Below are 144,179 nucleotides of genomic sequence, written 5' to 3' on the forward strand. Positions count from 1 at the left end.
ATCTTATGCATCTTATGTATGCATAAGATCCATGAGATTAAAAAATCGGGTCCATCGCGTTGATTGTATGCCTTAAGTACCTTAAACTTAAGGCATACAATCAATGAGACGGGCGCCGTGCTAGGAAAGCAGTACCATTATTATTATTATTGTTACATCTGCCCCACCTGCAGTGCACATGGTTTTGTCCATCAAAGAAAGAGTTTGCTTTTGAATCACCCCCCTTGTGTGTTGAGGGTGCTGATTTCAAAGACTGTGGAAGCTCCTTAGTTCTCTGTTAGTTGGAGAAGGAGGATTTACCTTAGGTGGACCTCTCTATACAAGTATTAATAAAGATCTCTTAGAATATAAATCCAAAATCTATTTTCCCAATTACACCACTACTAAAATGTGTATTTTATTTATAACTTCCTCCCATGTCCGTCTTTATCTCCTGTAGCGCTTTCATACAGGTCCCACCCCAATGTTCCAGCACTAATAGAACAGAATGGCTATCAAATTAATAAGAACAAGACAGATACAAATGTAAGAAGACATGCAATGGTCTATCTCTATATATAGCCATCCGCGCCTAAACCTGGCTGCTTTATATGCAAATCTGTAATATTACTGGAGAACTTCATATCTAGTTTCTATAAAAAATGCAGTATAAGTACTCGTTATTATTGAAGTAAATATCTATTATTGACTCTTTCAGGGCTCTCGTCTTGCGTTCTGCCTTTTAAAATGATCATTGATTATGTTTTGTTGCTAATGGTCTTCATAGAACTCTTCCAGGATTCAGAACTGAAAACGTTTCCATAGAAGCTCGTTTCGACTATTTTAACCTATTCTTAGAAGTATTTAATGGTTTGGTGTGGATGGAATATAGCATTGCTAATGAGAAAGGAGTAGAACTATTTTCCTCTGTATAATTGTAATGCAAATGTCCAGAGCTTAGTTCCTTGCATGGACCAATGAGCTCTACTGTATGTCAGACGTTCTATCCTGATCTCACGCACTCAGGGCCACAAGAGGGCAGCATGACGTGAGGTCATCCTCACCAGCACGCCGCCCTGACTGGAACTGGTGCTGGAGCAGAACAGTGCGTGTCCAGGGCCGTTTTGATCGGGATCATTTCAGTCTCCAGCACAGCCGATCTCTGCTGACCTCATCATGACATCATTGGTGTTCATATACAGTATATCAAGAAGTGACAAAAATTGGAGAAGTGAACCAGTGGAGAAGTTGCCTATAGCAACAAATCAGCATCTACCTATCATTTCTCAGAGTGTGCTTGATAAATACTTCCTCAAACCTGATTGGTTGCTATCGGCAAAATCTCCACTAGCCCACTTCACCGCTTTTTTCACCGGTTGACCCCTTTCACACCGCACAAATATCCCGGGTGGACTCCAAGCTTTTGCCCAGTCCACCTGGGTGAGCGTGCCGTGTGAAAGGGCCATTTCAGTACCCCGGGTCCAACAACCCGTCAAACCGACCCGGGGTAAAAGCAGTGTTTTACGCAGGACAGAACCGGTTTGGGCAACTGGGCAGTCTGAATGGGAACCCCGGGTCGAGCAACCCAGTTCACGTTCACTGCTATGGAGGAGGCAGCAGCGTCAGTGCTGCCTCCTCCTCCCCCGCCTGACATGCTGCTGCTCCGCCCCGCCCCTCCCCCGCCTGATGTCAGTGCTCAGCAATATGCCAGGTGCCGACAGGGCATGATATATCACAAATGCCGGGTTGCTCCCGGGCCGGAACCGGGTCCAAATCCCGAGGGTGACCTCCTGGTATTTGCAATGTGAAAACTGTAATATAAGCTCTATACTCTATACCACAGGTTCTCAAGTTCGGTACTCAGGACCCCACACAGTGCATGTTTTGCAGGTCTCCTCCCAGAATCACAAGTGAAATAATTAGCTCCACCTGTGGCTCTTTTAAAATGTATCAGTGAGTAATGAATCACCTACAGGATAACCTGGGAAAACGCGAACTGTGTGGGGTCCTAAGGACTATATGGATAAAAAGATAAATAATTGCTGGTCGCTTGGACTCTCCAGTCCACTGTGAATCTTCCCGGTCTCTGACCTCTGAGTTTATCATCCTGTTTGTTTGAGGTTTCACCACGTTTGTTTGCAGACATTGAAGAGATAACAGGAATTCCCACTGCTTCTATAGATTCCCGGAAACCCAGTGGGATTGGTTAATGTTTTGCGACTGTATGGTGACTGTCTGTAGTTATCTATGATCCATAGGGGATCTTGTTCGCATCCCGATGCTCATATGGCCAGCCGACAGAAGACCTGCACCAGAATCCTAACACCACTCTTAGGGGGTTATTCTAATTCACTCCTTCTGACAAAATCCTTCTTAGATGGACAAAACCATGTGCACTGCAGGTGGGGCAGATGTTACTTGTGCAGAGAGAGTTAGATTTGGCTGGGGTTTTAATTCAAAGTGAGATCTATATTGCAGTGTAAAAATAAAGCAGCCAGTATTTCCTCTGCACAGAAACAAAATAACTCGCCCAAATCTAATTCTCTCTGCACAAGTTACATCTGCCCCCCCCCCCCCTCTGCAGTGCACATGGTTTTGTCCATCTAAGAAGGAATTTGCCAGAGGGAGTGAACCAAAATAACCTCCTGAATCCTGAAGCCGGAATCCCTACAGGCTATTATGCCGAACATAAATATAAGAGACAGGGTAGCTTGCAGGAGGGAGGGTTAGGGCTAGGCTGCAGGGGAAAGGTCAGGGTTATGTTGCATGGACAGAGGATTACTGCAGGGAAGAATAGTTATGGTTAGGGAGAGGATAAGGCTTAAGGCCCCCATACACTAATACCATTTGGTCCAATTGGATAAACCAAACCAAATTGCATGTGTTTGACATCCCATCAGATCCGATGCGCAGCCCCGAGTGCATCGGTTCGAGCCCTAGAGATTGAACCTCCTGCACATAAAGTCTATCAGACCAGAACATCAGTGGCAAATCCCAATGCTTTTTAGCACCCGGGATGTATTGGGTCAGATTCCGTAGGTATGTGCCAGCGGTGAAGCACCACTGGCACACACCTATGTGCAGGGCAGGGCGGACACCAGGTGGCAGCATGGGCGGCTGCAGCACAGTTTAAAAACTCTTTTTTGCAGGGCCGGGCGGGCAGTGGTGAGAAGCTGGTGCCGGGCGTCAGGGTGGGCAGCAGTGAACGGCGGGTGCCAGACAGGCGGGGCGGGCAGTGGTGAGCAGCAGCAGAAAAAAAATCACTATCAACAGACTGGCCAGCCGCTGATTGGCTGAAAGAGTTCTCTCAGCCAATCATTGGCCGCACAGATGGGAGGTCGCTGATTGGCTGAGAGTACTATCTCAGCCACTTTTTGACAGTTTTTTTAATTTATTTTTTTTAATTCTCCTGCACCACTGCTGCAGCTCCCTGGGAGTCTTTACATGTGATAGATTGGCAAAAAAAATGTCACATCAAGTGCCAACTCGTAAGGGAGCCCTCCCATCACACATTCATTCATTGGGTGGAATGTACAAAGCAGTGGCGGTACATCCCGCTGCCCTTCGTCGTGATGCTCATCACATATGTACTAACATATCAGATGAGCAACGCAAAGGACAGCTCTCCCAATAAGAGCTGCCCTTTGTGATCCCCATGGCGGCCTGGACTCCAGGGTCTGTGCATGTACAGAGATGCTGGCGACCACGGGGCATGCTGGGAGGGGTCCGTGATGAATTCCTCTACCAGCCAATTGGCTTTTCTCAACAGCGCTGGTAGAGGAATTCATCACGGACCCCTCCCAGCATGCCCTGCAGACAATGGGATCACTCTGAGCATGCACAGGGGGACTCCAGGGTCACAAACCCAAGCCCAGTGACTGATGAGATCTGATGGGATGTCATACATATGTAATTTGGTTCGATTTATCCAATTGGACCAAATGGTATTAGTGTATGGAGGCCTTAAGCCTTATCCTCTCCCTAACCATAACTATCCTTCCCTGCAGTAATCCTCTGTCCCTGCAACATAACTCTGACCTTTCCCCTGCAGCCTAGCCCTAACCCTCCCTCCTGCAAGCTACCCTGTCCCTTATATTTATGTTCGGCATAATAGCCTGTAGGGATTCCGGCTTCAGGATTCAGGAGGTTATTTTGGTTCACTCCTTCTGACAAATTCCTTCTTAGATGGACAAAACCATGTGCACTGCGGGGGGGGGGGGGATGTAACTTGTGCAGAGAGAATTAGATTTGGGTGAGATATTTTGTTTCTGTGCAGGGTAAATACTGGCTGCTTTATTTTTACATTGCAATATAGATCTCACTTTGAAGTAAAATCCCACCCAAGTCTAATTCTCTCTGCACAAGTAACATCTGCCCCACCTGCAGTGCACATGGTTTTGTCCATCTAAGAAGGATTTTGTCAGAAGGAGTGAATAAGAATAACCCCCTAAGAGTGGTGTTAGGATTCTGGTGCAGGTCTTCTGTTGGCTGGCCACAGGGGCGGAACTACTGGCGGTGCAGACGGTGCAGTGCACCGGGGCCCAAGGAGTTCATGGGGCCCACTGACCGTCTGCACCACATACTGCTGTTTCAGTTTTTTTTTCTTTAAAGTATGGCATGCGTCCGGGGGCCCGCATATGGGGAACTCACTGCAGACTGTGTTACGCGTTGGCAGGTGGGGTGTGACGGATTGGATCTCTGTTGTGGATCCAATCCGCGCCACTGCTCCCTCCTGTGACAGCCGTCACAGCCGCTGCAGATCCAGTGCGGCAATGGCAGCTGAGTCTGAGCACTGTGATAGGGCAGCCTGTGCCGGGAGTGCAGGAAGAAGACCAGCTTGCGCCGGGAGTGCAGGCAGAAGACCAACCTGCACCGGGAGTGCAGACTGATTCAGCCCTGAAACTAACATCATCCTGCCCGCCCGCACAGCTCCCCCGATGTGCTGGTAAATGTGGCTATCAGAAGGGGGACCATATGGCTGCCGTGCGAGCTCCAGAGTAACAAACTTAAAAAAGGTCAGACTCACCACCCTGGTGTGTGATGTGGGGTGGGGGGGGAGAGGAATGTGGTGGTGATGGTTATGGGATGGGTATGTTGGTTACAGTGGAAGAGTAGGTTGTGTAATTGGAGTGGTGCGTGTAGAGGATTATGGAGTGTATGTGGAACAAACGGAGACTAGGGTGTATATGGGAGTAAAGCATTATAGGGGGTCTGTGAGTGGAATAGGGTGTTTGTGGTGGAGATATACTGTAGGGTTATGGGGTGTATGTTTGGGAAAGGGACTTAAGTGTAGGATGTGTTGGGGGTAGCGGTATATGAGTTAGGTTGGGGGTAGAGGGGTATGGGATGCGTGTAAGGAGACACTTTGGATGGACAGGGGGAGAAGGGTGTGTGGGTATAGGGGTATGGAGATAGGTGTTAGGGGTTGTATGTGGGTTGTGCAATGGTGGTGAATAGGGGGGCAGAGAAGTGCAGGGTTAATGGGGGCGCAGAGATGCAGGGGGATGGAGAGGTTCATTGGTGAGAGAGAGGTGATGGGAATGGAGAGGTGAAGGGAGTGAATATGAAGGGGGCCGTGAGGTGGAGGGAGTGAGAGATGCAGGTAAGGAAGGTCTAAATGGATGAACAATACCTTAGGGCCCTCCTGCCTTAACTATCCCATGTCCTTCAGAGCCTTAATCCTGGTTTGCAGAGGAGTCGGGAGCAACATGTCTAACAGCCAAAGGTATAAGTTAATATAAGGGGAGGGGGGTCTGCAGAAATCTTAATTAGAGGACAGGGGGCTGTTAATATTAATAATACAACAGGGAGGGGGCTATTAACACAACTACAGGGAGGGGGCTGTTAATAAAACTACAGGGATAGGGCTGATATACTGTATTATAATTATACTACAGGGATGGGGCTGATATACTGTATAATAATTATACTACAGGGAAGGGGCAATGGCCTGATAAACCAAAAGGCTGATCAGGCTGCAGCCTAGAGCGCTGGGTCCTCTGGGAGGGGCACACATGGCCACTAATCGCCATGGCTCTGTGTGGTGTGCCCTCAGCTCCTTGGCTGCTGAGGAGCTCAAACCAGCGCCGACGGACATTTGATATATGGTTCCTGCCCACCAGCCTATCAGAGCTCACGGACAGGCAGCCACAGTTAGTGATTGGCTGCCGGACCATGAGCTCCAATTGGCTCACTAGCCTGTGCCATAGTTGAAATGTCTGTCGGTGATGGTATGAGCCGCTCAACTGCGTGGGAACTGAGCGCACATCACACAGGGACGTGGGAATGAGTTCTCTCCTCCCCTCTTATATGGAATTAATATGGGAATGATTAAGGGGCACTACGGGGGAAATTATGTGTAAGGGACAATACTGCGGGCGTAATATGTCATGGGCATTATGTGTGTGGCATAATGTGTAATGGGCATTACGGTGTGCACCAATGTATAATGGGCATTCCGGTGTGCGCCAATGTGTAATAGGCATTATTGTGTGCAATAATATGTAATGAGCACTATAGTGTGCAGTGTAATGGGTACTGCAGTTTTTGACAATGTGTTAAGGACATTACGGTATTCAACAATGTCTAATGGGCATTATGGTGTACAATAATGTGTAATGGGCATTATGGTGTGCTGCATAATGTGTAATGGGCATTACGGTGTGTGGCATAATGTGTGATGGGTACAGCAATGTGTGACTGTGTAATTGGCATTACATTGTATGACAATGTGTAATGGGCATTACGGTGTTTGACAATGTGTAATGGACATTACGTTGTGCGGCAATGTGTAATGGGCATTATGGTGTGTGGCATAATATGTAATAGGTAATGCAGTGTGTGAACGTGTAATTGGCATTCCAGTGTATGACAATGTGTAATGGGCATTACAGTGTGCATAATCTTGGCACAGAGTGTCTAAGGGGCTCTTTCAGATCGATATCCCGGGTCGGACTCTTTCACACTAAACCTGTCTCGCCCATTATACACAAGTTGGACCCATTCTTGTAATCCAGGTCGATATGCCAGTTTGGTCGACCCTGATTATTCAGTTTAGTGCTTTCACATCGCTCCTCGACCGGGCAATAACCCGGGTTATAAATGCAACCTGAAAGGCGTATGAGGGGCTCTACCTGGCGCAATGTGTACAAGTGGCACTACTACTGTATGTGGTGTAATGTAAATAAACAGACACTACTGTGACACTATTATTTCTCCACGCCACTTTCCCACAAAGCCTTCGGTGCACATTGTTCCTATTTTGAGTATGAGGGGGCCCGAAGCATATTTTTGCACCTGGGCCCATAACTCGCTAGTTCCACCTCTGGCTGGCCATATGAGTATCGGGATGCTAACAAGATCCCCTATGGATCATAGATAACTACAGACAGTCACCATACAGTGGCAAAACATTAATCAATCCCACTGGGTTTCCGGGAATCTATAGAAGCAGTGGGAATTCCTGTTATCTCTTCAATGTCTGCAAACAAACGTGGCGAAACCTCAAACAAACAGGATGATAAACTCAGAGGTCAGAGACCGGCAAGATTCACAGTGGACTGGAGAGTCCAAGAGACCAGCAATGAGGGCGCTGCTGCTGCTGCAAGCTCTCCTGCTGCTGGGGGTAATCAGTTCTGCCCAAGCTGCTGAAGGTAGGTGAACTATGAGAATCAGAATCAGAGACTAGGTACATTATTATGTTATATATAAGATGCCTTTAACACATGTTAAATACACTTGTCCACATTTACAACAACTATGGATGCTTGAGCTATGAGAATAAAGAATTCATGTACAGAGGATGTTCTATCTTATGGAAGGGGTCATTATGGACTGGATATAATCAGTGCTGCTGCTCTAAATCCGCAGAATGGCTCTTGCTAGCGATATCCTCTGTCGTCCTGCATGTACAGATAACCGGGGATGTCACTGGCGGAGCCCAGAAGCGCCCATCGTCAGAGACATTGTGCATAAACACTGGACAACAATCTGATTTTGTCTTCTGCATGGGGTGGAGGCAAATCCCGATGATGATGATTATGTTTATAATTGCAGCTGCGGACATAAAAACAGTGGGCAGGATAGGCTTCACCATGCACACCACAGATCTGCAAATTGCTCTTATGCAAACATCTTAATTCCTGACAATGAGATGGCTGAAATCATGTGTATCTGAGGCTTCATTCCTTCTGTAATCCAGCTCATCTCCCGACCACTCTACCATATCTCATTGGGGGCGGGATGTATTAATATACATCGCCGCCCCTCGCCGCCCAGCCGCGATGCTACCACATATGTACTAACATATGCGGCTAGCATCGGGGTGCGGTGACGGAGACCCCCGAGATACCTGTAATGTGGTGTGCAGGGGTCTCAGTCACATCCCGGCGGCTGTCAGTGTCCCCGGTGTCTCCTCCTCCCCCTGCAGCCGGATGTCCTCCTGGCTGTGACACCTGCTGGGGGAGGAGGAGATCGATGGAGGATGGGAGGGGGGGTTGCGCAGACGGCGGGAAGCCATAGAAGCCCATAGGCTTCTCTAGGGTATCACCACCCAGAGGTGGCGATACCCTGCCCGGCGGAGACGGGGTGGACGGGTAATAGTACATAGGAAAATGCGGTAAAACCCCTGTTTTACCGCATTTTCCCTTTAGTACATCCCGCCCTAGGAGACCATATACACATACAATGATCCAGGCCTTTCCTTCCCGTGTACTGTTCTAGCTTATTTTCTCATGAAATATAAAGTATTTCTACACATCGTATTAAAAGTATATGTTGAAAATAGATTTGCACAAGGCTCTCTGAACTCTACAGTATTGGCCTTATTCTGAGTTAGGAGCAAATATAAAATGGAACAATTTGCACCTTGACAGACCTGGTTGCACTGCAGATGGGGCAGATGTGCAGAGAGATTTATAGTTGGAAAGGGGTGTGCCATAGCTTAATTCCAACTTTCAGGGTAGAAAGGTATGTGACGCTACCGCATCTTGCCTGCTTCCCAGTGAAATGGGCAGGATCGAGATAAAAGCACTGTGTAAAGGGGTGAAGTTGAAAGGAGCAAATTATGTCGTTTAGCCTCCTGCACACAAAACGGGCTCCTCACGGGCAGGAGATGATACACTGGCTCCGCCCCCCCAAAGTGGCCTGCTGCGTCTGCTCTCTGAGAATCTCCCGGAGAGAAGAAAAAAATAGTAGGCAGTTATGATACAAACGCAGCCGGTATTTACCCTGCATTCAAAAACTATAAATGCATTTGTACCCTTTCCGTAGCAATATGGTTTGTTCTTGGAGCAGTTTGCTCCTGGTTTACTCCTAATTCTGAATCAGACTATGCATATATTGCTGATCTAGTGAATAAACTCATGTGAAGCAAATTTGTAGCAAAGATCATTGTTAAATATTTAACAGCTTTTTAACTTTTCTCAAAAATAGGTTGTGATGTTTGTGTTGAAATGTGATGTTTTTGTTACAGAGTCCTGCGCAGGGCGATGTTTTGATGGGTTCAATGCCAACAGTAAATGTCAGTGTGACACCTTATGTACTTTTTACCAGAGCTGCTGCAGTGACTACAAGTCATTCTGCAAACCTAAAGGTAAGATTACTATACAGACTGTCTCCTGTATACAGTGAATGAATTGCAGTACAGGGTTCCAGGAAATCACTCACCAAATAAACCATCTGCCGGAATAGCCTCTGATATTGTGAATTTGTTGTGATTCTGGCAAATAGATATAGATATATGTAGTCAACATCGTTATCCTAAGCCAAGTGGCCAATCAGGAGCCGCTAGGCCGCAAGGCGGCCAATAGCGGCATTCGGGAGGCGGAGCCGCACGATGTAAACAAACACCGTGCGGCTCACTCTGTCCGGTCTGGTTTCGGGTGTTCGGTTTGTTTTCTTGCCAAGACACTTACCTGGACTACGTTGCCCTGGGACAGGTGAGTATGGTTTCCTTCCACAGCTTCCTCCATGGATTTCGTCGGATCCGGACGGGGACGCCATCGCCGACATGGACAGCGACGTCGACATGGACCAGAAGACGACACAGGAGGACCAGAAGACGACACAGGACCAGGGCTACCTACGGAAAGAAGATAGGTAAGTATTAGTATGTGTGGGCTTTGTATGTATTAAAGTTTTATTTAAAATGTGTGTCAGTGTGTTTTATTGTACTATTTTTTTAACTGTGGAACTACAAGTGCCAGCGGGCCCTTTAATGCCCAGCAGGCTGGGACTTGTGGTTCTCCAAGTCCCAGCTTGCTGGCACTTGTAGTGCCACAGTAAAAAAACAATAGTTTAATCTTTTTTTTTACACTTGAATCAGCCCGATGCCCACCGCCCAGGGGCATCGGGGACAGTACCAGGCTTCAGCCTGGAGGGGGGGACCCCTTCATTGGGGGGGTCCCCACTCCCCCAGGGCCCCTGGCCAGGCTGACTGGTCGGTAGGGTTAATGTTTTGGCCGCGGGACCTTGTATCATAAGTGTCCCCCGGCTGTGACATTACCCTGCTGGCTGGTTTGGCCTGGGGCTGGTTCTTAAAATACGGGGGACCCCTAGTCATTTTGTCCCCCGTATTTTGGGAACCAGCCCCGGACCTGGAGCCTGGGGCTGGTTGTTAAAAATCGGGGAACCCCTATTTGTCGGGTTCCCTGATTTTTAATTACCGGCCCCGGCTCCATCAGCCTGGTGCTGGTTTCGGCTGTGGGGGGGACCCCACGCTGTTTTTTTTATTTATTTAAATTTTCTATTTTTTTTTACACTGAAGCCTGCACGGATCTGACTGATCCGTGCAGGCTTAAAGCAAATACGACAGGAAAATGGTGTTCTATTTTTCTGTCGTATTTGCGTGGGTGTTTCACACCACTAAGCAGCCGTATTATCAGTACGGCTGCTTAGTACATCAGGAACCACCATTCTTTTGAATGGTGATTTCTGTCGTATCCTATCGATGGTGTAGGACATTCGTATTTGTAAATACAAATACGAATGTTCCATCTTTAGGACTACGAATTGTTGTATTTTTGGGATTGTAAATCCCGAAAATACAAATTCGTAAAAAAAAGGTGTATTTCTCCCTACAAATACACCTTTTTTCTACGAATCCATTTTGGTAAATGTCCCCCATTATATCAATAAAACATTTAACATAAAAATAAACAAACAACCAAAATGCAGGTTTATTTCTCGATTTTAAAGATTGGAACATAGGCCCAGAAAAGAAGAGGATTAGTTCAGTAAATAACCATCATATTAGTAATAGCTAAAAAAACAAATCCTCATACTGTACATTGAATAAAAAAAGAGTGAACCATTATTATCTGCAGTTAAAAATATGTTACTTAAGATCATGTATTATGCAAGAAGAGTAACACTTCCTGATGTGGAACAAGGAATACAGAAATTTGTTAAAAAGTGGGAAAAATACATTGATAGTCTAGATCAGGCATGTCCAACCTGCGGCCCTCCAGCTGTTGTGAAACTACACATCCCAAAAGGCCTTGCCACAGTTTTGATATTAGGGCATGCTAAAACTATGGCAAGGCATGCTGGTATGTGTAGTTTCACAACAACTGGAGAGCCACAGGTTGGACATGCCTGATCTAGATGAAGATACACAAAAATCTCTTATATATTTGGCTACATCTGTCACTCAAAGTGTGTCTGACTCTCTAACACTGGGTGGAGCCTCTGACTCACATGACAGAGAACCAGCCCAGTGAGACACCCTCTGCCTCCCCATGTTAACCAGCAAAGACACAGCTACTCACCAGACACACCAGGTGAGCGCCCCCCGCCGCCCCCCCCCCCCTCCGGCGATTCGCGGCAAAACACCCCCACCCCCCCTCCCGCGATTCGCGGCACCCCCCCACGACCCCCCCTCCCGCGATTCGCGTCACCCCCCGCGATTCACAGCACACCCCCCGCAACCCCCCTCCCGCGATTCATGGCACCCCCCTGCGAACCCCCCTCCCGCGATTCGTGGCAAAAACCTCCCCCGCCCCCTCCCACAATTCGAGGCCCCCAGCCCCCCCGCGACCACCCCTCCAGCGATTCGCGCACTCCCCCACCCCCGCGAACCCCCCCTACCGCAATTCGCGGCACCCCCCCACACACGATTTGCGGCAACCCCAGCCCCCACGACCCCCCCTCCGGCGATTCGGGGCACCCCACCCCCCCGCAACCCCCCTCCTCCCGCAATTCACGGCACCCCCCCTGACCCCGCGACCCCCCCTCTCGCGATTGGCTGCAACTCCCGCGCCCCCCCTCCCGCAATTCGCAGCACCCACCCCCGCGGCCCCCCCTCCCGCAATTCATGGCACACCCCCCCCGCGACCCCCCCTCCCGCGGACACCCCCTCCACCCACCCCCCCCCAGCCGCCGCGATTCACAGCAACCCCAGGATCAAATGGCACATGCAAAACACTGACACGGCTATGGTCGACGATGAAAAAGGTTGACATGAGTTTTTAAAGATTTCTTTTTCATTTTAAGATTGTTTTCATATTCATTCTCATGTGTCGACATGGTCACCAATGAAGTGCCACACTTATGTCAACATTTAATGTGTTGACCTTTCTGTGTTGATTTTTTCTTGTGGCGATTTGCGGCACCCCAGCGCCCCTCTCCCGCAATTCGCGGGAACCCCCCCGCGCGATTCGCGTCACCCACCCCCCACGACCCCCCCTCCCGCAATTCGCGGCACCCCCGTGACACCCCCCCCCGCGCAATTCGCAGACACCCCCCACCTCCCTCCCCCCCCCATTCGTGGCAATTCCACGATTAAATGGCAAATGCAAAACACTGACATGGCTATGGTCGACAATGAAAAAGGTTGACATGAGTTTTTGAAGATTTATTTTTCACTTTTTGAATGTTTTCATACTCATTCTCATGTGTCGACATGGACACCAATGAAGTGCCACACTTATGTCAACATTTACATGTGTTGACCTTTCTGTGTTGATTTTTTCTTGTGGCGATTCCCGGCACCCCCCCGCGACCCCCCTCCTGCGATTTGCAGCACACCCCCCCGCAATTCGCGGCACACCCCGCAACTCCCGCGATTCGCGGCCCCACCCCGTGACACCCCCCCTCCTGCGATTCGCGGCACCCCACGACCCTCCCTCCACGATTCGCGCCAACCCCCCGGGCCCCCCCTCCGCGGTTCGCGGTACACCCCACCCCTGACCCCCCCTCCTGTCATTGCGGCAACCCCCGCCCCCGCGACCCACCCTCCCATGATTCACTGCAACCCCCCACGCCCCCACGATTCGCGGCACCCACACCCCCCCGCGACCCCCCCTCCCGCAATTCACGGCATCCACCCACGACCCCTCCTCCCGTGATTCACGGACACCCCTCACCTCCTCCCTCCCCCCCACGCGTGATTTACGGCAACCCCAGGATTAAATGGCACATGCAAAACACTGACACGGCTATGGTCGACAATGAAAAAGGTTGACATGAGTTTTTGAAGATTTATTTTTCACTTTTTGAATGTTTTCATATTCATTCTCATGTGTCAACATGGACACCAATGAAGTGCCACACTTATGTCAACACCTTTCTGTGTTGATTTTTTCTTGTGGCAGTTTTTTTCCAGTGACAACTATGTGCACGTCAACCTAGACATCATCAACCAATTTTTTGTATAATATATAACACCTGTTCTGTTTTACTGTAGGTGTTTTAAGTCAGATCTTTTACTGCTACTATTACTGTTTATGTAAATGCATTCTGAATGACAGCAACATCCTACCATCCTTCTACAAGAATATATAACCAACTAGGTGATTCATCGCGCCCCGGGTCCCCCCTCCCGCAATTCGCGGACCCCCCGCACACCCCCCCTCCCGCAATTCGCAACCGCCCTCGCGCGATTCACGCACCCTCCCACGCTTTGCGGACCCCCGCCCTCTCCCGCGATTCGCGGACACCTGCACCCCCTCCCTCCCTTGATTCACGGCACCCCCCGCGCCCCTCCGGCAATTCACGGCACCCCTAAGCCCCTCTTTAGTCCCCCGTAAACTCACACACCCCTATCACTACCCAGCTTCCTGCTCTCCTGAACCGTAACTTCCACCACTGGGGAGTCGCTGACGCTGTTTTGCCCACATGCCCCTATCATGCCTCATAGCCCAGCCTCCTGCTCTCATGCACCCTAACTCCCACCCAGTAGGAGGAGACTCTGACTCAGGGCCACTATCCTGTACTCCTGTACTGCCACGCTGGACCCTCACCCACTGGCAGAAGCTGCACAGTATCTCCCACCCTCCTCTTTAGTCCCCCTTATGCCCACACACCCCTATCACTACCCAGCCTCCTGTTTTCCTGTGTCGTGACCTCCGCCAGTGGGGAGCCGCTGACTCAAAAACACCCTAATATACTATTGCACACACACACCTAAACAACATGCACACACAGCCCCCCCCCCCCACCCACAAATGTCACTGTACCATCCACACTATCAATGTACATCTTACTCTGTAACCGCATTTTAATTAAACAAAACAATACACACCCCCTTCCAAATCATATGCTCTCTATTTAACACATTTCACCTATAACTCAAGTTGCAATACAGGCCATATTTCATACAATTCTAACCATCTTTCTCATATACAAACATTCACAAATTAAGGGGGCGCAGCCCCTTACGCCGGTGTGATGAGCGCCCGTAGGGCGCGATGAATCACCTAGTATATTTATAAACTTTTTGAATCGACCGCATGGTTTTCAATCAGACAATTATCAAGAGCCCCCTAAGAAAATTCCTTTCTTCAGCCTTCATTTTAATTATTTATAAAATAAATAATATATTTAGACCCTACAAATCTTAAAGGTTTTAAAGTCTTTTCTTGCCTTCTCCCCATCCTAATACACCCTTCCCCTTTTATGTTTATAAGCTTATAGGAATAATATTTGGATATTTACTTTAAAGAGATACTTTAAAGTTAAGCAGAAATATAAGTATTGTACGTACTGTAAAAATCTGTATATGTATCTCCAAGAATTTTTTTTATTGTATACTGCAATTGTACTTCTTAATTATACAGTAATAGTACTTCTTATTTGCTTATAGGAATAATATTTAGATATTTACCCCAAAGAGATACTTTAAGTTAAGCATAAATATACGTACTGTACGTACTGTAAAAAAATTGTATATGCATCTCAATGTATTTTTTGTTGTTGTTGTTTGTATACTGCAATTGTACTTCTAAATTTTTGCATAATTTGCGAAAAAATAAAAAATATCTCTTATAAAAAAGAAAAGAAAGCAAACTACAAAATATAACCGGCTTAACCTTCTCCTGTTTCAGAAACACGTGGAGATGTGTTTGACGTTCCTGAAGATGAGTACAACTATGACATATATACACTAGATCCTCAGACTGTAGATGAACTTGTGGAAACCGCGACACCAACTTCATCTTCTGTACTTTCCACGACAATAACTTCATCTTCTTTACTTGCCACGACAACAACTTCATCTTCTGTACTTGCCACGACAACAACTTTACCTTCTGTACTTGCCACGACAACAACTTCATCTTCTGTACTTGCGGCAACAGAGGAACAAAGAGAACCGTCCACGACTGAGCAGCCTTCAACCGAAGACTACACTAAGGAGCTCTGCAGTGGGAAACCCTTTGATGCCTTCACTAACTTAAAAAATGGCTCCATCTATGCCTTCAGAGGTACTGCATCTGAGACACATGAACATAAAAAGCTTTGAAACCAAACTGAATAGAAATTATAAATTGTCTGTTTTCTTTGTCCAATAAGATCATAAGCTTGACTGATATGTATGCCATCTATAAATATAATAACTCCTGCACTGTTTTCTAAAGGTAAATATTTTTATGAGCTTGATGACAAACGTGCGCTGGATGGATACCCAAAGCTCATCAAGGATGTATGGGGTATAGATGGTCCAATAGATGCTGCCTTCACACGTTCGAACTGTCAGGGGAAGACCTATCTTTTTAAGGTAACTATGGTTGTAATAACTATATTTGAATGTCTTGATTTAATCCTCTTTTTAAGACCCGAGAGGGAGGAAATATACCATAACAAGCTTCTGGGATGGGCCTAGAAATGGGTAGTTTGGATAAAGGTAGGACCATCTTATCATATGGACACACTGGGCAGCAGCCCATTTCCCACAATCCTATGAGCCTTTAGAAGCAGGTAGTGAATGCTACCCATCCTGCTCTGATTGTGCATGACAAACAATCAGTTGCTAGGCAGTGTTTTCTACATGCCTGTGAATGGCACTCAGCATGCCAATTGGTGAATGGATGCAGCTTGCCACCAGAGTGCTAACAACCATTCACTGTATGGAAACATGTGGAGAGATGGCGTGGTACAGGCCTCCCATACTGTTAGGATGGTTATGGATAAAGGTAAAGATTTACAAAACAAGGTAAAAGTCTTTATATACACAAGGGGCTGATTTAGTAGGAGACATATCTGCTTCCATATATGCGTCTTTTGCCAGTGTCGTTACAAGGTACATCCTTGAGTACATCTGTGTACGCACCACTTTCACCAACATGTCAGCTTCCTTCCCATAGATGGACCAGCTCTGGGTGTGCGCTAAGCATCCTCGTCCCCGCCCAGAAAGCCCAGTACATATTTATTAATAGAGGGAGCATCACGTGCTATTAAACTTTGACAAGTTAGACACCAGAACACATATTTATGGACTACTTGTCTTTATTAAAGGGGCAGTTAAACTTTAAGCAAAAGAGTTCTATGTTTTGTAAACTTCAAATGTGATTCATACAGGATTCAATTAGGTCCGCCCCAACTCCGGTGCAACCAGGTCTTAGGAGGTGACAGTATCAGCAATTGTCAGAGGACAGGGATCAAAAAGGAGATCTAACTACAGGGCCTTCCTGGGAAAAACAACCTACCTAACGGCACCAGGCCAAGGATGGGGAACGCAACCTTGTTGCAGACCCAACTGACAAAAGAAACGTGGCACCTCCAACAAAACTGATGCTGGAGATACAACTAAATTAAAGTATGCAGGTGTACAAACAAACGGTACCCCTAAATGACTAAAACAATAAGTACCTCACCTGTTCAGGATGAACAGAACAGGGAAAATCCCAAAGAAATGAACAACAAATGGTACTTGTGAGTTATCCGGGCGTCCGATTTTTAAATCGGGTCGGATCGGGACATCGCATCGCATCGCATGCGACCATCGGATGCGATGCGATGCGATGACCCGATTTTTCCATAGGAATCAATGTTAAAATGGACTGAGTCCATTTTAACATGGAATTCAATGGGAAAAAGGGTCCTTTTCATACCCCTACTATCCAAGTGGGCATGGAGTTGGATATAAACCTGTGGCGAGCGTAGCGAGCCACCGAGCCCGAAGCGTGGCGAGCGTAGCGAGCCCCGCGAGGGGACACAGAATACCGTCCCCTCGCGGGGCTCGCTTCGCTCGCCACGCTTCGGGCTCGGTGGCTCGCTACGCTCGCCACAGGTTTATATCCAACTCCATGCCCACTTGGATAGTAGGGGTATGAAAAGGACCCCTTTTTCCATAGGAATCATTTTAACATTGATTCCTATGGAAAAATCGGGTCATCGCATCCGATGGTCGCATGCGATGCGATGCGATGCGATATCGCATCGCATCGCATCTGATTGTATGCCTTAACTTAAGGCATACAATCAAAAAATCGGACGCCCGGATAACTCACAAGTACCCAACAAATATAATAGACAACTCGCCAGATAAAGAGAATAAAGGTAAACCAAACCGGGCTCCAATGGACCTATAACAGGAACAGAAGCGCAGCAGCAGTGGCTGGAAAAAACAAGCTGGGACTGACTGGAACAGGCTGGCAGGACACTGGGACAATGTGCAGAGGGCCAAGCAATAACTTGCACAGGGCAATATTACCGGTGGGGCTGAGCTGGGCTGGATCCCTTAAAAGGGATAGCCTGGCCAATCAGCCACCGCTGTCCGGACCAGCCCCCCCATCTCAGAATGACAGTAGCCCAGAGACCTGATGCGATGCTGCCCGATATTGATACATTGGGTAGCATTTCATCCCCCATAAAAACCCATGGGGTATGTGGCAGGCGGCGGGGCAAGAGGGATCGCAGCAGGGATTGGAGATTCCTGCCACGGTTCCTCCTTGATACATGCTGGGGTACTTAATATTTGCGGCTTACCCCGTAAAACAGGTGTTTTTTGAGGAATTAACCACAAGTAATTAATAGTAAATGGGCCTTTAAGTGTGTATGAGTGTAAATAATATAATGTAATTAAATTTGAAATTTTTACATTCAGCAATTAAAGAATTGGTTCATTAGTATGTAATGGTGCATCTCTGACAGAGAGACTGTTAGAAAGCAGAACAGAGAGTTGCTGATGGGGCTGTCTGTGATTTCCAGTCACACTGAGAAACGCTAATGCATGAGAGAGGCCCCCTGGAGGATGACACCAGCATTTCCCCTTATGCATGAAGTTGACATGATGTGACTCCTGAGGATTGCATTTGGAATGAGATGTGAAATAACAATTTAGTAATCTGAAAAATACACATAGCTATGCTAAAAGCATCTTTGGGGGATCTTGTCTTGTAGCACAGATGTCTACTTTCTCATATACAATTCCCTAAAAAACAAAAACAAAAGAACCATAAAGTATTATCTTTGTAATTCTACCCTGCACAGAAGGGAGGATATTCAGAGGTTATTCGTCTCAGATGCTAATTCGCATCCTTGCGAGTCAACCAGAATGGTGGTACGCCCGCCCACCATTCGCACAGCGAGTATGTTCGCCTGGCATGTGAATGGATGTTTTACATAAACATCCATTTGCAGCCTCCCACAGCCTCACACCCAGTGTTCCCTCTAAGCTGTGCGCGTGTGCGCGCGCACACAACCTGACGAGTGTGCGCACAGACATTACAACAGAGCGCAGAAAGCAGCATTGATCCCCTTTTTGCAGTTAATTGCAATTAATGTGTTTTACCCATTAACTGCATTGTGTATTGTGTTTTGAATGTTTAAATGTTTTGAATGTTTAATATCATTTTATAGTAAAGTTAACACAAATGCTTAACATCGTTTTCCAGTTAAGTGACGCACAAAAATTTAAATTTCCTTCCAAAGTTGCACAGCCAATATCTTTTGTCGCACACAGCTTTCGTAAAATTAGAGGGAACATTGCTCACACCCACATCATTCGATGCCCCCTGCACCCGCGTCATCAATTATCGGCGCCGTGCGCACAAACACGGCCCTGTGAAGAGACCTGAATAAGGTCCAAGATGTGCATAGGTCTCTATTACCAGCAGTAGTGTATACAGTTCAATTTGATGATCTAACAACAGACAGATGTAGTAAGCCTGGTGAAGAAGTAAAGCTCCCAACTGTCCGGCTTTTCGCTGTAACGTTCTGGTTTTTGGGACGTTCCCTCACCCCGCCCGGGGCCGGCTACGTCCCTCGGCACGGGGGGGGGGGGGGGGGGTGCAGTGTGAAGGCATGTGCACAGCACTTTTTCTTCCGTCTGAAGGGCTGGGAACATAGCTGGGGAGAGCCGCTAGCCATGCCCCCACAACTGCGAAAATGGGGCGTGGCCTCGCTGGAATAGGCCATGCTCCCTTGCCGCTAGGTTATGCCCCCAAAATTTCAGGCTTCATGCCTAGCCAATGTTGGGAGGTATGAGTAATGTGGAAATAAAGCAGAAGTAGATAATGCACCAGTCAATTAGCTATGTAGGAGTTGATTGGCTGGTGCGTTATCATCTTCCACTTTATCTCCATTTTACCAGGCTAAGGGGCCCATTTATCATGGATCGTATTTACAATGCGATCTGGGCAGAATATTACCTCCCAGGATCACATTGTAAAATGCGATCCTAATGGCGGGATGTATCATCCCCGCAGGCAGGGACAGGGCTCTGAAAGAAGCCTGTCCCTGCGATGTGCTGATCCAGGCCCTGGGGGTCTGCTCATGCGCGGTTAGCACTGACCCCCTGCCATCCCGGAATGTTTTCTTTCTATAGGAACCCCACATGGATTCTACTGGACAAGGGGGTTATTTTGGTTCACTCTTTCTGACAAATTCCTTCTTAGATGGACAAAACCATGTGCCCTGCAGGTGGGGCAGATGTTACTTGTGCAGAGAGAATTAGATTTGGGTGGGGTTTTACTTCAAAGTAAAATCTATACTGCAGTGTAAAAATAAAGCAGTCAGTATTTACCCGGCACAGAAAAAAATAACTCACCCAAATCTAATTATTTCTGCACATGTTACAGCTGCCCCCCTGCAGTGCACATGGTTTTGTCCATCTAAGAAGGATTTTGTCAGAAAGAGCGAACTAGAATAAGGCCCAAGGTGAGTTAACTACTATTAAGATATGTAAGTTTCTGTATGAATGGGCTCCGTATGTAATAAAGTTTTCTTTTTCTGATGTGTGTATTTAGTTAATTATTTGTATTGCTGTGGGACTACAAGTCCCAGCGGGCCCTTTAATGCCCCGGTTTGAGGTTCTCCAAGTCCCTGCATGCAGTGCAGGCTTGCTGGGACTTGTAGTTCCACAACAATACACAATAGTTTCTTTTACTTTTACACATTTAATCAGCCCGGTGGCCACCGCCCAAGGGCATCGGGGACTGCCCCGGGCTTCTGCTTGGGCCGGGAAATACTGGAGGGGGGGACCCCTTCATTTGGGGGGGGGGGGTCCCACTGCCCATGCTGACCGGTCAGGGGGTGAATGCTTTTGGCCAGGGGGGGACTTGTATAAAAAGTCCCCCCCCCCCCCCCCCCCCCCGGTTGTGGCATTCGCCTGCTGGCTGGTTAGGTCCTGGTGCTGGTTCTTGCCAAGTTTCTGCCTTTCCTTGAGTGGTGGAGATCCGGCCCTGGTAAATAAATTGTATGCCCATTAAACTTTCTTATTGACTTTCCTAGGTCAGGTAATGTAAAATAAACTGTTCTTGATTTGCTCTGACTGTTTTGGAATCTTCATGATGAAGCTCTTTTTTGGAGATGCATTCACTATCTATGGAGCCTCTTACAGACAGCTATATTTGTTTTTAAATTAACGGAAATACTTCATTTGTACACAAGGCAGCTTCGATAATCCAATGTGACATTTGTGAAGTTTTTTGGGGGGAGCTATTTATTCATTATTGGGTATTAGATCTTTTAATTGTACCTTTGGCAATCATTAATTAAGAGGAAAGTCCAGGAACAGAGCATTCTGTCCCTACTGGAGAGGGACACGTTGAGAGGTATGCGTTCATACCCCATGGCATGCCTTAGCCATAGATCCACCTATATTGAACTACATTTGCTGTGAATTTAAGTACATATTATGTACTAGGTGATTCATTGCGCCCTACGGGCGCTCTTCACACCGGCGTAAGGGGCTGTGCCCCCTTAATTTGTGAACGTTTGTATATGAGAAAGATGGTTAGAATTGTATGAAATATGGCCTGTATTGCAACTTGAGTTATAGGTGAAATGTGTTAAATAGAGAGCATATGATGTGGAAGGGGGTGTGTATTGTTTTGTTTAATTAAAAATTGGTTACAGAGTAAGATGTACATTGATAGTGTGGAGGGTACAGTGACATTTGTGGGTGGGGGGGTGGGGCTGTGTGTGCATGTTGTTTAGGTGTGTGTGTGCAATAGTATAGTAGGGTGTTTTTGAGTCAGCGGCTCCCCACTGGCGGAGGTCACGACACAGGAAAACAGGAGGCTGGGTAGTGAGAGGGGTGTGTGGGCATAAGGGGGACTAAAGAGGAGGGTGGGAAATACTGTGCAGCTTCTTCCAGTGGGTGAGGGTCCAGCGTGGCAGTACAGGAGTACAGGATGGTGGCCCTGAGTCAGTGTCTCCTCCTACTGGGTGGGAGTTAGGGTGCATGAGAGCAGGAGGCTGGGCTTTGAGGCATGATAGGGGCATGTGGGCAAAACAGCGTCAGCGACTCCCCAGTGGTGGAAGTTACGGTTCAGTAGAGCAGGAAGCTGGGTAGTGATAGGGGTGTGTGAGTATACGGGGGACTAAAGAGGGGCTTAGGGGTGCAGTGAATTGCGGGAGGGGCGCGGGGGGTGCCGTGAATCAAGGGAGGGAGGGGGCGCAGGTGTCCGCGAATCGCGGGAGAGGGCGGGGGTCCGCAAAGCGTGGGAGGGTGCGTGAATCGCGCGAGGGGGGCTTGCGAATTTGCAGGAGGGGGGGGTGCGCAGGGGGTGACGTGAATCGTGGGAGGGGGCGTGAATCGCGGGAGGGGGGAGTGCGCGGGGGGTACACGAATTGCGGGAGGGGGGGCCCGGGGAGCGATGAATCACCTAGTTGGTTATATATTCTTGTAGAAGGATGGTAGGATGTTGCTGTCATTCAGAATGCATTTACATAAACAGTAATAGTAGCAGTAAAAGATCTGACTTAAAACACCTACAGTAAAACAGAACAGGTGTTATATATTATACAAAGAATTGGTTGATGATGTCTAGGTTGAAGTGCACATAGTTGTCACTGGAAAAAAATTGCCACAAGAAAAAATCAACACAGAAAGGTCAACACATGTAAATGTTGACATAAGTGTGGCACTTCATTGGTGTCCATGTCGACACATGAGAATGAATATGAAAACATTCAAAAAAAGAAAAATAAATCTTCAAAAACTCATGTCGACCATAGCCGTGTCAGTGTTCTGCATGTGCCATTTAATCCTGGGGTTGCCGTAAATCGCGCGCGGGGGGGGAGGAGGTGAGGGGTGTCCGCGAATCACGGGAGGATGGGTCGTGGGTGGATGCCGTGAATTGCGGGAGGGGGGGTCGTGGGGGGGTGTGGGTGCCGCGAATCGTGGGGGGGGGGGGGGGCGCGGGGGTTGCAGTGAATCGTGGGAGGGTGGGTCGCGGGGGCGGGGGGTTGCCGCAATGACAGGAGGGGGGGTCAGGGGGGGAATCGCGGTAGGGGGGGGGTCGCGGGGGTGGAGTGTACCGCGAAACGTGGGAGGGGGGGCCCGGGGGGTTGGTGCGAATCGTGGGAAGGGGGGTCGTGGGGGTGCCGTAAATCGCAGGAGGGGGGTGTCACGGGTGGGGCCACGAATCGAGTTGCGGGGTGTGCCGCGAATTGCGGGGGGTGTGCTGCAAATCGCAGGAGGGGGTTCGCGGGGGAGTGCCGGGAATCACCACAAGAAAAAATCAACACAGAAAGGTCAACTCATGTAAATGTTGACATAAGTGTGGCACTTCATTGGTGTCCATGTCGACACATGAGAATGAATATGAAAACATTCAAAAAGTGAAAAATAAATTTTCAAAAACTCATGTCAACCTTTTTCATTGTCGACCATAGCCATGTCAGTGTTTTGCATGTGCCATTTAATCGTGGGGTTGCCGTGAATGGGGGGGGAGGGAGGTGGGGGTGTCTGCGAATTGCGGGGGGGGGGGGTGTCACGGGGGGTGCCGCGAATTGCGGGAGGGGGGGTCGTGGGGGGTGGGTGACGCGAATCGCGTGGGGGGGGTACCGCGAATTGCAGGAGAGGGGCGCTGGGGTGCCGCAAATCGCCACAAGAAAAAAATCAATACAGAAAGGTCAACACATTAAATGTTGACATAAGTGTGGCACTTCATTGGTGACCATGTCGTCACATGAGAATGAATATGAAAACAATCTTAAAATGAAAAAGAATTCTTCAAAAACTCATGTCAACCTTTTTCATCGTCGACCATAGCCGTGTCAGTGTTTTGCATGTGCCATTTGATCCTGGGGTTGCTGTGAATCGCGGCGGCTGGGGGTGGGGTTGTGTCAGCGGGAGGGGGGTTCGCGGGGGGGTGTGCCATGAATTGCGGGAGGGGGGGTCGCGGGGGTGGGTGCTGCAAATTGCGGGAGGGAGGGCGCGGGGGTTGCAGCGAATCGCAAGAGGGGGGTCGCGGGGCCGGGGGGGTTTGCCGCGAATCACGGGAGGGGGGGTCAGGGGGGTGCCGCGAATTGCGGGAGGAGGGGGGGTGGGGTGCCCCGAATCGCTGGAGGGGGGTCGTTTGGGCTGGGGTTGCCGCAAATCGTGGGGGGGGGGTGTGCCGCGAATTGCGGTAGGGGGGTTCGCGGGGGCGGGGGAGCGTGCGAATCATGGGAGGGCCCCCGCGAATCGCTGGAGGGGTGGTCGCGGGGGGGGCTGGGAGCCGCGAAACGCGGGAGGGGGGGCGGGGGGGTTTTGCCGCGGGAGGGGGGTCGCAGGGGGGGGTGCCACGAATCGCGGGAGGGGGTCCCGGGGGGGGGGTATGCCGTGAATCGCGGGGGATGACGCGAATCGCGGGAGGGGGGTCGCGGGGGGGGGGGGTGCCGCGAATCGCGGGAGGGGGGTGGGGGGGTTTTGCCGCGAATCGCGGGAGGGGGGGCGGCGGGGGGCGCTCACCTGGTGTGTCTGATGAGTAGCTGTGTCTTTGCTGGGTAACATGGGGAGGCAGAGGGTGTCTCACTGGGCTGGTTCTCTGTCATGTGAGTCAGTCATGTGAGTCAGAGGCTCCACCGAGCGTTAGAGAGTCAGACACACTTTGAGTGACAGATGTAGCCAAATATATGAGATTTTAGGTCGTAGTGTTTACCGTACTCACTCATGCTTTTTCTTGTGATTTTGCAGGGTTGTCAGTATTGGAGGTTTTCCGATGGGGTCCTGGATGCCAACTACCCCAGAGATATTGACGATGGTTTTAATAACATCCCAAATAATATTGATGCTGCCTTTGCCCTGCCAGCCAATAATATCCAGGGCACTGAGAGAGCCTTTTTCTTTAAAGGTATTTTTTATATTCAATAAGAGAATGTATTACTAGCTACAGAGAAAGCAGCCATACATGTGTTCTGATCATGCTACAGTAAATCACAGGAAGACATATGATAGTAGATGTGTATATGTTGCACAGATTCCACAGCACTCACAAGTACAAGAATGGAGTCAGTAAACTACCACAGCTAATTTAGTACCAACCTATGCTGTAAATGTGATAGCCTTCCACATACAGGCATCTTAAATTTTCCAATAGGCATGATTCAGGCATGTTCGCTGCTGAGTGAATTTGCGATCCGATAGCCTCTGCCCAGACAGAGTGAAATCTCACCCCTTGCAAGTCTGTGATTGACTTGCAAATGGATCACTGATCTGCAAATCCATTTGGAACGCACTCACCAATGAATGATTTTCCCATTTTGTGTAAGTGTGTGTAACTCTGACCCTTGCACAACTCATTCATTCGGTAATCAATCAGTTTACGAATTTGCACAACAGACAGTGACCATGTCTGAATCACCTCCTCTGTCTGATGTTACATAGGAGCAATCATTATATATTGGCAAGCATTTTATGGATGCCAATCCAATCAGGTTTTGTCAAATGGCACATCACTTTGGTGTACACAGAAATATCACTGTATATGATTACTGTTCTGTTTACCTCGTTTGTCATAGTTTGGTTTGAATAAAATGCCTGCTACACCACCTAGTGGCCATGAGTGGTAAAGCAATATTTTTAACATGATCTTTTGGACGACATGAAACATAGAAACATAGAATTTGACGGCAGATCAAGAACCAGATCAAGAACCACTTGGCCCATCTAGTCTGCCCCTTTTTTAAACATGTTACCTCAAACCATATTTGATCCTTATTTTCACACTTGTGTCCGCACATTTACGGGCAATCCTGTGTCGCAAGCAGCTCGGTCACATATGAACGTGAATCTACAGTATATGATAATGACAGTTACAAGAGACAATAATGACATGACAACAATTACATAAAGATATCTAATATGTAGCTTTTACAATCAGTGCACCCCACCTGGTTTAAATATGTTGTACCTGGATCCCTCTATATACAAGTGTATATGCATTTTTAATGCAATGTTTATTTCTATAGAACACAGGTGCATGTTTTGCAGGTCTCTGCACAGTACCGCAAGTGAAATATTTAGCTCCACCTGTGGATCTTTAAAAATGTGTCAGTCAGTAATGAGGGCACCTGATGAGTGACCTGGAAAATGTGAACTGTGTGGGGTCCTGATGACCGAGTTTGAGAACCACTGCTATAGACAATGTGTTAGTTTTGACTGTGTTAGTTTTGAATAATTTTGGCCCCCTCCTGCCTGAACTTATTTACAAGGGACCCTTCATTCAGCTCAGTGCCCCCTTCCACACGTTAGTGTTCACCCTCCCACCACCTGTGCAGTAAAGGAGTAGTTAGCAGAAGTTACTGCTCCAGGTCCTACATGTTGAGTGGAAGATAGAGCACCCCCTGCCACCCGTGGGACATCAAAGCTGCTGCTGATAGCAGCCCCCCCCCCCCCCCCTCCCCTAGGAGGGGAGAATGGGTAAGGGCACTGATACATACTCTGAAAATCACAGTGCTTCTGGGAGGGGGCGGAGCAAAAATGACAAAAACGGTGTAATTTCTCTGCATTTTAGCCCCGCCCCTCCTCATATATCCACCACAAATTGTGGTATTTGTTTGGAATCGGGGCAGTGCCTGATGACACCCCCCGAGGACTCCTCATAGACTCTATTCCAGGCTTGTCTTGGAGAGGAGAAAGGCCAGGAGGCTGTGGCTAAATCTGGAAGAGCCATGCAGGACTTTTATAAGGTCAGAGGGAGTTTGAAAAAACTCAGGATCCCGAGGTGTGCTCCCTACCACCAGTGCTGTGCCTAAACACGTGCAAAGGGGGCCGTGCGATCGAAGTGGGCCATCTCCCGAAGGAGACGGGCCCCGTTTTTCCCCTAACCCCTCTCAACCATAAGGCCGAAGTGGGGAAAATAGGGAACGGTGGGTCCTCTTCGCCAAAGCTTAGAGAGACCCTCATTCCTCAACCCCCGGAAGGGTTAGGACGGTGGGTCCTCCGCACCCGAAGGTTTGGAGAGGCCCCAAAAGGCGAGAGCTTCGGCACATTGGGGAAATGGAAGGCCCGATAGGGTCGACCACACTACCCAAAAAAACGTGACAAAACTACAAAAAACAAGGAACGTGAAAAGTGACGAACGTGAGAGGGGAAGAGAAATAAATAATAAAGATACCCTAGCCAGAAGGCCAGGGTGGGGGGTGGGAAAAATTGTCCTACCCCATCCAAAAGGACGGGGTAAGGACGTGAAGCGCTACCTGAAGGGAAGTTCGCAGTGCAAGTGCCATACTAGTGCATGGTGATTTTGGGATCACCCGTGCATGTTCGGCACCCCTGAGTTTCCCCGGGGGCACAGTGCAGCTTTGGACTCCAAGCAACCGACCGATCAGTGTCCGACCAAGGTTTCTCTGTTCCCATCGTAGGGCATTTTCCAGCCCCTGGCATGGGAATGGGTACTCCACTGGGCTTTTCGACTGACTCCCTTAGGGGCTGCGACCCCCTCAGAAGAGCAATCTACTCAGTCTAAGTGTTTCTCCGATCCCAAGGTTAAGGTACTAAGCTGGGCCTTTCCCGGTCTCCCCATCAGAGGCTACGAACCTCTGGAACAGGAGCCATCTACTCAGTCCCAGCCTTTCTCCGCTCCTTGGGAATGGATACTAGACTGAGCCTTTCGCTGTCTCATCCTTCGGGGGCTACGAACCCCGTCAAGAGAGTCAAACTACTAGGCCCAGTGTTTCTCCCCCCCTCTTACCAGTGGATTTACGGAAACAACACCTCCTACCAAAGGCAGAGGTGAAGGTACTCAGCCAGACTTTTCACCGCTCCCAGGCAAAAAAGAGGGGTCCCACCCCCTCCTCCCATCAGAGCAGCTACTCAGTCCAGCCTTTCTCTATTCTCTGCCAGAGGCCAGTCCATACCCACTGATAAGAACAGATACTACACTTGATCTTAGCCAAAAGGCCAAGAAGCGATAGGTATAATCAGGGGCGTATCGAGGGCGGTGGATCACAAGCTCCAGGCGCTGGTTGATCAAATGGTGCCGGAGCCGTGCATCGCCAGCTCGCCCGCTCCCCGCCGCTATTTTCTAGCGTTCCCGCTAGCACTATGTTGCTGGCACTGCCCCTTTTAAAATCAATAAAATGCGCCCATGTGCCGCCCGCTCCCACCCGTCGCTGATAGGCTGACAGCTCAGTCCGAAGAGGTCAGGACTGAGCTGCCTGTCAGTGCGGCAGGGAGTGGGATGTAGCTGGAAGAGCTGACATGCTGCTAAACTCAAAGCAGCATGTCAGATCTTCCAGCTACACCCCGCCCCCCGCCTCGCTGACACACCGCGGCGCTCACCTCCTTTGATGAGACTGCTATCCACCAATGTGCCTCCGATAGCTGCGTATTCTTACAGAAGCAGCAGATCTCCGACTGGGCATCTTAACCCTTAATAGAAATCCTGCCGGCTGTGATTTGGAATGGTGAGTGATGCTGCTGTACATGGGTGAATCAGGTTTTTCCCCTCATTCTGGCAGGGGTCTCCCCCTCAACTTACCATTCCTTCACCCTATGAAATCGCCTCATCCTACCATGTGTGCCCACATCACTCCTCTTTGTTGCCCCCAACCCCCCTCCCCCCTTGCCCAGCTCACCCCTCCCTGTGACCACCTTCACCCTATGAGACCTCCTCATCCAACACTGTGCCCACCTCAATCCTCTGTGCCCCCTCACCATACCCTGTGTCCACCTCACTCCTCTTTGTGGCCCCCTAACCACCCCCCATGCCCAACTCACCCCTCCCTGTGACCACCTTCACCCTATGGAACCTCCTCATCCATCCCTCTGCCCACTTCAATCCTCTTTGTGCCCCCTCACCCTACCCTGTGCCCACCTCACTCCTCTGTGCGCCCCTCACCCTACCCTGTGCCCACATCACTCCTCTTTGTGCCCCCCTCACCCTACCCTGTGCTCAGATCACCCCTCCCACAACTCACCCCCCTGTGCCCAGCTCACCCCTCCCTCAACTCACCTTGCCCCGTGCCATGGGAGTCGATAACTCTGTTGGGTCCTGATACAAAAAGGGGTATGACACATGGGGAGGTATGGCCAGACACCCTCTTGGTGTTTTTATTTGGGGGGGGGGGTGGGTGGGTTGGGAGGTGGTGCCATAATGTGGAATAGGCATTACAGTGTGGTATAATGTTAGGCCTTGCCCTCTTTCCGCAGCACAAGAGCCCCGCTTACTACAAATCGGGGGGGGGGGGGGGGGGGGGGGCGCAAAACATGCCCTTGCTCCGGGCACCATGGCACCAAGCTACACCACTGGGTATAATAGGTATAAGGTCAGAGGGAGCATTACCTCACGGCACCAACTCAGTCCTTGCTCAGATGCTATACATGTTTCAGAACATATTTGAACACTAGGTGATTCATCGCGCCCTACGGGCGCTCTTTACACCGGCGTGAGGGGCTGCGCCCCCTTAATTTGTGAACGTTTGTATTGTGAGAAATATGGTTAGAATTGTATGAAAGATGCCCTGTATTGCAACTTGAGTTATAGGTGAAATGTGTTCATACCTCCCAACTTCTGTCCTGATGAAATAGCGAGCGTCCGAAAAGGGGGCGGGCGTATGCAAATGAGGGTGCGGCTTATGCTAATTAGCCGCGGCCTCATTTTCATACAAGAATAGATGCTGTGCGCATGCGCACAGCGTCTATTCTACTAGATTGGGGGGTCTCCCAACTGCCACCCCCAGCAGCGGGACAATGCCTGCCGCGGGTGGGACAGCGGGACAGGACCCGAAAATCGGGACTGTCCCGCTGTAATCGTGACAGTTGGGAGGTATGTGTGTTAAATAGAGAGCATATGATTTGGAAGGGGGTGTGTATTGTTTTGCTTAATTAAAAAGCGGTTACAGAGTAAGATGTACATTGATAGTGTGGAGGGTACAGTGACATTTGGGGGGGGGGGGGCTGTGTGTGCATGTTGTTGAGGTGTGTGTGTGTGCAATAGTATAGTAGGGTGTTTTTGAGTCAGCGGCTCCCCACTGGCGGAGGTCACGACACAGGAAAACAGGAGGCTGGGTAGTGATGGGGTGTGTGGGCATAAGGGGACTAAAGAGGAGGGTGGGGGACACTGTGCAGCTTCTGCCAGTGGGTGAGGGTCCAGTGTGGCAGTACAGGAGTACAGGACGGTGCCCCTGAGTCAGTGTCTCCTCCTACTGGGTGGGAGTTAGGGTGCATGAGAGCAGGAGGCTGGGTGGTAAAGCATGATAGGGGAATGTGGGCAACACAGGGTGAGCGGGTACCCACTGATGGAAGTTACGTGGCAGGAGAACAGGAGGCAGGGCAGTGATAGAGGTGTGTGGGCATGAGGGGTAGTAAAGGTTTTTGGCTCTTGCTGAGTAGGGATAGGGATTGGTGAAGACGCCATCGATGGTTGGCATTGATGGGGATTTTGCACCCTGCCATCGATAGTAGTAACATATTACTTGGCTGTGGATGTCCGTAAATGGTGGGAGGGGCGCAGGGGGTGCCATGAATCAAGGGAGGGGGGGCACAGGGGGGGGGGGGGGGGGGCGCAGGGGGTGCCATGAATCAAGGGGGGGGGGGCACAGGGGGGGGCACAGGGGGGGGCGTGAATCGTGGGAGGCCCCCTCCCGCAATTTGCAGACCCCCTCCTGCGATTCGCGGACCCCTCCCGTGATTCACGCCCCCCTCACACAATTCACGGCACCCCCCCTCCTGCGATTCGCAGCCCCCCACGACCTCCCCTCCCGCGATTCATGCCCCATGAATCGCGGGAGGGGGGGTCGTGGGGGGCTGCGAATCGCAGGAGGGGGGGTGCGGGGGATGCCGTGAATTGTGTGAGGGGGGGGCGTGAATTGTGGGAGGGGTCCGCGAATCGCAGGAGGGGTCTGCAAATTCCGGGAGGGGGCGCGGATGGGGGGTGTGAATGGTGGGGGGGTCTGCGAATCGCGGGAGGGGGCGCGGGAGTTGCCGAGGGGGTCCGCAAATCGCGGGTGGGGGGCGCTACAGGGAGTTCCGTGAATCACGGGAGGGGGCGGGGGTCTGCAAATCTGGGGGGGGTTAGAATCGCGGGAGGGGGACGCGAAGGTACTTGTTTCCTAGAAAGGCCACAATCGTGAGTGATCGTGGCTCTTAATTAAGGGACACGATCCTCACGATGTGGCCGATTTTTTACAATTTTTTCACTTTGAATGACAGAAATCGGGTCAATCGGTCGGTCGCGACCAATTAAAATCGGCCGCGATGCGACCGACCGATTGACCCGATTTTTCCATAGACTTCAATGTTAAAAAATCTTTTAACATTGAAATCGGGAGGATCGCGTCGGTCTTGTGCCATTATAATGGCACAAGATGAGATGGACTTGATTAAGTCCATCTCACATAGGGTAAAATGATAAAAAAGGTGAAATGGCCCAATATGACCCATTTCACATTTTTTATGTGCCCGCCATGACCCCACGATAGACGTCAACCCGAAGCGTGGCGAGCGCAGCGAGCCCGCGAGGGGCGGCGGTGCGCGTCCTCCGACCTTTTCATTCCCCTACTATCCACTAGGGCGTGGAGTGAGAATAGAATAGTGTGGCGAGCGCAGCGAGCCACCGAGCCCGAAGCGTGGCGAGCGCAGCGAGCCCCGCGAGGGGACGCGTATACCTGTGAAGTTAGACGCGTCCCCTCGCGGGGCTCGCTGCGCTCGCCACGCTTCGGGCTCGGTGGCTCGCTGCGCTCGCCACACTATTCTATTCTCACTCCACGCCCTAGTGGATAGTAGGGGAATGAAAAGGTCGGAGGACGCGCACCGCCGCCCCTCGCGGGCTCGCTGCGCTCGCCACGCTTCGGGTTGACGTCTATCGTGGGGTCTAGCCCACTTAGTAACATTTGGGGGGGCAATTGAAACAAATCTGGTGGAAAAAAAAAAAAAATCGGGTGAAAAATCGGTCGGTCGGATCGGTCGCATCGTATGCGACCAAATCGCATGCGATGCGATCGATCCGATTTTTTATCTTACGACCACAACGATCTAAATCGTTGTGGCCGTGCTAGGAAACAAGTACCGACGCGAATTGCGGGAGGGGGGTCACAAATTGCAGGAAGGGGGGTGCTGTGAATCGCGGGAGGGGGCGGTGGTCCGCAAATGGCGGGAGGGGGAGCGTGGGGGTCCCGGGAATAGCGGGAGAGGTCACAGGGGTCCCGCGAATCGCGGGAGGGGGGCACTGCGAATCGCGGGTGGGGGGGCCCCGCGAATCGTGGGAGGGGGTGTCGTGGGGGACTGCGAATCACAGGAGGGGGGGTGCAGTGAATTGCGTGAGGGGGACGTGAATCGCGGGAGGGGTCCGCGAATCGCAGGAGGGGGTCTGCAAATTGCGGGAGGGGGCGCAGGAGGGGGGTGTGAATGGTGGGGGGGGGCCGCGAATCGCGGGAGGGGGGGTGCTACGGGGGATTCCGTGGGCGGGGGTCTGCAAATCTCGGGGGGGTGGGGGGTAGAATCGTGGGAGGGGGCGGTGGTCCGCAAATGGCGGGAGGGGGGGAGTGGGGGTCCCGGGAATAGCGGGAGGGGTCACAGGTATCCCGCGAATCACGGGAGGGGTGGGGCGCGGGGTTCCCGCAAATCACGGGAGGGGGCCCTGCGAATCGCGGGAGGGGGGGGGCTGCGAATCGCAGGAGGGGGGGTGTGGGGGGTGCCGTGAATTGCGTGAGGGGGGGCGTGAATCACGGGAGGGGGGTCCGCAAATCGCAGGAGGCGGTTTGCAAATTGCGGGAGGGGGCGTGGGAGGGGGGCTGTGAATCGCGGGGGGCGCAAATCGCGGGGGGTGCGAATCGCGGGAGCGCGGGTGGTGCCGAGGGGCTCCGCAAATCGCGAGAGGGGGGGCGCTACGGGGGGGTTCCGTGAATCGCGGGATGGGGGCGGGGGTCTGCAAATCATGGGGGGAGGGGTGGTGGTAGAATCGCGGGAGAGGGGCGCGAATTGCGGGGGTGTGGATCATCTAACAGACCACACTTAGGTCAACAGTCATTAGGTCGACAGGGGGGAAGGTCGACAGGGGTAAAGGTCGACATGGGTCAAGGTCGACAGGTGTTTAGGTGACATGGGTTAGGTCGACAGTTCATTAGGTCGACATGGGTTTTTCACTGTTTTTTTACCCGAATGTCGACACAGTCGACATGGACACAGTTGGAGGTGAACCGCACCCCCTCGCTTCACTCGCGATGCTTCAGACACTTTTTTATTTCCCACCACGCCCTAGTGGATGGTAGGGCATGAAATACCGCCTGTTGGCACATGTCGGCTCAAAAAACTGTGAAAAACCCATGTCGACCTAACGATCTGTCGACCTAACCCATGTCGACCTTGCCCCATGTCGACCTAAACACCTGTCGACCTTGACCCCTTGTCGACCTATACCCCTGTTGACCTTCCCCCCTGTCAACCCAACGTGGTCGACCTAATGACTGTTGACCTAAGTGTGTTCTGCGAATCGCGGGAGGGGGGGTCACGGGTGTCCCGCGAATCGCGGGAGGGGTGGTCGCGGGGGTCCCGCGAATCGCGGGAGGGATGGTCGCAGGGTTCCCGCAAATCGCGGGAGGGGGGTCGCGGGGGTCCCGCGAATCGCGGGAGTGGGGGTCGCGGGGGTCCCGTGAATCGGGGGAGGGGGGGTCGCGGGGTCCCGCGAATCGCGGGAGGGGGGTCGCGCGGGGGGGTGATGGCAGAGGGGGGTTGCGGGAGTAATGGTGGATGGTGGCTGTGGAGTAATGGTGGATGGTGGGCGTGTACTGTAGCCCTGGCTGGGCGGGGAGAGGTGATGTCAAGGGGTTGGAACGTTATACACATGAAAATGTTCTACACATAGAACACTGGTCTTTTCCCTAGGGGGGGCGGGCTTTTGTATCCCGCTGGGCGGGAACGTTACCCACACAGGGGATGAGTGACAGATATATAAGAGATTCTGCCTCAGCCAGTCTATAAAGCATAGCTGCCTACCCTCCTGCATTCTGCAGGAGACTCCCTCAAATAGCAGCAATCTCCCTCTCTCCCTCATTAGTCTAGCAATCTCCCTCATTTCACCTATCCCACATTACACTGTTACATTTTTGGTGAAAAAAAGGAATGAGAGACAGATACAGTTACATTGTATCATCAGTAGCATTTCCCAGCACTTTACCAAGTATAGTAGCTCTTACTAACTGCTCAGGGGATCATCTACATTTGGATACAAATCATTTTAAAATATTCCTCTCAGATGTAGCAGTACACACCCACGCTTCTAGGTGCCACATTTACAATCTGTTTTCACAATCTCTCCATATATGGAACTAGACACGCCCTTTAAGTGGAGCATGACACGCCCCCTCAATCGGGCGCTGTGCAAAATTCTACTACCAACTATAATCTCCCTCAAACTGTTTTTCAAAATTAGGCAAGTATGCTATGAAGCAATCTGTGGATACAGTGGCTTCTCAGTGTGTAAGATGAGTGTGTATTTCTCCTTCACAGGTAACAAGTATTGGCAGTATGAATTTGCTAACCAGCCCTCAATGGAAGAGTGCATTGCCTCATCCCCATCAGAGGTATTCACGCAGTATGTGGAGATGCAGGATGACAGCTGGGAATTGTTTAGCTTACTGTTTGGAACATGGTTAATAGGTGAGTCTGTTATGGTATATACACTAACATATGCGATTATTATCGCAAAGGACAGCTCTTGCGCTAAGAGGTGCCCTTTGTGATGCGCCTGGCGATGTGTGAGTGGGTCCCCGGCGGTTCTCCCCCCTCCTCCTGCCCGGCAGCCCCTGCTCAGACAGCTGCAGGGGCTGCTTGGCTCCGCCTCCTCTTCTCACCCGGAAGAGGTGCACAGAGGAGGAGGTCACTGGTCCGAGCAGCACAGCAGGATGCTGCCCAGGCAGAGGTTGGGGGGTGGGCATCGCAGATAGGCGGGGGTCGTGCGGGGTGGTGGTGGATATGAAAGGAAGCCCATCACTCTCCATTTTATCACCTTTTTGATGCTTGATACATCTAGCCCTTATCAGGGCCGCCGACAGGGGGGTGCCAGGGGTACAGCTGTCCTGGGCTCCGGCCTCTGGAGGGGCCCGGGCAGCTGCCCACAGTGGCACGGCACCCCCCCCCCCCGCACCCACACCATGCCACCTGGCGCCGGCTGACAGGCACGCACAATACACAGTGCAGCCTGCAGATTGCCGAGCCTAGGATACAGAGGGGCTCGGCGCTCTGCAGGCTGCACTGTGCAGTGAGTGCTCCGTCTGAGTCCCAACGCCTGGAGGGAGAAGGTGCTGCGATGCTGCGCTGCCGCCGCCACCGCAGGTAAGTAATACTGTAGTTATTGGCTGGGTGCCGGCGTGCGCGAGGGGGGTGCCGCTGGGGGCCCGGACTGAAGGTCAGTCCCGGGCCCCAACATTACTAGCAGCGGCCCTGGCCCTTATTCTAATTTTAGGAATGAGCCAAACTGATTTATAGCCTGTATATAGGCAGTGCTCCCGTCTTTTGTCGTCCTTATGTGACTTTTACCATGCATGTTAACCGTGCATGTATTTTCTGCACATTTTTTATGAACCTATTTCCATAGACACACCGCTAAGAACTGAAGGCCCGAAATACATAAGCAATGATTGGAAAGGGGTGCCAAATGGAGTGGATGCTGTGCTGCCAAGCAGGATCTATATTCCACAAGAGAAAAGTCCTCCCTTACGTCGTAGCAAAAGAAGAAAGTCTAAACGCAGGAAAAGCCGCAAGAGAAGACCCAGCTATAAGATCCTGCTCGATGATTTGCTTGATGATTATGATGATGAAGATGATCTGGACTGGCTTCCTCCACCAAGCCGTGCCAAATGCCAGCCAGTACAGAGTGTATACTTCTTTAAAAATGGTGAGTAATACCCCAAAGCAAGGAGCCTGCTTATTATTACACGGACGTGTTCTGGAGGAAGGGGCAATGAGGGACACTGACATTCCTGTGCTGCCATTCCTCATCCTATGTGTGTTAGACTGACACACATATATATACATATATATAGTTGTTTTTTTTTCACACACCATAGCACTATATGCATTTTGAGCGCATCCTGATGAAAAGGCTCACTGCCTTGAAACGTCGATGATGATGCCCATTTGATGCCACCTGTACCACCTTGATTATTAAAACCTGACCTTTTAAAATCCGTTGAGTGCCGCTCTCTGTTCTATCCTGGACCCTTGGGAGACATTTTAGAACTTTGGACTATATATATATATATATATATATATATATATATATATTATATCTATATGAGAGAGAGAGACTACTGCTCACTTCTATGAAGTAAAGTACCACCATTGACCACTAATGGTCACCGATGGACCAAATGACTCCTTTGTGCGTTAAAAGATGTCACAACAGAAAGTGAAAGCAATTCTTGAAGGGACACTGATCTTTTTTACTTGCTGGGGTACTTGTGTAGTAGCACGGCGCCCACTAAGAAAATAGCTCAGTAGGCTATTCTGCGTAGGAAAATTGCATGTCCATATTAAGTGCACAGGAGTGCTTATACAATGAAATATCGCATAGGATCGCATGGCACCAAATGCGTTGCGATGCGATATTTCATTGTATAAGCACCCATGCCATGAGATGTGATGGCTGCTTACTATGCCATGTGATGCAATGAGATGTGATTTGTGCATAGTATTACATGTGATGGGTGCTTAAAATTGTAAGCAACTCTGGCATTGTTTTGCGTCACCCCCAGTATCCATGCCACCCCGAAGCATGGCGACAGGCGGCGGAACGCATCCTCCGACCTTTTCATACCCCCACTATCCACATCGGCGTGGAGTTGATTTTAACGCAAGAGCTGTCCTTTGCTATAATTATCGCATGTGTTACTGCATATGCGATAATTATGCAGGCGATGGGCGGCGGAGCTGGGGAGCGGATGTTAGAGCATCCCCCCTGATTCCTTCAACATGTGGAAAGATGAGCGACCTGCATGATTTGGCAACATCCTTCCGTATGTAGGCATAATGAACTATGTGGCAACGATGTGTTTATGATTTGCAGTCGTTAAATGACCCATCTAATCCTTTGATCATTTATGCAATCGTTCTGTGTGTCCAAGAGTGTTCTGGATTTTAAGGGAAATTGGGTAAGAGATTAGATTGTTTATAAAATCTAAATGTGTGTGGGCACCTTTACTTGGAAGAATCAAATATTATGCAATCGTCTCTATTTTTTAATCTCATTGTTTTCCTTTGCAGACTTGTTCTAAATCTTCTTTTTTCTTCCTTATTTTTCTTACATGAGTGGCTGCTGGGTGAGATAGCTGGGGAGTGGGGGGAATGCATGAAGAGATACTGCCACCAAGTGGGTGAGCTCGGGTGGGTTACCGTGCAGCAGGGTGGGTGAGCCAACAACTAGTGATGGAGTCCAAGTCCCAAACTCTCCATGATATTATAACATCCACTGCAGTAACATATTGTTTTTTAAGCTCTGTCTATATCCCCAAGTTCTTAAAGTTCAGCCATTTGTAAATATAATCATCTGATCCCCTGGCCTCATGTTTTGTTTCTTCTATCCTACAGACAAATATTACCGCGTGAACCTCCAGACAAAACGTGTGGATTCTGTCTATCCCCGTTACCCACGGCCCATTGCCGAGTACTGGCTGGGATGTGAGAAGTCTCTTAAGCAAAGAAAATCAGCAGGATAAATGTCTTTCCCTATAAACATTTATTCAATAAGATCCTGCTCCTGCTTGTATTTCTGTGCCATAATAAAGAGTGAAATGTATAGAAAACGTCTCTCTCTCTCCGCCCCTTATATCTGGAAATTCCATATCCAAAATATTCTGAAATCAAAATATTTATGAGACAGTTACATCTTTGCTTTTTAATGGTTCATTGTACACATTGGAGGTTATTCTGGTCCACTCAAAAAGCAGAAATAAAGAAATTTGCAGCTTTGCGTGTGGTTTAAACGCTGCCTGCACAAACACCCCTCTTCGCACACTGAGTTTCCATTAACATTTGCAGCTTGAGTGCGTGGAGGAAATCATCCAACGGTCACCGACCGTTGGATGATTTCTGTGCATGCAAATCTAAGACACTCTCTGGTGCCTTAGGTTTGCATGCTCCCAGTACAGGAAGGCTGTAGGCGCCAGGCAGCTGACATCCAGTGAAGTCAGCTGTACGCCTCCAGCACCCGCGTCATTGCCGAATTAACATAGGAACGCCCAGCAGTTTCATGGAACACCCATGAAACACTGGACATTCCCATGGGTGCAGCCCATTGCCCCCCACCAGCACTGCTAGGAGCAAACGGGATGGCGAACAAGCATAAATTCACATGCACAGTCGCTAAACATCTCTCCCCCATGCGAACGTGCAGGGGAGCAAATGGACCTGAATGAGGCCCATTGTTTCATGCAGAAAATTTGTGTTCATTCTAGCACCCGCTATCTTCGAAAATCCATGCAGTTCCTCTTCCCTGCCTGGGGTGTCGCTGTCTGCTGTAGTGCTTCTAGCACAGTGTGGTCTGTATATCAGCACTGATATGCAAACCAGACCTGTGTTAGAAACACTACAGCAGACAGCGACACCCCAGGCAGGGAACAGGAACTGCATGGGTTTTCAAAGCTAGCGGGTGCTAGAATGAACACTAGATAATGAATATATAAAATGACCTTCATGCTATGTGTATAAGGTGTACTGTACAAGAAATATAAATGCATTCCATGTTTAGACTCGGTTCTCATTATGATATGCACATATTCCAAAATACAGAGAATCCCAAATACTCCTGGTCAAAGACAACAGAAATGTGCTCACAAACCCAGGAAAAGACAAAAACATTCAGTCAAATTGTTTCAATCAAACTACAGTACCGTGTCTGAGCAACAGTTTTTGTTTTCGGCCCATCATAGGACAAGGGCGCTCCGCATGGTCAGTCCCTCCCCATGATGTGATTGCTAATATGCGAACTTCTTGCTATACAGCGAAACACTCACATATTGTAAAGCGCAACGGAATCTGCTGCGCTATATAAGAAACGGAAAATAAATAAATAATAAATGAAGGGTATCCTCCTGGCTGCGCATGACGGCGGGCTGCCATGTTTCACATGGCAGTGGATGCATGTGACATCACACCCCACAACGCCACGTTGCTGCCTCTGAACAGCCATATCGATGCCTTCGCCAGCCCTTAGTCTGTGGTCTCATTTTTCTGCGCAGATTACAAAAAATCACTGAATAGCGTATTTGCTCATTTGGACACGAAGCTGAATCAGGCCCCGGGAGTATAATCAGTTGGTCTTTTCCACAGCTACCATCCCTTACCTCACAGTGCTGTATCTTATTCATGACTCACCCAAACACTTTACTCTGACAACCCTGAAAGTAAAAGCTGCAGAACTCATTCTGACAATACAATAAGTGTCAGAGCTGAGGACTGGGAGGAACATGGACTGTTTGTACAAACACTGAGGGAGTAGTGTTCCTCTGTCTGCTCCAAATACACATCCTCTGTGAGCCTCAGGTCACAACAATGTGGAAGTCATACAGTCATTATCCCTGGGGCAAGGCCACGTGCAAACAGCACTTACACTGCAGAACACATCACTCTCCCTTTGGCCCTTATTCTGGTTGGTGCGGCCGGAGCCGCACACGGTGCTCCGGCCGCACAAACCAATCCCCGCCCACGAGACGGATCCGCATAAAAATGGTGGGGCGTACGCCTCCACCATGGTGGGAGCTGCCCCCTGCATTCGATGGTCGTCGACCATCGAAGGCAGGGCCGCACGCCACAGCAGCTCCCGCAAGCTGAGACCACACGGACAATCGTCCGTGTGATAGCTTGTATGGGGGCTGAGAGCTGACATCCGGCGACGTCAGCTTTCCGCCCCCATCAGTGGCGTCATACCCTGATTAGCATGCATACGCCCCGCGTTTGCATGGGAACGCCCATGAAACGCGGGGCGTATACATAGGGAAATGAGGGTATGAAGCCCCTCACGCCCCTATATGCCCCCTTTGCGGCGGACGAAATACGTCTGCGGCGAATGGGGCTGCACATGCGCAGATTGACCTCTGCGCATGTGCAGACTAAAAACATCGGCGGTACGGCCGCACGCGGGCCGTACCGTCCGATTCAGAATAAGGGCCTTTATTAGGGATAGATAGAATAGACAGGTACTTCCCAATTGTCCAAGCAATAACATTTATAATCTATAGGTAAAAAGGAATTTAATACAGGCATATAATATATTGGCCAGATTGCAATGGGAAAAGGGGCCCATTTATTATGGACCACGTATATAATGGGGATGCAGTAAAAATCCCGATGGTCAAAATCCCGACAGGGTCAAAATCCTGAATGGGTCATAATACCGACAAGGACAAAATCCCGAAAAGGTCAAAATCCCGACAAGGACAAAATCCCGACAAGGTCAAAATACCGACATATAGAATGTACAGGTGAAACAGTCAACATGACTTTGTGTCGACAGGTCGACATGGGTTTTTTCACTGTTTTTTGACCCGACATGTGTTGACAGGCGGTATTTTATGCCCTACCATCCACTAGGGCGTGGTGGGAGAATAAAATTGTGTGCCGAGCGCAGCAAGGCACCGTGCCCGAAGCATTGCGAGCGAAGCATTGCGAGTCGACATGGACTTCCAACTGTGTCCATGTCAACTGTGTCGATATTCGGGTAAAAAAAAAACAGTGAAAAAACCCATGTCAACCTCGCGACCTGTCGACTGAAAGTCATGTTGACTTTTTCACCTGTACATTCTATATGTCGGTATTTTGACCCTGTCCGGCTTTTAAATGTTGGGATATTGTCCTTGTCGGGATTTTAAATGTTGGGATTTTGCCCTTGTCGGGATTTTGTCCTTGTCGGTATTATGACTCATTCGGGATTTTGACCCTGTCGGGATTTTGACCGTCTGGATTTCATACCAAATCCATAAAATGCGATCTGGATATTACTGCATAGCTGCCTACCCTCCTTCATTCTGCAGGAGACTCCCTGAAATAGCAGCAATCTCCCCCTCTCCCTCATTAGTCTAGCAATCTCCCTCATTTCACCTAGCCCACATTATGCTGTTATATTTTTGGGGAAAAAAGGAATGAGAGACAGATACATTTACATTGAATCATCTGCACCATTTCCCAGCACTTTACCGAGTATAGTAGTTCTTACTAACTGCTCTGGGGCTCATCTACATTTGGATATAAGTCATTGGAAAAGATTCCTCTCAGATGTAGCAGTACACACCCACGCTTCTAGGTGCCACGTTCACAATCTCTCCATATATGGAATCAGACACGCCCTTTGGGTGGAGCATGACACGCCCCCTCAATAAGGCGCTGTGTGAAATTCTCCTACCAACTATAATCTCCCTGAAACTAGATTTCAAAAGTAGGCAAGTATGGCATAGAGTGGCATCATTTGTTTGGGCCTGGTCCATATACAGGGCTACATATTACCTGGGCTCGGGTCAGAGTTCACCAAAAGCTGCGAGCTGGCGGCGGGGAGGGGTGGGGTGAGGAGACGGAGCGCTACTATGGATGATGTGTGCTGCTGGTCTCCTCCTCTCCCCTCCACTGATTGGCAGCAGCATCGCTAGGTTCCAGCTGGGTCCCCTCCCGGCTCCCGCACTGCCTCTGCCGCTGGATCACCGGCTCCTTGTCTCCCTGCTGCTGCCACCCACCCTCCTCATGGCCTGCTGGCAGTATCCCCAGAGCACAGGGTAAGCAGCAGGCAGGGGGGGGGGGGGGGGGGAGGGGAGAGAGCAGGCATGGGGGGGGGATAACGGGAAAGGAGCAGGCACAGGGTGTAAGGAGCAGGCACACGGGGCACAGGGTAAGGAGCAAGCACATAGCCACATGGGAAGATAAATTATAGCTACAAGCGGTACTTATGTATTATCTGGGCTCCCGATTTTTCCATTGCATGCCACTACTTAATGCAATGCGATTTTTCATTGTAAAGACCTGATTTTTAATTGTATAGTCAACCATGGGTGATTTCATACCCCCACTATCCAACTACACATGGAGTTGATTTTATATAGTGTGGCGAGCGCAGCGAGCCACCGAGCCCGAAGCGTGGCGAGCGCAGCGAGCCCCGCGAGGGGACGTGGATAACTTTACATGTATTCTGCGTCCCCTCGCGGGGCTCGCTGTGCTAGCCACGCTTCAGGCTCGGTGGCTCGCTGCACTCGCCACACTATATAAAATCAACTCCATGCGTAGTTGGATAGTGGGGGTATGAAATCACCCATGGGTGACTATACAATTAAAAATTGGGTCTTTACAATGATAAATCGCATTGCATTGCATTGCATTGTATGCCACTATATTGCATGCGATGCAATGAAAAAATCGGGCGCCCAGATAATACACAAGTACCCTACAAGCTGATTGGCTCCTATGTATTATTTATTAACAGTTTCTTATATAGCGCACACATAGTCCGCAGCGCTTTAAAGAGAATATTTGAACATTCGCATCAGTCCCTGCCCCAGTGGAGCTTACAATCTATATTCCCTACCACATGTACACGCACACACAGACATTCTAGGGTTAATTTTGTTGGGAGCCAATTAGCCTACCAGTATATTTTTGGATTGGAGTACCCCGGGTAAACCCACGCAAGTACGTGGAGAATATACAACCTCCGCACAGTTAGAGCCATGGTGGGAATAGAACCCATGACCTCAGTGCTGTGAGGAAGTATAAACATCCAGACAAAGGGCCCGATTCAGAGCTGATCGCTGGGCTGCTACTTTTAGCATGCGAATAGGGGGAAATCCATTTGTAATGAATCACCATCAATTGGATCCCCCCCCCCCATGTGCCGTGGCGTCGTAAGCCTAGACTTACTCAGCACTGCGATGGCCCTGGGGTTTTCAGGGCAGCTGCTGATGCCTGTGGCCCTCCTCCCCAATGGTCAGGAGTCGCCTGTCTTTTTCCGTGGCACTCCCCAAAAATGGGAGTGCCGCCTGTTGTGAAATCTCGCGCAGGTGTTCTCGCAATAGTAGGCGCATGGCCAGCGAGGGGTATGGATCACAGGATCGACACGCAGTATATTGACGCTGTGTTATGTCGATCTAGTGCTGTGTCGATGTAATGCGTGTCGACCTAGTAGATGTCGATGTAAGTGCTGTCGATCTAATGGCGTGCCGATGTAATACTGTTGTCGATCTTCATGATGCTGACCTTAGGTTCCAGTCGACCTACAGCTTGTCCACCTGAGATGTGTGTCTTTCAAGTGGTGTCAGGCATTGTCCATCTTCCCATTATCGACCCAACGACCGTATCCCAAACTGAGCTTGTTTCAGCTCAAAATCACCCAGTGCTTGGGACTTTAGGGTCACAGACTCCACAGTACCAGTCAATCAGCTCCCAACTGTCATTTTTTAAACCGAGTGTAAAGTGATAGGAGCTGAATGGCTGGTACTTTATCCCTCTCCACTTTATCTCTTTACGGGCATTGATAAATCTCCCTTTCAGCCTGGTTAGATTAAGGGCCTTATTTATTAACCCTTCTCATTGTGATCCCTCTGTAAACTGTAGTGTTTGCATAAGTTCGTTCCAGATGCCCGGAGGCAAGATATATATTGCCCCCCCCCCCCCCCCCCTTCCCCCACCCACCCACACACACACACACACACATATACACAACACAACCCAATAAACCCTTATATAAATATATATATATAGAAATATAGATAGATAACACATATATTTCTCAGAACTCAGCCACAGAAGCAATATTGTTGGCTTTTAAATAACTGATTTATACTTGCATGGGGAGGAGAGGTGCCCCCTTGGGAGCCTGGCGGCAGATGACTCCATTGCCTCCCAGAGTTCTTCCTCTGCTTATTGCACTGCCCTGACAATTCATGTTTTACTGCTCTGATACTGTATGATAGATGATATGAGTGGTAAGAAATCAGACTTATCAGGGGTTTTTTGTAAGTACTATTATATAACTATACAAGAGATCTGATAGATAGATAGATAGATAGATAGATAGATAGATAGATAGATAGATAGATAGAGTACATGTATATAGACACACTCTGCAATAAGCATCTATATACAATGATGGATCATATGAAAGGACAGCTTTCCTATTTCCTTCCTATTCTCTTTGGCTGGTGACCCTGGCCGGGCTGTGTCTGGGAGGCAGCACCTCTTCCTGTGTGAGGAAGTCCACAGCAGTCTGGCATCAGTAGAAAGTGGATTGCAAGTGATGCAGCAGCAGAGAGAGAGCCCAGGTGTCAGACACTCTGCATTGTCAGCCTGCCCGGATCAAAGGGACAGTCAGACCGCCAGCACTTCAAAAGCATTAGGTGAGGTGGAGTCAGGGACCCCCTGGGACTGCGCTCTAGAAGAGGAGGTTTGGCTGCTGAGCTATAAGACACAGAGCTGGGCAGGTACTGGTACAGGACAGTGTGATACCCAGCCAAGTGGCCACACCATGGAGAATATACTGCGATCTGCATTCTTCTCCAGCAGGGACCTGCAAGCAGCGCTCTGCCCCAGCAAGGACAATGTGACAGCCACAGGTAGGTGCATCTATGGGTGTCAGATGTATATGGGCATAGAGGGCACAGCAGGACACACAGAACTTTTCCCCCAAAATAATATATACTGTATTTTCTATAGTAACTCTACTCATTATACATTGCAACAGTCTAGTGTGTCCTATCCAATAAACAGTGGCAGACTTCAATATACCATTGAGCTGCTCTATGGTTTAAGGGCACAGTGCACCTGCAGTGGATCCCTATTCTGTAGCAGTGGATCCCTATTCTGTAGCAGTGGATCCCCATTCTGTAGCAGTGGATCCCCATTGTGTAGATGCCATGTGCACCAGAACTCAAGGATTGGAGAAAGCGCCTGTAGGATAATGAGTGCAGTAGTAGTGATAGAGGAATAGCAATATAAAACGTTTTGCCATTAATGATCGCCGCAGATTAATGTTCCACTAATATTAATCCCTAATATAATACTTTATACAATAGGTATGTATGTAACACAGTAAACGCTACGATTTTGCGGTCAGTGGAAATTATACCTGATAAGTCTATTGCACGTTTGCAGGGTCGGGAGAACAAGGTAAGCCCGATGCAGCAGCCTCCACAGGGACCGGGACCCCCGGCCAGAGGAAGCGCAAGAGGACGCTATACAGCAAGTGGCAGCAGATGGAGCTAGAGAGCGTGTTTGAAGTCATCCCTTACCCAGACATCAGCACCAGGGAGCACCTGGCCAAGATCATCCGGCTGCCCGAGTCCAAGGTCCAGGTATGTGCAGAAGTGAATCAGTGCAATGGATACAGATAAGATGATGTAGATTTCTGTAAGCATTGTATTCATGCAGTGTGCAGGCAGTACCAGGCTAATCATGTCATCTCACTGGTAGATAGCAGCTCCTGCACTTCTTGCTGAGTGCTGTGCATGGAACACAGGGATCTTCATAGATTTTAGTATTTAAAGTAAAGGGTGCAGGTGTCAGCATGTCTTTAAGGACGTTCTAGAAGGGATACGGTCATTAAGTTGACAGTGTCTAGGTCGACAGGGGAAAATGTCGACATTACTTTTTTTTATCATTTAAAAAAAAAAATTACTTGTTCATACTTTACCATCCCGGTGGGCATAGAGGGAGAATATAATAGTGTGCCGAGTACAGCAAGGCACCGTGATACACTAATATGATGTCCTTGTTGACCAATGTCAACATAGACACCAAAACTATATGAAAAACTCATGTCAGACTTTTCCCATGTCAACCTTTCCTACGGTATGTCGATATTTTTTGTTTTGTCGCGCTTTTGACCATGTCGACCTAATGCATGTTGACCTATTTCACATGTCGACCTTCTGCCTGTCAGCCAATAGTGGTGGTCCTATTGACTTTTGAACTAGACACTGTCGGTCTAGTGATCTGCACCCATTCTAGAACTTCTCACGTAGTTTCATTGCTGAAAGATACGGTGGCCTGTGGGTCTTATTCAGAGGTGGGAGGATGATCAAAACAGGAGGAATTTGGGACATGTTATTCAATGATGGACAAGGAGGAGGGGGGAGACATCTATGGGAGATAGGGAGATAACTATTTAATTTATTACCAGTTATTTTTATAGCGCACACATATTCTGCAGCACCCCAGTGGAGCTTACAATCCATATTCCCTAAAGGTGCCCATACACAGTGCAATCATTGCATGCGTTTTGGTCCCAATCACATTGCACACAAATCGCATGCGATTTACATGCGATTTGCATGCAATGCGATCGGGACCTAGTTCAAAAGGTATGTGCAGCACATACCTTTCGATCTGTGCAATGGGATGTACGTGGGAGCGAGCATCACACCGTGTATGGGCACCTTAACATATGTACACACACAGACATTCTAGGGTTAATATTGTGGGAGCTAATTAGCCTACCAATAGATATTTTTAGAATTGTGGGAGGAAACCGAAGTACCCAGAGGAAACCCACGCAAGCACGGGGAAAATATACAAACTCTGCACAGTTAGGGCCATGGTGGGAATCAAACCCATGACCTTAGTGCTGTAAGGCAGTAATGCTAACCATATAATAACATTAAACTATATATAACAACAACATAAGAGGAAGCGCACAAATGAGCAGAATGTATAACAAGTTTACTAAAAAGTGTATAAGCTCACATACATGTTAGTAAGAAACGATCAATTGGGGGATATTCACCGCTCGCACGGCACACAGTACACAGAGACTAGATGCGACTCCAGCAGATGTCCAGATGATAGGATCACACTATGTATAACATACACACATAGCCAGATTAAGGGGGGACGCATGGGATACTGCATCAGGATACCCCCACAGTGTCCAAGCTTGTGGGCTAAGGTGCACAAATATATTTTGGACCCCCCCTCCTCCACCTCAATCCAAATTTACAATATGCAACATGGCCAGTGGGTGACAAGTAGTGGCAGAGGGTAACAGGAAAAAAACAGTGAGTGACAGGGACAGCAGTGGGCCCCTTATTCATCAGGGGCCCTGGTGCATTGCACCTGCAGCGCCAATGGTAATTCCTCCTCTGGCCCCCATACAGAACACTAGCTCTCCTAATTCCTGTCTCAATGGCCCTTATTCTGGTTGGTGCGGTAATATCTGCGTGCGTTCGAGCCGCCGATGTTTTGTGTCTGCGCATGTGCAGAGGCGTCTCTGCGCATGTGCGAGCGGGACGCACGGCCACATTCCGCATGAAATGTGTACACTACGAAGAGGGGGTGGAGAGGGGTGTGAAGGGCTGTTTGGGCTCATTACCATATGTTTACACCCCGCGTTTCATGGGCGTTCCCATGCAAACGCTGGGCGTACATATGGTAATACGGCCGTGACGCACGTGTAGGGGGCGGATATATGACATTGCCGGATGTCAGCTGCCCGCCCAGATCCCTGCTTTTGCACGAAGAACTGCCCGTGTGGTCTGAGGTTGCGGGAGCTGCCTGGCCACTCGGTCCTGCATTCGATGGTCTGCGACCATCGAATGATGGGGGAGGTTCCCTGAGATGGAGGAGGCGTATTCATGAGAAATACACGTGCGGTACGTTCGGACAGCTTCTTACCGCGTACGGACGGAGTTGGCGATCCGTATGGAAGGCGGGGTTTAGGATGCACGGTGCTGGCCGCATATTCGGATCCGGCCGCACCGATCAGAATAAGGGCCAATGTGTAGCACAGAGGCTGCGTTTATTCTTGCAGGTATGTATCTTAATTAGCTGGCGCTATAAACAGTTCCCAGGCATTATTAGACTATTAGTTGAAATCGAATTTATTAGGTTTTAATTTATTAAACACAATCCACATCTCCCAACATGATCCCATTCCAAGAGGTACAAAATGCTCTTTACCTGTAATTCCATCTTAAGCTGGGTACACACTTATAGATATACTAGAAAGCCCGCTCAAAGCAAAAGCTTCAAAAGCTAGTCTGCTACCTTCTGCGTTTGTGCATGTGTGAGAAAGAGATGTAGTTTCACTCTCTGCCAGCAGATGGCAGTGTTTTGGAGACTCACAGGTATATCTATAGACAGATCTGGCAGTGTGTTCTCCATACACATTGCTCGATCTGTCAGAAGTGACATCAAATGTTGGAAGGCGCCTTCCCACTGAGCTGTCAATCACCGGCGGCTCCCGGTGCAGCTGTACGGGCAGTCGGTAGCCCGCCCATACACACAGCAAGATGCGCCGATATGTCAGAAATCAGCTGTGTTACTGTGCCGACGCAATATATCCGTGAGTGATGCCATTCACAGATATATTACTCGTACACACTGGCCGATGGAGCATCGATATATCAGCCAGTGTGTACACACCTTTGATTTATGATTGCAATCACCTGTGTTGAATTTCCTTTATTATAAAGTAAATTGTTTAAAACAGTTATTCCAATCATATATTAAGAGGAAAGGCAAAATATAGAGCATTTTTCTCTTGGAATGGGTCATGTTGGGAGGTAGGCATAATCTAATATACACCCTGTCTTCGATGTTCACGAGAGCACGCATCGCATTGCACAAGGCAATCGCACTGTGTATGGGTATCTTTAGTTTGGTTCTGTAGATCCTTGTGACGTAGATATGATGTTAGCATGATGCTTTACAGTTAATGGTCATACACATGGGGTGATTTCAGTCCCATTTCTAAGCAATCTGACTAGATCGCTTAGAAATGGAACATGGATCGCTCGTTGTGTATGGCCCCCGGTGACGGCGATGTGCAGTCCTGCGCTTCGCTATTGCCTGACTAGATTTTTACTGCATGCAGTGACCGGTCGCTCAGCACAAAGCTCCCATTGCCTAGTTTGGTTTTATTGAATACTCAGAACGTTCCACTAAATCCAAGTTTGGCTCCTTCCTGCTTAACCTTAACATAAAGAAATGGGTTTGTTATCAGCGCACCGAATCGTGTTCGGCTAGCAGCTGCACTTAAGGATGACTAGTCCTTTGATTGTACAGAAATATTTAGGTTTTGTAGTGCTGCGCTCTGCCTAAGTATTAAGGTGTGTGTGATCTGAATAACAGTCTGTTATTGAATTGAAAAAACACACTTTACTGGTAAATCAAGGTGCGAATAACATCATGCAAGATTTAAAAATAAAATAAAATAAAAAGTGAAAGGTAAATAACAAACTTAAGTATAAACATAGACTGCAAACAATGTTGCAGCACAAATGGATATATTGTTTAAATAAGCAACAGTTGCCGATGTGTGCACAAACTCCCAAGAAGTCAGATTGGTGGTCTGTCCTGGTTGGGCAGTGTGTACGCTCTTACTGAGCTGTTGTTTTGAATGGTAAATTTCACGTCAGAGATGAGATATATCCTTATGTTGTGCACACATCGGCAACTGTTGCTTATTTAAACAATATATCCATTTGTGCTGCAACATTGTTTGCAGTCTATGTTTATACTTAAGTTTGTTATTCACCTTTCACTTTTTATTTTATTTTATTTTTAAATCTTGCATGTCTGTTATTCGCACCTTGATTTACCAGTAAAGTGTTTTTTTTTCAATCACACACACCTTAATACTTAGGCAGAGCGCAGCACTACAAAACCTAAATTAACCTTAACATAGAAGTTAGTTTTTAGATTTGCGTCAGTCAAAAAAAAAAAAAATAGAAATTTGGTTTTTACATTCTATTGAAATCCCGCACCTTTCAAAAATGGAGTTTTTACATGGTTTCAAAATATGTTTCTTATAATCCAAATAACAAGATTATCTTTCTACGGACAGGTTTGGTTCCAGAACCGCAGGGCTCGGAAGAACAAGAGTGGCAAGTTGGACAGATCACTGTACAGGAGAGGCTCTTCATGTCGCCCTTCTCATCTCTTTCTGGCGGCTGCTTCCCAATCCCACTGCTACAATCAAAGAGATCGCCTGATTGCCCTTCCTCTACCCACACACCAGCCAATGACCCATGGACACAATGACCAGCAGATAACGACCACGCAGCAAGCCGGGCACCCAACCTCTTATCAGGCATCTCCTTCCATTTCTCAGCATTACGTAGCAGAGGAGACCTATCAGTGTGCCTACTGGCATCAGGATCCACAGTGGCAGAATGGCACATCCAGCACTACCAGTGCTACAAGCCCGGAATATGGCTGTCAGGCGACCTGGTATGACAAACAGCTGAATGATTTGGAGCAATACATTACACCGTCACATGGTCCATATTGGGAATTCTTTCCCCACACTGCGAGTGAGAAAGGATCTCAGACCTCTCTCGGATATATATCTGATGTAATTTATAATGCGGCCATACTTACTAACCTGGGGGATGCCTAGGTCTCCCCCCCAGCATGCAGATAGAGACGCCAGCTCTCTACCCGATTGTGGACATTTGATTTTACCCAACTCTGAAACATGTTTCAGGTCATTGAGATAATGCTGAACTTTAACTGGATGGTGGGTCCCAGAAGATGGATGACACGGTATTGCCTCACATTTGCAGATATCTGCATAAAGTATAAATGGGAATTAACTTTTTTTTTCCATGTGAAGATAACATGGTCTGGCAGTTTCCCCCCCTTTGTTTTAGTATAAAAAATACAAAAAAGGACAAAAGCCATATAAAGCCATATAAAGCAAATAAAAGTACATAAGATAACAAAAATATAAATGCTATTTCTATGCAAGTGGTATTATTTGTTACAGTATTTTGCTAGATGTGTATATATATATATATATATATATATATATATATATATATATATATATATACAGAGCAGAGGCGTAGCTAGGGTGGAGCCGGTGGAGCACAAGCTCCAGGCGCAGAATTATCACCTGGCGCCGGAGTCGTGCACCCTGCCACCGGCTCCCCCGCTCCCTACTGTACCCGGCGCCAGAGTGCATAGTGGCGTCACTAGGAACTCCCCTCTGGCATTTACCGCGGCTGTATGCGGACCCGCTGTCCGTGTCCCAGTAGTTACCTTCACTCGCCCCCCATACACCCCATAGCGTGCAGGACCCGAGGACAATCCCTTGGACGGCTGACAGGCAGGCTTGCTGTGCTGTAAACCGGAAGCTGTTTTCAGCTAGCCGGGAGCAGCACTACAGCAGCCAGCCAGAAAATACTCCCAGGCCAGCGGGTAGTGGTGGCTGAGGGGATGAGCGGATCGGCGCTGCGGCGTCGTGGCTAGGCAAGCAGGGGCTGTGGCTGCTGAGAGGATCGGCGCCGCGGCCAAGCAAGGAGGGGCTGAGAGGAGAGGATCGGCGGCCACAGTAACCTGAGGCGTGAGCAGATCGGCAGCCACAGACTGGCATATTGCGCTTTACGAGGGCAGAATTATAAATGTGTATGTGTGTTTGAGGAATGCATATACAGTATGTATATGTGTAGGGGTGGGTGGGTGCATATACTGTATATGCATTCCTCAAACACACATACACATTTATAATTCTGCCCTCGTAAAGCGCAATATGCCAGTCTGTGGCTGCCGATCTGCTCACGCCTCAGGTTACTGTGGCCGCCGATCCTCTCCTCTGTGTGTGTGGGGGGAGGGTGTGTGGATATATGGTGTGTGTGTGTGTGTGTGTGTAGGGGGGTGCATATACAGTATGTGTGTGTGTGGTGTGTGCATATACAGTATGTATGTGTGTGGTTGGGATGTGTGCATATACAGTGTGTGTGTGTGTGTGGGGGGGGGGTGTGCATATACAGTATGTGTGCGTGGTTATATCAAGGTGTGTGTGTGACGTGTGTGCATATACAGTATGTGTGTGTGGATACATGGTGTGTGTTTGGGGGGTGCATATACAGTATTTGTGGGGGGGGTGTGTGCACATACAGTGTGTGTGTGGGGTGTGTGCATATACAGTATGTGTGGATATATGGTGTGTGTGTGTGTGTTTGGGGGGGGGTGCATATACAGTATCTATAAATTATATATAAATATCTATAAATGAAGGAATATGAAACGGTTACGGTGTGTGGTATAATGTTAGGCCCCGCCCCGTTTCAGTGCGCAAGAGCCCCACCTACTAAAAATCGGGGGGGGGGGGGGGGGGGGGGGGTGCGTAACATTCCCTTGCTCCAGGCACCGTGGCACCTGGCTACACCACTGATACAGAGCCAGATTAAGGTCTAAATGGGCCTGGAGCTGAAAATGATCAAGGGCCTATTATGCGCAATAATAGTGGTTGTGGCCAGCACCTAATAATGTGGGGGGCGTGACCAGTGTTCTGGTTGGGTGGCCTGCTTATGGGTGTGTCTCTATCAGTGGCGTAACGACATTTTGGGCGCCCCCCCCGCCGTTAAAGGGAGGGCGCCCAGCCACTCTCCCGCCGCTCCCCCAGGTAGCCGTCAATGCGGCTGGGGGGACGGACGCTGCGGGGGACACAGAGGCGGCAATTACTTACAGCTGAGCCGGGAGCTCTCACAGTCATTACGGAAGGAAAAAAAAAAAGCCCATACAATGAATGGGCAGCCTGTGATTGGCTGAGCGCTCTCTCAGCCAGTCAGCAATTGGCTGAGAGAGCGCTCAGCAGCCAATCACAGGCTGCCCATTCATTGTATGGGCTTTTTTTTTCTTCTTCAGTACAGACAGCTCCCGGCTCCCCCTGCCCGGCTCAGCTGTAAGTAATTGCCGCAGCTGTGTCCCCCGCAGCGTCCGTCCCCCCAGCCGCCTCGCAGCGTCCCCCCCACCTGTACAGGTAAAGACTGGGGATGGTGCGGCGGGCGGCGGGGTGTAATGTAACTATAGCACTGCAGCCCCCGGCGCCCGCACATGCATAGCGCCCCCCCGCGGTCGCGGGGGCTGCGGTGCTATAGTTACGCCCCTGGTCTCTATTTGTGTAAATACTTTCAACTAATTATATTTGCCTGGAAAAGGCAGGGGGCGGGCATAAGAAAAATGATATATTGGCGGGTGCACTCCAAAGGTGCACCCGCAGGATGCCGATGTCCTAAGATACTTGCGGGATGAGGCGGCACTCCAGTCATAAAAAGAATACTGAAAGCCGAAACTTGGTAGACAACATTTCAGCACCTTTTATGTGGTCACCTAAGTTTACCACTCCATATACCCCTTATACAAATCATGCAACACAGTAGTAACCCCCTTATATTGTACTTGCCTCTTACACATTGTGCCACATGGATTGAGCCAAAATACACTCTATACCAGGTATGTCCAAACAGTGGCGCTCCAGCTGTTGTGAAACTACACGTCCCAGCATGCCTTGACATAGTTTTAGCATTCCCTAATAGCAAAACTGTGGCAATGCATGATGGGACTTATAGTTTCACAACAGCTGGAGGGCCATAGTTTGGACATGCCTGCACTATACCAAACAGATTGAGCAATAATGCACAATATGCTTCATAAACAGGGGCATTGCGTGCCAAAGGCGCACATTAAAAATGTACACCATAATGCCCATTACATGTTAAGCCACACACCATAATTTCCATTAAAATTTATGCTACATAAGTGTTGCTTACCTACATCTTCATTGTCAGGGGTTCCATGCTCATTTCCAGGGGTACCATGCTCGTTGCCATGTGGGATTACATGCTCATTGCCAAGGGGGAATACATGCTCACGGTAACTGGGGGACAGCCGCCGCCAGGCAAAAATTACAGCCGGGTAGAGAGCAGGGGGATGCCCGGCTGTTTTTAGAGCACTGCATGTCCCGGCTATTTGAAATAATACCCCTTTAACGCCAGAAAATGCAGGGACTTACCCAGGAATATGGTCCCATGATCATGCAGGGACATTCCCGGATTGGCCCCTTTTACACCAACCTAGTCCTTGCATTTTCTGGTGTGAATGGGAGAGAAAACCACCCCCGCCTCCCTTTAAACAACCAGCTATATCTTCAGAACCAACTGACCCATTTATATGTAGGCTTCGAATGATTTTGGTCCCGTGAATCTGGGCCGTTTGGTTCCAGAGAAATCTGTCCTCAAACAACATGAACAGCCATAAAATTACATTTCAGAAATGAAAAAAAAAATCTGTTTACCCACAATATCTCTAGAACTTATGAACCCATATGGACCAGGTATCAGATTGAAGGCCCAGCGATTTGGGTTCGACTGAGATTAACCTTGAGCTTCTGTGATGCCGGAGGGGGAACTGGCAGCCGTTGGAACCGGGTGGAGGTCGGAATTAGCGGGTACCATGTTATCTTATGGGGAAAACGTTCCAGGTTTGCCTGGCTGTATCTCTGGTTCCCGGGGGGCTAGCGACGCGGGGCTGGGCTCGTTGGAAAGCCCTGGCCCTCAGCTACAAAATGGGCCTATTTGGAGAGTGGGCCTGGAGCTATAGCTCCATCAGGTCCATTGTTAATCCGGCCCTGTATATATATATATATATATATATATATATATATATATATTAGCTTCGTATTACTGCATTTGGAGGGGAATGGTCACTTTTTCGGCTGGTAGCATTGATCTTCTGTGTACTAAGCTTTGGAGAGAGATAAAGTCGATGGAGATAAAATACCATCCAACCAGTTCCTAACTGTAATTTCCCAAACACAGCTTCCCAGAATGCACTGAAACCTGGACTGTTAGTGTAAGTTGAGGACTGTGGTTCGCAAACACTGGCTTACAGATAATGGGGGGTAGTCTTGTTCATTCGCACGGATGCAAATTCCCATTCTTGCAAGTGACCCAGATCCTGCCTTGTGGTACGCCGGCCCACCATTCGCAAGGCGCGTACATTCGCACTGGTACGTTCTCACTTTACATAAACATCCATTCACATGCCACTGGGACCCTCCCACCTCTTTCGATGGTCAGCAACCATTGAAAGATATGGAAGGAGCACACATATGAAGGTTGCTCTGAGCACACGTGTGTACCCGACTTTCGTCCTCAAAGTGACCTAAAGCTGGGTACACACTTGGTAACAGATCTTTAACAGAGGAGGGCGAGGATTCCCCGAATGGCGAGGTTCGCCGCTAATGCAATGAGCCCGCTATTTTGACGGCTGCACTCGCCATTTCCACCTCACTGGAAATACCTATCAAGGTGGAAACGGCAAGTGCACAGGGTCATTTGAATACTGACCCGCGAGCTGTGACAGCGAGCTATCGGCACTGGTCGCTGTCACAGCTTGCCAGAGGCATTGAACACACCCCATAGAGTGGAAATCGTTCAGTGTGTACCAACTAGGGATGCCAATCCGGGGATCCTGGGATTAGAGCATTTTCATCCGGGGGTCGCCAATCCCGATATTTCGGTATTGAAATGCGCAAGCGCATTTTATCCATTTCACATTGGGCAGCGTTGAGCACAAGCAGTGGACGGCTTAGGATCTGTTCGGCAACAATGTTGTGTGGCTGCGCAGCATGAGGTTAGAGGTCACGCTGCGCATCCATGCATTGGCCTAACCCCGCTGCGTCTCCATGAAGTCACCTGGCCTTCTTCCCCAACCGCCCCGTTTGCCTGGTGTCCACTTTGCGTCCTCCCCTGCATGCTGCTGTGTACAGGTCACCTCATCTTCTCCCCCACCGACGCGTCTGCTTGGAGTCTCTGTGCCTGCTCCCCCGCCTGCTGCTGTGTACAGGGCCTGGCTACCCCCAGTCTTCCTGTTCTTACTCCTCTTCTGTGGCCATGGCAGCGTGGACAGGTAATTAGCTGCTCCAGTGGGCACCCCAGCCCTTCAAACACATTCCCTCACATATCAGGAGGTCAAACAGTGGAAAAACAGAAAACTGCACAGCGCTCGGAGCGGAAAAACCCCTAGCAGCCCTCACTCCTTGGGGGAAGTCTCGGTCCCCCTAGTAATACAATGGAGAGAGTAGGAGAGGGGAGTGATGGCGCTCGGGGGTTAGGTGAGGATAGTTTGATGTAAAGAAAAATGAGAAGCTGGGAGCAATAACTGTAGGCTGGGTGTTGGAATGATGTATAAACAGGGAGCAATAACTGTAGGCAGGATGTTGGAATGATGTATAAACAGGGAGCAATAACTGTAGGCAGGATGTTGATAGTGAAGGTGATGGGAAGGTGATCCCTGACTGAGGTAGATGTTAAAGTAACCTGTCCAGCGGTGAGGCAATGCCTGTTGTCTCACCGAATGGTGGTGGTGTCGAGGTACCCCCAGATCCCTTCACGTCAATCCTGGAGTAGATGATGTACCTCCGAAGATAACGCAAGAGGTTCAGGGTATGCAGGTGGTATGTAGAAAAGGTAGTAGTAGCTTACCGTATGGTTCCGATGTATCAGCCGATGGTGATGATGCGTGACTTCCCCTAGTCTCGATGTGCTGGTACGGTTTCAGAGGCTAATGTTTCCGTGCGGTGGGTGAAAAGGGGGACTTGGGGGTGCCCGTATAACAATAATGAGGAGTGGACTGGTATAATTACACAGATAGCATTTATTGTGACTATTACAGATAGTTGGTAACAATAAAGGTATTACCAGTGAAAGAATATTACCAGTAACAACTGGAACAATGAAAGCAAGGTGGGGTAGCAGATAGTTACCATGAGAGCTGTAGCCTATTCCAGGACCCAGAGATTGACAGTTTTTCAATCCCGAATCCCAGGATTGAAAAAATGGCCAGGATTGGCCTCCCTTGTCAGGGCTGGCGCCACCACTAGGCAGCATTAGGCATTTGCCTAGGGTGCCGGCCACTGGAGGGCGGTACAGTGCAGCAGAAGAAGCAGCAGCGGCAAAGCTCCCTCTGAGGAGAGCAGGAAGAAAGGAGCAGGTGAGTGACCCCCGCCCCCCCGGAGCCGCGTCTCCAACCTCCCTCCCCCCGCCGCATCTCCCGCCAACTCCCCCCCGTGAAGCGCAGCAGCCGGATCACACCTATTGTATAGCAAAAGCTGGCGATTCCCTGCAGAAGCCTATGTGTGAGGGATCCAACCTTCTCAGCATGGGGTCGCGACTCCATGTCGCTGACCATCAGGCTGATGACTTTTCTTATCTCAGTCAGTGATTTAAGGAGTCTGAAATATCTGTTGAATTGTCTGTTACTTTAGACTCCTCCCATCATTTTTGCCTCCACAATGCTGCCATGTACAGTAGGGTGCCGGATGGGGTCCCGACAGGCATTTACCCGACGTCGGGATCCCGACTGTCAAAACACCGACAGCCGTCGGCTATTTTTCCTCGTGGGGGTCCACAACCCCCATAGAGGGAGAATAGAATAGCCCGCAAGGGGCTTTGTTGCGCTCGCCATGCTGTCTGGGTCCGGCTAGTCGGGATCCTGAAGGAGGGTCAGGTAGACAACCCTGGTATATTGAAGATGGAATTTTATCTGACAAGCAATTCAAGGTCAATACAAACATGCGTATTACAGGTCATACTTTCCAGACAGTAAACATCCCTTACTAAAGACCATGGGGGATATTTACTACTGTACTAGGTGATTCATCGCGCCCTACGGGCGCTCTTCACACCGTCGTAAGGGGCTGCGCCCCCTTAATTTGTGAACGTTTGTATATGAGAAATATGGTTAGAATTGTATGAAAGTTGCCCTGTATTGCAGCTTAGGTGTCCGCGAATCGCAGGAGGGGGGGGTCGCGGAGGGTGCCGCGAATTGCAGGAGGGGGGGTCGCGGGGGGTGCCGCGAATTGCAGGAGGGGGGGTTGTGGGGGGGTGGATGCTGCGAATCGCGGGAGGGATTGCAGAGAATCGCGGGAGGGGGGTCGCGGGAGGGGGGTTACGGGGGCGGGGGTTGTGGCGAATCATGGTAGGGGGGGTCGCGGGGGGTGTGCCGTGAATCACGGGAGGGGGGGTCACGGGGTGGGGTGCCGAGAATCGCGGGGGTGTGTGTGTGTGCCGTGAATCGCGGGAGTGTGGGTTCCGGGGGGGTGTGACGCGAATCGCCACAAGAAAAAATCAACACAGAATGGTCAACACATGTAAATGTTGACATAAGTGTGGCACTTCATTGGTGTCCATGTCGACACATGAGAATGAATATGAAAACATTCAAAAAATGAAAAAAAAAACTTCAAAAACTCATGTCAACCTTTTTCATTGTCGACCATAGCCATGTCAGTGTTTTCCATGTGCAATTTAATTCTGGAGCTGCCGCGAATCGCGGGGGGGGGGGGGGTGCCGCGAATTGCGGGAGGGGTGGTTACGGGGCGGGGGTTGAGGCGAATCATGGGAGGGGGGGTCGCGGGGGTGTGCCGTGAATCACGGGAGGGGGGGTCACGGGGTGGGGTGCCGAGAATCGCGGGGGAGGTGTGTGTGTGTGTGTGCCGTGAATCGCGGGAGTGGGGGTTGTGGGGGGGGTATGACGCAAATCGCCACAAGAAAAAATCAACACAGAAAGGTCAACACATGTAAATGTTGACATAAGTGTGGCACTTCATTGGTGTCCATGTCGACACATGAGAATGAATATGAAAACATTCAAAAAATGAAAAAAAAAACTTCAAAAACTCATGTCAACCTTTTTCATTGTCGACCATAGCCATGTCAGTGTTTTCCATGTGCAATTTAATTCTGGAGCTGCCGCGAATCGCGGGGGGGGGTGCCGCGAATTGCGGGAGGGGGGGTCGCGGGGGTGGGTGCCGCGAATCGCGGGAGGGGGGGTTACGGCAAATCATGGGAGGGGGGGTCGCGGGGGTGTGCCGTGAATCACGGGAGGGGGGGTCACGGGGTGGGGTGCCGAGAATCGCGGGGGAGGTATGTGTGTGAGTGTGTGCCGTGAATCGCGGGAGTGGGGGTTGTGGGGGGGGGGGGGGTGACGCAAATCGCCACAAGAAAAAATCAACACAGAAAGGTCAACACATGTAAATGTTGACATAAGTGTGGCACTTCATTGGTGTCCATGTCGACACATGAGAATGAATATGAAAATATTCAAAAAATGAAAAAAAAAAACTTCAAAAACTCATGTCAACCTTTTTCATTGTCGACCATAGCCATGTCAGTGTTTTCCATGTGCAATTTAATTCTGGAGCTGCCGCGAATCACGGGGGGGGGGGTGCCGCGAATTGCGGGAGGGGGGGTCGCGGGGGTGGGTGCCGCGAATCGCGGGAGGGCGGGGTTCACAGGGGTTCCGGTGGGGGGTTGCCGCGAATTGCGGGAGGTGGGGGGTCACGGGGGTGCCGCGAATCGCGGGAGGGGGGGTTGCGGGGGGTGTGACGCGAATCGCCACAAGAAAAAATCAACACAGAAAGGTCAACACATGTAAATGTTGACATAAGTGTGCCACTTCATTGGTGTCCATGTCGACACATGTCAATGAATATGAAAAAAAAAAAAATTAAAAATAAATCTTCAAAAACTCATGTCAACCTTTTTCATTGTCGACCATAGCCATGTCAGTGTTTTGCATGTGCCATTTAATCCTGGGGCTGCTGCGAATTGCGGGGGGGGGGGTGCCGTGAATCGCGGGAGGGGGGTGGCAGGGGGGGTGCCGCCAATCGTGCAAGGGGGGGTCGCGGGGGGGTTCTTTTTGCTGCGAATCGCGGGAGGGAGGTCGCAGGGGGGGTGTTTTTTCCGCAAATCGGGGGGGGGGGGGTGTCACGGGGGAGGGTTTGCCGCGATTCGTGGGAGGGGGGTCGCGGTTATGCCGCGAATTGCGGGAGGGGTCGTGGGGGGGTTCTTTTTGCAGCGAATCGCGGGAGGGGGGGTCGCGGGGGGTGTTTTTGCTGCGAATCGCGGTAGGGGGGGGATCACGGGGGAGCGGGTGTTTTTGCCGCGAATCGCGGGAGGGGGGGGCACGCGCGGGGGGGATGTTTTGCCGCAAATCGCGGGAGGGGGGCGCTCACCTGGTGGCTGTGGAGTAGCAGTGCTGGGCAACATGGAAAGGCAGTGGGTGTCTGGCACTGTCTGTGGGCTCACTGGGCTGGTTCTCTGTCACATACCTCCCAACATGACCCTCTCCAGGAGGGACACAATGCTCTGTTTCTAGACTTCCCCTTAATGTATGATTGCCATCACCTGTTTTAAACAGGTTAATTTCTCAGAGAGGTGTTCAGCACAGATGAAGGCAATCACACATTAAGAGGAAAGTCCAGGAACAGAGCGTTATAGACACAGACACCCACTTTGAGTGACAGATGTAGCCAAATATATAGGAGATAATCGGTGAAAATCTGCTTGCCACTTATCTCACAATAATCACTTGTTACCAGGACTTCTTGCATTAATTTGATTAATGCTAATTGCTACTTTTTTACAACAAGTTGCAGCCAATGGCCTAACTAGACATTTGTGGGTCCCATAGTAAAATGTTCTAAGGGATCACATGTATAGGCTTGCCATAATATCCCTTTAATTTGGGACACTTATGATTTACACAGGTTCTGATTAAAACCAGGTGAAATACAGGCTCCGGTTTAGCCAGCCACAGAACCTATGTAAATCCTGTATAAGGATATTATGACCTACCCATACTCAAGGGGATACGGTCATTAGGTCTACAACTGTACATTTATTGGGTCAACACCATTAGGTGGACATGCAGAAAGGTCGACATGGGCAAGGTTGACAGTCGAAAGGTTGACATGAGTTTTTCACTGTTTTTTGAGCGGTATTCGTGCCCTAACATCCAGTAGGGCGTGGTGGGAGAATAAAATAATGTGGCTAGCGTAGCGAGACACCGTGCCTGAAGCATGGCGAGTGCAGCGAGCCATGTGAGGGGACGCGGCGCTACGTTTCAGTGCCCATGTCGACTGTCGACATTCGGGTAAAAACCTGTTGACCTTGCCCATGTCAACCTAATGCAGGGGTTCCCAAACTTTTTGAGTCACAGAACTCCAAAGCATCAGAAACAGTTTTGCGGCGGCACCCTTAGGCTAAAGTTTTCTCATTGAGAAAGTCAAAAACAAATAGTAAGTTAAATAAATTGTGTTTATATCTCATCCTTAGGATCAGTTATGTAGTAATGGACAGGATTCCCTTCCGTTTGTCCACAATTTGTCTACTATAAAAGACATAAAAAACTTGCATTGGTCCTGGACCACCAACCCAGGGCTCCCCTGCAAGTCCCCCAAGGGACCCCAACGTGCCACGGTCGACCTAACTGGTGGAGACCCAATGATCCATACCCTACTCAAGGGCGGGAAAAAGCATATACATAACAGATTTTGACAGCTATGTGCTCCAGCTACGACCGTTCTAATGCCTTTGGTTACAGCACAATGAAGAGTTCTACCTTTATTAGTGAGTAATCCCCAGTGATTCCCATTGTATGATCTGCTCATTCTGACAACTGTATTATTAATATTGGTCTGCTATAGGACAAATATACAGTAATATGCAGGTCAGACAATCCTCTAATCTGAACATTCCAAATCACTGTTTGCAGCCTTATCTTTTATTCCGATGACTATTTACCAGATATGTTTATTTGTATATTACTTGGGTTATAGACAATCTTCCTTTGTGCCACCAGCTTATCTCTTATTTTAATTTTCCATAGTATTACATTTCAGTTCATTCTTGAAGAACTTTGACATAGACATGTTATGATCTACAATCCTGGAATGTCCGTGAATATCACAATCATCTGTAATGCCACCTAATCTTCCTGAACATTACTGTAATCCGGCCCCTTGTTTCCAGATGATTGTGCGGGAGATGGAGCTGTGGCTTTACTTACATTACCTAATCCCGCCATAACTTTACAGAGCCAGGTTACAGCTGTACATATCACAAATAAAATATTAAGTGTTTTTTTTTTTATTTAGAAGGGGCTTAGCAGATATCAAAACATTAATCGACAATGATAAACTCAGGCAGTCTGTCTCATGTGCGGGGATTCCCAGGCTCAACACAGGGAGAACGCTACCCGTATATCACTGGGAGAGGTAGATCTAAGCAAATTTATAGGAGTCCATTAGCGGACATTGGTTGTGACCATAAATATATACATACTGTACTTGCCTACCTGACCCTCTCCATGCAGGAGAAAATGCTCTGTTTCTGGACTTCCCTGGTAATGTATGATTGCAGGACCTGTGGGGAGCTAGGTAATTGCTAAGAAAGGTGTGTCACCACAGGTGATGGCAATCATACATTACCAGGGAAGTCCAGGAACAGAGCATTTTCTCCTGCATGGAGAGGGTCAGGTAGGCCAGTATGAATATATATTACACACATCTTATAGTGAAATAAATCAGATACAACAAAAGATTTCTCCACATTTTATTTCATACCTCGCAACATGACCCTCTCGAGGAGGGAGACAATGCTCTGTTCCTGGACTTTCCTCTTAATATATGATTGCCATCACCAGGGGCGGGCTGGGCCGGGGGGCAGGGTGCCATGTGCCCCCCGGGCCGCTTACCCAGCCACTTGCTGCGGGCCGCGCACCTCCTCCAGCTGTCCTGCGCTGGCCGCGGCTTCCAGAACACAGCCGCGGCCACAGGAAAATGGCCGCCGGACCCCTGCACTGAGGACATGTCCTCAGTGCAGGAGGCCGGCGGCCATTTTCCTGTAGCCGCGGCCGTGTTCTAGAAGCCACGGCCAGCGCAGGAGAGCTGGAGGAGGTGCGCGGCCTGCACTAGACTGGGGCTGCAGGGTGCACCGGACTGGGGTGTGGGCAGGAGGGGCATGTACTGCGCTCTCCCCCGCCCCCCCCCTCCCCCAGCAGCAGCAGATAGAAATGAGACAGCAACAATGGTGAGTAAGTTGCTGCTGGCAAATTCTGGCACTGGGGCATATGTGTTTCTGGCACTGTGGGGGCATGTGTGTATTTGGCACTGTGGGGGGAATATCTGGCATTGTGGGGGCATATGTGTATCTGGCACTGTGGGGGCATATGTGTCTCTGGCACTGTGGGGGCATGTGTGTATTTGGCACAGTGGGGGAATATCTGGCAATGTGGGGGCATATGTGTATTTGGCACAGTGGGGGAATATCTGGCACTGTGGGGGAATATGTGTCTCTGGCACTGTGGGGGCATATCTGGCACTGTGGGGGCATATGTGTCTCTGGCACTGTGGGGGCATGTGTGTATTTGGCACAGTGGGGGAATATCTGGCACTGTGGGGGCATATGTGTCTCTGGCACTGTGGGGGCATATCTGGCACTGTGGGGGCATGTGTGTATTTGGCACAATGGGGGAATATCTGGCACTGTGGGCGCATATGTGTCTCTGGCACTGTGGGGGCATATCTGGCACTGTGGGGGCATGTGTGTATTTGGCACAGTGGGGGAATATCTGGCACTGTGGGGGCATATCTGTCACTGTGGGGGCATATATGTCTCTGGCACTGTGGGGGCATTTCTGGCACTGTGGGGGCATATGTGTATCTGGCACTGTGGGGGCATATGTGTCTCTGGCACTGTGGGGGAATATCTGGCACTGTGGGGGCATATGTGTCTCTGGCACTGTGGAGGCATATGTGTCTCTGGCACTGTGGGGGCATATGTGTCTCTGGCACTGTGGGGGCATATGTGTATTTGGCACTGTGGCGGAATATCTGGCACTGTGGGGGCAAATCTGGCACTGTGGACATCACATTGTGCGGTGCAATGGGCATCATGGTATGGGTCGTAATGGGCATACACAATACAATCATGGAATAGGCCACGCCCCCTTATGATAGGCCACACGCCTAATTTTTGTGGCCTATCATAAGCGTTTTGTCTTCCAGAAGAGGGGGGGGGGGGGGGTATGGGCCAGTGCTCTGGACTTGCCCCCTAGGCTAAAAGTTGCCAGCCAGCCCCTGGCCATCACCTGTGTTGAACCACCTTTCTTATCAGTATGATATCTTATGAAGGTAATCATACATTAAGAGGAAAGTCCAGGAGCAGAGCATTGTGTCCCTTCTGGAGAGGGTCATGTTGGAAGGTATGTTATTTTATTTTACAATTTAGGGCTGGGGTAGCCAACCCTAGTCCTCGAGAGCTACCAACAGTGCATGTTTTGCAGGTCTCCTCACAGAATCACAAGTGAGCTAAGTAGCTCCATCTGTGTATCTTTTAAAATGTGTCAGTGATTAATGAGTGCAGCTGTGCAGCAGCTAGGTTGTCTGGAAAATGTGCACTGTTGATAGCTCTTGAGGGCTAGGGTTGGCTACCACTGATTTAGGGCATACTTGCCTACCTGACCCTCTCCTTCAGGGAGAAAATGCTCTGTTCCTGGGCTTCCCTGGTAATGTATGATTGCCATCACCTGTGGGGAGCTAGGTAATTGATAAGAAAGGTGTGTCACCACAGGCAATCATACATTACCAGGGAAGGCCAGGAACAGAGCATTTTCTCCCGCATGGAGAGGGCCAGGTAGGCAAGTTTGATTTAGGGTGCATCCGCCCAGTGGTTCCCAAACTGTGTGCCTAGGCACCATGGGGTACCACGGCTTAGTGGTCCAGGACCAAAACAAATCACTTTTGGTCAATGTAATAGGCAAAACCAGTGCCAGTGGCTGCCACTCATAAAATGTGTGGACAATCAGAAGCATAACTCTACACCCCCACATAACTGACCCCAATGATAAGGATATGGGTCATAATGTCGACACTATTAAGGTCAACACTCCATAGGTGGACACCTTCAAAATGTCAACATGGCTTATGTCGACATGGACAAAGGTCGACAAACAATATGTAGAAAAAGGTTGACATGAACAATGTTGACATGAGTTCTTCACATTTTTTGGTATCTATGTTGACCTACATCAAAATGGACACCGTATCAGTGTACTAGAGATGGCCATCGTTGCCTTTGCCATCGATGGTGTAAAACTATGCAATGGATGACCATCGCTAGTTTTACATATCGATGGTCATCCATTACCTTTGACTGATTGGAATGTGGGCCAATCAAAACTCGTGGGTGGGCCTTTGTGGGTGTCAGGGACGGAGCTATGCTCCATGTCCCAGCACTTTGAAAAAAAAACAACAGCAGCAAAACATCGGTTTTGCTGTGCCATCGATGTAGGGAAACCATCTGGTTCTCCCCCATCGATGGCAAACATACTCGTCATCGGCCATAAACCATCGATGATTTTGAATCATCTATGGTCATCCCTAGAGTGTACCGGTTTGCTCGCCATGCTTCTGGCATGGTGTTCGCTACACGATTATATTCTCACTCTTCTCCACGTGGATAGTTAAGTATGAAAAAACACCTGTTCTGGAAAAAAAGGTGAAAAACTAATGTTCCTGTTGACCTAAGCCATGTTGACCTTTATAAGATGTCAACCTATGGCCTGTCGACAGATAGTGGTCGACTTATTGAGTGCCAACCTAATTAGTGTCAGCCCATCAACCGCATACCATGTAGAACAGCTCAACTTAATTTAATATATTTTTCCAAATATATCAAATAACATTTTTGCTCTAGGGGTGCCGTGAAAAGTTTGTGAACCACTGCATCAGCCGAGAAATCAAACATTGGGGTCACAGGGCCAGATGCCCTAAGCTTCAAAAGTGATAAAATGGAGAGTGATAAACAACCAACCAATCAGCTCCTGTCTGACATTTTTCAAACACAGTCTGTGACATGGCAGGTAGGAGCTGATTGGCTGGCTGTTCATCACTCTCCATTTTATCACTTTTGAAGCTTAGTGCATCTGGCCCACACTTACTTACTTTTTTTAGAAGCTTTAGTAAATGTACACCATAAGTCAGTGGCGGACTTTACCTCAGACTGCAGGACTTCAGCCCCACCTCAGTTCAGTGTAATTTTTATTACCATTTAGGGGGATATTCAATGCTGTTATTTTGCCGGAGAAACGGCAAAATAGCGTCAGTTTCTGCAAGCCTAGATGGAATTCACATTCCATCTATTCATTATTTTTCCTTTTTTCCGATTTTCATAATCAATCCAAAAATCTAAAAAGACACAGATCCACGAATCCACATCTTTTTCTGCAGAAACGGCCACTAATCTGAACATTTAGCGTCTCTTTCCACAAATGCAGATTCGGCTCTTCAAAGAGCGGAGTCTGCAGACGCAAATCCCGGACAATTTTGCCAGGGAAATTGATTAAATAGTGGAATCCCCTTATTTCCATAAATCAGAAATAAGGGGAAAGGTTGAATATTCCCCCCTTTCTCGTAATGTTCAAGTCTTATTGCGAATATTATTTGATGCGCTGAGAGATGGAAACTTTTTTTCTATTTCGTGTTTAGAATAACTTCTCCCTTTTATGTAACTGAACATTATAAAATTGATTGAGCAGAAGGCAAAACCAGCCTTAAGGTGCCCATACACGCACCGATTTTGTGTGTTGTGCGTTTCGAACTTCAAGCTGCCATGCGATTTTGGCACTTGAAGTGGATGCGATGCGATGTACTGTACTTTGCGGGTGCGATGCGATTTCAGACTCTTTTATTTTTTTAAAGTTAATAGTTACTAATGAACATCGCATCGCATCACATCGCATGTACTCCAAAACTGATGCGATGCAATGAAGCACAAAAAGTACTGCCTGCAGATACTTTTTGTGCTTTACAATATTGTACCCGCATCACATTGCATCGCATCCCCACAGGTACATGGTGCGATTTAAGCCAATGCGATGCGTTTTGAATTTTAAAAGTTCAAAACGTATGCGATAATCGCAGCGTGTATGGGCACCTTTAATGCAACCTTCAAATTTAGCATCAAACTTGTTGAAATCACACAGGTTTCGCTACATCCAATCAGGTCGGGAACTCCTCTAAAGCTCAGCCCTGATTGGGTGAGAGGAGTCCCAGTGAGTGACATCACTGGTATTCCCTGACTAGCGGGGAGAGGCATCTAAGTATACACACAGGCAGCTTCTCCAGTTTGGTGTTCGGTTTTAGCGTTTTTTTTTTTTTTTTTTTTTAGCCCCCAGCCTTTTTGTAACCAGACCCGGTGCTGGTTTCTTAAATATGGTGTAACCCATTCACTTTTTTCCTCCTGTATTTGGGAAACCAGGACCATCTCAGTGAGCCTGGGGCTGGTTATACTCAGGGTGGGGGTTAGCGTTTTATTTACCATATATACTCAAGTATAAGCCTACTTTTTCAGAACATTTTTTATGCTGAAAAACCCCCCTCGGCTTATACTCGAGTTAGGGTCCCACTTGAGTCAATAAGTTTTCCCAGTTTTTTGTTGTAAAATTAGGTGCCTCGGCTTATATTCGGGTCAACTTATACTCGAGTATATACGGTATTTATTATTTTTTAAATTTACAATAAACCACACACTCCAGTTACTAAAATAATTGCAAATTTCTGTTACTAAAAAATCACCAGAAATCAAGTGATTTCTGATTTTGTCTAAAAATTGAAATTCTATTACATGTGCGATTTTTCGACGTGCAATATGGTGCGATTCTTAAAATAAAAAAATGCATCCTATTACATCTCGCTCAATATGTCAATATTAGCGTAGTTTGTACCCAAAGAAGCTTATTTTTCCATTTTGAGCTCAAAACTGCTAAGTGTGTATGGGCCTTTAGGGTGTGTGGGTGCAAACTATGCTGATATTGACACAATAACAGAGATGTAATCGGTTACGATTTTTTTTGACTGCTTAAATATTTTTTATTTTATTTTTTTAAATGGAACCGTATCGCACATGTGATATTTTTTGTTGAAAATCACCTAGTGTGTATGGGCGTTGATGCTCGCTGCTGCATTGAGCCACCACAGCCAGTCACCAGGTAAATGGTCATGGAAACCACTTTCCATAGTCTCCTACTATTTGAAGTGGTTCACCCCCCTTGAAATTCACCAGGCTGAATAAAAATCACTTAGTGTGCAGGGGCGTCGGACACTAAGCTCGCCCCCCCCCCCCCAAACATGAGAGAGGAGCTCTTTGAGGGAGCGCCCGCTTAATGGCTCCTCTGCAGGGTGCTGCGTTAAGGTGCCCATACACAGTACAATTATTCCCATGCATTTTGAACTAGAATGGACTAGTTCAAAAAGCACGGGTTGCAGAGACTTTGGGGGTTATTTTAGTTCACTCTGACAAAATCCTTCTTAGATGGACAAAACCATGTGCACTGCAGGTGGGGCAGATGTAACTTGTGCAGAGAGAATTAGATTCGGGTGGGGTTTTACATCAAAGTGAGATCTATATTGCAGTGTAGAAATAATTCAGCCAGTATTAGCCCTGCACAGAAACAAAATAACTCACCCAAATCTAACTCTCTCTGCACGTTACATTTGTCCCCCATGCAGTGCACATGGTTTTGTCCATCTAAGAAGGAATTTGCCTCTAAGAGTGAACTAGAATAAGGGCCTTTATGTGCTGTGCAATGGGATGCCCGCAGGAGCGTGCATTGCATCACACAACACCATTGTACCGTGTATGGGCACCTTTAGAGTTGGTGGCAAGACAGTCCCCCCATTTCTCCATCCCTCTGCGGCAGCACTCTTCTAGTGTTTAGCCCCATACACACGGGGGAGATATATTGCTCAGCCATATATTGCTAGCAATATATGGCTGAGCAATATATTGCTCAGTTTCTCCTTTTCATCAGCGACCAGAGATGGTCACTGATGAAAGGGAACCTCTGCCGGCGGTGCCGCAGAGGTAATCAGCTGGTCGCAGGAGCAAGCTCCTGCGACCAGCGATTCGAATGGGGCTGAAAACGGGAGTGCGCACAATCCCATCACTGGCAATATGGTCGCCTGCGACCATATTTCCAGCGATTTCTGCCCCCATCACCCCCGTGTGTACACAGCTCTTGAGCTTCCCACTGTGGAGGATGCAGGCGCACTGTAGTGAGGAAACTGAAAATAAACTACAATTCCCAGCAGTCCTCACTTAATGGAGCTGCAGTTTACTTTCAGTTTCTTTACTACAGCAGAACAAAATGAAGAGGGAGTCGGAGCACAGGGGGAAAATTACTTCAGCTCACCCCCTGCCAGGCTCCAAAATGTTTTATCAGCCCAGCAGTGCAGTCCGAAAAGTGGGCGGAGCTAAACGGCTCTGTACTGTACAGTGTACAGCCAGGAGAGAAGACCTAACCGTGGGGGTTATTCTAGTCCATTCTTTCTGACAAAATCCTTCTTAGATGGACAAAACCATGTGCACTGCGGGTGGGGTAGATGTAACTTGTGCAGAGAGAATTAGATTTGGGTGGGGTTTTTCTTCAAAGTGAGATCTATATTGAAGTGTAAAATCATGCAGTCAGTATTTTCCCTGCACAGAAACAAAATAACTCACCCAAATCTAATTCTCTCTGCACATGTTACATCTGCCCCCCTGCAGTGCACATGGTTTTGTCCATCTAAGAAGGATTTTGTCAGAAAGAATGAACTAGAATAAACCCCCGTATCCTGCATGGGTCACCCAAGATGGTGAGTGAGATTTATGGCAGAGGCATTGTATATTCTATAGATTGTAAGCTTGCGAGCAGGGCCCTCCTACCTCTATGTCTGTTTGTTTCTACCCAGTATGTTTAATCACTGTTTCCAATTGTAAAGTGCAACGGAATATGCTGTGCTATATAAGAAACTGTAAATTAATATTTGTTATATAATCTATCTATCCATCCATCCATCTGTGTGTGTTTAGGGGTGTGACAATGGCCCTTATTCTGGTCCATTTGCAAAGGCAAATTCCTTCTCAAATGGACAAAACCATGTGTACTGCAGGGGGGGGCAGATATAATGGTGTGTACACACGGTCAGATGTGCCTTTAGATACTATCCACGATCCGCTCAGATCTGATCGTGGATAGTATCTGAAGGCACACCCAATTTGCATACAAGTCTGACTATATAGTGCAGATCTACACTATATAGTCAAGACTTTCTGCCTTGCAATACGTGAACGCGCATCAGAATCGGATCAGGATCTGAAGGGTTAAAACCCTTGCGATCTGCATCCGATTCTGACTATATCGTCAACATCGGAAGGCAAAAAGTACCGTGTGTACACACCATTACATGTGTGGAAAGATTTAGATTTGGGGGATTTTTGTGATTTTGTTTCTGTGCAGGGAAAATACTGGCTGCTTTATTTTTACACTGCAATATAGATCTCACTTTGAAGTAAAACCCCACTCAAATCTAATAAGGTAGCCCCTGTTAAAAAATGTGCATCCAGCTCCTGCCAGCACCAAACTGACACTGGCTGCCTGGGCTGAGAGTGGGGTATTGGTGGAGGAGGAGCCTGTGCTGCCCACAGGCAAAAGTTTTAACTGTTTAGTGTCCAGTCCTACATCTAACTTATACCCAGCATCAAGCCCTGTGTTTCCTATGGAGGGAAGAATAAATATTGAAGTATTCAATTCTTTGTAAAGTTAACACTCCTGTACTATATTCATAAGAACTATTGGCTCAAATGAATTGAGATACTGCAAAATGAAGTGTAGTCTGATCACACTCATGGCAAACATTATGACAGTAAGTAATACCATGTGATGCCTTCAGTCATTTAACTCTAAAATAAGGAACATTTTATAAAGCTCATAAGAAAAATAAATCATTAAACAAACACATTTTAAGTAATAAAGTTTTAATTTTGGTCATTTTGTAATTCAAATGAACAGTGCAAGGACGCAACATATACAGTTTCAGAAATACATTTGTAGAAAAACAATCAAATGACGAACAAAAATCTAAATCTAAACAGAGAACACTTAACAGGAAATATACAATATCCCAACTAGATGCACTAACAATCACCTTTTCTTCAACCTCATAATTGGGATGGACAATCTTGGGATCAGGATTTTGGGATGCCGGGCAGTGGTTCAGTAACAGTATGGAACCATAGGCTGTCGAACTTTTTTAGATACATTTTACAAACGCTTCTAAAATATATGTAAATCAGGCCTGACAGGGCCTATAGCTATTGACATTCTCAGACTTCCCCTTTCCCAGAAAAACCTGTACAATAAATTATCTGATCATTTCCAATGAGATTATTATCCAGCATTGCACTTTTTCCAAGGTTCCACATGCTACAATATTTTGCTCAATTGCCTGCAATTACTGTTGATATTGTAGTGGGTGTCCCTGGTTGTACCCTGACTGACAATGCTATGCTCTAAATCAGGGGTCTTCAACCCATGGCCCGCGGGCCACGAGTGGCCCGCGGAGCTGATCTCAGTGGCCCCCTGCCCGCCAGCCCGCCATGCACAGGATTTTTTTTTTAAAGTAAAAGAAAATGCTGCCGAGGGAGGCAGTGTAATGGAGTCCCCTTGGGTGCCGCCTACCCGATTTCCATTGGCTGCAGGCAGGGCAGAGGAGTGGATCCAGCGCGGCTGAGGAAGGAGGAGGCACGTCTGGTCACGAGCTGGGGAGTTGGTACCCGGCGAAGCTGCGGGAGGAGGAGACGCAGTTGGCGGGAGCAGGGGACCCGGCACTGGAACTGCAGGAGGAGGAGGCACAGCTGGCGGAGGGGACCCGGCGAAACTGCAGGAGGAGGCATGGATGGTGGAAGCAGGTGACCCGTCAAAGCTGCAGGATGAGGAGGTACATCTGGCAGGAGCAGGGGACCTGGCAAAGCTGCAGGCATTACTGGGGGCATAGTGTGTGGGGCATTACTGGGGGCACTGTGTGTGGGGGCACTGCTGGGGCATTGTGTGAGGGGCACTGCTGGGGCATTGTGTGAGGTGCACTGCTGGAGCATTGTGTGAGGGGCACTGCTGGGGCATTGTGTGTGAGGGGCACTGCTGGGGAATTGTGTGTGAGGGGCACTGCTGGGGCATTGTGTGTGAGGGGCACTGCTGGGGCATCATATGTATATGCAGGAGTACTGCTGGCATTATGGTCTGTGGCATAATGGGCATCAGTGTGGGGCATAATGTGCAATGGGCATAATTTTGTGTGGATTAATGTGTAATGGGCATCACGGTGCGGCATAATGTGTAATGGGCATTATGGTGTATGATATAATGTACAACAGGTATTACGGTGTGTGGCATAATGTCTAATGGACACTATGGTGTGATGCACAATGTGTAATGAGCATTACGGATAAACAGTGTAACAGTGTATATTGATTTAAGTAGCCTTTCATTGTTTGGGTTTGATCTGTGAGGCATACTATTTCACTGTGTGGGCCTTCATGTTTATATGTCATTGTGCAGCCTTCAGTCAACTTAAGCGTGTGAGGACAACGACCATTCCTGCGGTAACCAATGTCTGGTCATGCAGGTTGCAAAAGAGGTGTCAGGTAATTTTTTTCCTGCTAGTTCGTACTCGTTATAATTAGACCACGCCCCTTATAATTAGGTCACACCCGTTTTTGGGAGCGCGCCTACGGCGAGTGCAATTTATTCAATATCAAATTATATATGGGGGGGGGGGGGGGGGGGGCACATATTTTACTGTTTGCACTGGAACCCAAATTGGCTGCTGATAACTATTAGGGTGTGTGTGTGTGTGTGTGTGTGTGTGTGGGGGGGGGGGTTATGTGCTGAGTATGGGCGGCTGTGCCAACTATCTATGAAGGACTGTGCTGACGTTATAGGGGAGCTGTGATTCTATGGGGCTGTTCAAAATTCCGTAGGCGATTTAAGTGGCCCTCGGGCTTCAATGGATTTTTTTAGGTGGCCCACGCTGTCTTAAAGGTTGAAGACCCCTGCTCTAAATGGTGAGTAAAAAAAAAAAGTGATGAAACAGATGATTTTTACAATATACAATGGAAGTAACTGCAGATCTGTAATACAGGCGTGTGTATGTATGTATGTATTAAAACAGATTTAGAGACAGCATTTTTAGCAAGACAAAATATATGTTTAATATATATATATATATATATATATATATATATATATATATATATATATATATATATATATATATACATACATACCATATATACTCGAGTATAAGCCTACTTTTTCAGAACATTTTTTTATGCTGAAAAAGTCAATAAGTTTTCCCAGTTTTTTGTTGTAAAATTATGTGCCTCGGCTTATAATCGGGTCGACTTATACTCGAGTATATACGGTATATATATATATATAGAGAAGCAAAGAGGACCGCACTCTTACTGTCAGTAAAGTAACTTCCGGGGTGTTCAAAGGGAGTTAACGTGGATCACCACGTGCCCCTAATTTAATCCAGAGGATCCCTCCCTTTTTGGGGGGGAAATTGAACACTCGCCTTGATATAGCGATAGAATAAAGTCACTGGTGTTGGTAAAAATAGCATAACTTGTTTATTCCAGTAAAGACATTTCCATCATTGCCCCGACGTTTCGGTCCACATACGGACCTTCCTCAAGGAGCTTTTGAGATGGATCATCAGCGTATCAAATTAGCCAATACCTCAGCCCTGGAGGATCTACATAGCTATTTCCAGATCCTCCAGGGCTGAGGTATTGGCTAATTTGATACGCTGATGATCCATCTCAAAAGCTCCTTGAGGAAGGTACGTATGTGGACCGAAACGTCGGGGCAATGATGGAAATGTCTTTACTGGAATAAACAAGTTATGCTATTTTTACCAACACCAGTGACTTTACTCGATCGCTATATCTAGGCGAGTGTTCAATTTCCCCCCAAAAAGGGAGGGATCCTCTGGATTATATATATATATTTAAACAAAAGTATATGCTATTTCCATATAATGCCCATTTAAATACTTCTGTCCCTAGCTGATTAGTATATCCAAAATGTTTTAGGTTCCAGTGATGTGGACATTGGCAGTAGTGACAAGGGCGGAGTAGTCAATAAAGGACGCTCCTTTGACCCCACTATGTTCAATTGTAATGGACACGATAAAAAAAAAAAAACAGCATAGAACATTTATTAAATAAAAAAATCAGTGCAAGTGGGTAGGGGGTTATTGGAATTTTCATACCAGCATACATACTTCTACCAGGTGTTGCAAACAACGAAACCTGCAATCATCAGTGTGCACTAAGCAGGAAGCATAAGACATGTAATAGGAGTTATTTCTTCAGGAATTCACAAAATATTTGTTAAAATTCTCCAAGTTGCCCCTCCATGGTCCGGACAAGCACATACAGCTCTGCCAGTCCCACCAATGATGCCACAATGACAGAGGATAGCACCCGCTGGAAGAAAGGGAGACATAGTGTAATAACCATTTTATAAAACAAAAAAATATTTTCTGATTAAAAACTACAATAAAACAGACTATAAAGTGCATTAGAGTTAGCTAGCCATTCCTGGACTATTAGGCCATTAACACATACAGGGGGTGATTCAACTTCATTCGGTCCCCAGCGTATTTGCGCTGGGGACCAATGGTGCAGCTCTGTGCATGGGTGATTATATGAATGTGCAGTGCCGTTGTACGAATACCTTTGGTGATTATGACTGCCGCCGAGGCGTACGTAAGGGTAGGGAAGTGGGGGGGGGGGGGGGGGGGGGGGGGGGGAGGCCAACGGCTGCCAGGAGCAGGCAACGTCACATGATGTGGGCGGCGTTAAGTAGCGCTCCAGATACAGTATGTATGTAAAATGTATGTAAGTTGATAGAGCTGATGGTGGCACTTTTGGGCACAGGGACCTAAGGAGATGACTCACACCTCGGAGAGAAATATAGTACCAACCAACTGTAATATTTCAAACCCAGGTTGTAAAATGTCAGGTATTAGTGGATTGGTGGGAACTTTATCTCTCTCTCTCTCCATGGTTTGATACATCTCCCCACTCAATTGCCTAGTACCAGACATAGTTTAGTTTTGTATGCTTGGCAACTAATATAGGGGCAGATGTATTAAGCCTTAACAAAAGATAAATGCAAGGGTGATAAAGAGATAAACGTCCAGCCAATCACCTGCTAACTGCCATGTTACAGGCTGTGTTTAAAAAAGTCAGTAAGGAGCTGATTGGCTGGGCGTTTATCTCTCTTTATCACCCTTGCATTTATCTGTTGTTAAGGCTTAATTTAAGCAGACACACAAATGAATTTACATATAAATAAAACATACGTTTATATGGAATCCCCATACTCCTTACAAATCCTATACATATATACTGTATACATATTATATACTGTATAGTGCCAGTGAATAAAACACTGTACTTGTAGCCACTGCTGGCTATACTGTGCAGCAGCATATGAGGACTTTGGGGCAGATGTATTAAGCCTTAACAAAAGATAAATGCAAGGGTGATAAGGAGAGATAAACGTCCAGCCAATCAGCTCCTTACTGACTTTTTTCAAACACAGGCTGTAACATGGCAGTTAGCAGGTGATTGGCTGGACATTTATCTCTCCTTATCACCCTTGGATTTATCTCTTGTTAAAGCTTAATACATCTGCCCCTATGTGTAGTGTGCAGAATGGTTGTTGCTTTGGGGTGGGAGAAGGAGAGTGCGAGAAGTGTGAGCAGGCTTACATGCAATACCAACTACTGATGAGGCTTGCATCTAATACCATGACTGACCACACGGCTTTCTGCTGAATGATTGTAAAAATACTAAGTTGCGATAGGAAGCACAATTTAGTTTTAGCAAGGATGCGGTCTATAATAAATAAAATAAAACAATTTGTGAATGAATCAACAGAAACTGTGGAGTAACCCATCTTAGTGACAACATGCTTAAGATGGTTAATTGCAAAACTGGTACTTCTACGATAGTGCTTAGGACCCTATGTGGATAAGATGATTTGGAGAGGTATGCTCCATGCTGGCAATAAGCCCCACTCACCGCAGCTGCCTCTGTGAAGACATACTGGCTTCCAATATAAGTGCAGGCAAATGCAGCTGCCACCGTGACAAAGAAGTTGATGACTGTAATGATGATCGTTTTCAATGGTCTTACTGCAGACACAAGAGGAAGGGAGCAGATATTAAACAATGCATCTCACTACCAGATCCAGGAAATGAGCACAGGGGTGCACCACAACTTTTCATGCTTGCTCCGGTAAGCGCCCCCCTCCCGGCCGAGGCCATCTTCCCAGTGATATTTGGGAAGATGGTACATGTGCACTAAAGAGCAATGACTGACACAGGACCCTTCTGGACCCCTCCTGCAAGCCTGGGCCAAGTATCTGCTGGGACCCATGGGCGTCACTTACCCTACTGACACCTAGTACGGCACTGACTGATATATGCCTATTGCGCATATGTACTAATTGATTGCAATGTAGTGACATCTAAATTAGGCAGTGTATGCAACTAACATAATCCTTGCTTCAAGAATTATAATTATAAATAATTAAGCACTTTATGACTCTGTGTAGAAGTGTTGTTGCATATTGCCTTAAAACTTGTTTAAGAGGGAGTGGAAAGCAATTTCTTTTCAATAATTGTTATTCCTTGTGCTGTAGAAAATTATATATATATATATATATATATATATATATATATATATATATATATATATATATATATATATATATATATATATATATATATATATATATATATATATATATATATATATGTTACAAACCTTTTTGTGCGCAAATTGCATTAAGTACTTGTGTACATAAAGTTTAATATACCGATATATACACTCAACTACAGTACCAGAATACTACATAGAAAAATATAATGTGTTAGAATTCCTTTTGCACTTTTCTTTGAAAAAAGACAATAATTTACCTTCTACAATATTATTCTATGGACTAATGGTACACACAATGAGATTCCCTTGCTATTCGACTAAACTCTGTACTACAATTCATACAATTTGCCCTATATGGTCATTGCTGCCCTGTCTATCTGGGTTTCGATTTGTGCTGCCACGGGAGCGCACATCGGGATTGCAAGGTAAAAAACCTGTGTGATCTGCATACGATTAGATTTTGACTAAATAGTCAAAATCTTATGCTGATTGTACCCGTGTGTACACACCATAACACTTGAGCTTGTTATTATTATTATTAACTTTTCAAATATTTTGCAGATTTGCTTGAAGTGTGAATCGCCTCACTGCCAAATGATATATTTGCTACAATTAAGGGAATTTTCCCGAATGTGATGCATTTTTTCAGTGACAAATTCAGCGACACTGTATAAGTTTTATGTTTATTGATGTGTATGTGTTTTTATGTTAAACCCCTCTTTTTCTTACTTTAACAAAGTTGTGCCCCACAAAAAGAGAGTCGTTTTCTTTTCTTCTCAAATATACATTGTAATTAGATGTTATTTTCAACATTCAAAATGAAGGAAACAGTTTCCCCTACTGGTTTTTACAGTTTATATGTTTTTCACCATTTGTACTTTGTAACTACGAAATAGCTTATACCCCTTTTACACCCGAATCCCGGAACCAACTCGGTATTTGGAACACGGATCCAAGCCAGGTCGGATGCAGGATTTGCACTGCAGTGCCTACCCGTAGGGTAAACGGGGGGCAGCACTTTGAGATGACATCATCTCTAAGTGCCAGGACATCTGATCACCCCGCCGGGACTGGCAGACATTCATTCACCTCCTCCCTGCCTCCGCTGCTGTCTGCAGAGTACAGCAGCGGAGGATGTGTGCGCCCCCCACCTCCATACTGACCGCAGGATGCTGCGGTCCAGAGGTTGGGCTTCCCCCATTGCTGTAAATGGGAGCCAGGTCAGATGACTCCGGGTACCCTTTTACACTGCCCTCTACCCAGGTCCTGCCTGTGTTCTACCCTGGTCAGGACCTGGGTAGAAGTCATGTGTAAAGGGACATTGGTTAACCCCTTTTACACCACCGCTGACCTGGGTCCACGAGGGAAAAACCCAGGTTTTTGCAGCAGTGTAAAAGGGGTATAAGTAAGGCATTCTGTAGGCTATATGAGCTGGACTGTCAGCATTAAATAGCCTTATTGCCTGGAAGAAAACACTGACCGCAGAAATGCCAGTGTAACAGCCTTCAGACACAGAGAGCTGGGCTCTTCATTTTGCTGATGCAATCGCCATACTGGACACCTGCTGAATCATTAACCTTAGCGAAGCATAATAAATTCATATTCTATATCTTTGTTGAAGCACTTTTCTGTGACTCCACCCTTTCTTGAATTTAGCCCACATGATATACTGACAACTGCACTACAAACAAGGGCATAATAAATGTGTGAGAACATGCCTATACATAAAACACAAGGTAGACTTCTCATTTGTTTAGCAAGTTAATAGTGTGACAACTGACCTTGCCTGCCGAGGTCGGCGAGGGTTCCATGCCGACTTGTCTGTAATAAATAAGGAGGTATTACTATATCTTATTGCTAATAGGTTTCCTGTACACAATGCATACCCATGACTATCATACTTCAATTTTATCTGGAGACAAAATGTGAAAATATTTGTATAATGCATTTGAATTTTCCATTCTGACACTCTTTTAAGGTGCCCACACTTGGTATGTTTTGTACTAGATCGTATCTAGTTCAAATCACGTGTGATGCACTACAACAGCATGCAATTTGAACTAAATGCGATCTAGTACAGAAAGTGTTGCATCGCAAGCCAAAATATACACAGTGAGATGTGATCCGTAAGCGATGCGTTTTGAACTAAAAAGTTGAAAACACATCTGACCATAGCACCGTGTGTGGGCACCTTTAATTATCCATCCTTGAATTCAACAATGATTAATACCGTACCTGGCAACTGACGTTCTTGGTGATCCTTTTGTACTCCTCATTTGCCAGCTTCGCTTTAATCTTCTCCAGACGAGCCACTAACTCTGGGTTCTAAACAATTGAGACATTTTACATAAAACTTATTGTTTAAATATTGATTTTAGGGACTCCTAATTTCTTACTGCATGACACCATGTTAGATCCCAGTCATAAACACTCCATTCTAGAAGAAATAGTCGCAATGCATACAGAATACAGGCAAGATGTATATCATTTGAATTAGTAGAAGCTGCATGTGCATCTGATTAGCATAGCAATGTGCAGAAGATGCATTTAACAGAGTAAAATGACATGTACAGTATATGAGATTTTTGACACATCAAAGTACATTATTCATTTGTAAGGTTAGAAATAATTTTGATAGTGTTTTCTACAAACAAACCAGCTCTAGCGGCTCTCATTACATCGGCCTAGTTGTAAGTCTAACATGGCCAATACATCTGGATCCGCTCTTTTACTTGCAGCTCGTATTCGGAGCTGAAAGCTTCCAACTTTTAGTGAACTCGGATGCCATTACATTGCCCGGCTTTGCAAAATGTCAGATATTTGCGGAAATATTTCACAAAATCAGACCAAAACGGTCTTTCATCACATACTGGCAAATGAGTCTGATGTCTTCCATGTGACTAAAGGTGCGTACAAACTGATAGATTTTGGCAACGATTCAATGTCTTTAACAATTTCTTCTGAACGCCTGAACAAACGATTTGGTGTCAAATGATGAACGATTGAGCAAATGATTACACAGGAACGATTGATCTTTAACAATGGTGGAGGGAGAGGGAGCCAGTCAATTAGCCTTACCAAATCGTTCATCGTGCATACACATGAAAGATTGGTACACATCGTTTACGATTGGTCGCTGATCTTTCTGCATGAAGAAAGATCAGCGACCTCTACCAACGACCGGCGGGTACGCACATCGTCCGATATATTGTTCATACACACGGTACGATTTGAGCGATTGGACGTTTCAATCCGTCGGGAACGCCCAGATCTTTTGCCAAATCTTTCCGTGTGTACGCACCATAAGTGCGCCACATCCTACACTAAATATCACAAATCATTTGGTAGCTCCTTATGTTCTGCACTTTCCAGCCAATCAAAATTTACCCGCTCAGGTATCTCCACCACTGGTAAATGGATCTCGCTGCCTTCCAGCAACTCATGCAGGTAGATAGGGGAACCTAAGAATGAGAAAGGATCTGGTTCAAAGTAGCCCGCAAATCAGCTGCAAAACCATTCATTTATATAGAAGTATCCTTCATCACTATCTGTGTGCATTTACATAAATCCCATGGGGCCAGATTTATCAAGCTTCAAAAACTGATAAAACGGACAGTGATAATCAACCAGCCAATCAGCTCCTACCTGTAACATGACAGTTAAGAGCTGATTGGCTGGCGGTATATCAATCTCCATTTTAACACTTTTTGAAGCTCGATACATCTCACCCATGAACTGAGATCAGAGGAATCTGTGTACCCTCAGTTATACACAGCCTATAATTCCTAGTGTTCATTCTAGCACCCGCTATCTTGGAAACCCCATGCAGTTCCTCTTCCCTGCCTGGGGTGTCGCTGTAGTGCTTCTAGCACAGTGTGGTCTGTATATCAGCACTGATATGCAAACCAGACCTGTGCAAGAAACACCACAGCAGACAGCGACACCCCTGGCATGGAGCAGGAACTGCATGGGTTTTCAAAGATAGCGGGTGCTAGAATGAACACAAATTCCACCTACATGGCCACAACGCACCAGCAGAACACTTAGCCTATGCGTGGCTACCCAACTGCAGCAAAATAATACCCATAACGTATACTCTGCTGCATGCACAGCGCGAATAATCACTGTGACCTAAATCAGACCAGTAGTATTTAATACAGAATAAAACTTTAAATAAATGCAAATAGCAAAACTGTAGCAGGGCATGCTGGGATGTGTAGTTCAACAACAGCTGGAGGGCCAAATTCCCCATCCCCACTGTACAGGATAATAGTTCAAATGTGATTGCTTGCTCTGTGCAACTTCTATAAAAAAAAAAAAAAAAAATCACATTTTAGTAAATTTACCCATCATCATCATCTATTACAGTTTCAAAACAGGCTATCCCCATGTAGCCAGTGGAAGCTGTGCTGTCACAATTGGCAGAGCACAGCTGCTATTGGCATAGGCCATATACAGATATGCGCTCATGCACCTATCCTCAGATTGTATCATATATACCCATTTGGTGCACCAGTCTTCGTAAATAAGTTTTTGACAACATATGCATTTCATTTGCATAAACGAATTACACATAAGTACAATGCAGGAGTAACCTGCACACTGGGGCCAGCACTGCACGCAGCAACTCAGACACTTACCTTAAAGTAGGGATGGCCATTGTTGCCATCGATGGAAATAATGCAACTGCCCATCGATAGTGTAAAACTATGCAATGGATTACCATCAATGTTTTTACCTATCGATGGTCATCCATTTTTTTTGACTGATTGGCCTGTAGGCCAATCAAAACACGGAGGCGGGGCTTTATGGGTGTCAGGGTGGAGCTATGCTCAGTGTCCCGACACTTTGACAAAAAAAAAAAAAAAAGGATGGAGGGAAACCATCTGGTTCTCCCACATCGATGGCAAAAGTAATGAACATCGCCCATAAACCATCGATGATTTTGAATAATCTATGGTCATCCCTACCTTAAAGAGAAAAAAAAAGTGAGTACTACAAATAAAATTCTAAAAAATAAAAAAGGTATTATATGGACTTATTTCTCCAACCACACAGTGGCACAGCTGTCCCCACCATGTAGATTTGGGCTTCTACAGACAATGGAAGCTGTAAAACGGCAATGGGAGTGCTTGGAAATAGCTGATGGTTTAGAAAATATTTAACTACTATCAAACTAATAGTATTAAAAACAATATTAATATGGCCACAAGATGGCATAAATACATATAAAACCAGTTGTATGGGTTATTAGTAGAAAGACTGTATAAAGTGAAAAATAAATTCAGAAAGAAAGCACAGGGTGTTAGCTGGCAGGGCAACAGGCGGTGGTGGGGGGCTTGCATGCCCCAGGTGCTGGAAGTAATAATACCCATACGTACATGAATGTGGGATAATGGGGAGGGGGGGTGGTGATGGAGACGTAGCCGAATACTTGCCTTGCCCCGGGTGACTAAAATCCTAGTCGCAAAGCAGTTAATAGTTGCATTCAAACAAAGTCAATGAGTAGGGTACCACAACTGCAACTTACTCCCTTAGGTGAACAGTACTGAAGGATTGATAAATTCCTGCTTGGGTTCTATGCTTCTTTATACAGCCGCTGTCACAACCCCAGCATAAAGCTGGCTAAAACGCAGTCGTTCCCTTCTCACTAGCTAGCTAACCTTAGTAAAAGGCAAAAGATAGAGAACGGATACGAGCGAGCTGTTCCGTACATCATTCTGCTACTTTATACTGACTCCACTGTGACAAAATATGAATCCTACAGTAAGTGCCTAGTACAATATAAAGTACAATATAAATTGACATGTACTTAGCACAAGGCAGAAACTAGGTTTTTCACCTGGGGCATGGCAATAATTTGGCATCCTCACCACGCTGCTTTTAGGCACCCCCACAAATCCGGTGCCTGTGGCACATGCCTCCGTAGGCACCATCTTCTAGTTGTGGACCTGCTCAGCCCAACATTGCTTTTGTCTGGATCTGGCATGCATCAAGTGCATACACACCTGCTAATGCCAGGCTTGACAGGGGGAGCCATGTGACACTCTGCAATATGCCATCACAATCTAGCCCATAACGCATGCAATTCTCGCAGAGTGTATGGGCACCTTTAGGGCTATTTTTCCACACTATCCCGTTCAGACCGGACGGCAAAACGCTGGTGTACAAAAAAAGCTGTGCCGGGCATTTAATGTATAATATGGGGTGTAGGGTCCTTTTACACAGCCTGGCCACAGCCCCGCCAGGTAGCAGCTGGATGTATCCACTGAAGAGGATGACTGCCGGACCATCTTAACAAGACAGTGTGTTACACAGGCAGTTGGCGCCTTTCACACACAAACCGTTTTTTGGTGTGCTGCTGCTGCAGCTTTCCACACCCCCAACTTGACATCACATTGAAAACCCACCTCCATTCATTTGCAAAGCATGGCAGAAATAGATGTTGCTACATTTATGTATTTTTTTTTCTTTCTTCATAAGCACAACATTGATCCAGCTAAAAACCGGTGCATCTGAAAGACTCAGTACAATGTTTGTATAGCTTTTTGCAGTCCGGATTAAACAAACCCGGCAGGGCAAAAAGCCCCGGCTTGTGGGAAATTAGCCTTAATCCGGTGTATGTGAAAGGCACCACCATCTGCAAAAAAAAAAGTCAGACAAAGTTTAGCCAAATTTTTTTCATCCGGTCAAAAGCGGCGTGTGCGAAATAGTCCTTTTAGTGCTGGTGGCTCCACCGTGCATCCCCCCACAATACATGGTCAGAGGAGTCGCCAGCAGACACAGGGACAGAGGGATTAAGCCTGGAGAACAGATAAACTGGAGATAAAGTGAAAGGTGAGAAAATTAACTGTGTTTGAAAAATGGGTACTTGTTTAGTTTCACGGCGTCAGCATGGCCGCGCGTCTGAGTCCCCTTGCGGGGCTCGCTACGCTCACCACACTATATAAAATCAACTCCATGCCAATGTGGATAGTGGGGGTATGAACTATCCACGTTGGCATGGAGTTTATTTAGTTTGTTTTAGAAAGTTTGGTGAGTGCCAAACCCGGAAGTAGCGCGCGGCCATGCTGGCACCGTGAAAGTAAACAAGTACCAAAAAATGACAGTTGGGAGTTGATTGGCTGGTGCTTGATTTCCTTTCACTTTATCTCTTCTCCAGGCTTAATACATCTGCCCCAAAGTGAGCTACACCCGCAGGACGACTGCACCAGCCGTCATTGAGGGTTACCAGCTACCTAGGTCACCAAATGGGTCATGACCTCTCACCCCTTTCCTTCAACACTGAGTGCAGCTTCCTGAGGAGACGGAACGTCACATGGGCGCCGGGTCCCTGCTTAAGAGCTTCCTCAGCCTCGGCTCTGGCGTCGGCAGTCAGAGAGTCTTTCTCTTCCCGCAGTGTCCGCAGCAACGCATCCGTCACCCGGCACTCACTCGCCATCTCTCTCACTACACAGTAGTACCGTGCACTGCCGCAGAGGCTGCTGGGAGGAAGGTCAGGGTGACCTGTGAGGATATGCACGCAGCGGACGTCGGTGTTGCCGGGTGCATCCGTGCGGCGCGTGACGTCAACCTGCGACTGGCGCTGGCACAGTGACAGGAGAACAGGCCGGGTACCTCCATCATGGCGGCGGCGTTTGCTGCGCGTCGCTGTCTGTCGCTGCTCGGGCAGCTCCAGCGGCGGGGAGGAGGAGGGATGCTGGACAGCCTCACCGTGAAGCTCCGTATGGCATCCTCCCCTCTGCTACCGCCCGTGTGCGGCTGCGTCCACCGGCAGGACCGGACCTTTTCCTCAAGGTAATACCGGTCATTTGTATATTACATAAGAATGTGTGCACAGTAGTCAGTATTGCTGTCAGTCTGCCTTGCACCTGCAGCATTACTATTATACTGGCCCTGATGGCGATGTGGAGCATTGCCAGCAAATCGCCATCAGGGCCAGTATAATATTTCTTCTACGATCCCCACTATGGGATATTTCCCCTTCTCCTTAAGGGCCAGATGTACTAAGCTTCAAAAGTGATAAAATGGAGAGTGATAAACAGCCAGCCAATCAGTTCCTGCCTGACATTTTTCAAACACAGTCTGTGACATGGCAGGTAGGAGCTGATTGTTTATCACTTTTGAAGCTTAGTACATCTGGCCCTTATTGTAGAAAGGTTGATTTTTCTCTTCGCGTAGGACCGCCCACTTCTGGTATATAGGCCAGCTCCTCCCCTTCCAGGATGTCTTTTTTCCTGTATCCTAGGTTAGACAGTGTAGGTTGGTTTATTTTCGAGGCTTACCTGACCAGGCTGGGGGTGAAGGAGTGAAGATGGCCCTTTATGGCATTCCAGATTCAATGAAAAGGTTGGACCTGCACATGTCTCCAGACTGGGCTCCCGGCCACCGCTTTGTATCCCCATACACCGGAGTCAGAGGGTGTCCGTTCGGCGCCCACCCGCAGCTGTGTACGCCTGTGTATCACTTTGCACTGGCTAACAGCAGGCAGATCGGAAAAAGGAGAGGTCACTCTGGACTTCCAGCCGGGTGGGTTGCTGCAGTGGCACTGAAGTTATAAACTTGTGGTTAGGATACTACTTCCGGGTCAGGAGGTTCATTTCCTGCCGACAGCTGTATTTCTTCCTGAGTGAGACCTTCAGGAGAGTAGTATGGTATGTTAGTACTACTGTGCTTTTGGTGATTATTGGATTGCTGAATATACCATGGCGCCTTCCCCCCATGAGCCTGAGTCTGCCCATTCAAGGTAAGCCTGTGTTTTATTGGGCTATTAGAATTAATTTTTATTTCTAGTTAGATAATAATTAGTGATACCCTTTTATTTTAGTGTGTCTTCATCTCCGCCTAAGAAGAAGGCTTGCAAACAAAAAAGAGTAGCTATCAATTGTGTGATATGTGACAAGGTACTGCCAACTGCTATGAAGAATGGCAAGTGCGAAGATTGTAATAAACCTGCGCCTGCCGTGGATATGGTACAACCTGACATGATAAAACATTTGCTGGATTGGATAAAAAAAACATTCGTCACCAAGGAAGAACTGTCGTTATTGCAGTCCAAGAGATCTAGGTCAGAGGCAGGTTTGGACCGCGATGTAGAAGGTTTGTCGGAAGAATATCTACCAGGTTCCTCTAGTGAAGAGTCAGGAGAGGAGAAGAGCTCCTATGACCTGCAATTGGTAGAATGTATGGTACTTATGTAGTATCTGGGCTGCCGATTTTTTGATTGTATGCCTTAAGTTAAGGCATACAATCAGATGCGATGCGATGCGATATCGCATCGCATGCGACCATCGGATGCGATGACCCGATTTTTCCATAGGAATCAATGTTAAAATGGACTGAGTCCATTTTAACATGGAATTCAATGGGAAAAAGGGGTACTTTTCATACCCCTACTATCCAAGTGGGCATGGAGTTGGATATAAACCTGTGGCGAGCGTAGCGAGCCACCGAGCCCGAAGCGTGGCGAGCGGACGGTATTCGTCCCCTCGCGGGGCTCGCTACGCTCGCCACAGGTTTATATCCAACTCCATGCCCACTTGGATAGTAGGGGTATGAAAAGGACCCCTTTTTCCCATTGAATTCCATGTTAAAATGAACTCAGTCCATTTTAACATTGATTCCTATGGAAAAATCGGGTCATCGCATCGCATCGCATCCGATGGTCGCATGCGATGCGATGCGATGTGCCCGATCCGACCCGATTTAGAAATCGGCAGCCCAGATACTACATAAGTACCGAATGTATGTTAAAAAACATACATAACGCCATTGGATATAAAGAAACGGTGGAACCGGTGGATGCTCTGGATCGACTGTTTGAAGATCGAACGAGAAAAGGCAGGTGCTTTCCGGTTCATCGGGTGATCAAGGAACGAATCCTTAAAGAATGGAAAACCATGGAGAAGAGGCTGGGTCGATTACCCAGATTGGAGAGGATGTACCCGTTCAAAGATGATCAATTGGCATCCTGGTGTTCTGTACCAAGAGTCGATGCAGCTGTGGCTCAATTAACCTCAAAGACCACTATACCCTTGGAGGATGGTGCCTCTTTTAAGGACGCCATGGACAAGAGGGCTGAAAATTCTTTAAAGAAATTGCACATGTCGGCAGCAGTATCAATGAAGGCAGGCATGGCTATTGCGTCATCAGCCAGAGCATTGAGGCTATGGGGCACAGATATGCATAAGGATCTGGAAGATAGAATATCCAGACAATATTTGCTAAAAAACCTGGAGGTTATGCAGAGAGCTATTGGATATATATGCGAGGCTTCCTTGGATGTTGTATCCTTCTCGGCTAAGACCCTGGCGGCAGGTGTAGTCGCAAGAAGATCCTTGTGGCTAAAAAGCTGGAATGCGGACGTACATTCTAAGAATCGTCTAGCATCCTTACCTTTCGAAGGATCCTTTCTGTTCGGTCAGAAGCTTGATACTATGATACATAAAATATCAGGAGGCAAGTCCGTGCGTCTGCCACAAGACAGAAGGAACAGGTTTCCATTACCCATGTCTTCAAAACAGCAGTTTAAGGAAGCCAGAAGTTACAGACCAGGGCGACAGTATGGCAGGAGAGGCGCATCTGGACTGCAGTCCTTTGGTCAACTAGCCAGAGGTTACTCTAAACAATGACTGTGCCGGAGTCGCTCCAGTAGGAGCAAGACTGTTGTCCTTTGCGGAGGTTTGGCGGAACTCAATAAAGGACAGATGGGTGATGTCTATTGTAAAGGAGGTTTACAGACTTCAATTCCGTCAGCATCCTGGAAGGAACAAGTTTATGATATCTCGGCCTCCGCAAGGAAGAATAGAAAGAGAAGCATTAACAAGCATTCTGGAACAACTTCTTGCAATGAAAGCAATAGAAAAAGTCCCAAGATCACAGTGAAAAACAGGGTTTTACTCAAACCTATTCTTGGTAACAAAAAGTACCGGCGGCTTCAGATCGATACTAGATCTCAGAAGACTGAACACTTTTCTGGAGAAGGAAAGGTTCAGAATGGAAACATTAATGTTGATACTGACAGGGATCAGGACCAATGTCTTCCTCTTGGCATTGGTTATAAAAGATGCATACTACCACATACCTATATGCCAGCAGGACAAGAAGTTTCTGAGATTTTGTCTATTCCGGGAACACTTCCAGTTCACTTGCCTACCTTTTGGTCTGACGTCCTCACCGAGGGTCTTTTCAAAAGTATTGGTAACCCTGATAGCGAAGCTAAGGGAAAAAGGAATCCAAATATGGCCGTACCTAGACTACTTGCTGATTGCGGGCGATACAGAAGCAGAAACAAGGAAGAGTCTGAAGATAGAGAGACATGGTTGGATAATCAACCTACAGAAAAGCAAGCAGCTTCACGGTCTGCTATATATGCTGAAGATGGAGGAGCCCCATAAGGGCTTGGTACCTGGCAGGAGCCTCCATTGTCTCTGGGAGTTCTGCCACTGATCTACATTTCTTTCCCTTCCTCCTGCATATGATTTAAAGGTGCCCATACACGGTACAATTATTGTATGCAATTTGGACTAGATCATATCGCACACATTTTTAAATGAGATGCAATCTAGTACAAAAAGTATGTGCAGCACATACTTTTGAGGTGTGCGATGGGATGTGCGTGGGAGCGCGCATCTCATTGCACTCAGCAATTGTACCGCGTATGGGCACCTTAAGACACAAGTTCTCAAACTCGGTCCTCAGGACCTCACACAGTGCATGTTTTGCAGGTCCACTCACAGAATCGCAAGTGAAGTAATGAGCTCCACCTGAGGCTTTTAAAATGTGTCGCGTAATGAGTGCACCTGCCTGGTGACCTGGAAAATCTGAACTGTGTGGGGTCCTGAGGACTGAGTTTAAGAACCACTGATTCAAGATTTGTACCAAATTCTCAGCAGTCTCCTTTTTTTTTCCTTTCTTGAACCCCATACACACTAGGCGATATTGTTAACAATATCACACAATTGTAAAGTGCAACGGAATCTGCTGCGCTATATAAGAAACTGTAAATAAATATCACTCAGGCTTGTTAAAAACATTGTCTAGTGGGGACACTCAATATCACTAGTGATGCACGCTCCGGTGTTAAGGGCCCCTAAGTTCTCCAACTGAATGTTTTACAGTATTTTAGTTGTCAGGAGTGCTGTCTCAAACTTAAAAAGCCATGCACGCTCCGGTGTTAAGGGCCCCTAAGTTCTCCAACTGAATGTTTTACAGTATTTTAGTTGTCAGGAGTGCTGTCTCAAACTTAAAAAGCCAATGTCTTGTATGTCTTTCTTTTGTGATTTCTCTAAATGTGACATTGTTGAGTTATGTGCTTACTGCTGCTGTTTTATTTGTGATTTATTTTCTTTATCGTTCTAGGAACAGACCGGAAGGTAAAGTGTTGGAAATGGTGGGAGTTTTTGAGGTGCCAAAGCAACAGGGGAAATATGAAACGGGTCAGGTAAGAATGACATGGGAATAAGGAGGTGTGTGGGCAGTGGCTAGTGATGCGCATAACAGCTATGAAATATTGAACTATAGCAGAGTTTCCCAAACTCTGCTGTTAAGGCCCATACACACTAGGCGCCTAGTGTGTGTACGTCCTGGCGATGATGCACGCTCCCGCATCATTGCCAGCGAGGTGGGTCATCTGCTGGTTTTACCAGCATGTCTAGAGATGATGGCTGGTTTTTCAGCCATCATCGCTAGGTGTGTACGCAGTGCGGGCTGAAAGATGACAGACTTTCAGCCAGGCTGACCTCCCTGCTCCCTCCCTCCCCACGATGAATACTCACCCCGCTCGTCAGCGCTGCCCCATCAGGCTGTCTGGCTCCACCTTGGTCACATTGAGTGTTATTTTGCCAATTCTCCTTCATTTGTAATTCATTCCATTGGATTTCTGGCTGTAACCAATAAGGAATTAGCTACTTAATGTAAGAATGCAGTTTTGACTTGACTGAACATGGAATTGTATTTTGCCTTTTGCAGCTCTTCCTCCACGGTGTCTTTGGATACAGAGGCATTGTCCTGTTTCCATGGCAAGCAAGACTGTATGACCGAGATGTCGCCTCTCCAGTCTCAGAAAAGTGAGTTTGGTTTGTAAGTATTTTGTTTGTGGATTTTCCCTCATGTGCTAAGCAGATTGTGTGGACAGTCTTCAGTCTTGTGTGTTTTAGTGGCTTAGTTGATTGTTTTTGTTTTTCCAGATCAGAAACTTCAACAGCTCATGGTTCCAAAGAGGTCAAGGGTGAAACCCACACCTATTACCAAGTACTAATAGATGTTCGGGACTTCTCCCATATCGTAAGTATTGGGCATTATATAAAGCGTTTCGGATAGACCTTATCGATGCACATATTGGAATCGCAAACAGTTGTCCATTCAAATCTTCAGATGTAAAATAAGTGCCAAAAATTTGACCAAAAAAGTAAGTTTACTAGAAAACGCGTTAATCCACAATACGCAACCCGTACAAACTTTTACAGATGTGCCACTGTTGGATCATGTGGTTTTATTAATTGGTCAAAAGTAAAATCCAACTGTTCTTTAGTATTCATTGATCAAAAAACCTTTAAATAGCCTAAAATGTGAGGTAAAATGTGTTCAAAACAATCTTTAGAAAAACCTATTTTGCACTGTTCAGATATGTTATAAAAGGGTTATATACCTGCATCCCAATTGCTCTGCCCCATATCACCCCTACTCTCTACACGAACCCTGTGTTTGCTGCCTCACCCCTCTATGTACACCAATTCTCTCCCTTTGCTCTGCTGCATACTAACTCTTCCCGGTGAGTCAACTCCTCCTTCTCCTGGAGGATGGAGTCAGCAGTGTTCCCTTCCTCCGTTTATGAACCTCTTTGCTAAAGCCTGGTCGCATGCTAACAAGAAATTCATGATGTCCAAATTAATCTCGTTCTCCATTCCCTCCCACAAATCGCAAAAAGTGGGGATCTCCTTCCCTTTCAATGTGCACACGTTGCAAATTTGGAGAAGTCTGCCAAAGCAGTTTCTCACGGGTACTCCCCAACCTTACAGGAACGCCCTTTGGCTCTGTTCTTCTTCTTCATCAGGTTACCAACTGACATTGACACTATTCCAGCCACTGACGTGATAATCCTTGTTCCCCATTCCCAGAGTAGGACACATTTTTATTCAAACATATTTCTCCTTCAAACTCCAGACAATTCCTTCTTTCCCATACTCAACCTCAAGACACAACATGTTTCTAATGGTCCCCAGTTTCAGGCTGGAATTGATTTGCTCCATAATGCAAGCCCTGGAGCTAGGTGATTTCATGGCCTTCTGGGACATTCAGGATGCCTGCTTACATGTACCCAAATGGGAGGATCACCAGTGGTTCCCCCACTTCATGGTACAGAAGGAAGACTTACAGTTTTGGGCCTTGCCTTTTTTACTTTTTATGGCACCTTTGTGTTCATGAAGGTAATGGCCAATCTTCCCTACTGAGGCATCCATATTCTATGTTACCTGGGTGACTTTCTGCAGGGGACATCTGTTTCACCCTAGACTTGTTGAAGTCACATGGCTGGTTGATCAATTAGTGCAGGGCCCATTACACCATCCGTACTGCGCAGTATGGGTGGTGTAATGGTTAGCATTACTGCCTCACAGCACTGAGGTTGTGGGTTTGATTCCTACCTGTTCAGATGTCTGTAGAAGGGTTGAGAAGGTAGTTATATTGTTAAACGTAAATAGGTGCCTGGGTGTGTAACCTTTTAAATAAAAAACTAATTGTTGTATTGTTTATTTTTCAGTCACATAGGTCCCAGACTGAAGCAGTGACGTTCCTTGCGAATCATGACGACAGTCGAGCTTTGTATGCGATTCCTGGTACGTAAGCTAACTAGCTAAAGTGCTTCATTATAAGGCAAATCCATCATAGACTGCTTCTGTTTTGGGGGACATTCACGGAGAAGTCTCTAATATAGTTAACAGCATTTAAAAATGTCCCTTATTTGGACTGGTTCAGAGTTGGTCATCTGTAACTGCTTGTACATGCTGTGTTCTCCAGCAGCCAGTCCGCCATCCCAATGTACATAATCCATATCTGCCAGCGCTAATCTTGGTGCAGGGAAGTTTGAGAAGAGATGTTCTGGACGTAGCCTGTGTACAAATGCCTGTTACCACCCAGTTACACACTTTTAGCCTCACACAGAGATGTGCTTTAGTGGTAGCAGCTCCCCTGTGCAGCCTTTGCAGTGTGAGAGCACTCAGTATAGTAGACATGTGATTAACGTGTTCTCAGCCCCACAGTGTTCCTGGTATAAGAATTGTCCGAGGTTTATTTTTATTTTTTTCACTTGTGGATCTGTTTTGAGTGGGTTAAGGAAGGATTAATGAGTCTTAATTCTGTCCCTCCCTCCTCTTTCTATTATAAAGGTTTAGATTATGTAAGTCATGAGGACATTCTTCCCTACAAATCCACCGATCAAATCCCTATACAGCATGAACTGTTTGAAAGATTCCTAAGTTATGAGCAAACCAAAGGTAAGTGACCTTGTCCATGTGCAGCGATGTCACAAACGTAGGGGGATTTCAGGATGTCTTACAATCGGTCTGTTTTGCAGTGCCACCTTTTGTAGCACGTGATACATTACACGCGTGGCAGGCGAAGAATCATCCTTGGCTGGAGCTGTCTGATGTGCACAGGGAGACCACAGAGAACATCCGTGTCACTGCGATTCCCTTTTACATGGGAGTGCGGGTATGTACTGAATACTATCCCTGCTGTACGAATGTATAGGGCAGGGGTTCTCCACTCCAGTATTCAGTATATAACAGTTCGTGTTTTCTGTAATCATTCCTAGGTGAATAACTCTGTTCTGCTGGGTCAGTCATTATTACCATATTACAGACCAACAGGGAGACTGGTTAGCTGCATGGAAGCTTAGGCAAGATAAGGGGAATATTTACTCCCGGGTCATGACGATCAGGCTGGCCTGACAGCCGTGACCCTGTCCCGTTCTCAGCCAGCTCGACAAAGAATCGACAGGCAGACGTCCCACCTGCTGAACGCCCAAAAGTGGGCGTGGCCATGAGATACGGCCATGAGATACAGCCATGGACTGTCGAGCTGTGGCTGGGAGCTCGACTATCCATGGCCGAGAATGACAAAACGGGCCCGACTGCTTCAGTTCTGCCGAGATCCCTGTTCAATGCTGTTGGGAAAGACAGCATTGAATATGGCCCCGCCGCTATTCGGAAATTAAATACCCCCCCCTAAGTCTTTATCAATGACACAACTGTTTCCACACTACACTAATAGAGATCTGAGAACTCATTGAGCCAGTTTCTTCCAGTGCGGCCTGGTGAGGTAGAGCCTTTCCTGTCATACTCCGGTATAAGCTGAAGTTTGGGCTATATTAAGTACATGAAAAATACAAAGACTATATTATAAATATCTTCTTGGCATTATTCTAATAATCTTAGAAGTCAAAATAAAGTAAAAAGTCTGACAGGCGAGGCAGTGCCTCACCTGCGGACCTTTCCTGCATGTGTCAGATCAAAACTCTCCAAATGTCCAGCAGTATATACTGGTGCAACTCTGTATAATGCCCACATGGGCTCCTATATTGTGCATCAATCTGGCTCGGAAACTATACAGCTCCGCCTCAACCATTTACCTCATGATCCTTCCCTGGCTCGTTCCGTTTACTGTTTGAGCCTTTACACCTAGAACATGATGTACATAGGCATGACTGGGGGAGGGGATGCCAGCGTCGGAATACAGACGCCGGCATCCTGATGGAGAAAATGCTGACTGGTCTGCTGAACGCATCCCTATGAGATAACTGCTCGCTATGTTTTATTTGTTGGTACAGTTTACCAATATCAAATTCAGTAATTCATTTTATCTTTGTTTCTTACCTAGGAAGCTCAAAATGTACATGAATATTGGGTAAGTAGCTTCAGTTGTCTTGGACTAAACTAAAAATGAAATGGCCAAAGAGCCTATATCCATGTTGTCCATCTGTATGTAGGGTGGATGAATCAAAATTTGGATTACAAGTAAGCAATAGATGATAAAATGTAAATGAGTTATGAAAAGCAATGTACTAGGTCAGGGGGCTCTCAGTCCTCAGGACCCCACACAGTCCACGTTTTCCAGGTCACCCGGCCGGTGCACTCATTACTCTGACACATTTTAAGAGCCACAGGTGGAGCTAATTATTTCACTTGCAATTCTTTGAGGATACCTGCAAAACATGCACTGTGTGGGGTCCTGGGGACAGAGTTTGAGAACCTGTGCACTAGATGTATGTGTGCGTGTGTATACAAACGCCCTCTGTCTCTCTACATACTGCTGTAATAACTGAACTGAATGCATGACTTGTCTATACAGCATGTGGTCAATATGCCAGCGGTCGAAATACTGACGCCGCAATGCCGGCACTTTGTCCCTCTATGGGTGTCGTGGACAAAATAGTGTGCCGAGTGCTGCGAGCCCGCAAGGGGGGGGCGATTCACGGACCCCCCCTTGTCGGTATTGCAGCGGTCCGCCGGGATTCCGACTGCCGGCATATCATACTGGACCCGTCTATACAGATATTTTGTGCTTTGAAGCAATTATTTCATTTTTTTTTTTTTTTTTTATATATATATATATATATATATATATATATATATATATATATATATATATATATATATATATATATATATATATATATATATATATATATATATATATATATATATATACACTTAACTCCAGTCCTTGGAACACACTAGCAGTGCATGTTTTCCATTATCTTGTTGATGTATTATTAGATTTTATTTATAAGCACAAGTGGTTCACAGTTGCATACATAGGGAATCATGTGTGTTCATTACTGACTGACGTATGCTACAGGTGGTGTTAATGCTTTATCTTGTAATTATTATTCTAATTTCTTTATAAGGCACCACAGGTGGTCCGCAGAACAATACAGGATGAACTAATTGGTAGCACAATTCTTAGTACACGATACAGCTGGGATGAAGGGAAGCAGAGGAGTTGTCTCCATGCTACCAGGGGCAGGTTGTCATTGGTAGAGATGAGCACAGGTAACAGCAGCACAGTGCTTAGTACACAATACAGCTGGGATGTAGGGAAGCAGAGGAGTTGTCTCCATGCTACCGGGAGCAGGTGTCAGTGGTAGAGATGAGCACAGGTAACGGCAGCACAAGGCTTAGTACATAATACAGCTGAGATGTAGGGAAGCAGAGGAGTTGTCTCCATGCTACCGGGACCAGGTGTCAGTGGTAGAGATGAGCACAGGTAACAGCAGCACAAGGCTTAGTACACACAATACAGCTGGGATGTAGGGAAGCAGAGGAGTTGTCTCCATGCTACCGGGAGCAGGTGTCAGTGGTAGAGATGAGCACAGGTAACAGCAGCACAAGGCTTAGTACACAATACAGCTGAGATGTAGGGAAGCAGAGGAGCAGTCTGCATGTTACCAGGGGCAGGTGTCAGTGGTAGAGATGAGCACAGGTAACAGCAGCACAAGGCTTAGTACACAATACAGCTGAGATGTAGGGAAGCAGAGGAGCAGTCTGCATGTTACCAGGAGCAGGTGTCAGTGGTAGAGATGAGCACAGGTAACAGCAGCACAAGGCTTAGTACACAATACAGCTGGGATGTAGGGAAGCAGAGGAGTTGTCTCCATGCTACCGGGAGCAGGTTGTCATTGGTAGAGATGAATGAACACAAGTGAGAAGACATGCGGGTATAGATGGTAGGGGAGTAAGAGAGGTGTAATTGAAATGAAAGAGGAAGGTTGTGAGAACAGGAGGGAAGAGGGCCCTGCTCCAAGGATATTACAGTCTAGAGAAGGGTTTCGGGGTTCTGTGAGGTGACCCAGAAAACATGCACTGTTATGGTCCCCTGAGGACTGGATTTAAGAAACGGTTTAAAATATTTATAGCTATCTGACCATAATTCCATTTGCTGTATTTCTTGTGTAGTGGCGTTACTGCATCCGACTAGAGAACCTCGGTGGTGAAGTTGTTCAGCTGAGAGAGCGGCATTGGCGGATTTTCAGTCTCTTGGGTTCTCTGGATACAGTTATGGGACGTGGCGTGGTTGGCAAGGTACGGGTTCTGGGCTCTTATACAGAGACGCTGTGAGAAGTGAATCTTTGTATACGGCATGTTGTATGAGGGAGGTGATTTGTAACTACATTGCAATTTTTTTTTCTTTTCCCTTCAGGAGCCAGTACTGTCTAAAGAGCAGCCAGCCTTTCAGTACAGCAGCCACGTGTCACTAAATGCATCCAGTGGCCATATGTGGTAAGGAGTCTTTCACTTATAGCGCAGATCAAGGAGGGAATTCAGTTCGAGAGACTTGAAATGGGTTTAACTGCTTTGCGTAGCTAAACCCTGTGCTAATGGCAGTGTTGGCATGCATCCCCAGTTTATTGGGGGGGGGCGTGTCAATTGAATAGCTTCAGTGGGTGCACATAACAATTGAATTCCCCCTCCCCCTATGTGTTTTTCTTTGGCTCTAATTTGCGTATGTTTATTCGGTCATCTGGGAAATAGTGGTTTTTAGAATATAGTTGTAGATATAGGTCCACCCGTGTGGAGCCAAGCTGCTCTGGTATAAAGTCTGTGTAGTATTTTGCAAGACCTGCGGGGTTCACTATAGCTTAGTCATTCACTTCTGGATCTCTGGAGAGCAGAACCTACACCCAACTTAAAAATTAACATTTCGCTGTTCCATGGGGGGGGGGGGGGATTGCTGAGTTCAGTCTAAGGGGTGGGGGTATTCATTCCCTGTGATATTTTCAACAGGTGGAAGTATGGGCTGTTCAATATTGAAACCCAGGCAGGACTCACCTGCTACAGATTCCCCTCTCTTTGGAGGCGCATCTGTATTGTCGGAAACCACCGCGGATTGTCGAATCTGTGGCCGTATTTCGACAGAACGCGTCTAGTTTCCACAATCTATGGCTGTTTCGACAGTCGGAACACTAAATACTGACTGTCAAATTGACGTTGGAAGCTGGCGAAAACGGAGATTATCTCCTCTCCAAGCACTGGCTCTCCCTATGTGATGGGTTGCCATTGAACTGCATGGGAATGCTTACAATGAAACCTCATCATAACCCAATTTAGCAGAATTATGTACACAGCCGTACGGAGCTGCAAACCATAGGTGCAGCATACAGCTAATTGCATTGACCCTGATTGTATAGCTGATCGGTGCTGGATATTAGTTTATCACCATAATCTGTCTGTTTCAGGGGAACATTCTGCTTTGAGCGACTTGATGGTTCACATTTTGATGTCCGGATTCCTCCTTTCTCTCTGGAAAGTAACAAGGATGAAAAGACTCCCCCGTCTGGTCTTCACTGGTAGTGTTTGCTATTTATACGCAGACTGGACTGAAACACACTTTTGTAGAACTGTGCTTGTCAGACTGTTGTGTCCCAGACACTGTAGGAAAGGAGCTGTCTGAGAGGCCAGCTGTCGGATCCCGCGTGTTTGAGAGGAGGGTTTGTGTCGGTTTCCACCCTCTAACATTGTTGCTGCTGCGTTTCTGGTAAATTCCCACGATGCCAAGCCTTGACCTAACCGCACGTCCTGAGTCATCCAAGAGCTTGTTTGGGAATTAAATTTTTATTTTATTGTATTGTCTTTTCAAGATCATATATAATATATCATTTGTTTTCCAGAATAAATTAATACACTTCCTGAAATATTTTTTTTTTTTTATGATACATAATGTATATGTGGTCTAATGTTACTGTACTGAGAAGATGGTGGACTGATCTCATTCCCTGCATGCTCTGTAAAATACCAGGGTCAATGGAATGAATGTTCACTGAAAAGAGCAAGGTCCCCAATGGTACACCTAACTCAATTTGGGGATTTTTGACTCGATCCCTCTCCGATTTTTTTTTTTTTTAAGTTGAAAGTTTGCAGTGTGCACAGATTACCAAGTATATGGTCCTTTTGCATCACAGCATTGAGGTCCGAGTTCTATATGTGGAGTTTAGGTTTTCCATATACCTACTTTAGTTTCATTGCACAATACAAAAACCTACTGGTAGATTACTTGAAACAAAGACTACTACATTTGTGTGCGAATATAGGACCTTATTCCGCGTCAGCCGTTTTGCTATATTAGAAACACTGCAACGACTGTCTGTCGCATGCTGGGTGCCGCCCAGCTTAGGGCAAAGCCTGCCAGCATTTAATACCCCACCTTGTGAATCACATTTCTAGAGCATCCCCCTGCCTCCATAGCCTGATGGGTAAGGCAGGCACAGCGCCGCCATTTTTCGTGTTGCAGCAGCTGCATGTGACTAAAATGGTCACACACCTGCATTGTCTGTCCCGTCACCCTAATGCCGCTCCTCCTGGCATGCAATCGCATTTTGAGCCTTTCATGCATACTGCTCTGCACATGTGAGGAAGTCGACTGATAGATTTTGCACTTCTGAACCTGGTCCAGGCCCATAGACTGCAAGCTCCACTGGGGCAGTGAAATACGAATTATGGTACTTGTGTATTATAGCGGCGCCCCCGATGTGCATCGCACAATGTTTATATCGGATGGCATGCGATGCGATTTTTGCCCCCTATGCGATGAAAGATCGTATAAGCACCATAAAGGGTGCTTACAATGTGAAATGCACCCCCACGCCACCCCCCACTATAAACGTGAACCCGAAGCGTGGCGAGCGGCGGCGGTAAGCGTCCACCGACCTTTTCATACCCCCACTATCCACGTCGGCGTGGAGTTGAGAATAGAAAGTGTGGCAAGTCCCCTTGCGGGCTTCACAGGTATCCGCGTCCGCTCGCCACGGTTCGGTGGCTCGCTGCGCCCGCCACACTTTCTATTCTCAACTCCACGCCGACAAGGATAGTGGGGGTATGAAAAGGTCGGAGGACGCGTACCGCCACCGCTCGCCATGCTTCGGGTTCACGTTTATAGTTGGGGGGGGGGGGGTGGCGTGGGGGTGCATTTCACATTGTAAGCACCCATTAGGGTGCTTATACAATGTTGCATCGCATTGTATGCCATGTACAATGTCATACAATTTTTTAAAATTGTATGACATTGTACAGCATCGCGCGATATCGCATTTTATACCATCGTATGCCTTATGGTATGCGATGGGCGCCGCCAAAATACACAAGTACCCAAATTATTACACACACGTTATGAAGGTTGAAACCTTTCCAATATGGAAATCTTTTTATTCTTTTGCTATGTTGAGCTGCTGTATGTGTAATGTCAGACAGGCTGCAATGGTATTGTCCCATTTTACTACGGAGCCTTATCTATTCTCTACTATCCAATCAGACTGCAATCTGCGGCTTCACCATGCTCAGATGGGGGTGGCACACCCATCTGAGGTGCCTATGCATACAGAGGGTGATGAGGAAAGAGTAGAGACTGGCCATTGTTAGTTAGCAACCTTTGATTTTTTTTGCCATCAATGGCGGAGACCCAATGGTTGCTTAAGGAATACACAATGGATATTTGCATAAGTGATTTTTGTTCCTGAGATGTATAGATAGATATAGTCGTTTTAGGCGGCACTCTGGCGTCTTTCACAAGAATTATGACCACGCAATTTTCATCAAGATCTTTCGAGTTTAATGCTCGTCATCCGGATAAATTTTCTCATACAAACATGCAATATATAGCCACTAGTTCACTAGGATGTGGCTATATATTGCATGTTTGTATGAGAAAATTTATCCGGATGACGAGCATTAAACTCGAAAGATCTTGATGAAAATTGCGTGGTCATAATTCTTGTGAAAGACGCCAGAGTGCCGCCTAAAACGACTATATCTATCTATACATCTCAGGAACAAAAATCACTTATGCAAATATCCATTGTATATTCCTTAAGCAACCATTGGGTCTCCGCCATTGATGGCAAAAAAAAATCAAAGGTTGCTAACTAACAATGGCCAGTCTCTACTCTTTCCTCATCACCCTCTGTATGCATAGGCACCTCAGATGGGTGTGCCACCCATCTGAGCATGGTGAAGCCGCAGATTGGATAAAACGACTCACGACTCTATTTGTGCCACCCTTTGTTTGGGGTACGGCTGAGGAAGGCACGTGGTGCAGCATACAGTGACTTCAAGCAAAGGGAGTGCTGGCTTTTTATATATATATATATATGTGTGTAAAAGAAAACCATGAAGGTTTAGAGGTATTAAGACCCAGAAAATCAAACACCCCAAGATAAGAACACATTTAATTTTAACATTTATGGGCTAATGGCAATAATTAGGATTTGAGAGAACTAGTATACTTCCAGCGAATTATCATCAGATTTAAAGATAAAACAGATTAGTTTTGCCTTCATATGAATTGCTGCTTTAAATCTAGAGAGCCCTAACCTTAACTCCAGCTCCCGCAACTCCATTTTTGGTAATTTTATGTGGAAGCAATCCTCATTGGCATCTTCTGATGCAGTTTCCCATCATTACAGTAGTGATGGTCATTAGTGTGGTATGTTGGATGTGATGGTATGATTTTGCTGATTAGTGGTGTCTAGTTGGACTTTGGCTTTGTTTGTTGGCCCATCTCCTAGTTAATTTATGTCCAAACTGTGGCCCTCCAGCTGTTGTGAGACTACACATCCCAGCATGCCTTGCCATAGTTTTAGCATTCTGCAATAGCTAAACTGTGTGCAAGGCATGATGGGGCTTGTAGTTTCACAACAGCTGGAGGGCCATAGTTTGGACATGCCTGTCCTAGTTCCTCAGCCAAGTCTGGGGGCTATCCGATATCTGTGGTTGCTAGCCGGACAGGTCACCAAAGTGTTCTTGCCCAAATATACATATAATGGGGATGTTGCGTGACTGCTCGTCTGTATTTATATTTGTAGATTGGAGATTTGCTTGCTTAGTGCCACTATTTCCTCATAACAAGTTGGCATCAAACATCTACTATTTCTGTTCCAATGCGCAACCCAGCTTTGTGTGTGTGTGTGTGTGTCAGGTCTGTCATTACACAGTGACAAGACTTAATAAAAATGTAGTCACAAAATATATGCAATTTTGATAAATCGTACATACAAATGAATATGATCCTGCCATGTAAACTGTTACCATATTGGCAAAACTAATACCTCCCAACATTCCAAAGTGTTGGTTCTCGACTTCCGCTGGTGTAGGTTTTCAGAAATGGGGACACGTCCTGTGGTGTGTGACATTTTAGGGGTGTTTGGAGGTGAGAGGCCAACAGCATCTCGGCAGTAAATGGACTCCACGCACTTGCACACAATCTATTGACCACTTTTCACACAATTTCTTGGCCCAATCCATCAAAATTAGCCCAGATGACATAACTTTATGGGCACCTTTAGAAATGTGACTTCTTCAATACGAACACTTGTGACATGCAAAGAAATGACATCTGGAAGTGTAAATGCTAGAGTTCTGTGCAATCTGGCCAGCATTGTAATCACTACAGGAAATAGTCTAGCTTAGTATGGGTGGTTTGGATATATGAGAAAAACACATTGCAGAAGACTACAGTAAGATTGACCACTTCAATGGATCAAATAAGCCCATGTAGACCAGTAATGGCTTTCCTCCTCAGCTGCTACGGCTGGACTTGGTAAGGAAATATAAGCACCGATGGGGTCACAAGAATATAAATGCATACCAATTTTCATCACCGCTTGAAAGCACTATATGCAAAGGGCCAATCCATTTATGGTTAAAGGAAACGGGGACTATTTCATTGAACAACCCCATTTAGCAGATGTTCCCACGCTGAACCAGCCCTAAAGCCATATTTTACACCTATCTCTCCGCACCGCAGGACTGGTTGCCTTAAACAATTATCTCTGAGAACTTTTATACGGGAACTCCAGGAACACAAACAATTGAATCACTCCTTTTGGGGAACATTTACAAAGGTGAGAAACCATGCATATTGCCCAGCCAATAATCCAGCGAAGTTGACCAGTGAATATATGCTGCCTAGCTAGCATGTATTTATAGGGCCCTATATACCCTACCACACGCACACACATTGGAGCTAATTTACCTGCCACTGTATTGTACTGCTTCATTGCTGAGGGCAGAGGTTCACAAACAGCCCTCAATGGTCCAGGTTTTAGTACATCCATGGCTCAGCATAGATGGCTAAATTAAATTGAGGTACTAATTAAGTCACCTGTGGCCAAGCATCGATATACTAAAAACATGGGTGTCTTGAGGATAGCATTTGAGAACCTCTGGCTTATGACGTTATTTTTGTTGATTGTTGCATTCCGTTGTTGCTTCAGAATCCATAAAACATTTTGAAACAAAAAGATCGTACCGCTTTGGAAAGCATGGACAGCAGCGCAACCAGCAAAGAGAATATAAAATCAGTACCTGATTGATGCCTAAGCCCGGTGACATGAATGAAGGATGTTGGATACCCTGCTAGGACCCCCCCAAACACCTCGCTGGAAGCTCTGTTTAACAATTGCCCCTCAGCTAAGTTCAGTTTGGTCACTGATGGATGGTGACACAGCAGCAAGAGGACACTCACAAGGCTGTGGCCTCCAATTAATACTGGAAAACAAGAACTCGGCTCAGTCCCTACATTGACCTTAAAAAAACAGCTGCATGGACAACATCTTCACCTATTGGATCATCAAATGCTTTCATACAACACTTCTATATACATAGAGGTGCTGCTATATACATCTAAGGTTAATGATATTTAAGCCTGAGTGCCAACATCACAGAGAGAAGCGCAAAATATTAGCTAAAAACCGCTGGCGCCACTCACATTTGTTAGATAAATATAAGGTAAACATTACAGGTCATTATGAATACAAATATTTGCTTGGCGATTGTCATACCAATGTTGAATTAACTTGGCCCTCAAAGGGCTAAAATTCCCAGGGAAATCTTTTGTATCTTAAACTAAAGGTGGCCATACATCTACAGATCGATTGTCAGATTGGGCTGGTTGGAACAAAATCCTGGTAATATCTGAATGACAGTTTTTGGCAGTTTTCCAGCATTTCAAAGCAAATGGTCAACTGTCATTTGCTCTCATCCATTACCAGGATTTTGTTCCAACCAGCCAGATCTGACAATCGATCTGTAGATGTATGGCCACCTTTAGTTTAAGATACAAAAGATTTCCCTGGGAATTTTAGCCCTTTGAGGGCCAAGTTAATTCAACATTGGTATGACAATCGCCGGCTTTACATTTTATTGCGTGTGAATAAATTGTGTTACCCCGTGAATCCGGGGTGGCATGTCAGTCTTCAAGCAGGGGGACACTCAGCGGTTTGTGAAACGTTCCCCTGCGAATGCAGGCATGTCGATACCTGCTTGGGGTGGGTGGCTGGCTGATATCACATGATGTCCGCCCTGGATTCAGTCATCTCCGGCCAGGCTGTCCCAACCACAGATTTTTTTTTAGATCAGTGGTTCCCAACCTTTTCTCTCTCCCGTACCCCTTGATTAGGCTTTTCATTGATGAGTTTGAAATATAGGCAGGTGTGGAAGTGAGCGGTATGCGTATCCTTATGCAAGTCCTTATATTAATGAGTAGCAGAGGAGTAGTATGCGGCCAGGAATTGTGCCCTTCCGTGTCTGGCTGCTGGTTGTGTATTGTCTCCGGGGTTCCCACTAACACCTGTAGGATTAATGCCGCTGCTTCCTCCACCTGTGTCAGCGCAAGGTAGATGATTGATGATGTCTGAGGGCAGCATGGTAAGCTACCAGTGGATTGCTGTTCAGGCAAAAGCAGAAGGAGATGCTAATGACACTGAAGACAGAACCGTAAGGGACACAACATGGTTCTTCTCCATGGCAATGGGTCTTCGTCTGCCATCGAAAGACTTTTTCATTTTCCACCATTACCAATATTATTTTCAAGTACCCCCAACTGGTCAGCAGAGTACCCCCAGGGGTACTAGTACCCCAGGTTGGTAACCACTGTTTTAGATACTTGCAAATTCGACACTTCCACTCTAAAACTATATCCACCCTCACTGCTAGACCCCTAACTTCCTTTGAATATATTGGCTGGAAACGATCATCTACTAGAGGGCTGATCTCTCATTTATTCACTCCTAGGAGAGGATAGTAGTACTAATCGTGACCTGCATGGGAACGAGATTTAGGACACTATAGATTCCGAATAATGGGTTGAAATTTGGGATAATGCTGCCTCCAGCTCGATATGTGTGAGGATCAGGGAAAATATATACAAACTCCTATATCGTTGGTACTACGTACCCTCTCGTTTAAAAACGATGTTTCCAGATACCTCAGATAGGTGTTGGAGGGGTTGCGCAGCAGAGGGTACATTTATACATATTTGGTGGTCCTGTTTGAAAATTGCCAATACTTGGAGAGAAGTTGTCACCCTCCTCTCCAGTCTATTTGATGTTATTGTTCCCACTGATCCCAAATACTTCCTGCTTCCATTAACTCTACCCTCTCTCACTCATCATCAGAAAAAAACTATTCCATCATATAATATTTGCTATGACATTATTTTTGTTAAACTAGTGCAAATAGCACCTACTATTACTGTACTTCATCTTAGCTTTCAACATTATTATGTATTTCCTGCTTAAATAACATTATTGGAGAATCTGTGAACAAGGGATAACTGGTTTATTGTCTCAGACCCTTTCATTCCCATAATGTAGATTTCTCCAGAGTCAAAGAACAGTAAAAGTCACATTTTAAAAATTCATAAATACCATACCATAATATATTGTACCTGGGGTGTATTAACCCCCAAGGGGACCAGTGTGCAGCCGGACCCTCCGCTCCAGATGCACATATCAACCTGTGCGCCTCCTCTGGTCCGCCATCTTTTCAGTGATATTCGGTAAGATTTGCACAAGCAAAGTATAATCAAGGTGCAGGGTGTGCAGTGAGGCCCCCCCCCCCCCCCCCCCCCCCTGCACCCATTACCAATAGGACTATGGCTAAACCGGACCTAACCGATGTGCATATAATCTAAAGCTACCATGCTTTCTTTTAGCAGGATGCCATTTTAGGCAGGAGGTTCTTCTAGCTACAATGCCACAATCAGGGCCCCAGTTACTTTGTTGCAGTGATCACCATAGCAATATATACACGGGGACATAGCTGTGCCTCCTCTAGCGGTCACACTGCTCAGCACCCAGAATCACAAGAAGCCTCGGCAGCCCTGCTGAGCAGGCAGAGTTCCAGAGTCCTATTTGCAGACTTGCTGGGAAGATGCACTGTGAATTACTTGAATACTACACAGCGGTAGGACCAGTGATATCACAATACTTCAGAGAAAAGCATTCTCCATTATTTCACATGCATCTGTGCACTCGTGATGTGGAAAGAAGGGCATACGGTCGTATTGTCGACAGCACTTAGGTCGACAGTCATTAGCTAGACACCGTTGGGTCAACAGGAGACAAGGTCGACAGGGGACAAGGTCGACACAGCATTAGGTCGACATGTTTTTTTTTACTGTTTGAGTCGACATGCAGTATTTCATGCCCTACCATCCACTAGGGCATGGTGGGAGAATAAAATAGTGTGCCGAGCACAGCGAGGCACCGTGCCCGGAGCATAGCGAGCGGCTGCGGTTAACTTCCAACTGTGTCTGTTGACTATGTCGACATTCGGGTCAAAAAACAGTAAAAAATAAAATAAAAACATGTCGACCTTCCGACCTAACCCATGTCGACCTAACGCTATGTTGACCTAAACCAATGTCGACCTTGCCCTGTCGATTTAAGTGTAGTCGACAATACGATCCACACCTGAAAGAAGGGGCGTAGCAGTCTAGTGGCATAAGCAAAAGAGCTGTAAAGTAATATTAGCTTAACAATGTCATTTACCTCCATGATTCATACAGTATCTGAGTATTTACATTTTCAGGGTCAGAAGATTAGATCAGTTTATTCTGTGGTATACAATAAATGTTAACAACTCTACAAATATTACCACAGGTTTTATGTACAGAGTTTTGCGGCTAATGCTTAGCGCTATACAGCTCCTGTCACCTGGTGTAGGAGCGCTGCCAGTTATAAATGTCATGTATATTATGAGGGCAGCTTTGTTCCTTTCTACAGGTAGCTCTTCCCTGAGGCGTCCTGTTCATGGAGGAAGAGATTGTTCCTTTTCTCCTGGAGAGACCTTTCAGCCGTTCCTCCATGGCAAAGAAGTCTACGGTGGACTTGAAGAAGTCCAGTAAGACAGTGTGGCTCCACATCGTGCTGGACATGTCCTCTTTGATGAAGCCGCAGTGGCCACCATACCGGCTCATGAGCAGGAAGAAGTGGGGATTTGTCTCAAACAACTCTATCGGCACAGTATTCTGGGGGTCCCCACGTATGGGGTCATCCTGGCTGCAGATGCTTAGGACTGGGATAGCCACTTCATCAATGTCTCGCAAAGGATCATTCTTTTCCCAATAGGAATCCCAAGTCAAATTACCGGCAACCTTGGTCTGGCAAAATAGCGCTTCTTCTAGGTCCTTCAGTGTCTGACTTCCCAGAAGCCTCTCTGTATCTATGAGCTGTCCAAGAGCTGTACCATATCTAGGTGGTAAGAGAAACGGAACATCAAAACTCATGAAAATTCATTACAGAAATCAAGAGATTTTTTATCATGGAAAAGGAGTGACATGGAGTACATTTACTAGTGCGCTGATGGTCTCCTCTCCCCAGTCAGGAGCTCCTACCCTTCTAAAAATCCACCTTTTCAAATAAGTACGTCTTCTATCTCTCTCCAGAGACACTTCTCCATTTAACCCCATTTATAGCTTAAATAGATCACAAAGGGTTGCATTTATGAAAGCGTCTCACCAGACAGGAATTGACCCTATCAATTAATAAGATTATATCATTTTCAAAAATGCAATACAATAAATTATAGCAAACATCTAACACCCCCCCCCACCCCTCCCCTACCGAACTGCAGGGTAGGGGACGAGGTTTGCAGAACTTGTTAGTTATCTTTCACTTGTAGCTTCCCTCATATTTGAAGCACAACATCTCCTGTCTAACCAACTCCTAAAAGGTTATGGGTTTGAATCCTGGGTATGGCAGCAGATTGAAAAGGTGTTATTTCATAAAGTGTTTTGTAAATGGAAAAACAAAGAGCTCTGAAGTTAAATGCATTAAAGTGGGATAAAGAGGATTTGCTCTGGCCTTATGTCACAGGCCATTACCAACCACTTCCTATGGTACCGATACATACAATATTTGCTCAAACCCTGCGCTGACACAGATAGCAGCAGTTCTCCTATGGAAGGTTACGCCCAACCTAAAAAAATGATTACTAGAAAAATGTGTATAGGTGACCAGCCCTTCCTATGGTAGTTCTCCTCCCCTTCATACAGTGAGAGCAATCAGAGATCAGTGCAAAACAGTGGACAGGACAGGACAGTTACCCCACCTCACAGTTTTATTAGTGCCACATATGTCCCTGAATGCGGTTCCCACGTGGGGTGAGAATTAGTCAGCAGCAATGGTGCTGGACAGAAAACTACATCTGTCAGCAGGAGAAGCTCCATTCTGCACAGGTGCAGAACAGAATCTCTTTTTAAATGCAGTGGCACAGCGAGACAGCACAAATGCATGGGATGAGACAGTATTTGCATTTATAGGGCATGCTCGAGTTAGCTGGGGGCCATAAAGCAGGTTAACAGCATAAGAGGATTTGTCTTGGGAGGTACTATGGAGGCGGTGGTAATGGGAGCCAACCTGTACTAACAATGTAATGTTTCAGCATCCAGATATGCTTCATTATTATTATTATTATTATTATTATGGTGTTAAAGTGTGTGTGGTGCGGAGGGGGGGGGGGGGGGGGGGATGTGAAACTAAGGAGCAGATTCAGACAGATTTGCACGGCTGCAACTGTTTGTAGCCCTGCGATCAGTTTGCCCCCTCCCCGCCTGAGTGAAGGACCACCCCTGTGCACGGCTGCAAATGGCTTCCCAACATGCAAAGTGGGGGAAATGCGCTCACCATCAAATGGGGGTGTGTGTGTCCTGCATGCACACACACGTAAGTGAATACATGCTCATCACTGAAATGGCCATGGACAGATCGGGGCCTCTGATGGCGTCCGGCCCTGCATGTGTTTTTGTGCGGCACTGTGACCACGCGCAGTCCTCCAAAAATAAACAGGGCTGTTCACCTTGGACCGGCACAGTAATTCTAATAGAAAAGCATTATGGTTTGCAGGGGGGTGCCAAAAACCCTACCACTGGCCCTAGCTCAGCCTATTGGGAGAGAGAATTAGGTGGCAGAGGATCACTTAAATCCAGGATCACTTTAAGGCCTGTTGTTGTTGTCATCATTTATTTATATGGCACCAAACAGGTTCTGCAGCGCGTAACGATACATGTGCAAAAACCAAGAAACTAATGACTTAACCGTACAAGGCAATTTATGACATGTACATGGGAAATAAAGACATGTGCATCAGTAGACCGGACACTGACAATTACTAGGGTGGCAGAGACCTACTGTTAAATGGAGTAAAGAGTAACATTATTATACACACCTGTATGTATGCATGATATTTATTTATTAACAGTTTCTTATATAGCGCACACATATTCTGCAGCGCTTGACAGAGTATAGTTGAACATTCACATCAGTCCCTGCCCCAGTGGAGCTTACAATCTATATTCCCTACAAGCACACACAGACATTCTAGGGTTAATTTTGTTGGGAGCCAATTCGCCTACCAGTATATTTTTGGATTGTGGGAGGCAACCGGAGTACCCGGAGGAAACCCACGCAAGTATGGGGAGAATATACAAACTCTGCACAGTTAGGGCCATGGTGGGGATCGAACCCATGACCTCAGTGCTGTGAGGCAGTAATGCTAACCATTACACCATCCGTGCTGCCCAGATTCTAAGTGAGAAAAAGTCCATGAGAAGAGAGGGCCCTGCTCATGTGAGCTTACATTCTAAAGGAAGGTCAGTGCCAACCAATATGTAAGTATATAATGGAAACCAATAAAAAAAGGGAGCAATATTTCTTTTTCTAGTTACTAAAGAAAAATCAGGTTAGTTTTGGTTTAATTATTATTGCATTTCCTGCGCACAGAATGGATGCAGGTCTACATAGTTAGTAAATGATCTACTATATGTATCACCCATCTGCTACATTCACTGCATAAACTAAGGAGTTCTATGGCACTTTGTGTCATATTTATAACAGCACTGGGACTCCGCACATGCCTAACACTTTATAATAAATTGCTGTAGGAAAAACAAACCCAGATATAGAGAAATAGTGATATATAGTGAGATATAGTGATCATTTATAAACCTGCAGCATTACAAAGCTCTAAATCTGTCAGTGAAAGTGGAGTGTGGACATTGCAAAGTGCATTCCTGCAATGGGGTGACCTGGGCAACAACAATACAATGCTTAAGTGGCAAACTAAACTGCCGAAAGCAAATATAACAGAAGACCGCTCCAGCCTCTTGTGGGAATGTGCTGTGGTCAGTAAGAGGTACAGAGCGCACAGTCTCCACACAATCCACCTCAATAGGAAACACAATGTAACTTGGACCAGCGATCCTTCATTTGTTCCCAATGGTACCATCTAACCAGCAGCAGATGCATCCCTGTATAATTAGGGGAGCGCATGTCTGGAACACGTCAGCAGCTTTGTTGCTAGAGACAGAACATCTTGCAAAAGTCATGTTCTACCCTATGGGAATCCTGTAAACAACGTAATATGCTCTGCCACATTCTCTTTGATGTGCATATGCCCTTCCAGTTCCAATGTCCTAATAAGGCAGCATTCCCAGATACACTGGTATGAGCATGAGCTAGACCCAGACACTCATTGATCAATAGGCAGAATGCCAACGGGAATCTTATTGTTTGTTCAACCTGCACCACAAAGGGTTACCAGAGAGGATAACCTTTCCATGAAATAACCTATTTAACTTGTGGTATTCACCATATAGGATTTGTTAGGGCTGAAAGAACATTTTATACAAATGCATTTTATATCATTCTAACAGTGTAACTGGGAACTTCCTTGTAGTTTGCTAGATAAATATGCTGGTAAATAAAAAAAAATAAAAAAATAAAAAGAATATTCCAATGAATTTCAATTCAACAGGTGTGATCTTTGCTTCTAGTCACCTTAAGGTGCCCACACACTAGAAAGATCTGCGATCGTAAGATGTGCGCATAAATTAGCCTTAAAATCTTTTTTCCGTCCTGGACAAAAGATTTCAGGCAAGCGCACGTCTTTACCAAAGATTTTTCTTAAGATCCCGTGTGCGTTCCTATGGATCTTTTGTTAAATCTTCTGATCTTTTGTGCAGCACGTAAGATCAGAAGATTCAGCTAAAGATCCACGGGAGCGCGCATCGGTCGAAAATCGGCCGATTTTCGACCAATTATCGGTAAACATCGGACGATATATCGGACGATTTATCGGAAATCGGCCCAAAAATCGTTCTAGTGTGTGGGCACCTTAACATCTACCGCCTTATGTGTACCAAGTAATGAACATTGAGCCTTATTCTGATCTGAGCTCAGTACAAATTTGTTCGGAAAATGGGCAAAACCATGTGCACTGCAGGTGGGGCAGATGTAACCTGTGCAAAGAGTTAAATTTGGGTGGGGTGTGTTGAAACTGAAATCTAAATTGCAGTGTAAAAATAATGCAGCCAGTATTTACCCTGCACAGAAACAAAATAACTCACACAAATCTAACTCTTTGCACAGGTTACATCTGCCCCCCTGCAGTGCACATGGTTTTGCCCATTTTCCAAACAAATTTGTACTGAGCTCAGATCTGAATAAGGGCCTTTGTGTACCCACCCTAGAATCAAGCTGAGAAATTAAACAGGTTCAGAGAAACTTGGCTTCCTCCGCCTGATTTGTGCCCAGGTTTTCCTGCTAGTATCAAACAATAGTGAGAACAGTTACATTAGAACAATACTCCAGAACATCCATTGTTTGTATAGCATTTCCCAAATACAAATATCTTCTCTTCTGACACAGGAGCTACTAGAACATAAATCACATTACATTATGTGTGTGTTCCCCAGTGGGATTTGCTTCAAGAGAAACATCTTGGCATGCTAGGCCATTACTACTCAAGCAAGCAAATTCAGACTCCTATACAGTTCCTATCTTTGGATGTAGTTTTCATATAAACTGTATTCAAAAGAATTTGAGTTTTGCCTGTAGTTTCTTAGATAAAACAGGTTTGATATAATCATTAATCCCTTCTTTATCTCACATCACGCTGAGACTAGGATAGACAGGTTCTGTAGACTTGTTCTACAGAAATGCCACAGATGTCACAGCACAGTAACTGTCACAAATGTCATCCTTCTGATATGAATCAGATCTTCTTAGTACATACAAAGGATGTGGCTACAGCCGTCTAGTAAGGACGGAGGAAGAGCGTAGGTGCAGAGGACCCCTTCAAGCGCATCCTGCACGCGCTGACCCTGCTCCCCCAAGTAGACAAAGTCGACGCCGCAGAGTCGACAGCGTCCACTTCAGCAGCTGCTTCCAGTTCAAGTGCTGATGATGACACTGCAGTTCCTTAATAATGATTTCTTTCTAGATTTTCTTCTTTTTTATTGTTCTTAAAATTAATTGTATTGTTATTTAATAATTTTTTCCTAATTCATCTTCTTTATCATTCACTAAAAAACAGTTAACACATGTCGTCATTACTGTCTCAGGTGTATGATTTTGCAGGTGTGAATGTGTTCCTGAAACACCCCCACCATCCCGAAGCGTGGCGAGCGCAGCGAGCCCCGCGAGGGGATGCGGTACACGTCCTCCCGACCTTTTTATACCTCCACTATCCACATCGGTGTGGAGTTGATTTCATAAAGTGTGGCGAGCGCAACCAGCCCCGCGAGGGAATGCGGAATACATGTGAAGTAATCCGCGTCCCCTCGCCACGCTTCGGGCTTTATGAAGTCAACTCCATGCCGATGTGCATAGTGGGGGTATGAAAAGGTCGGGAAGATGCGTACCGCGTGCGCTTGCCACGCTTCGGGATGGCGTGGATGGTGTAATAAACAAGGTCGACAGCTGTTACGTCGACTAGTGTCATTGTGAACAGGTTTAATAGTGTTTTGCACAGTGCACCCCTATGTAACCCTATACCCAACTACATTTAGACGCTAAAGTTAGATGGACCCTTCTTAGCGTTTTGCAGAGTCTCTAATTTAGATGCTTTAGCGTCTAAAGTTAGGTGCACCCTTCTTAGCAGTTTGCAGGGAGTCTAAATTTAGACGGTTTAGCGTCTACATTTTTAGACACCCCTAACGTAGCTTAGAGAAGTAAGGCAGCCCGGTGTTTAGACGCCCCCTTTCTTAGCGGTGTGCCGAGCTGTCTATTTCTCTGTGGAACTACAGGTGCCACAATGACCTGTCAGCGATGGGCTTGCGCGAGTCACTACGCTGACAACGTATTTGAAGCTGGCGCCGTGAAACTACACAAGTAAGGCAGCTGGCCAGCTGCCAGAATTCAAAGCTAGAACGGGCGCACGCAGGCGCCGTGAAACTACACAAGTACCCATGATTCGAAGGGTCGATGGAGGGGGGTGGCCACATTGCACACCGCACATGTATACAAATTATTATTATTATTTTATTACTTACCCCTCTGGAGTCTTGATACGACAGCAGCAGCACTGCAAAAATAATCGGAGTAATGACTACCACAACATTTTTCTGGAGATCTGAAAATACACAGCAGAGCAGTGGTAGCCAACCCTAGCCTACGAGAGCTACCAACAGTTCACATTTTCCAGACAACCTAGCTGCTGCCCAGCTCCACTCATTAATCACTGACACATTTTAAAAGATCCACAGATGGAGCTAATTAGCTCACTTGTGATTCTGTGAGGAGACCTGCAAAACATGCACTGTTGGTAGCTCTCGAGGACTAGGGTTGGCTACCCCAGCATTAGAGACTAAAGGTGCTCATACCTTCTCGGCCTGACAGACCGGGCCGAGAAATCAGCCCAAAATCAGATGTGTTTCACATCCCATCCGACCCCATGCGCATTGGGTCAGAACCTACAGATTGAACCTGCTGCAGGTTCAGTTTATCAGATCTGACCCATCAGTGGAACATTGATGGTCCGGGCTGTGCTGAGCGCTTTGGGGTGACCATGCAGCGGTGGGGCAGGCAGTGTCCAGGAAGCGCTGAGCTGCAGGTGCTGTAAAGGTCAACAGCGGCAGAATTAAAACATAATAATAATAATAATAATAATGTAAAACGCAGACCAGCTGTTAATTGGCTGAGAGTTCTGCCGCCACTGGCTGCAGGTCCTCTCAGCGCTTCCCAGGCACTGCCCGGTCAACCACATCCCCCGGACGCTCAGCTAGCCTGGCACTGCTGCTGCCCAGGTTTTTTTTTTTTTTTTTTTTTAACTCTCCTGCCCCTGCAGCTACCCAGTTTACATGTGATAAATAGCTGTGAGCTCTCCCGGGGAGCTCAGGAGAAATTGGGTTCGACTTGTCCTCAGGAAAAGGTCGGAATAGTGTATGGTGGCCTGAAGAACTCTAGAGCAGGCATGTCCAAACTATGGCCCTCCAGCTGTTGTGAAACTACAAGTCCCATGATGCTTTGCCACAGTATTGATCTCTCAGTAGAGAGAGAGCAAATTTCATACCCTACTGGATAGTAGAGCAATACTGTGGCAAAGCATCATGTGACTTGTAGTTTCACAACAGCTGGAGGGCCATAGTTTGGACATCTAGGACGTGGTGGGAGAATAAAACCATACCCGAAGCATGGCGAGTGCATCGAACCATGCAAGGGGATGCGGTGCTACGTTTCCATGTCGACTGTGTCAAAATGCGGGACAAAAAAAATAATAATTAAAAACCCCATGTCGACCTTTTGACTGTCAACCTTCCCCATGTTGACCTAATGAACTGGTCGACCTAACCCAGGTTGACCTACAGTCATGATGACCTAAATGCATGTCGACCTAATGGTGTCAACCTAATGATCCATACCCGTTACATGGCAGGTAGGAGCCGATTGGCTGGTTGTTTATCACTCTTCCTTGTATCACTTTTTGAAGCTTGATACATCTGGCCCATAGACAGCTCTTCAATGCAAAGCTGTCCTGGCATTTAAATATGCATATAAAAAGCAAAGCTTTATTGTTTAAGAGACCTTTTATTCTTTTTACCCCACAAACAGAAATCCTGAAAACATGACCTGTAAGGAAAGCTTATCAATATTATCTACATATAAATGAGGCAAATAAAAGGAATTCCTGACAATGCACCTGCTGTAAAGGTTCTTGTAGAATGCTGTAATCCTTTACCCTTTTATACAGGATGGTTCGTCACTCTGTAGTTCTGTTTCACCATCAGACCAGGATGTTATAGGAAGGGGTCAGAGGAGAATACAGGTTTTGCATGTTAGATAGTGAATACTCTGCTCTACATGGAAGCGTTTCAAATTAGATTATGTCACATTATGGAAATCGCGGTGTACTTGGAATTTGCATGTCTGCAGTGAAAATATTTGTTCAGTTCTTGCCATTGGTTTGTGCATACCTCCCAACTTTGAAATCATCGATGATTTGAAATCGATGGTTTATGGCCAATGTTGAATACCTTTGCCATTGACGGAGGAGAACCAGATTGTTTCCCTCCATCAATGGCACCGCAAAACCAATGTTTTGCTTTTGTTGTTTCAAAGTGCCTGGACACGTAGCTCTGCCTCCTACCTGTGAAACCCCCGCCCCCATGTTTTGATTGGCCCACAGGTCAATCAGTCCAAAAAAAGTTAATGGATGATCATCAATAGGCAAAAACATCAATGGTCATCCATTGCATAGTTTAACACGATCGATCGGCAGTTGCATTATTGCTATCAATGGCTATGATAGCCGTCCCTAGTCCATGGCGGGACACTCGAGCCCACCGTGACCTAAAATTGTGTCACTCTCACGAGGCCCTGCCCCGTTTTGACACTGAATAAAAATGATTTTTTAGCCAATTTTTTATGAAAGGCTTAAGCCATGTACACCGATAACTCAAGCGGTCAGGCTGGGCGATGCAGAGTCAAATCAAAATGTAGTTCTGCCATCGGAGAGAATGCATGTTCTGTGGATGTAGGCTTGTTCAAATTCTTCTGTCTCTTCATGTAAAACCCAGACCAACTTGTGTAGGGTTCAGGGTTCTGTGGGGGCCATATCCTCACTATGGGACCGGTTCAGACCTGCTCAGTAAACAACAGGAGTTTACTGTAGCCGGGGAGTTTGCCAAATGTTGGACAGGCAGGGGGCAGTCATTGGGGTCCGACCAGCGTTTTATAGGCGACTCTAAGGGGGTGCACTGGACCACTCAATAGCTCTGCTCATACTTCTGAGCACTGAGCCACCTGCACGCACAATGCGCCATCCGTAGCGGGTGTTAGCTGCGGCGCTACCCTCCCAAACCACGGCCTGCCCACACACTTTCTGCACGGCACAGTATTTGTCTCTCAGCGCAGCCGTGCTGTGATGATACAAGATCCGTCCCACCGCCATCACCATGCAGAGCTTCTGTAGGTAATCTTCCCCTCAGGCAGCAGAGTGTAGTGATACAGCTGATGCAGACAAGACGCCAGCGTTGGAGCTGCGGAGACCAGGAGCCAAAGGTTTTGCTAGAAGCTGCCTATGTTTCCTGTAGAGATAAGTTTATAAAAGCATGGGGGTGGGGGGGGGGGGGGAACGGAGGTTATCAAATATATTTTATAAGGCGGGGGTGGGAAAAATGAATTATATATAGGGCATCCTTGCTAAATCACACCCCTTTTCATAGGGCCATTCCCCCTTTTTGCACTTGCTTCATAGCACGAGGGTACCTGCCCTACTGCAGGAGTAGCTGAATTTGGGACCACCCATTAGCACATTTCTAAATTCGCTAGTGATGGCAGTGCCCAAAAAAATGCTAGGCGGTCACTTGCAAATGCAGCCGTGGACCCGCCTGGGGCAGGCGGCGCTTGGTGGGGCGGAGTTTATCAGATGCCTCCCTGGTGGTATTTTATGATGGATAAGTCCCCGCACCTCCCTGCTCCCCCCCCCCCTATCTCCCGGCACGTCTCCCTGAAGCGGAGACGGGCAGGGTTCCCGTCCTCCCGCCGATGGGAAACTGGGGGCCTTATTCTAGTTCACTCTTTCTGACAAAATCCTTCTTAGATGGACAAAACCATGTGCACTGCAGGTGGGGCAGATGTAACTTGTGCAGAGAGAATTAGATTTGGGTGGGGTTTTACTTCAAAGTGAGATCTATATTTTAGTGTAAAAATAAAGCAGCCAGTATTTACCCTGCACAGAAACAAAATAACTCACCCAAATCTAATTCTCTCTGCACAGGTTACATCTGCCCCCCTGCAGTGCACATGGTTTTGTCCATCTAAGAAGAATTTTGTCAGAAAGAGTGAACTAGAATAAGGCCCTAGGACACACGTCCCAGTCAGATTAGTCTTTAATAAAACTAATACTACACAGTTTATTACATTGTCTCTATGATCAGAATATATTTACAAATTCTGAAAGAGGACTGAACAATATCTCTGGGAGCTGCACAATATCTCAGACTGGACAGAGTAGGACTTTTACAGCAGCTGTGTTATTTCTGTGTTGTCATCATATAATGTATGTTGTTGTGCCTGTTTCTGTGGTGAGGCGCTGCAAGTGTGATGCAGAATTGTGGTCTTTGCAACAACTCAAAACTAGGTCAGAGCTGTTCTGTGTAACTGAATTCAGGGCAAAGGACAAGAGGGGCTCCTCTCTAGCTCTAAAGGCTTACAAGGCAATAAAGGTTTAAAACAAATCTCACTTACAATTCCCTCATTTTTAAATGAGATACCTGCTTAGTGGCTATTGCCTGGTGATCACATTAGTGGTGAGAACCCTCTTTTATTAGCTGAAGTTAGAAGATTAACAATACATTCTCATACCTCCCAACTGTCCCGCTTTCCACTGGAACATCCCGTTTTTTGGGAACGTTCCTGCGTTCTGCCTGGGGCCGGCAGTATACTGCAGGGAGAGGGGGGGGGGGGGGCAGTTGGGAGCCCCCTATGTCATACAGGGAATAGACACTGTGCGCATGCAGAGAGGCTGGGGGCTGGCTAGCAGCTTTACAGAGCCACTGGTCAAGCCCCCACAGCAGCGAAAACAGGGCGTGACCTTGCGGGCACGCGCAGCTGTCACTTCTCCTGGATTGAAAAGTTGGGAGGTATGCATTCTAAACTATGCAATGTGTTATGGGGCCTACACATAGGGCGAGACTGCTGAGCAATTTAGATTGCCCAGCAACATCACTCAGCACACACTGATGTGTCAGCGTTGCATGCCAAGCGGTCTGTCAGGGCCAGTGTTCTCCGGGGAGAACACTGGCCCTGATTGGCAATTAAGTAGATTTATCTAGCATGCTGGATATTAAACGCTGTGTGGTAGCGATGCAGCGTTATCATACACACGGAGTGATGTAGGGGGCATTGCGATCTAGTGAGACTGCTTATAAAATGCCCTGAAATCACCTACTGTAGGCCTCATTAAGAAGCTCAGAGTTGTGGGGGTTTATATTACCCTGTGGTACCCCATTCTGGCTTCAATAAAGTCTGTGTACCCTCATTAGATATGGTGGATACTTTGCTTTTCAAATGATATGCCTTCGTTGAACTACACATATATTCTACACACGCTAAAACAGGCATGTCCAACGTTGACCCTCCAGATGTTGTGAAGCTACACATACCAGCATGCTTTGCCACAGTTTTGCTATTAGAGAATGCTAGAACTATTGCAAAGCATGCTGGGATGTGTAGTTTCACAACATCTGGAGGGCCAATTTTGGACATACCTGCGCTAAAATGTGTTTACTGTAGAATTAAAATGGATGACTAATACAGCAATGGACCACCCAAAGGCCAGTATTCAAAGCTCCAGTGAGCGCAGGGGTAGCGTATGCTGTAACGCTTTCGCCTGCGCTCGCCATGCTTCTCCAGTCCTCTAGATTCGCCGCCTGCCCTGCCGGTCACCGTATTCAATGCCTCAGGGGTTTGCTGCCCCTGACGGCGAAAATACCCCAATACGGCGACCCAGCGACAGCAGGCAGGATGGCAGAAGACAGGCAGGAGGGGGACAGGGCGGCTGCTGAGGGACAGAGGGCTGCTGCACACATGTAGCAAATGCAGGAAGGGCCTGGTGACCCAGACAGTAGTGAGCTGGTTCCGTTCCGTGCATATGTAATGAGTGGGACCTAGCGCAGAGTATATATTAGTGAGCATAATTGAATTTACCAATTCACCGGCAATTTGCCGGCATTCTCTGTTCGCCGAAAATGATATTCGCCGTATTCAATGATCACTGTGCGCTTTTGGCGAACAGTGATCATTGAATACGGCGAATATCATTTTCGGAGGGGAAAAAAAAAAATCACATTTTCGCTAAAAAACAGCCCATGTTCACCAAAAAATGCAGTGAATCAAGAGCATTGAATACTGCCGAAGGCTAAAACCTGCAAAAAAGGCTCAGTACAGGAGTAAGACACAGCAGTGTGCCAGCTATATAGGGTGCTGTCTGCAATTCTTACCATACGGAGGGTGGAACAAGTGTATTGGTCGGGTGATTACATCTGTAGCTGAGTTATACTGGGTTGCCCAGGACCTTGGCGCTTTACTCCTGCTCATTGTAGAACTGTTTGGTTTCGGTTCTATACTGATCTGGTAATTATTCCACCACAATTATTCCAGCGGCAATCATTTACACTGCAAATCCAGTTTGATTTTGCAGTGTAAATGATTGCAGCTTTAAAAAAAAACTGGAGATTTCTTACCAAATCTCACTTTCTGGATCTCTCATCCCATTACATTTCATCCAATATTCCCTCCTTACAAAACAAGATTTCAAAATAAAGCAGAACAGCTTCCAGCCAAGAACTACATATAAACCTCCACGGATCACTCACATCAGAGGGAAAGCAGTCTATGATTGAATATGCCAAGTAGAGATGGGAACCCTCCAACACTCCCACTTACCTGCTTAGATACGACTTTTGGTAGAGCAGTAAAGCGGCTTGCCACAACCAGGGACACCCAGTCTCAAACCAGTCCTGTAGGCGGAAAAGAGGAGAGATGCAGCCGGCTGCGGTGATGTAGCTGGATGAGCCACACTCTCCAAGGTAGGACAGCAGAAGTCCTGCCCCGCTGCCCTCACCTACTGCAAACAGCCGAGGGGAAGGCTGGCAGTGGCGGATATATCGGATGGCTTCACGGAGGTCATTGGGGTCACCATAAGGCTGTAACTTGGCTGTGCTGAGAGGGCAACCGTTCTGGCAGCGACGACTGAAGATCACAGCCTGGTATCCATGAGTCAGGGCCAGGAGACACATCTGCAAATATATTTAAAAAAAAAATTTTTTTTAGATACTATTATTGTAAAATGACCAATAATGTGTGTACAGGTCAGTAATCATTACTGACACGTACACACTGAAATCATCTCATTGGTTTTCTTCTATATTTTTCTGCCATTGCCTATGATATTTTTCCCCTAGTCATATACTGTAAACTGGAGAACAAGGCTTTGCACATCAATTGCAAGGGCTGTAAATTGGGTGTAAATATTGTGTTATTTGGAAGCCGCTGTAGCTTACTTCACACAGTTTATAGGGTCCCAGCCAGTGCTTGAAGTGTGCCGGTATGGAATACTGACACTTCAAGCCCCATTTTGTTTTGTTCCACATAACTCCTCCCCCTTTTGTCCAGCAGCTGTGGACACTTTGTTCCGCCTCCCCTCAACTTTCCCACCAGGGGTATTAGCTATCTGAAAGTGGTTTAGGATTAGTGTTTTGCTGCAAGGGAATGTATACAGAATGGCATTTTAATTATAACAATACACGATGCAATGCACCTGTATTGGTCTCGGTGATGCCCAGGTTAGAGTCTGAGTCGCATAAAGCAACGGCATGTAATGCCAGTGTCCAGGGAACTCATGCACTTTACTTTTGTTAGGTTAGAGATGTGAATAAGATGCATATTCAGTACCAACGCATTCTGCGCCTTGGTCATGAAGGCTGTTGCGCAGGGCTATCTGAGTAGTGTTCATTCTAGCACAAGCTATCTTTGAAAACCCATTCAGTTTCTCTTCCCTGCCTGGAGTTTTGCTGTCTGCTGTATTGCTTCTAGCACAGTGTGGTCTGTATAACAGCAGATATGCAAACCAGACCTGGGATAGAAACACCACAGCAGACAGCGACACCCCAGGCAGGGTACAGGAACTGCATGGGTTTTCAAAGATAGAGGGTGCTAGAATGAACACTGCTCTGTTATCAGGGTTTTTACCGCATTTTTGGATGCTCTACCGCGACATCGCAATTGCAGGGAGGAGGAGGAGAGCCTGGCGCAGCAGCAGCAGCAGCGCCGGGTAAGGGAGGGAAGGGAGAGCCGCCGGGACCCACTGACTCACCACAAAGGACAGCTTTTAATGCAAGAGCTGTCCTTTGCCATAATTATTGCATATATTACAGCATATGCGATAATTATGTATGCGCTGGGCGGCGGAGCTGGGCTGCGGCTGTTAGAACATCCCGCCCCTTGTGTCATTCATCATAACGTACTCCATAGACTAGTCTCTAACCGCAAAAGGCAGAAGATCAGCATGATGAAATACAATTATGTTTTTTACTATAGTATAATTTTTCAACCTTTTCGTTATTAAAAGGTTATTAATAGAATCATTGTCACAATAATCACCAAGACAAAAGAAGTACTGTATTCCAAAATGAATGGAGATGCCTGCAGCAGTACTCGCCAATGGGAGTATTCACAGATCCTCCAACATAATCTGTTCCGCTCACTACATAATGGTTCCCCTATACATTAACTCTTTCCTTCACTGGGGTTGAAATGATTAATGTTCACCAATACCTTACCCTGAATTCCGGAGATAATGTCATATCCATGTTCCCACACTGTACCCGTCTGCAGCGTTTACTAAACCGGTATGTAAATAACCTGGATCAGTGCAGCTGTGGAAAATAGGTGTTCCACATCTCAGGTCTGACCTGGAGCTTCAGTGGAAATCGCCAGGGATATAGTCGCTGAGTGACCACATCCCTGTGTGCGACCAGCGGCTTCCCCTGGCTATTAGCTCTTTCCCCCTGCGGCTTCCCCTGGCAGCGTCTCCTTTCATCAGCAACCATCTCTGGTCGCTGATGAAAACGGGACACCTAGCAATATATTGCTCAGAGTTTAAGAGAATTAACCCTTGGTGGCTTTGCCAGGAGCCAAGTACAGGGGAATTCTCGTAAGAGGTTGGTAGTTCGAGTGATTCCTCTTAAATCAACAGCAGCCGGAGACTGTCAGTCCTATTCAGCGGCAGCCGCCGGAGCGTGGGGCGGCTGCAGCAGGACAATTTGTAAGAGAAATTTTTACTTATGGCACCCGAAGGACTTTTTCCCCATACAAACGGCCCTTGGCACAAAATAGGTTCCCCACCCCTGGTGTAGACAGTCAACAAAGAAAGCACACGCAACTTCAGTCTGCAATAAAAAGCAGCTAGCTAGCACCAATCATCTAAATCCTCAATCCTGCCCCAGTTCTCAAATACACAAACATGCCCTTACTGTAACATGCTATGTTCTTGTATGCCCCTTCCGTGCGCCAGGCCACCTGATTGCAAGGAGAGGCGAGTATCACATTTTTATAGACTATTTTATACGAGGCTGAAGTTGGCTTGTTATTCACTTCTTATTCGAGCTCCAGCTTCTTATTCAGGACAATCACTTTCACAAGGGTTAATGAGTCTTGGACCACAAATTTTACACCAGAAATCACACAGGGGGGTCACTTAAATATGACCCCCTTGCAATTTCTTTTGACCAACAAGACAACATTTTTATTGGTAAGCTGCTCAATCAGAGGTCTGTCATTCAGGTGCCAACAGGGAGGGGTAAATCTGGTTAGGAAAGAAAAAACAGTTTGTATCCCTATTGCACACTGAATGAGAAATATACATATAATAATCAGACAATACAGAGATCTTGGTTGCATATATCTGCAGATATAGGGTTAAGCCCCCAGGCCGTACGTCAAGGCGTCTCTGTCACTGGGGGTCCCTAACACTGGGTATGGGTCTGGGGTGTGGGCCCCCAACATGCCGACACAGGCTGACTACTCCAGGGCAGCACACAAATGAAAATTAGTAAGTGTTAAATAAGAAGCACATAAGTGCTATGTAGGGAGGTGAAGGTGTGATTAAAATAATACATACAATAGGGAAAAAACATAAATGTTAATAAAGTGTTAGGGTGTGCTACCCTGGAGCAGATATTACAATGGAAACCCGCACAGGGGGGTCACTTACATATGACCCACTTGCAATTTCTTTTGACCAACAAGGATTTGGGCAGTAATAGGGCACTAAAGTGGGCATGGGTCCCAGATGTCATCATTTTGAATAAGTAGCTGGTGTCCTGCAAGGGTTAAACAGCGTTGGTCAAAATTTTTTACACATGGAATCCACACAGGGGGGTCACTTACATATGACTCACTTGCTATTTCTTTTGACCAACGCTGTTTAACCCTTGCAGGACACACCAGCTACTTATTCAAAATGATATCTGGGACCCATGCCCACTTTAGTGCCCTATTTCTGCCCAAATCCTTGTTGGTCAAAAGAAATTGCAAGTGGGTCATATGTAAGTGACCCCCCTGTGCGGGTTTCCATTGTAATATTTGTTGACCAACGCTGTTTAACCCTTGCAGGACACCAGCTACTTATTCAAAATGATGAAATCTGGGACCTATGCCCACTGTAGTGCCCGTTTTCTGCCCAAATCCTTGTTGGTCAAAAGAAATTGCAAGTGGGTCATATGTAGGCGACCCCCCTGTGTGGGTTTCCAGTGTAATATTTGCTGACCAACGCTGTTTAACCCTTGCAGGACACCAGCTACTTATTCAAAATGATGAAATCTAGGACCCATGCCCACTTTACTGCCCTATTACTGCCCAAATCCTTGTTGGTCAAAAGAAATGGAAAGTGGGTCATATGTAAGTGACCCCCCTGTGCGGGTTTCAAGTGTAAAATTTTTTGACCAACGCTGTTTAACCCTTGCAGGACACCAGCTACTTATTCAAAATGATATCTGGGACCCATGCCCATTTTTGTGCCCATTTTCTGCCCAAATCCTTGTTGGTCAAAAGAAATTGCAAGTGGGTCATATGTAGGTGACCCCCCTGTGTGGGTTTCAAGTGTAAAATGTTTTGACCAACACTGTTTAACCCTTGCACGACACCAGCTACTTATTCAAAATGATATCTGGGACCCATGCCCACTTTAGTGCCCTATTTCTGCCCAAATCCGTGTTGGTCAAAAGAAATGACAAGTGGGTAATATGTAAGTGACCCCCTTGTGTGGGTTTCCAGTGTAATATTTGTTGACCAACGCTGTTTAACCCTTGCAGAACACCAGCTACTTATTCAAAATGACGACATCTGTGACCCATGCCCACTTTACTGCCCTATAAATGCCCAAATCCTTGTTGGTCAAAAGAAATGGCAAGTGGGTCATATGTTAGTCACCCCCCTGTGCGGGTTTCCAGTGTAATATTTTTTGACCAACGCTGTTTAACCCTTGCAGGACACCAGCTACTTATTCAAAATGATATCTGGGACCCATGCCCATTTTTGTGCCTATTTTCTGCCCAAATCATTGTTGGTCAAATGTATTGCAAGTGGGTCATATGTAAGTGATCCCCCTGTGTGGGTTTCAAGTGTAATATGTTTTGACCAACACTGTTTAACCCTTGCAGGACACCAGCTACTTATTCAAAATGATGAAATCTGGGACCTATGCCCACTTTAGTGTCCATTTTCTGCCCAAATCCTTGTTGGTCAAAAGAAATAGCAAGTGGGTCATATGTAAGTGACGCCCCTGTGTGGATTCTAAGTGTAATATTTTTTGACCAACGCTGTTTAACCCTTGCAGGACACCAGCTACTTATTCAAAATGATGAAATCTGGGACCCATGCCCACTTTAGTGCCCTATTTCTGCCCAAATCCTTGTTGGTCAAAAGAAATGGCAAGTAGGTCATATGTAAGTGACCCCCCTGTGTAGGTTTCTCAGTGTAATATTTTTTGACCAACGCTGTTTAACCCTTGCAGAACACCAGCTACTTATTCAAAATGATGACATCTGTGACCCATGCCCACTTTACTGCCCATTACTGCCCAAATCCTTGTTGGTCAAAAGAAATGGCAAGTGGGTCATATGTAAGTGACCCCCCTGTGTGGATGCCAAGTGTAAATTTTTTTGACCAACGCTGTTTAACCCTTGCAGGACACCAGCTACTTATTCAAAATGATATGTGGGACCCATGCCCATTTTTGTGCCCATTTTCTGCCCAAATCCTTGTTGGTCAAAAGAAATTGCAAGTGGGTCATATGTAGGTGACCCCCCTGTGTGGGTTTCAAGTGTAATATGTTTTGACCAACACTGTTTAAACCTTGCAGGACACCAGCTACTTATTCAAAATGATATCTGGGACCCATGCTCACTTTAGTGCCCTATTTCTGCCCAAATCCTTGTTGGTCAAAAGAAATGACAAGTGGGTCATATGTAAGTGACCCCCTTGTGCGGGTTTCCATTGTAATATTTTTTGACCAACGCTGTTTAACCCTTGCAGGACACCAGCTACTTATTCAAAATGATGAAATCTGGGACCCATGCCCACTTTAGTGCCCTATTTCTGCCCAAATCCTTGTTGGTCAAAAGAAATGACAAGTGGATCATATGTAAGTGACTCCCCTGTGCGGGTTTCCATTGTAATATTTTTTGACCAACACTGTTTAACCCTTGCAGGACACACCAGCTACTTATTCAAAATGATGAAATCTGGGACCCAAGCCCACTTTAGTGCCCTATTTCTGCCCAAATCCTTGTTGGTCAAAAGAAATGACAAGTGGGTCATATGTAAGTGACCCCCCTGTGCGGGTTTCCATTGTAATATTTGTTGACCAACGCTGTTTAACCCTTGCAGAACACCAGCTACTTATTCAAAATGATGACATCTGTGACCCATGCCCACTTTACTGCCCATTACTGCCCAAATCCTTGTTGGTCAAAAGAAATGGCAAGTGGGTCATATGTAAGTGACCCCCCTGTGTGGATTCCAAGTGTAAAATTTTTTGACCAATGCTGTTTAACCCTTGCAGGACACCAGCTACTTATTCAAAATGATATCTGGGACCAATACCCATTTTTGTGCCCATTTTCTGCCCAAATCCTTGTTGGTCAAAAGAAATTGCAAGTGGGTCATATGTAGGTGACCCCCCTGTGTGGGTTTCAAGTGTAATATGTTTTGACCAACACTGTTTAACCCTTGCAGGACACCAGCTACTTATTCAAAATGATGAAATTTGGGAGCCACGCCCACTTTAGTGCCCTATTTCTGCCCAAATTCTTGTTGGTCAAAAGAAATGACAAGTGGGTTATATGTAAGTGACCCCCTTGTGTGGGTTTCCATTGTAATATTTTTTGACCAACGCTGTTTAACCCTTGCAGAACACCAGCTACTTATTCAAAATGATGAATTCTGGGAGCCACGCCCACTTTAGTGCCCAATTTCTGCCCAAAACCTTGTTGGTCAAAAGAAATTGCTAGTGGGTCATATGTACGTGACCCCCCTGTGTTGATTTCTGCAGTCAAATTTGTGGTCCATGATTCATTAACCCTTGTAACAGTGATTGTTCTGAATAAGAAGCTGGAGCTGGAATAAGAAGCTGGCCGAATAAGAAGCCAACTTAAGCCTCGTCTATTTTATGCTCTTTTAAGGGGGGCCTGCCCTGTGCACGTTTGCATATGTCACATTATGCAAGCTGGCATTATGGTATACTATATAGATTTTTGCAAACCTGCCATGTTCTAATTTTAAATCATTTTATTACTAATTTACTGCTAGTATGAGTGCAAGGTAGTAATTAACAATGATAATTATATGTACACAGCTAATAATAAAGCTAATTTTTATCCCACAGTGATGTGCAATTAACAGAAGTATGTCATCATTTCAAAATAGCCAGTAAGTCTTCTATTTAACAGCACAAATCCACTCCACCCTATAACCATATACATATTAAAGTGGAGTTATTGACCAATTGTAATAATAATAGTTTGCATGCCATGGCAATTTTGGATAAGGGCAGAATATTAAAGTCAGATGGTATAGACCAGTGGTTCTTAAACTCAGTCCCCACACAGTTCACGTTTTCCAGGTCACTCGGCAGGTGCACAGGTGTATTCATTAGTGACTGACACATTCGAAAATATCCACAGGTGGAGTTAATTATTTCACTTGTGATTCTGTGAGGTGACCTGCAAAACATGCACCGTGTGGGGTCCTGAGGACCTGTGGTATAGATCATTTTTAGTTTTTTAAAGCAATTAAGGCAGGGCTGGGCAACACCGGCCCTCCAGATGTTAGTGAACTACACATCCCAGGATGCTTTGCATTAGTTTTGCTATGTGGCCATGCTGAAACTGATGCAAGGCATGCTGGGATGTGTAGTTCATCAACATCTGGAGGGCTGGTGTTGCCCAGTTCTGAATTAAGGTGTAAGATTCAATAAAATCTGCTCCATCTGTAGCTTGGTTAATGTGGATAGAAATGCAAGTGTGCATCTATATGGGGGTGGCCAACCAATCACAGGCAGTGATAAGGGAGAAGTGGCCCATGGCAACCAATCAGCACTGAAGTAACATCTATAATTTGCATAATATGAAATTATACAGAGCAGCTGATTGGTTGCCATGGGCCACTTCTTCTCAGGCTTACTTCTCCCTGATCACTGCTTCATACATCTACCCCATGCCTACAGTTGAATCAGTCCCTCACTACTAGTGACTAAAATAACCAATACCCCTTTCAGACATACAACCCGGCAATTACCCGGCATTTAGAGTTCTGGGTCATTTTACCGGGAACAGCAAATTACCGGGTTAAAAACTTCAACCCGGTAATTTGATGAATAACATGGGTATTTCTTCTGTGTGAAAAGGTCAACCTGGGTCGTAAATCCCATGACCTCGACCCTCTTAAATTCCAGGGTCGGAGACCTGGGATTTACTACACGGTTTGACGCTTTTGCACAGAAAAAGGGCCCGTGTTGACCTGAAAATTACCTGGTAATTTGGTTTTCTGTGTGAAATGGGTATCACAAGTCTAGGAAAAAAAGCCAGTCCAATAAGGTGAAGTACTGAAGAGAGCAGCACTCAGAGCCACTCAGATCGCAAATGCAGGGTCGCACTGGGACATTTGACCGGTTCAGTCCCAGTACGACCCTGCATGTGCAGTCTGTTTAAACTGCCGGTATGCTGAAGTCATCTGGGGGCATGGCGGGGAGTCAGCGTGCCATCGGGGGCAGCGTTCAGAGCTGGTGCAGCTCCAAGCGCTGCTTACTCCATAGTGTGAATGGGAAATGGGTCAATCACACCGCACAGCAATGAATCGGAAAGAACTCTGCTTTCTTACCGGTTCTTACTGCCGTGTTGCTACCAGTTTGCGGCACACGGTAACCCCTTTCACAAAGCACTAATTACCGGTTCGAGCCAGCAAGAAACCGGCTTGTACCCAGTAATTAGTTGCGATGTGAAAGGGGTATGAGTTGCTGTAATAAAGATGACCACTAAAAGCGTCTCTGGCATCTCCTTTTATAATTTCACACATGCAAGAGGGCTGGGTTTGCCAATTCAGGAAAGGCAAACCCAGCCCTCCAGTCACACCAGAGAACTCAGCGGCATATCAGTGTGGCAGATTGCAGCTGGCTCCAACACATGCAGCACTGCCACTTGCCTTCTATTAGAATCAGAATCACTTTATTGGCCATTTATACTCTCGTATACTAGGAATTTTTTGTGGATACAGTGCAGTTTCAAGCATGGTACAAGAGGGATAACAGGACATACATACATACATTGCATCAGTTGCGCAATGCCACAGTCAGAGGAGGCACGTGAGAGTGGCGCTGGTGCGGGAGCTGCATCTCATTAAGATAAGAGCCACATGCAGCTCGGGAATCACAGGTTGGCCACCCCTGGTCTATATAGTTACCTAAGCATTTACCTTACTAAATAAGAGCATTTTGACCAGACCGTGCATTTACGTGGCGCACGAGACCAGACCGTGCATTTACGTGGCGCACGAGACCAGACCGTGCATTAACGTGGCGCACGAGACCAGACCGTGCATTAACATGGCGCACGAGACCAGACCGTGCATTAACATGGCGCACGAGACCAGACCGTGCATTAACATGGCGCACGAGACCAGACCGTGCATTAACATGGCGCACGAGACCAGACCGTGCATTAACATGGCGCACGAGACCAGACCGTACATTAACATGGCGCACAAGACCAGACCGTGCATTTACATGGCGCACAAGACCAGACCGTGCATTTACATGGCGCACGAGACCAGACCGTGCATTAACATGGCGCACGAGACCAGACCGTGCATTAACATGGCGCACGAGACCAGACCGTGCATTAACATGGCGCACGAGACCAGACCGTGCATTAACATGGCGCACGAGACCAGACCGCGCATTAACATGTTGCACAAGACCAGACCGTGCATTTACATGGCGCACGAGACCAAACCGTGCATTTACATGGCGCACGAGACCAGACCGCGCATTTACATGGCGCACGAGACCAGACCATGCATTTACATGATGCTGCATTACATGACACACAAGATCACACTTCACATATGCAGTTACCTTGCTGGTGTTCCTAGTGATCTTGCCAAAAGAATTTGGGATGACCAGCAGGATGGGCACAGAGGAGTTACTGGATGCTCTCCTTCTCCTCTGAGGTTGTCCAGGTCTCACAGCCCAGTCCAGAGCCACAAGCCCCTCATCGATTAGCTGCAGGTACTCCCTGATGAAATGCACCCCCTTGTCCACAGGTCCCAGCACCCCCACCAAAGTCTGCAGGGTGGGGAAAGTCCTCCACAGCCACCTGACATCAGAGAAGCCACCAAAGGACCTGCACCTCTTCTCCAGGTAGTTGGCCAGTGCAGAAGGTTTGCAGATTAATGTGTAATCTCCCGGCTCCCCCCGGGTCTGTGCCGGAGCAGCTGCTGACAAACTACTACAGAAGCCTTTCTTATAGGACCATAGAGCCAGCAGCAGGAGAGCGCTTAGGAAGACAGCCCATGCTGCCAGCATTGCAGGAGAGGGAGCAGCAGCAATGTCCTACCTGCTGCAGGGGATCAGGGCTGGTGTCAGTCAGAGCTGCTGGGAGCACTACTGTGTTACATCCTCCGGGTAAGGCAGCAGCACTGGCTACACAGCACTGTCTGAGACACACGCAGGATCCCTCCACTCCACAGTCCTCACCACGAGTGGGCGGGGAGCTGCACACACAACCTATATTACTGCGGTCACACCCCACCCAGCGCAGGCAGAGGGAGAGAGACAGAAACTAAAGTAACAAGGGCTCCAGCATGGGTGACACCAGTGCAGGCAGGGGAGAGATAAAGTAACAAGGGCTCCAGCATGGGTGACACCAGCACAGGCAGGGGAGAGATAAAGTAACAAGGGCTCCAGCCTGGGTGACACCAGCGCAGGCAGAGGGAGAGAGCAAAAGTAACAATGACTCCAGCCTGGATGACACCAGTACAGGAGAGAGAGATAAGGTAACAATGACTCCAACCTGGGTTACACCAGCGCAGGCAGGGGAGAGAGACACAAAGTAACAATGACTCTAGCTTGGGTGATACCAGCGCAGGCAGGGGAGAGATAAAGTAACAAGCAGGGCCTGCAACAGAAATCTTGGGGCCCGGTACACTGATATCTGTGGGGCCCCATAACCACGCCCCCTTGAGCAGAACGTTTTTAGTATACCGCTTATTGAATGTGTTTTTTTATTATTACAAAAGACACAATTAATATTCACTAATACTGGAGGGGTGTCTGGGTAAGTACCCTTACAGGAATCCAGGTGGGTGCATTTATAAACCATTTCTAGGCACTGCACTGCCACAGCTATGCTTACAGCCCATCAGAACTTTGGGGCCCCTCACAAGCTTGGGGCCCGGTACAGGTGTCCTCCTTGACCCTCCCTGTCGCCTGCCCTGGTAACAAGGGCTCCAGCCTGGGTGACACCATTGCAGGCAGAGGGAGAGAGCAAAAGTAACAATGACTCCAGCCTGGATGACACCAGTAAAGACAGGAGAGAGAGATTAGGTAACAATGACTCCAACCTGGGTTACACCAGCGCAGGCAGGGGAGAGAGACACAAAGTAACAATGACTCTAGCCTGGGGAACACCAGCGCAGGCAGAGGGGGAGAGATAAATTAACAAGGACTCCAGCCTGGGTGACACCTGTGCAGGCAGGGGAGAGAGACACAAAGTAACAAGGGCTCCAGGCAGCATGGGCGACAAGTAACAGGGGGCTCCAGCATGGGTGACACCTGTGCAGGCAGAGGGAAGGAGAGACACAAAGGGATGACACCAGCGCAAGCAGGGGAGAGAGATAAAGTAACATTGACTCCAGCCTGGATGACACCAGTTCAGGTAGAGAGAGAGAGACAAAGTAACAATGTTTCCAGCCTGGGCAACACCAGTTCAGGCAGGGGAGAGAGATAAAGTAACAATGACTCCAGCCTGGGTGACACTAGCGCAGAGGGAGAGAGAGAGACAAAGTACTCTCTAGCCTGGGTGACAACAGCGCAGGCAGGGGAGAGAGATAAAGTAACAATGAGTCCAGCCTAGGTGACACCAGTGCAGGCAGAGAGTGACAAAGTAACAAGTACTCTCCAGCCTGGGTGACACAAGTGCAGACAGAGGGAGAGAGATAAAGTAATAATTACTCCAGCCTTGGTGACACCAGCGCAGGCATGGGAGAGAGATACAGTAACAATGACTCCAGCCGGGGTGACACCAGTGCAGACAGAGAGAGATATATAAAGTAACAAAGGTTCTACAGCCTGGGTGACCCCAGCACAGAGAGTACAGGATACAGTATAGTGACTGCTCCTGACATGTACTATGTAACACTCAGTGCACCCGGACTGTGACAGGTAACTGCACAGGGAGGGGATGTACAGTAAGTACCTGCTTGGATTCTTGCTGTAATAAATGTGACAGGGTGGTTTATTTCCCATAGACCTGGGGAGTATTTGAACAATATTATTGGCTGTGAATTATATTGCACAAGTAAGTAATGTTTAATAATACCAATTACTGTCACTGTGATATATTGTCAGAGAGTCCAGCTTTGGCACAGATAGCCATTACACTGCATCTTGTGATAAGAAATGAAATACGGATGCAGTTTACCACAATGATACACATACCTCCCACTTATCATTACTGGCCACAGACTGCACGGGAGAATATTATGCCCCTTTCCCACTGCAGCCTTAAAACGGTATATTGCCGATTTTTGAGGGCAAAATACCGTTTAAGGCTGCAGTGGGAAAGCGCCAGAGTTGAAATACCGTTTAAAGTTAAACGGTATTTCAACCCGTTTTCAAAGCAGTGTTTTAAACGGTAATCTACCATTTAAGAGGCAATGGGAATGCATCTTAAACGGTATTCTTAATGTAAACAGGCTACAATTCAAGCGATTGGTTGTTGCCTGTGTTGTGACACTCCCCACAACCCTGAAAAGCCCATTAAAGTCACAGGCACTCATTTGGGGATGCAGTTAAAATCCCGGCGGTCGGGATCCCGGCGTTCAGAATCCCGACGCCGGAATTCCGACCGCCGAAATGCCGACACATTCTCCCTCCTGGGGTGTCCACGACACCCCTGGAGGGAGAATAAATTAGTGTGCCGAGCGTAGCGAGGCACCGGGCCCGCTGCGTGGCGAGCGCAGCGAGCCCGCAAGGGGGGGCGATCCACGTCCCCCCCTTGTCGGCATTTCACTGTCGGGATTCCGGCGTCGGGATTCTGAACGCCGGGATCCCGACCGCCGGGATTCAATACTGAATCCCTCATTTTTGCTGTAAAAACGTTTTGAAGAGCTAAAACGTTTTACCTGCAATGGGAATGGTTCTTAAATGGCATTTAAAACTGTAATCTGCTGCAGTGGGAATGCTAAATACCGTTTAAGATTACCTGTAACTTAAAACGGGTCTGCAGTGGGAAAGCAGCATGACACTGTCAAAACAAGTAAAGGCAGTATAAACTTGGTCAATGAGTAACTGTAGGGTGGGGGATATATATATATATATATATATATATATATATATATATATATATATATATATATAATGAAAAAAGGCAAGATGGCACTCACTTGTAAGAAGTTAGGTCGGTGCAGGGTCCAGAAATGGTAATGTAGAATCACACTCACCCCATCCACAGCAGCAAACGGAGCAAGAAAACGGATCAGCACTCAGTAATTGGTGAAAAAAGATGAAGTGTATTTACATTACACGCATGTTGTAACAAACAGTGCAGACAGCTGTCCCAACAGCTGTTTCAACCGGGGTGTCCCCTGATGAAAACCGGGACACCCCGGTTGAAACAGCTGTTGGGACAGCTGTCTGCACTGTTTGTTACAACATGCGTGTAATGTAAATACACTTCATCTTTTTTCACCAATTACTGAGTGCTGATCCATTTTCTTGCTCCGTTTGCTGCTGTGGATGGGGTGAGTGTGATTCTCTCTCTCTCTCTCTCTCTCTCTCTCTCTCTCTCTCTCTCTCTCTCTCTCTCTCTCTCTCTATATATATATATATTGTAGTGGTACTAGTGCTGTTCTTCCCCCACTTTCTGGATTTGAAATGTCCTTAGATATACACTATCCAGTGTTTAGATCAAAGATACACTCCCCCTATCTTGTTCCGGGGTGGCAGCTCCTTCTCCTATGGGTTCCTGTTTCTTGGAACCCCGTATGTAAAATCTGGAAAAAAGAGTGAGAAGGGCGCCTCCTAGTGTAGTATTATAGATTTTAGTTTCCCTTCACCACAGGTAAAGAAACACAGGCACCCCAATGTCAAAAGGTGTACCGTAATCAGTGGCCTTCCACCACTTTTTATGAGCGAATTCCCAGTTATTTCCACAGGGTACCCTCTGGCTTTCTCCAAATTCACTTATCCCTCTAATATTCTTCTCCCCGGTGATTCACACCGTGATCCCAATGCATATATAATTGGAAGGAGAGAAATAGAGAAGCAGACTAGTGTAATACAGTTAACAATTTTAATAGTCACCGCAAATGACACAATAAAAACTCGTACAATAAAAAAGAAGAAATATGAGGCTTATCTGATGCTGCTTTACACAATCATCCTCTCATGGTCTCGAACTGTGTCCCCTCAACGCGTTTCATCCCTTTAGGACTTCCTCAGGAGTGGTGAAGGGAAACTAAAATCTATAATACTACACTAGAAGGCGCCCTTCTCACTCTTTTTTCCATATATATATCTATCTATAGATATAGATAGATATATATATATATATATATATATATATACGGGGGAAATGTCCTGCACTCTGTGCCAATGTCTGGCAGCTGATCTGGTGCTTGCAATCCTGGTAGGGAAAATGTATCATATGTCTTGATAAAGGACCTAATCGTCCGAAACGTTGACAGCATAACCTTTGGTTGTGTCCTTCTTTACCATCATTTATTGCTGAAATTGAGTCCGAGTGCATGCTACTATATATATATATATATATATATATATATATATATACATATATACATATATATATATATATATATATATATATATATATATACCACATGTGAAAAATATACCAGTAGGTTAATTGGCTTCCAACAAAAATGAATCCTAGAATGTCTGTGTGTGCGTGTATATGTGCCACGGAATATAGATTGTAAGCTCCACTGGGGCAGGGACTGGTATGAATGTTCAACTATACTCTGTAAAGCGCTGAGTAATATGTATGCGCTATATAAGTAACTGTTAATAAATTAAAAAAAAAAAATGTGAAAAACCTTTGTTTGTCCCTCTGTACATTACTATGTAGGAGACCTTATGGGCTCAGAGCTGCCTCTGATTAGAAACCCTCCCATGTTGAGGCCACTGCTGCTGCTGTCTTCCATGGGCCTGAGAAGCATGTGATGAGCCCAATCAATCAGAGCTCAGCACAAGCTTCTCAGCCTCTGAACTCTACAAAGTCTCATGGGTCAACTCCCAGTAATGAACTGCACACTTGTGCAGTCAGTGTGCCTTGGCTCCCGATGCTCAGCACCATTAATCATTGTCACATTGGCAGATAGGTGAAGCTGCAGCACTACCCCACTCCCATGCACAAAACCTAAAAAATAAATAAAAAAATATATTTTATTTTTTTACAAATTCATGCTGACCACAGGGGGGCCTAGATAGAGGGGGCCCCAGAGGTACTGACCCCCTAACAAAGGGTGAATACTCCACCTCCCTTAAGCTGGGTACACAGTCACACTACTAAATATATCTGCACATCAATCGATCTGCAGATATATCTACAGATGGGCACCTTCAGGTATTAAGGGGGTTAACTTTTAGCCTCACGGCCAAAGGTAAGCAGGCGCCTAATAGGGTGTGGTGTCAAGCTGCTCCTACTAGGGGGTGTCAAACCCCTAACAAGGGTACAAGTGGCAACAGAAGGTGGAGCGCTAGAAATGGATCAATTGGGTGATTAAAAAAATTGCACAGTATTTATTACTATAAATCATAACATAGATAGGGGTATAAAAATATGACAATTAATACTATATATAATATAAAGATATATAATACTCAATATAGAAAATATGGGAATCAAGGTCGTATACTTATGTATATGGAGTCCCGTTTGATGTCCTTTTTAGGAGCTCTTTGATGGTTGAGAATGCTCAATTTTCCTGGGTGAATCCATTTTTTTGTTGGAATAATTAATGGGAGTCCATATACATTGCAGGATTTTTGAAATAACGCTGGAGAATATAAGCAGTCCCCAAATAGAGAGGTGTCCTCAAAGATGTTGCGATATTTGTAATCCACAGTGAGCAGGTGGTGGTGTCCCAAAATGGTTGAATGATGGTAGCAATTTTTCAGTTATGTGCCCAGTGGTAACAGATCTTGGAGTCAATTTCAAACGGGGCGTCCAAAGCCACCAGAGATTTCCCAATACTGTTAAAATCAGCAGGTGCTCCCTGACATGTTTACGTTGTCCTACTGACAACTTCTCAAAAAGTTTCAAAGAGAAAGTTGTCAGTAGGACAACGAAACGTGTCAGGGAGCACCTGCTGATTTGCCCATAGAAACCAGTCATATTGCTTCTATCATTTTAGATCAGGTGAAGGGCAATGTGTGGCACATCAGCTTCAGTGGAGATTTACCTCTGCAAATCTGTGACAGGCATTGCTGGGAAGTATAGTTCCACTGCAGCTTGAATGCTGCATGTTATATAGACTGTGCGAGATAAATGATAACTAAAAGCTAGTTGGTTGCTATGAGCTGGATTGCTAAAGAATTTTATGTTTAGCATGTTAGTTAAGGCCCCCATACACTAGGACAATTTACAAGCAATTTGGCCACTTTTTATGCATTTGCGCCGCTCAATTGCATGAAAAGTGTTCAAATTGCATGTGATTGACAGCAGGTCCGATGCGATGTGTGGTCCCTTGCACATCGCAAAAGCGATCTGTTGGATTGCATCGGAGCAGTGCAGGGTTGGCTGGGATCGCATGCCAAGATATCCTCTACTGTGTATGGGACTTAAAACTGTATAGAGTAATTGGCAGAGGTAAAGTACATGTTAGATTATTTGCAAATTCTTAGTTTTAACTGTGTAGATGCCATTTGGTGGAAAAATCTGCTGAGCTGTGGCCTGTACCGAGTTGCGCCCCTGTTGAGAGCACTTCCTTTCTACCTGCTGTTTGTTTGTTTGTGTGTGTTGGAGCAATGTTGCAGCTTTCTGCAAACTATTTAACCTTTAGGAACCCTCCGTCCAATATACACTTGTGTCCCATGGATTTACTGGATTTTTTTTCTTTTCTTTTTTTTTTAACGAGGTGGAACGCCATCCTTTACATGCTTCAGCGGATGGAGGAACAGTAAAAAGCCATCCACGCTACACAACAAGCCATCTTGTGCAAGGTGATGAAACCATGGTGCAGATGTATTATAGCGGCGCATAGTGTGCCGCTATAATACTTCCTGCTTCGTCTGATTAACAAGGTGAAGCAGGGAGGGACATCGACAAGATGTATTAATATCTTGCCTGCCAAAGGGGAGGAGCAAAAACTCCTCCCTCCGGCGATGTCCCCTACCTGGAGACAGTGCATCAGTTTACACTGATGCGCTGTCTCCTTCCCCCTGGCCAGCTGGACTGGGCATGCGCGGGGTCTCGCAGCGCAGCCCAGAGCCAGCAGCAGGGACAGTGTTGTCCCTGCTGTGGTGATAGGGCTTTGCCACCCTGCTGCTAGCGTAGCAGATAGCGACAGCAGGCAGATCGGTCAGCACTGCTGACCATTCATACATTCGCTCTGCATATCAGCCTGCTATCATTTAGCACTGACCGGCTGCTTCATACATGGGGGAGAAGCTGTATCAGTGCGCTGATACCCCTTCTCCCCCATAATGACTCTTCATACATCTGCCCCCATGTGAGGTAATCATCTGTGAAGTTGTGGATGGTGGTGGTGGATATCTTGATATCAGATCACTACATTTTGGTGACCATGCTTGATCCTAGGTTTAAGTCATTCTTCCTTTCAAACTGATCCAGATCTTAAGAGATACAAAGAGCTCCTGGAGAGCAAGTTGGTAGCTCAAGTGACACATGGTACTTCAACCTCTCCTCCTTCACGTTCTCCAGCTACTGCTGCTGTCAGGAAAAACTAAGCTTTTCCAAAAGTCCCAGTGGTGAGTCAACACAACATTTTGTCATCTGGTCGGATTTAAAAGAATTGACGGTACTCTTTACCTAGCACGGCGCCCACGATTTTGATCGTGGGCATCGCAGGTAAAAAATCGCGGGCATCGCGGGCATTGAATGCACTAAAAATCGGGTGCGACGCGACCGATGCGATGCCCGCGATTTCCTATAGGGAACAATGTTAAATTTCTCAATTGACCCGATTTTACTGTTCAATGCCTCAATTGACCCGATTTTTCCATAGGAAACAATGTTAAATGGCCCACAGAGGCCAAATAGCCACCCTGAAGTGTGAAATGGCCCCCACAATTGTTAACGCCACCCCACGATCAACGTCAACCCGAAGCGTGGCGAGCGCAGCGGTACGCGTCCTACGACCTTTTCATATCCCCACTATCCACGTCGGCGTGGAGTTGAGAATAGAATAGTGTGGCGAGCCACCGAGCCCGAAGCGTGGCGAGCGGACGCGGATACCTTCACAGGTAAACGCGTCCCTTCGCGGGCTTCACAGGTATCCGCGTCCCCTCGCGGGGCTCGCTGCGCTCGCCACGCTTCGGGCTCGGTGGCTCGCTGCGCTCGCCACACTATTCTATTCTCAACTCCACGCCGACGTGGATAGTGGGGGTATGAAAAAGGTCGTAGGACGCGTACCGCCGCCCCTCGCGGGCTCACTGCGCTCGCCACGCTTCGAGTTCACGTTGATCGTGGGGTGGCGTTAACAATTGTGGGGGCCATTTCACACTTTAGGGTGCCTATTTGGCCTCTGTGGGCCATTTAACATTGTTTCCTATGGAAAAATCGGGTCAATTGAGGCATTGAACAGAAAAATCGGGTCAATTGAGACATTTAACATTGTTCCCTATGGGAAATCGCGGGTATCGCGTCGGTCGCGTCGCACCCGATTTTTTAGTGCATTCAATGCCCGCGATGGGCGCCGTGCTAGGTAAAGAGTACCGAATTGACCAAAATTAGTTACATCTCTACCATACCGCCATCTGATACAGTCACATCAGCTAAAGAATGGTGGAGGGCTACTATCAGGGTGCAAATGGACATGTTCCAGAGTCCCTTTGGCTACTGGAAGGAAGGCAACGTGGAGGCCAATGTACGAACTAGCTACTTAAGCTTCACACCCTCCAGTGTGGATTTAGAAACCATTTTCAGCACAGCTGGGAACCCTGATAGCAATCGGCATAAGAGACTATTTCCTTCAAAAAAATTCTGTTCATCAAAATGAACTGGAAACACACAAAGGATACCTTTACTGGCAATTACATCAAATCATGTCAACTTCGGTAATGGTGGATTCAAGCAGTCATAAATTTATATCAGGGTTGCCGACTTTTTCTGTCTCCTCTCCGGGAGAAGCCCGGAGAGGAGACTTCCAGCTGCAGGTCGGGGGGCGGGGCTTGAGCTTTACATCATTAAGCCCCGCCCCCAGGAAGGTAAAACCCCCAATTCATGGATCTCCGTGGAGGGGGCGGGGCGAAAATGACGCAATTTTAGCCCCACCCCTTCCTCTGAGACCCGCGGATTGACGATTTCAATCCAAAAGGTATGGGGAAGACGCCGCAATCGGGGGGTGGCGTGGGGGTCCCCCGGAATCCGGGAGGGTTGCCCACCTTTCCGGGGGGCCGGGAGGAGGACCCGATTTTCGGGATCCTCCCGGTAATTCCGGGAGGGTCGGCAACCCTGATTTATATTATGTGAGAATGATGAAGACACCGATGAAGATGGTAATGACAATGACATCTTGCCACAGCAGAACTATAAGATTAATGCTTACAATATTGGGAACTGTGAGGTGGTCAAATTGACTAGGAATTGGCTGAAACATATTGTTTTTTTAGGTCAATAATAGCGCAGAAGCAATTAAAAGCACAAATTATGTTGTTTTTTTTTTTAATTGACAAAAAAAAGAAGCTAAATCACAACTGTCCGGAGTTGGTTTGCTTGTGTTCCCAAACAAGTACCTGGACCTGGTGTAGTATTTGCTCCTGTATGTAAAAAACTAGGAGTTTTTATATAGTTTCTACACATAAATGGGTGCAAAGGTGGAATAGAGCTGGAGGCTGTGGTCTTGTGGAGATACAAAGAGAGGCTATACTGTCCAAAGTAAATTAGCCTGTATACTGAGCCAGAGGAGGCTTGGCTGGACTCCGGGCTAGCATCATACAGGGCATAGATGGGCCCTGACGGGTTCTGGAAGTGACTAGGATGGATGGTGACTAGCCTTCCAGCTGGACGCTGAGAATGCATGGCTGGGCTGAAACTGAAGTAAGCTCAACTGGACCCCATGCTGGAACCAGGCTATGGTTGGCTGAATTCCGGGCTGTAACCGGAGAAGGCTCAACTGGACTCCAGGTGGATCCAGGGTATGCATGGCTGAATTCTGGGTTGGAACTGGAAAATTCACTACTGGATTCCAGGCTGGAGCTGAAAAAGGTCACTGAACTTCGGGCTAGAAACAGAGTATGCTTGGCTGAACTCCGGGCTGGAAACAGAGTATGCTTGTCAGGATTCTGGGGCTGGAACCCTGAATGTTACAGAAATTAAATGAGAGTTCCTGCGCACCTGTAAAAGAAAGGTCTATAGGCAATTTATATTTAGAAGCATAGATATATTTATAAAAAAAAAATGGATAAATAGCATAATCTAAAAGCCTAATATCAGTATAGCTGGACAAACCTAAGACATAGACAACATAGAACATATACTTTAGTAAGAAGGATTCTAAACTTCTTGCGTAATTGGTGCCACAAATATAGTTCTTTTAATGTCTGAGTATTGAGAAGACGCAGTTAAAGCTTATGCTCGCCCATACTAAATTCTATTTGTACATTTCAAGGGAGAACACCACTTGTGCTATGCTCACCCTAGATTTCTAAATTCTCTTTCCTCCTTTAAGATGATGTTAACTTTTAGAGTAAAGTCACTCCTCTGCTGATGGGTACAGGAGGAATGCTGGCTTTGCTGGCAGACTGGCATCACAGTAATCCAAGCAATATGTTTCCCCCGTAGACTTCTTCCAACCTATCCAGAAGAAGCCTATGGGGTATATTCAATGGATGCCGGATCAATTCTGAAATGGATCCGTCATCTATTATTCAATGCAGCGGGCAAATCCGGCTGTCAGATTTTGTTGCTGATTGATGGTCACCCGGCCGGTGCGGGGACCGGGAGAGCGTGGCGGCGGGTGGGAGGAGGTGGCGGGAGGTAGCGGGAGTCGGGATGATGCCGGGACAGGGTACGGACGGGTGAGTGCGGCGGATGGGTACGGAATGCGGATGAAGTGTACAGGAGGCGCCGGACAGGAGGATGGTGCCGTGTGCTTCTGCTGCTCACCCGGTGCCGTCCTCCCTGCCTCAGTCCGACTTCTTTTTCATGTCGAATTGAGATTGCCAGAAACATGGCCAAAAGCTTTCGGTTTTGGCTGCGTTTCTGTCAAAAGCAGGTGGATTACCGGCTGTTCTGTCAATTCATCTCCTTTTTGACAGGTCGGAACAGGTTCGGCAGGTCCGACCTGACAAAAAAAAAAAGCTAGCATTGAATAGATCGGAACCCCTTTCAACCTATTCATGTCGAAAACTGCTGTCTTTTCGGCAAGACAGCAATCATTAATATATACCCCATTATATTTATTTGTTTGGCCACAAATTAAAGGCAAGATCTGTAAAATAGCTAAGAACAAGGACTGTGGGATGCTAAACAGTATTCACTTGCTTGGGGTACTGTATATAATCTAATTTCTACAATTTTTGTTTGTATCAAGGTCATATAAAAAACTAAAATGCATCCAACAGTGCTTATCAAAAGAGATGCTGTGTATCATTAATGGAAACTTCACTGTAACGCTATTTCAAATAATCAGTTTCCATGGAAATGGTATCTTTAGTGACTGTTCTTTTTGAATAACAGTTAAAAGGCTTTATACCCAGAAGTATTGTATATTAGAGAATAGGTTATACAGCCCACATATGGACCGATAGTGTCACCAAACCGCTAGATTCCACTGGTGCCCCGTCAACACATGAGATAACATGTGAACATCCACAATGTCCATGCCAACATAATGGGAATGATAAATGGGCCTCTCAGTTACAATACTGCCAGATCTAGGATTCCAAAGCATAAACATTCCAGTTCAACTCTGTACTCACTATAGCCCTGACCCCATTTATACCCTACATAACATCACTGACCCCTCTATGTCCTGCACTACATCACTGACCCCTCTATGTCCTGCACTACATCACTGACCCCTCTATGTCCTGCACTACATCACCGACCCCTCTATACCCTACATTACATCACTGACCCCTTTATATCCTACATAACATCACTGACCCCTCTATACCCTGCACTACATCACCGACCCCTCTATACCCTGCACTACATCACTGACCCCTCTATACCCTGCACTACATCACTGACCCCTCTATGTCCTGCACTACATCACTGACCCCTCTATACCCTGCACTACATCACCGACCCCTCTATGTCCTGCACTACATAACTGACCCCTCTGTACCCTGCACTACATCACTGACCCCTCTATACCCTGCACTACATCACTGACCACTCTATACCCTACATTACATCACTGACCCCTTTATATCCTACATAACATCACTCACCCCTCTATACCCTACATAACATCACCGACCCCTCTATACCCTACATTACATCACTTACCCCTCTATATCCTGCACTACATCACTGACCCCTCTATGTCCTGCACTACATCAGTGACCTCTCTATACCCTACATAACATCACTGACCCCTCTATACCCTGCACTACATCACTTACCCCTCTATATCCTGCACTACATCACTGACCCCTCTATACCTTACATAACATCACTGACTCCTCTATACCCTGCATTACATCACTGACCTCTCTATACCCTGCACTACATCACTGACCCCTCTATGTCCTGCACTACATCACTGGCCCCTCTATACCCTACATAACATCACTGACTCCTCTATACCCTGCACTACTTCCCTGACCCCTCTATACCCTACATAACAGCACTGACCCCTCTATACCCTACATAACATCACTGACCCTCTCTATACCCTGCACTACATCACTGACCACTCTATGTCCTGCACTACATCACTGACCCCTCTATGTCCTGCACTACATCACTGACCTCTCTATATCTTGCACTACCCCACTGACTTGAAGTAGCCACTGTCCAAGTGGGGTCAGCGGGGGCCACGTGTGCTCCGACCCCCTGGTAGCTCACTGAGCAGATTTTAGGAAAGGGCTTCTTTCAGTGGCCCTGTTCCCGTGGGTGCCTATTTATACATTCAGGTGATAGGAGCACACATTGCATTGCGATCATGAGCCTAATATTGAACCCAGATTGCACGGAATTCATGATAAATAGGAAGCTGTTTCACTGCCACCGCCCGAGGTGGAAAATAAAATAACTATTGAGGGCACTATTTACTCATTTATTTGCTGGGCTTTGCTACTGCAGAGTGCAGATAAGATTCCATGTTATACTCTACTTGCACTCCCTGGGCTGCACTCGACTCGCAAGCCTGCCCTCCCTCCTCCTTCCCTCCAGCCTGCACTGTCAGTGTCTTTAATACTCTTCTTCTCTGTCTTTTACTGCAAATTTACATTTGGAGGGAAGAAGGACAAACCAGGGGATGGACAGAGAAATGGAGGGTGCTCTCCTGACTTGAGAATGTCTCAGGCACAGGTAGCGTTTTTACATGGCGGGCTGTGGGTCTGGAAGGGAGCAGGAGGGAGGCTGGTATCAGGCTGAAAGATGAGCTCCATGCAGTAGGAATCAGAGGGCATGCCTCCTTTCTATCTGGGCCCAGCATTCCCCCATCATGGCGGCACCGCCATTAACTTACTGACTGAAGAGACCATTTTTGAGTGCATTTTTAACCACCGCCTGGTCACTGCCCATGAATGCCCATCACATTTTCTTCACCTGTGTGATACCATGCATCTCAATTGCAAGTGCATGTTGCAGTCATATCTCAGATGGCCCGGGGCAGTTATATAGCAGTGGGCCTATGGCAGTGATATCACAGAGGGCTCGGAGCAGTGATATCGCAGTGAGCCGGGGACAGCGATATTGCAGTGTGCTCGGGGCAGTGATATCCTAGTTGGCCCAGGGCTGTGATATCGCAGTGGGCCCGGGACAATGATATCGCAGTGGGCCAGGGACAGTGATATCACAGTGGGCCTGGGACAGCGATATCGCAGTGTGCTCGGGGTAGTGATATCCTAGTTGGCCCAGGGCTGTGATATCGCAGTGGGCCCGGGACAATGATATCGCAGTGGGATAGGGGCAGTGATATCACAGTGGGCCCGGGACAGTGATATTGCAGTGTGCTTGGGGCAGTGATATCCTAGTGGGCCCAGGGTAGTGATATTGTAGTGGGCCCGGGATAACAATATTGCAGTGGGCCAGGGGCAGTAATATCGAAGTGGGCCCAGGGCAGTGGCATCTCAGAGGGCCTACAGAGGTGGTAATTGATTAGTTGTGGTACCAAGAACACTTGCGCCTGGGGCAGTGGCATCTCAGAGGGCCTATAGAGGTGGTAAGTGATTAGTTGTGGTACCAAGAACACTTGCGCCTGGGGCAGTGGCATCTCAGAGGGCCTATAGAGGTGGTAAGTGATTAGTTGTGGTACCAAGAACACTTGCGCCTGGGGCAGTGTTATTACAGAGTGAGTGTGAATGTGATATTACACAGTTCTATTAACAAGGGTTAAAACAGGGTGCATGCGAAACTGAGGTTCCCTGATCTAGGAACTATTGGATTGTGTGTGAAAAGTTCAGTAAATATTAAAAAAAAAGAATGGAATACAAATTTAAAAATGGTCTTTGTATACATAAACTAGAAACTTCACAAAAATAGATTGTTGAGTATAGTATGACTGAGATTTATGCCCATAGGCCACTAAGGACGTTTATACCAGTGATAAGTGGAATTTATTAGCTTTTTTTCTGTGTCCTCCGTATAATGTCTTTATTCCTTTGCATATGTAATATAAACTAAAACTGCCATAGTTGTATTTGCTCTTCTGAGATTAAACATAAACCTTAAATAAACAGTGTAGTGCCACCTGGTGGCCAAATCTCATGGAGACATTCTCAAGCACTAACTTGGCAAATTGTGAAATAATGTGTTTAAGATTAATGGAAGTTCGCTTTGTTTTTCGAAGAAGATGAGTACAAAAGTAGTTTTCCATAGTCTGGTTTTTGTTGTATTATTCCACTTGACCTGTTTCTGTGTAAATCCGCACACACAGGACACAAAGTGCTTTGTGCAGTAAGTATTTAGCTACACACAGTGTTCTTATGGTTCCTCACAGTCCCATGAGACATGTCACAACTCATCGTTCAGCCTAAACCTGGAATCGCAGATTCTTCCCTCACTATCTGGGGGACGGTAAAGCAGTGGCTAGCATTATGTATTTAGAAAAAGACCTGACCCAATATAGAGTATAGTAAAGCTTATGAAAACTAAAATAACCATGATATATAAATCTGTTGTTTGCTTTATGAATATATCACATTACAGCTGTTTCCTGGGATCTGGTTGATAGATTTACAGTAAAAAGATAGACAGTCAACAGATAAAAGGTAGGCAGGGCTTAAGGTTGACAGGTTCAATATATCGACAGTTTTGAAATGTTGATGGAAAAAAATTCAACTCTTATCATTTACCATCCACATGGACTATGATTGGTTGTAGTAACCTTACCGGAAGGGTACCTGTTTCTACTAAATTGGCTCATATATTTTGAAGCATACAAAATAACACCCAAAACCCCCCCGAAAACCTTGTGTTGAACTTTTGACTGTCTATCCGTTGACCTTTTCTACTGTCTACCCTTTGACCCTGCCAACTTTTTGCATAACAACCATTTGTGAATCTTTTGACTGACTATACTTTTACTGTAGATCTATTGAACTACACTCGCTGTTTCTCCGCATGTTGTTCCACAAACTAAAACTGCTGTATTTGTGCGCTGTGCATTTGTATTTGTTGGCAGAATCTATGTTGAGAGGTGTCTGTGGTGTGTGATGATGGAGGTCATCGGAGGTCATGTGATGAAGGTCGGTCCACATGATGAAAAGCTTAACCAGGGATTGGTTTATTACCCAGGGATTGGTTTATTACCCAGGTAGGACAGCAGGATGTGAGTCAGGAACATGCACTATAAGGCATACAGTATTTAGGCAGGAGTGTGTTGATGCAGGTGGTTTGTGATGTGATAAAGGACACACACTTGCCGTTACATGCAGTGGTGGTAGCAGAGTGCACAAGGCGGCAAG

The 144,179-nt window shown here is 46.8% G+C and overlaps 5 protein-coding genes and 1 pseudogene across 7 annotated transcripts; 3 read left to right on the plus strand and 3 right to left on the minus strand.

Moving 5' to 3' along the window:
• The first annotated feature begins 7,473 nt into the window (after positions 1-7,473).
• VTN (vitronectin) lies at positions 7,474-37,654 on the plus strand. The gene is made up of 8 exons (XM_083172117.1): positions 7,474-7,631; positions 9,452-9,571; positions 15,303-15,680; positions 15,834-15,973; positions 24,605-24,761; positions 34,358-34,507; positions 35,445-35,744; positions 37,436-37,654. Exons 1-8 carry the CDS (start codon positions 7,496-7,498, stop codon positions 37,561-37,563), a joined length of 1,509 nt encoding a protein of 502 aa, XP_083028243.1. The 5' UTR covers positions 7,474-7,495; the 3' UTR covers positions 37,564-37,654.
• LOC146060882 (U2 spliceosomal RNA) lies at positions 27,688-27,823 on the minus strand (annotated as a pseudogene).
• A 6,549-nt stretch (positions 37,655-44,203) lies between the features above and the next one.
• SEBOX (SEBOX homeobox) lies at positions 44,204-50,501 on the plus strand. The gene is made up of 3 exons (XM_083170975.1): positions 44,204-44,433; positions 44,972-45,171; positions 49,662-50,501. Exons 1-3 carry the CDS (start codon positions 44,346-44,348, stop codon positions 50,214-50,216), a joined length of 843 nt encoding a protein of 280 aa, XP_083027101.1. The 5' UTR covers positions 44,204-44,345; the 3' UTR covers positions 50,217-50,501.
• Positions 50,502-73,194: 22,693 nt separating this feature from the next.
• Positions 73,195-83,548, minus strand: VMA12 (vacuolar ATPase assembly factor VMA12). Its single transcript, XM_083172122.1, has 6 exons — positions 83,278-83,548; positions 79,396-79,469; positions 78,244-78,333; positions 77,790-77,829; positions 75,367-75,479; positions 73,195-73,761 (listed from the first exon to the last, which is right to left on the minus strand). The coding sequence occupies exons 1-6, from the start codon at positions 83,447-83,449 to the stop codon at positions 73,666-73,668; spliced, it is 585 nt and encodes a 194-aa protein (XP_083028248.1). The 5' UTR covers positions 83,450-83,548; the 3' UTR covers positions 73,195-73,665.
• POLDIP2 (DNA polymerase delta interacting protein 2) lies at positions 83,401-96,697 on the plus strand. Of its 3 annotated transcripts, none has more exons than XM_083172119.1 (11): positions 83,401-83,805; positions 88,369-88,450; positions 88,978-89,075; positions 89,196-89,292; positions 90,767-90,842; positions 91,392-91,499; positions 91,580-91,716; positions 92,884-92,910; positions 94,962-95,087; positions 95,206-95,285; positions 96,242-96,697. In XM_083172119.1, the coding sequence occupies exons 1-11, from the start codon at positions 83,633-83,635 to the stop codon at positions 96,354-96,356; spliced, it is 1,119 nt and encodes a 372-aa protein (XP_083028245.1). In that variant the 5' UTR covers positions 83,401-83,632; the 3' UTR covers positions 96,357-96,697. The 3 variants fall into 3 exon arrangements, with proteins under 3 accessions (XP_083028245.1, XP_083028247.1, XP_083028244.1); XM_083172121.1 differs by lacking the exon at positions 83,401-83,805 and adding an exon at positions 84,627-84,754; XM_083172118.1 differs by lacking the exon at positions 83,401-83,805 and adding an exon at positions 85,725-87,367.
• An 8,120-nt stretch (positions 96,698-104,817) lies between these two features.
• LOC146059682 (protein ABHD15-like) lies at positions 104,818-128,421 on the minus strand. Its single transcript, XM_083172123.1, has 3 exons — positions 127,749-128,421; positions 118,004-118,356; positions 104,818-105,529 (listed from the first exon to the last, which is right to left on the minus strand). The coding sequence occupies exons 1-3, from the start codon at positions 128,196-128,198 to the stop codon at positions 104,989-104,991; spliced, it is 1,344 nt and encodes a 447-aa protein (XP_083028249.1). The 5' UTR covers positions 128,199-128,421; the 3' UTR covers positions 104,818-104,988.
• Positions 128,422-144,179: the final 15,758 nt, after the last annotated feature.

This window comes from Crinia signifera, chromosome 2 (genome assembly GCF_055691185.1).
Source record: "Crinia signifera chromosome 2, ASM5569118v1, whole genome shotgun sequence".
NCBI classification, from domain to species: Eukaryota; Metazoa; Chordata; class Amphibia; order Anura; family Myobatrachidae; genus Crinia; species Crinia signifera.

Coding starts and splice junctions, on each gene's coding strand:
- SEBOX (XM_083170975.1), top strand. CDS start 44,346: ATGGAGAATATACTGCGATCTGCATTCTTCTCCAGCAGGGACCTGCAA. Junction 44,434..44,971: donor GGACAATGTGACAGCCACAG/GTAGGTGCATCT, acceptor GCACGTTTGCAG/GGTCGGGAGAACAAGGTAAG. Junction 45,172..49,661: donor TGCCCGAGTCCAAGGTCCAG/GTATGTGCAGAA, acceptor TTCTACGGACAG/GTTTGGTTCCAGAACCGCAG.
- LOC146059682 (XM_083172123.1), bottom strand. CDS start 128,198: ATGCTGGCAGCATGGGCTGTCTTCCTAAGCGCTCTCCTGCTGCTGGCT. Junction 118,357..127,748: donor TCACTAGGAACACCAGCAAG/GTAACTGCATAT, acceptor ATATATTTGCAG/ATGTGTCTCCTGGCCCTGAC. Junction 105,530..118,003: donor CAAAAGTCGTATCTAAGCAG/GTAAGTGGGAGT, acceptor CTTACCACCTAG/ATATGGTACAGCTCTTGGAC.
- POLDIP2 (XM_083172118.1), top strand. CDS start 86,715: ATGGGTGATGTCTATTGTAAAGGAGGTTTACAGACTTCAATTCCGTCA. Junction 90,843..91,391: donor AGCTTTGTATGCGATTCCTG/GTACGTAAGCTA, acceptor TCTATTATAAAG/GTTTAGATTATGTAAGTCAT. Junction 91,500..91,579: donor AAGTTATGAGCAAACCAAAG/GTAAGTGACCTT, acceptor TCTGTTTTGCAG/TGCCACCTTTTGTAGCACGT.
- VTN (XM_083172117.1), top strand. CDS start 7,496: ATGATAAACTCAGAGGTCAGAGACCGGCAAGATTCACAGTGGACTGGA. Junction 15,681..15,833: donor CTCCATCTATGCCTTCAGAG/GTACTGCATCTG, acceptor TGTTTTCTAAAG/GTAAATATTTTTATGAGCTT. Junction 34,508..35,444: donor GTTTGGAACATGGTTAATAG/GTGAGTCTGTTA, acceptor CTATTTCCATAG/ACACACCGCTAAGAACTGAA.
- VMA12 (XM_083172122.1), bottom strand. CDS start 83,449: ATGGCGAGTGAGTGCCGGGTGACGGATGCGTTGCTGCGGACACTGCGG. Junction 79,470..83,277: donor CTCAGTGTTGAAGGAAAGGG/GTGAGAGGTCAT, acceptor TCTCATTCTTAG/GTTCCCCTATCTACCTGCAT. Junction 75,480..77,789: donor CGCCGACCTCGGCAGGCAAG/GTCAGTTGTCAC, acceptor TTGTGTCTGCAG/TAAGACCATTGAAAACGATC.